This window comes from Alnus glutinosa, chromosome 1 (genome assembly GCF_958979055.1).
Source record: "Alnus glutinosa chromosome 1, dhAlnGlut1.1, whole genome shotgun sequence".
In the NCBI taxonomy this organism is placed as follows: Eukaryota; Viridiplantae; Streptophyta; class Magnoliopsida; order Fagales; family Betulaceae; genus Alnus; species Alnus glutinosa.
In genome coordinates this window covers 1,776,575-1,891,751 of record NC_084886.1, presented here as the reverse complement: position 1 = coordinate 1,891,751, position 115,177 = coordinate 1,776,575, and the positions used below count along the sequence as shown (strand labels likewise).

The 115,177-nt window shown below is 36.1% G+C and overlaps 12 protein-coding genes, 1 long non-coding RNA gene and 5 other non-coding genes across 21 annotated transcripts; 5 read left to right on the top strand and 13 right to left on the bottom strand.

Moving 5' to 3' along the window:
• The first annotated feature begins 6,128 nt into the window (after window positions 1-6,128).
• On the top strand, window positions 6,129-8,134 carry LOC133858523 (uncharacterized). Its single transcript, XM_062293999.1, has 3 exons — window positions 6,129-6,557; window positions 7,097-7,174; window positions 7,280-8,134. The coding sequence occupies exons 1-3, from the start codon at window positions 6,332-6,334 to the stop codon at window positions 7,723-7,725; spliced, it is 750 nt and encodes a 249-aa protein (XP_062149983.1). The 5' UTR covers window positions 6,129-6,331; the 3' UTR covers window positions 7,726-8,134.
• A 514-nt stretch (window positions 8,135-8,648) lies between these two features.
• LOC133864808 (mannosyl-oligosaccharide glucosidase GCS1-like) lies at window positions 8,649-27,395 on the top strand. Of its 2 annotated transcripts, none has more exons than XM_062301237.1 (22): window positions 8,649-9,137; window positions 9,224-9,297; window positions 10,102-10,353; window positions 11,430-11,604; window positions 11,936-12,022; window positions 12,132-12,200; window positions 12,518-12,614; window positions 13,329-13,411; window positions 14,827-14,934; window positions 15,781-15,902; window positions 16,075-16,182; window positions 16,346-16,419; window positions 17,031-17,156; window positions 17,654-17,721; window positions 18,403-18,552; window positions 18,633-18,683; window positions 25,429-25,485; window positions 26,071-26,220; window positions 26,403-26,494; window positions 26,621-26,730; window positions 26,825-26,885; window positions 26,971-27,395. In XM_062301237.1, the coding sequence occupies exons 1-22, from the start codon at window positions 8,838-8,840 to the stop codon at window positions 27,113-27,115; spliced, it is 2,559 nt and encodes an 852-aa protein (XP_062157221.1). In that variant the 5' UTR covers window positions 8,649-8,837; the 3' UTR covers window positions 27,116-27,395. The 2 variants fall into 2 exon arrangements, with proteins under 2 accessions (XP_062157221.1, XP_062157213.1); XM_062301229.1 differs by having other exon boundaries at window positions 8,654-9,137; window positions 26,822-26,885.
• Window positions 27,396-27,935: 540 nt separating this feature from the next.
• On the bottom strand, window positions 27,936-31,662 carry LOC133858383 (nuclear pore complex protein NUP54). Its single transcript, XM_062293843.1, has 9 exons — window positions 31,122-31,662; window positions 30,987-31,040; window positions 30,640-30,699; window positions 30,430-30,540; window positions 29,491-29,556; window positions 29,333-29,419; window positions 28,866-28,967; window positions 28,621-28,770; window positions 27,936-28,441 (listed from the first exon to the last, which is right to left on the bottom strand). The coding sequence occupies exons 1-9, from the start codon at window positions 31,536-31,538 to the stop codon at window positions 28,325-28,327; spliced, it is 1,164 nt and encodes a 387-aa protein (XP_062149827.1). The 5' UTR covers window positions 31,539-31,662; the 3' UTR covers window positions 27,936-28,324.
• Window positions 31,663-37,497: 5,835 nt separating this feature from the next.
• Window positions 37,498-41,799, bottom strand: LOC133864798 (F-box/kelch-repeat protein At1g67480). The gene is made up of 4 exons (XM_062301217.1): window positions 41,681-41,799; window positions 40,376-40,451; window positions 39,404-40,264; window positions 37,498-38,306 (listed from the first exon to the last, which is right to left on the bottom strand). The coding sequence occupies exons 3-4, from the start codon at window positions 39,931-39,933 to the stop codon at window positions 37,679-37,681; spliced, it is 1,158 nt and encodes a 385-aa protein (XP_062157201.1). The 5' UTR covers window positions 39,934-40,264; window positions 40,376-40,451; window positions 41,681-41,799; the 3' UTR covers window positions 37,498-37,678.
• Window positions 41,800-54,644: 12,845 nt separating this feature from the next.
• Window positions 54,645-58,930, top strand: LOC133864790 (small ribosomal subunit biogenesis GTPase RsgA 1, mitochondrial-like). The gene is given in 6 exon segments (XM_062301206.1): window positions 54,645-55,546; window positions 56,037-56,258; window positions 56,354-56,548; window positions 56,686-56,876; window positions 58,515-58,659; window positions 58,661-58,930. Coding segments are annotated over 6 exon segments (1,473 nt in total). The 5' UTR covers window positions 54,645-54,868; the 3' UTR covers window positions 58,703-58,930.
• A 3,571-nt stretch (window positions 58,931-62,501) lies between these two features.
• Window positions 62,502-63,612, bottom strand: LOC133864779 (signal peptidase complex subunit 1-like). Its single transcript, XM_062301194.1, has 2 exons — window positions 63,454-63,612; window positions 62,502-62,937 (listed from the first exon to the last, which is right to left on the bottom strand). Exons 1-2 carry the CDS (start codon window positions 63,499-63,501, stop codon window positions 62,662-62,664), a joined length of 324 nt encoding a protein of 107 aa, XP_062157178.1. The 5' UTR covers window positions 63,502-63,612; the 3' UTR covers window positions 62,502-62,661.
• Window positions 63,613-63,732: 120 nt separating this feature from the next.
• On the bottom strand, window positions 63,733-69,676 carry LOC133864769 (uncharacterized). Its single transcript, XM_062301186.1, has 2 exons — window positions 66,509-69,676; window positions 63,733-66,425 (listed from the first exon to the last, which is right to left on the bottom strand). Exon 1 carries the CDS (start codon window positions 69,173-69,175, stop codon window positions 68,309-68,311), a length of 867 nt encoding a protein of 288 aa, XP_062157170.1. The 5' UTR covers window positions 69,176-69,676; the 3' UTR covers window positions 63,733-66,425; window positions 66,509-68,308.
• On the bottom strand, window positions 63,841-66,677 carry LOC133858376 (uncharacterized). The gene is made up of 4 exons (XM_062293834.1): window positions 66,040-66,677; window positions 65,101-65,770; window positions 64,368-64,665; window positions 63,841-64,247 (listed from the first exon to the last, which is right to left on the bottom strand). The coding sequence occupies exons 1-4, from the start codon at window positions 66,675-66,677 to the stop codon at window positions 63,841-63,843; spliced, it is 2,013 nt and encodes a 670-aa protein (XP_062149818.1).
• Window positions 69,677-71,403: 1,727 nt separating the features above from the next.
• Window positions 71,404-76,001, bottom strand: LOC133864759 (large ribosomal subunit protein uL22y). The gene is made up of 7 exons (XM_062301175.1): window positions 75,890-76,001; window positions 75,749-75,785; window positions 75,586-75,626; window positions 72,110-72,340; window positions 71,926-72,028; window positions 71,771-71,838; window positions 71,404-71,655 (listed from the first exon to the last, which is right to left on the bottom strand). Exons 1-7 carry the CDS (start codon window positions 75,890-75,892, stop codon window positions 71,587-71,589), a joined length of 552 nt encoding a protein of 183 aa, XP_062157159.1. The 5' UTR covers window positions 75,893-76,001; the 3' UTR covers window positions 71,404-71,586.
• Window positions 72,572-72,698, bottom strand: LOC133859034 (small nucleolar RNA snoR74). The gene has a single exon (XR_009898700.1). It is a non-coding gene; the product is annotated as a small nucleolar RNA snoR74 (small nucleolar RNA).
• Window positions 73,178-73,306, bottom strand: LOC133859029 (small nucleolar RNA snoR74). The gene has a single exon (XR_009898695.1). It is a non-coding gene; the product is annotated as a small nucleolar RNA snoR74 (small nucleolar RNA).
• Window positions 73,860-73,988, bottom strand: LOC133859028 (small nucleolar RNA snoR74). Its single transcript, XR_009898694.1, has one exon. It is a non-coding gene; the product is annotated as a small nucleolar RNA snoR74 (small nucleolar RNA).
• On the bottom strand, window positions 74,542-74,670 carry LOC133859027 (small nucleolar RNA snoR74). The gene has a single exon (XR_009898693.1). It is a non-coding gene; the product is annotated as a small nucleolar RNA snoR74 (small nucleolar RNA).
• On the bottom strand, window positions 75,219-75,347 carry LOC133859026 (small nucleolar RNA snoR74). The gene has a single exon (XR_009898692.1). It is a non-coding gene; the product is annotated as a small nucleolar RNA snoR74 (small nucleolar RNA).
• A 2,913-nt stretch (window positions 76,002-78,914) lies between the features above and the next one.
• Window positions 78,915-90,328, bottom strand: LOC133864743 (uncharacterized). 2 transcript variants are annotated; one of them, XM_062301157.1, is made up of 21 exons: window positions 89,941-90,328; window positions 89,419-89,504; window positions 89,123-89,224; window positions 88,470-88,576; window positions 88,274-88,374; window positions 87,557-87,644; window positions 87,048-87,136; window positions 86,521-86,660; window positions 86,255-86,420; window positions 86,013-86,148; window positions 85,743-85,839; window positions 85,004-85,133; window positions 84,170-84,229; window positions 83,967-84,085; window positions 82,969-83,093; window positions 81,963-82,187; window positions 81,361-81,521; window positions 80,384-80,547; window positions 79,441-79,523; window positions 79,266-79,351; window positions 78,915-79,177 (listed from the first exon to the last, which is right to left on the bottom strand). In XM_062301157.1, the coding sequence occupies exons 1-21, from the start codon at window positions 90,151-90,153 to the stop codon at window positions 79,031-79,033; spliced, it is 2,625 nt and encodes an 874-aa protein (XP_062157141.1). In that variant the 5' UTR covers window positions 90,154-90,328; the 3' UTR covers window positions 78,915-79,030. The 2 variants fall into 2 exon arrangements, with proteins under 2 accessions (XP_062157141.1, XP_062157148.1); XM_062301164.1 differs by having other exon boundaries at window positions 85,758-85,839.
• A 5,229-nt stretch (window positions 90,329-95,557) lies between these two features.
• LOC133864716 (probable arabinosyltransferase ARAD1) lies at window positions 95,558-99,043 on the top strand. Its single transcript, XM_062301129.1, has 4 exons — window positions 95,558-96,132; window positions 97,261-97,557; window positions 97,656-97,751; window positions 98,266-99,043. Exons 1-4 carry the CDS (start codon window positions 95,650-95,652, stop codon window positions 98,689-98,691), a joined length of 1,302 nt encoding a protein of 433 aa, XP_062157113.1. The 5' UTR covers window positions 95,558-95,649; the 3' UTR covers window positions 98,692-99,043.
• A 2,206-nt stretch (window positions 99,044-101,249) lies between these two features.
• LOC133864727 (flavonoid 3',5'-methyltransferase-like) lies at window positions 101,250-103,918 on the top strand. Of its 2 annotated transcripts, none has more exons than XM_062301147.1 (5): window positions 101,250-101,389; window positions 102,554-102,639; window positions 102,796-102,937; window positions 103,046-103,177; window positions 103,448-103,918. In XM_062301147.1, exons 1-5 carry the CDS (start codon window positions 101,339-101,341, stop codon window positions 103,739-103,741), a joined length of 705 nt encoding a protein of 234 aa, XP_062157131.1. In that variant the 5' UTR covers window positions 101,250-101,338; the 3' UTR covers window positions 103,742-103,918. The 2 variants fall into 2 exon arrangements, with proteins under 2 accessions (XP_062157131.1, XP_062157123.1); XM_062301139.1 differs by having other exon boundaries at window positions 101,251-101,389; window positions 102,793-102,937.
• An 838-nt stretch (window positions 103,919-104,756) lies between these two features.
• LOC133858709 (uncharacterized) lies at window positions 104,757-108,074 on the bottom strand. The gene is made up of 3 exons (XR_009898553.1): window positions 107,477-108,074; window positions 106,224-106,259; window positions 104,757-104,938 (listed from the first exon to the last, which is right to left on the bottom strand). It is a non-coding gene; the product is annotated as an uncharacterized LOC133858709 (long non-coding RNA).
• Between the last annotated feature and the right edge of the window lie 7,103 nt (window positions 108,075-115,177).

Sequence of the window (115,177 nt, the reverse complement as noted above, 5' to 3'; positions counted from 1 at the left end):
TTGTTCTCCCAATTGAAGAGGATCTTCTTTGTTGTATTCATCTTGTTCTCCCAATTGAAGAGGATAGCTTCGCAAGAACACCCTTCTGTTATTGTAGCTTTCGTGGCGGAAGCTTTTTGTTCTCGGCCCATCTCCCTCTATGCCTTTGCAATCCATACTAGAGAAGATACTAATGAACACTGAGCAAAGGTGGTTTTTATATAAGGGATAGATAGAGACAGAAAGAGAGAGAATAGGAAATTTGGTGCACGACAAGATGATCTTAGGAGAAGGAAATAATAATTATATAGCTGATATATATGGTATTAAAACCCTTGTATTTAGCTTTTCATATGATCCAAGTGGATATATACTCAAATTATAGATCAATATTGGCTAGTACTAAATGAGTGCTCATTGGATTCAGCATCGTTTCTGTATTCTAGCAAGACATAAATGTTTTCTTTTTCAAATCCTATGTCTGCCTATGTAAGATTTATCCGTCTCCCATCTCCTCCATTCCAATTGTTAGTGACCAGGATCCACCTTAGGCTGCTTGTTCTTCTAATAAGAATTAGCTTCAGCTTTAGTTTTTACTTCCGTTTAAACTCTAGCTTGCTAATGTTCCTTTAAAGTTACGTCTGTATTTGTTTCAGCTCTAGCTTTTGCTATAGCTTTGGATGTTTCCAACTTATATAAAAAATAAAAAAGATTTATCTTTGTTGAATATTCTCCTCCTAGGTTGATGCCTTGGAAATTAATTGTTACGGGCAAGGCACGTTGAAAACAATGACAAGCACAACGAAATATCCGTGCACTATGATTCAGTGAATAAAGTAAAAAGTCCATCAAATTCACTGCAACGGGTCGGGCACGTTGGAAACAATGACCAAGTTGATGAAAATGATAAGGGATTTGATTCTTGTACAACACTAATACAACAATCCCTCACATGAGGGTGGGTCTCAGTATGTGGGACCCATCCTCATGTGAGGGATTGTTGTACAGTTGTTGTATTGGTGTTGTAAATCTAACATTTTTCAAATGATAAACCCATGAAATTGCACGATGGGATGATGTTGATTTGACTTTGAGATCTGCCAATTTAATATGGTTACACGTCCAATTACTGCTCACACAATGTGCCTCTACAATGCACGCTGATCTTTGTATTAAGTTATGGTTCGTTTGGGTATTAAATTTTTAGAATTAGAATTGAATTCTAATTCTATTTACAAATATTGAGGTAAAAAATTATGTTTGGGTGTTGAATTTTGAGATTGAAAAATATTATATTTTAATGGTAAGAAATGATTGGAAGTTTAAAAAGTTGTGTATAATGATTGGTATTTTGAAAAGTTGTGTGAAATAATAATTTAAATAATAATAATTTATTATATATTGATTATTTAATTAAAATAAATAAATAATTTTTTTTTAAAAAAATAATTGAAATCAAAATTAAAAATTAAAAAAAAAATAAAAAATGAAGCAAGGGCAGCCACCCCCAGACCTCTGGGGGTGGCTGGGAGTGGCCGCGCGGCCTTCCCCAAGGGTCGGGGTGGCCACGCGGCCACCCCCAGTACTAGGGGGAGGCCGCGCGGCCTCCCCCAATAGGGGCTGGCAGCCACCCCTCTTTTTTTTCTTTTTTCTTTTCAATTTTATTTATTTATTTATTTATTTTTAAATTATTAATATCTTATTATTTAAATGTGGAACTCACGCGTTTTTGTTTGACTTTGGAGACTGATGGTCTCACGCGTGGGTCCCGGTCATCATTAGCAAAATTCAAGTGAATTTTGCTTGAATTCTGCCTGAATTCAAACTTGAGAAGAATCGTAAAAAAATTCAGTATTCAAACCGACCATTATTATCGCTTAAATGAAATGATCTATTTCATTATTTTTAAAAAAAATATATATATATATATATATTTTACAGATTAAATAGTATATATATTTACATGTGTTGAGTAACTTGTCATATTATTTAAAATTTTAAAATGATATAGTACTAGGTACACTGTTAAATGCAATAAAATAAAATTTGGACCGTGAATGTTCAAAAATTATGATTCTTATTTCAATAGTTGAGTAAAAAATCAGATGCGGTAAAACAAAATTTGAATCGTGAACATTCACAATAGTTATTATTCTTATTTCAAGGTTTAACTTAAAAATCGTTAAGTTCTCTATTATTGCTTTCCCCACCAAAAAATAAAATGATTTTTTTTTTATTCAGTCTTTAAAATTGTCATGTGTCTTTTGAGCATATGAAAATCACATGTTTTTTTTTTTTTATAGCACTAACGGAGTTGGAGGAAATTCTACTAAAACATTAAGTAATTCTCATTTGCTATTAAAAAAAATATATGTTTTCACACGCTAAGAAATGCATAACAATTTTATAAACGAGTAAAAAATAATTTTTTCAACTAAGGGCCAGGGGCGGAGGGAAGAGGGTCAAAGGGGTTAGACGCTCCCCCTCAAACCCCAAAAAATTTCCTTCTCCAGGTAGAAAATCACTCGGTTACCCTGATTGTTTACCTTTGGCCGCTTATCAAATGAGTAATTGACATTACCCCCATCCACTCATCAGGGGCAAACGACTAAAGAGATGCCGAGATCCTGAATTTTTTCTGTCATAGTTTCATTCTTTAAGGATTAGGTTTAGGTTAGACGTAGAGGGGAGAAGACGATAACCCTCTATTATTTTTTCAAAATGCACTGTTTAAATAAGTATCGTTTTAACTTTTAAGCCTACCCACATTAACGACTTAAGGTGCATACGTAAGTTCCAAACTTATTTGGATTGTGGACCGTATAAATAAGACCTCTTTTTTTTTCTGTTTTTTTTTTTTTTTTTTTTTTTTTTTTTTTTTTCTATTTTTAACCCTTGAATTATTATTATTATTATTATTTTTTAAAAAAAAAAGTCTTGTGCAAAAACTCTGATTCTTGTTACAGTCGTTTTTCTGTCTTTTTTTTTCTTTTTTTTTCTTTTTTTTCTTTTTTGGTTTTTTAACTTGAGAGGTGTATAGTAAAAAGATTGCGCAGAATAAAGCAAAGAAACAACATTTTTTTTTTTTTTGACAATTTTTCTTTTTTGAAAAGTTTCAAGCAAGTAATCGAACTTTTATATTTAAATTACTTTTTCAAATTAATTGTTGAATTATTTATTTATTTTGTTAGTTATATTATTTAATATTTTTAATTAATTTTTGTTTAGCTTCAAATTTTTTTCCTTGACCTCTCTCAACCAAAATCATGACTCCACTGGAGCCCACACTTGTGCACACACCCAGTCACAGACTCACAGCGTAAGAGAGAGAGAGAGAGGTCAAATCTGATAGTTTATACTTTTTTTTTTTAACGGATTAGCATATGCTAATCATTGATACTAAAAAGTTCGAAGGCATACAAGATGAAAAATGAGGGACAGACCCCTCATATTCTAAGTCAGAAGGATCTGGCTTAAAAACAGCTGCCTAAGCAAAATTTCAAATCTCACTAAAATTACAAATAAGCCCCCTTACAATAAAAATTCTAATAAAATTTGAGCCACACATAGGCAAACTGTACATAGAAACATGAGAATTTCACAACACAAAGGCAGAAAACCCTAAAAAGTCGCCGGCAGTGGAGTAGGGAGGCAGCTTCACCAGAGTGACGGCACGTGTAGGACACGAGCCGCATCCGAACGCACCCAGCAGTAGATCCGTCGCCGTGGACCCCAGGCACCGCCAAGCATAGCCTGAAAATGCGGAGCGTGGCCTACACGCGCAGTCAGAGAGCAAAAGCGCCCTGGCGCGTGAGGGCCACGTGCCGAGCTCCGAAGACCGACATGACCGAAGCTTCCGGCATCAAGGGCGGAACACGGCTGGGTGGCGCGTGTCCACCAGAAGTCGACGGACGTGCGTAGATCTGACTTCAAAAATCTGAGGAAAAACCATGAAAGTCCGGGCAGAACACACCGTCAATGACACTAAAGCCGCCCTTACCCCACCTTAGACTTCTTAAGAAGAGTCATTCTGCCAAAACGAAAAGAAAAACAAGAAAAAACAAGACAACAAATCCACCATAGCCCAGAGAGGTAGGGGAAGAACAGCCACCACCGGTTCAACCGGGGGGAACAAAACTCTACAGTCCTAAAGACTGAGAAGACAAAAAACACAGTCGAGAGGAGGAAGGCCTCCCTCCCCGGCTAACCAGTCTCTGTAAAGGGGGAGGCTTTTTGGCTTTTTGGCTTTTCTCTCTCAGAAAGGAACGGAGGCCAAAATAATAAGAAATTATATCTGATAGTTTATACTGTTTTAATGCAAGAGCAAGTGGACAGATAGTCAGCAGATTGATATTTTAGCAAGAATATCACTGAATATGTTATTGAATCTTACATGGGACAACTGGGATAATAAAGAGTCATATTCGTCCCCTTTATCAATCTTCCTACTCGGCTAGCTCTTCTTTTGGGGTTTGATAATCTCCTTCCACCTTTTTAGTAGTTCTTGCAATTAATAGTCATCTCTTTTCTTCTCTCAGAGTTTTTATAATATTGTATCGGATATTAGTTTAATTTTATCTCCCTTTTGGTGAATGCTTTGAATTTTTGTGAAGCATTCCCAATTTTTCATAGAATTTTTCATTATCTTTTCTATTCTATTCGAATTCAGATTAATAAGATCCTCCCTACCACCATTTTCATATTTTATTTAATTTTTTTTTCTAAAAAAAAGATTAAGAATTGACGTGATAACTACTTGAGTAACATTAATGTCCTAGTCTTTTCTCTGCTCTCTTCCAACAAACCTATTAAATAGTTTTGACTTTTTTCCTTCTTTTCATTTCTTTTCTGAACGAGTGTTTTTGGCCCTGACCGAGGGAGAGTGACAGGGATCGGATCTTTCCCACTTCAAGATTTATTATATATATAAACAGTTAAATATAACAAAATAAAAAAATTTAACTATAAAAAAAATTATTTTCATTTCACTTAAAATATATATTTAAGCTAGTGATATCTATTTCACGAGGCATACTCCTTTACCAATTATAATGTTTTGGGAATTATTTTTTTTCTCTTTATTTTCATATGATTTTTGGTTATTCAGGTTCTCATACAAAGAAATACATCACTAAGATTGAAATACATTAATACGAATTTTACTCTAATACCTAAACATTTTATCCTTAATAATTAAATATAAATAATTAACAATTCTATCAAATGCTCGCTAATCAATAAGGGCTTCTTTTTTTTCCCTGCATCGCTTTAAAACTAGTAATGTATTTAATTAATTTAATGCCAAATTGAAAATTATTTGTTCCCCTATATGCTATCTTTACGGCTAATAATTTTGAGGGAAAATGATGGTTATAAGTCATTGCTCAAAGCTGGAGCCTGCAAGTTGGTAAGATGTAGACCTACTGCCGATTTGTACTGGCACGATTGCAATAATTTAGAAATAGTAATCCAAAAAACACAAAATAATAATAATAATAAAATAAAATAAAATTGGAAAGGAAAATCCACACTTGGCCATGTTATTTGAATTTAAACAAAATATTAGTGGGAAAGCTTTGATAATGTGTTTATGATATCCAATCATATCCGGCCTTTGCGGTTGCATTAATCATTATGTCCATGTAGTTGACTACTAATGAGTTCTTAAAAGACAATATGTCATGATTCTCGGTTGGTTTAAATTTTTTCATGCACCTAATATTCAAAATCTCATACAATTTTAACTGTTTATCTTAAAAAAAATTAATATAGAAAAAGGCTAATTTATTTATTTAATTATTATTTTTATGCTTTCTTTTACGTGTTTCAACAGTTATAGAATTTATGATTCAAACCGAAAATCTCTTGTTAAATTTATTCGCTTATTTAAAAGGTTGAGTAAATAACATAATAAAAAATTTAATTTATAAATTCAACATAAAATTAAAAGATTAGAATTGATTAGTATAATTAATTTAATTAAAAAAATCAAATTAAAATTGATTTATATAATGTTATATTCATAATTTAACGCGATGTAAACATAATTAGCGACCATAAAATTGCCATCCTTGCCGCTAGGAGCCTAGCTTTCTCCTTTCTTGCCCAGCAGTCTCTGACAAATGCATAAAAAGGAGGCAATAACTTAAAAGAGATTTTTTTTTTTTGAGGGACCCATGTCTGCAAATGCCATTACTTTGCTTTCAAGACCATTCAACTCCCATCCCCAGAACCAAGTTGAGTGGAACAGTTGAACCTTTTCTCTTTCAAAGCATTAAGCCAACTAACTGCCCCTGTTCTCTTCTAGCTCTCTTTCTATATAGAATTGCAGAAAACGGAATTTGAATTCCTAATGGATAAACATGGCAATGTTTTGGACATGGGGAACTCTGTTCCTGTTTCTTCAACCTCGGACTCGGTCTTGAAACTTCAACGCTCAATTAGTTCTAAGCTGGACGTCGTCTTAATCGAATCACCGATCAAGAAAAACAAAGTCAAAGGCCAAAACTCAATTGCTGGACTTGGTTTGAATCCTCAGCCATCGCCGATATCCCATGTAGCCAGTTTCCGAGAATTAAGTATGGTTCTATACTTGGATACTTTTTTGGCTTTCCCTCTAAGAATGCTGGACAATGGGCCAGAATTAAATGCCATTGTTACTTACGTTTGCTTCCTTTATCTACTATGAGTTTATTTCATTTTGGTCCTCTTTTTTTTTTTTTTTTTTTTTACGAGTTCCGATTATCTGAAATATTGTTCTTTGTTTCCTGCCGACTTTTGCCTAATCAGATTATGCATAATTATCAGCTTCTCTTTTCTGATGTAATAAATTCTTGTTTTAGTAACGCTGATGTTCTTGTTTTGTTTGAGATTAATATGATTTATTACTTGAAGTTTGTGGATTCGTACTTTTGTTTAATTGTTACTGAAAAAGATTATGATTTGACCTCCTCTGTTTAGGTTGAATATTTGCAATCAATGATTTGGCCTCCTTGATTATAATGGTCTTTGATTATGTGAATCCCTTAATAATAATTCAAATAAGTTGTATTGTGATCAACTGAATAAGCTATATACCATCTTTAATTGAATTATTTGTGCCCATTGTTCCATGCAGGTGCTAAAGAGGAAATATATTTTGATCCAAGGTCCTGCTTAGAATCTGATTGTGAAGATTTCTTCAGTATCAGTAGTGGTGAGATTTGCTTTCAATTTGTTCCATAATTTTTGTTCTTCTTTAATTTCAATGTTTCTTGCATAGCCATATTACTCTGTTTTACTGACGATTTTATACATGTAGATACTACCCCGTCTTGTGGCAACACTCCTATCCACCAAAGCAGCTTCGAAGAAACTCCTGATGAATTAGAAAAACCTCTTTACATGAACAGTACACCCAGTTCTAGTCCTGAACCCCCTCCAACAGAGATGAAAAAACAACTTTTTGAGCTTTTTCAAGAGAGCTTCAGGGGAGATGCTGTTGATCATGGCAGTCCAAATTTACAAGGAAGTTCAAAAGCCAATCCCACCATTTTTCACATTCCTCCAAAATCTACAAATCAAACCCTTTATGCATCTCTAGCAAGCTCTGCATGCAGCTGTGAGACAACTCCCGAGGGAAGTTACAACCCCGGGAAGGGGAAACTCGCCAAGTCTACACTGTGCTGCCTTCCAAATTTGGCGCGCAGCCTGAGCTTTAGTGGGAGGAGGAAGAGGCTGAACCTTGCCAATACTAGTGGACGCTAAGCCCTGCTTCTACTCTTGTCTATATATATATATATTGTAAAGTACTGCAAACTAAAGCATAAAAGGCATCTTAAATCCCTTTTCATATTTCTTGGCTTCCCTCAAGCAGGCTGAGAAGCAATTCTAAAGTGAATTATGAACTTTCTTGTATTATCATGTGCAAGTACTTGGGGATTATTAGTTTTTACTGCATTTGTGAAATGCAGGACTAAATTTTTGCATGTTCACTTGTGTCCGGGATATAGTAACATGGGAACATTTGTAATTGTTGATGCTTTTAAATAAATTTCAATTAGTTCATATTTCAGTACTTGACAGGATAAGTGTCATGTAAACTGACATATCAGTTTGTAAATATGATAAGTGTCGGTGTCGCGTGGACGGCCATATCAATTTGTAAGAAGTTTGTAGTAAAAGTTGTAATACCCTGACAGTTCACTAAGATTTCGAATAGTTGTTTCGAATTCAAACTAATTATATTTCGCCTCTTTCTCAGAGAAAGACGATCAAACGATTCCCAATCATGATCCTTGCGGATCGGATGATCAATATAATATAGACAATTTTGAATGAGATCTTGATTCCAGGGATGGTTTTATTTGATATCTTGCATGCAGCGTGTAATACATTTGCTACCAACAACTTCAGACTGATCTACAAGACGTGTGAGAAAGAGTCGTCTTTTTATGTTGTAAGATCGCCTTAACAACTAATCACCCGTACGAGACGCTGCATCTTCGTGGCCGTATGGGCCTTATAAACTGCGACTGCGCCACTAAAGTATAAACTCTCGTCTTAAAAAACTAAATTACGAAAAACATAAACAAGTTGAGAAGTCCTTTGGAAAGCCAGTCGCGTTAAAAGGGTCTTCGGCTTAGCAAGTACAGACAGGTGGGCTGTAGAGGGCCAGATATTCAACTCAGCCCGGCCCACTTACACGCCCAATTCTATATTCGTCGTGACCGTTTTCCGGTGGACTGATCGAAGACACGCAAAGTCGCAAACGGAGCGATGCAAGCACTGAGTTTCTCAGCCTGAGATTCGCTTCTCATCGCTACCTGAAAATACCTAAATCCGCATATGCTGTGAATTTGGGTACACATTAAAGCAAAATGACTGGGAATGGCCGAAGAAATGCTCGAAGTAGAAGCAAACCCGCCACGGAAGCCAACGACGACGACGCTTCTCTCCGCAACACAAAGCCTAACCCGAAAGCACGTAAAGGTAGAAGCAGAGATCATAGCTCTATTCAGATTTTCGACGTTAATCTGAAAGTCGTGCTCGGGCTCAGCGTTTTCGCGTTCTTAGCGATCTTCTTTCTGATTCGTCATCTTGTAAATCCAGCTGAAGAAGCTTTGAGACCTAGGGTTGTTACGCCGTTTCCGGCGCCAAAAGTCATGGACCTTCCTCAGGTTAAATGTGACATTTTCCCTCTATTTATTCTGTTTTCCTTTTGGTATTTATAGTATATGAAGTATGGATGAATTGGTTATGGCAGTTCCAAGGCGAGCACAGAGAGAGCTTGTATTGGGGAACCTATCGCCCTCACGTTTATCTAGGGATTCGTGCGAGGTATTTCCGTTGCCATTGCTGAAAATTTTATTTGTTCACTGCTTGTTGCTATATTATTTATTTTTCGTGATTGAAGGAATGGTTTATTTATTGAATTTTGGCGCTACAAAATATTCCCTTCAAAATGAACTGTGAATAGGCATCAAAGGAATAGATATCATTATCCAGGTCATGATGGTTATCCAGAAAATTCAAAAAAGAAAAAGAAAAAGAAAAAAACTAATATTTCCGGTGTTGATTTATATGTTTGTGGAGTAGAGATTATTGCCCTATTGGTGTATCTCTGTATTGAAACTTTCTAAAGGTGGCTAAAGCAGTTTTGGTACCGGTATTCTAGAAATTGCCATTGAAATGTAAGAAAGTGGGTGGTCGATAATGGCTATTCATATTTCACAGTAAAGTAGGTAAACAAAATTCCAGACTCAAAGATCAAACAAATTTTTTACACTTGTAGCTTTTTATGCATTTGTAGATAAATAGGCTAATTTTGGAAATCCAATTTAAGTATTTCATAATCTCCATACCTGCAAACATTCATGTGTCTACGTGGAGTTCGTGTTTGGAAACGACTACAGCTACTACAATCACTAAAACATGGCATTTGGTTGTGCTAAAAGCAGAATGCCGGTTCTCTGCAAAATGATATAGTTAAAAAGATCTCTTGGCCATTATATTTCGAAAAGAAGAGGAAAATAAAGCGTCATTGTTAGATGTTATGGTTTTTATATTCGTTTTATTCTCCACTTCCATTCAACTTGATGAGATACAAAAGATGTGTTGGTAATAAGCTGCTGTAACTGGCAGGACTCCACGGTCTCTTATTGCCGGGTTGATGTGGCTTGGTGTAAAGGATGGAAGTTATTTCATGAGACATTTCTGCCAAGATTCTGATGAGCTAAGCACATATGGTTGGACACATCATAATGGACGTGATTTTGGACACCAAGTTCTGGTTGACCAGGACATGGTGTTGGCAACAAGTTTCTTGAAATCAAAGGTTGATGGCAGTGGCTATGGAGGAGATTGGGCTGTTCGGATTGATGTTCAAAGTGAGCAGTAAGTGGCCGGACCCCCTAAATATGACATTTTCTCTATCAAATGCATGTGCTATGCTAAGCGTGATTTTTTTATGAATTTAGCCTTAAAATTGAGTTAAAAATGTTAAAGTAGCATCTGAAACTGAGTTAAAAATTGATGGTCCTGTTAGGACTGCATGAAGTGATCTCTCAGGCGTTTTGTCTGGCTTTGATTTATGAACAACACAATCGACCATTTGGAGTTGTTTAAATAAATTTATAGTGTTATCTTTTGGAAAAGGTTCTTATGCTTTTTATAACCATATTTTCGCACAAAATATGTGTGTGACTAGATAGTTTTTTCTTTTTTTCTTTTTTGTGCAACTAGATAATTTATCAAAAAACTATCTAGTCACGCACATATTTTGTTGGTTAATATCTTGGAGAAAAGTGACTGAATCCTGTAGGTGAGGTTAGGCATCAAGCTATTTTGTTTTCTTTTTGTCTAAAAGTGTACACTCACTCCGTAGCCACTTTTTTTTTTTTTTTTTTTTATTTAATTACTTTTGTTTGGTTCAGAACATTTCATTTCTGAACAGAAGAGCCATTTTTTGGAAACCCACCCTCTAGTGAACTGAACTAAGAGGGTTGGATTTAGTGATTAACATAAATTAATCAAATTAAATGATTTTTCTCTGAGGGAAAAAAACTTATAATGCTCTGCAAATCTCATTTTGCAACACGAGTTCCGTACTTTTGGTTTATACATGATGTGCATAATTAGGAACGAGATGAACCTTGTTCCAAATAGTTGTGTGCCTCGTGCGTTATTCACAGTATGAAGCATGAAAACTTTGATTGCTGCTTGAGCCATTTTTAACAAGAGAGGATTCCAGAGGATTCCCTGAAGGCATGAATGCTATATTATCTCAACATAATGGCTACAGCTAAGAGAACTGCAAGGTTTCTTCTTTCTTTGTTTTTTATTAAGAGAACTGCAAGGCATGAAAGCATACTTTGCAATGCACATGGCTTTTGGCAGAATGTGGGGTGTCTTCATTAGGAATTCATTTACACTTCCTACCATAAATTGTTACTGTTGTGGTTTTTCCACAGATCTAAGTGGAATGAGGACATTGGGAGAACTGCACATATATTCTTCTATATGGCTGATGAAGATGGCAACGCTCTAAGTTTGAGTAGAGATATCTTGGACATTCGTGAGGATTCTCTCCTTGCATCAGGTTCACGAATGGATGTTGGAGATTGGCAGCTTCATTTAAAATCAATGGTAATGTTTGCAAAGGAGTGCTGGTAAAAATCCAAGTGTTTTGCTTCTTTATGAATGATAGAAGTGGTGGTTTTTTTTTTTTTTTTTTTCCTTCTTTTCTTTATCTATTTAGGTGTTTCTCTTGTATACTTCCTGTGTATTTGGGTACGCCCTTTGGTTTTTAATGAAATCCTCTTATTAAAAAAAAAAAAGCTTAGGAACTGTGCTGTTGAGTAGTATGGTCCTTGATGTTTTCCACTTACCAATAAATAAAGAATTATTTGATGATCTTTTGCATTCTTAGCTTGGACACTGACCTGTGGCCTACATATTCGTGTTTTCTCTTTTGCAGGACAATTTGGAAGTCCATTATTCTGGTTTTAAGACAAATCACATTCACAATTTATCTGATCTTGTCCAGGGAAACCTTGGAGCACAAGTATGTCAGATTTTCATTTGCATCCCAATTTGTATTATAGACTGTTCGAACAACTGTGCTGCTTCAAATTGCTATTTTGATTTCTTTCCTTTTTTGTACATGTCACCAGGCAAGAAAGTTTGGTTGGCTGAAGCTATCTGACACATCTGATGATTCTCCAAATATTCTAGTTTTTCAGGTATGTGGTTATAGTGTTAATAACTAATTTAGGATCTTAAAGCTGTGGATTATCTGTCAACTGCACAAGATTTCTTTTCTAGTCCATTGGTGGCAACTCGAGCTTATGGGCTACTTAACAAAAGGTAGCAGCTCCTATCCACCCACCCCCCCTCTCCCCGGTGGGGCCTAAAAAAAAAAAGATATCCTTAGTGAAAGTGGGTTTCAATCCATAGTCTCTAATATGAAACCGAGTGTTTAGTAACTAAATTGGCTGACACCTTTCATCCTTGGATTCTTCATTCTCACAACCTTCTGAGGTTTTCCAATTCTAAGCAGATTTCTGCTCGGATTCCTTTCAAAACGGATATTGTGTTTGTCTCTGGAGCTGGTTTGCAAAGCTCAAGAGTTGAAGAACGTGTCAGCAGCCTTACAGGTGCCTTCCACGTCCATTCAATATGATAATATGTCTATGATATGCATTTTCAAATTTTGTTTTTATTTTAATTTGAGTTCTAGCATGTCCGATACCTATCAAAAAAAAAGTTCTGCATGTCCGCTGCTTTACCCAAGCAGACACGAAGTATATATGAGAAATCCCAAAAAATATGCAAGTTAAAAAAAAGAAAAAGAAAAAAAGGGGGCAAAAAAGAAAAAGAAAAAGAAAACAAATCTGGAACCTGAAACTTGAGCTAGGTAAAATCAGAGTTCTTGATAGGGGATCTGTAGGTTTAATCTTTGAAAATCATTGTGGGTTACCATTAGGACTAGATTGTTGAACCAATTTCCACTCTGCCTTCAATCTTACTGCTAATCTTGCTTTTTATCATGGTTTCTGTCAAAATCATAAATCAGTCCTCTCTACTGCTACATATCCTGTCAAAACGATAAATATAGTCCTCATTACTGCTAATTATCTAGGATATGTTTCTCTATATTAAGATCTGTAGGCCTTTCCTCATTTTCTTTTTTGGCTTTGTAAGTTTGAAGCTAGGACCTAGCCTCATCCCAACCTTCCCTTTACCAGCTGAACCAAGGCCCAGGGGCAGGTCCTTCCTGAATTTAGGGAAAGTTTTCTACATTAGCTTCCTAATGAAATGTTGTTATTTCTCCTTTCTAACTCTCTGTTAGTCTTACTGTTAAATATTAGGTACCTTACTGACTGGTCAGTTGAAAGAGAAGCAAAGAGAGTTTGACACTAAATTTGAGAAGAGCTTTAACCTGGCTGACAAGGTATCGATTAATCTTTGGAAACCATTTCCAATGTTTCCATTTACTGTCATTGTTCTAGTTTGATACTATATATAACACACTATAGCATCGTACCTGGTTGTTGAATGTCTTGCCACCATTGACATCTCTTTTTAGTAGTTGCATGGATGATGTGAGGTAACATATAGTTCTCCCTACTATGATATTGTTTTAGATCTGAACAATATGGTGGAATGGTGAATGCGCTGGATAAGCTGATTAAACCTTGGTGATGGAATGAGTTTGTCCACTATCTTGAGTACTTCATTGAACTATGAGGTGTCTTATGTGATGCCTGCAGCCTACTTAAGTCCTTATTTTCCCTTGGATTGATGCCTTCCCTCATGCTTCCTTTTTACTTCTAGGATGCTACTAATAATTTCTGATCTAATAGTTAGTTTATTCCAAGCCTATATCTGAAATTTCAAAAAAAACAATTAAAAAATTAAAAAAATTAAAAAAAAAAAAAAAAAAAAATTAAGAAGAAGAAGAAGAAGAAGAAAAGGGAAAAATCTACATACCCCCTCAAACAATTACTTAATTGATAATGTCCCCCCAAATTACCAAAATATCTACATACCCCCTCAAACAATTACTTAATTGATAATGTCCCCCTAAATTACCAAAATATTGTCAATGTACCCCCCCCCCCCCCCAAGGCCAGCAAAAAGACAAAATCTACATACCCCCTCAAACAATTACTTAATTGATAATGTCCCCCCAAATTACCAAAATATTGTCAATGTACCCCCCCCCCCCCCCCCCAAGACCAGCAAAAAGACAAAAATGACATTTTTACAATATTTTCAATAAAACAAAAATACCCCTATAAATTCAAAAAAAAAAATCTTTTTAAAAAAAACGCAATTTTTATTTAAAAAAAAAAAAAAAAAAAATTGGCCATCCTTGGTTTTTATGTTTTTTTTTTTTTTTTTTTTTTTTAATTTTTTTTAATTATTATTATGTTTTATTTTGTTAAGGGGATTTTCGTCATTGGGGAGAACATTGACAATTTTTGGTAGTTTGGGAGGGACATTGTCCAAATTGAAAGTTTGGGGGGAACATTGTCAATTGAGTGGTAGTTTGAGAGGGTTATGTGGAATTTACCCTAAAAAAACAATTGAAAAATGTAATTAAGCCAAACAACTGTTGAGGTTGGTTAAATACATTCTGGAAAAACAGTGCGAGAGTCAATCCTTGAGTTGCACATTTTCAATTGCTTGGAACTTCCTATGTCTGATTTAATTCAAGCAAATTAAAACTGCATAGGCAAATGAGTGGAAGGAAGAAGATTCATCAGTCATTTGAAGTCTTTTTCCTTTAAGTTTGTCTTATGCACGTAAATTTTATTCTGCTTGAACTTGAAGAATTCTGAAAATCTGGCATTATATTTTCAGCTCGATTCTGAATCTGTGATTGTTGGTAAGGCTGCTGTTGGAAACATGTTGGGTGGCATAGGCTATTCCTTTGGCCAGTCAACAATTGCTCTCCCAAGGGACCCAAATGTAAGTATTATGAATTTGTTTTGTTTCCGTCGTATTTTATGTGATGTGAGATCTTTGTCAGTAGCATCTAAGTATTAAGTTGATCAACGTTGATCATTGCAAACATAAATGACGACATCAGCCATATGAAGTTCTTATTCTACATATGTTGACTTTTGCACTATTACTTCACGTCTCAGGTTGCACCATTATCCGGCTTGATGTCTAGTTAGTTCGCTTGGCCATAGTGATTACAATGGTGTTTGAGATTTTGATATGTATTTAAGTTGGATGTTAACAGAATGATTAATAGACAGTGAGAGGAAATGGCAAATGAAGCTTTCAGTTGTTTCCTGTCCTTCTTGGGGCTTTCCAATAACATGATCAGATAGAGCGTTGCTGAACAACAACCCACTTGATTCGCTTCACTTCTGAAACCTTTGATTTCAGAGTATTTGTATATATCAGAAATAAAAAAGGCAAAACTCAAGTATTACGACGTATTAGGTTTTTTGCATTATCAAGTATTAGGTATTAATTTAGGGTTGTTGCTTATGTTTCTCATTTGACGATTAGTTATAATGATTTTCTTGTTCTTTTTGCTCATTCTAGCTAGGCTCTTCCTTTTGTATGTACTTAGGGGCACCTTACACTTTTAATAAAAAGGTTTTTTACATTATCTTCTGTTGTGTGCAGTAGTAATTATGTTCTGACAGGTTTAACAATGTAGCATTTTCATTCTTAATTTTCGTGTTTTTTTCCCCCTTCTTTTACAACCTGTGGAACTGCTATTATTCGTACTCATCATCAGCTGTCATCAATTTGGACCTCTGACAAAGTCATACAGTGGGCCATTTTCTCTTGCAGCTTGGGGGTCTTGATAATGTTATTAAATATTGGCCAGCTGAGCTTTACACAGCTGTTCCAAGTCGACCCTTCTTCCCAAGGGGATTTTTATGGGATGAAGGTTTTCATCAGCTGCTGATCTGGTTAGTGGTCTCTTTTACTGTTCAAATCCAAATTTTGTTGTTCCATTTTCACAAGTGCAGATTTCCTGTTACCTTCACATTTTAGAAAATATGCAATTTCTCCAAATTTGGTGTTTCTTAACTACTAATAATTACCAGTAACACCATATATATACTATTAAATTTTGACCAGGCGTTGGGATATTCACATTTGCTTGGATATCATTGGACACTGGTTAGATCTAATGAATGTTGATGGATGGATTCCACGTGAGCAAATTTTGGGTGCCGAAGCTCTAAGGTGATCTGGATTATCTTATTTGGCTGTACCATTTTTTTTTCTTTAAACAAATTTTACTTAAGAAAAAGGTTTATAGAGTGCCCTTTTTAATTATTAGCAACAAATTTTGATGTTTCGGCTTCTCCAGTAAAGTAATGCAAAGTCTTTTTTGGAGTACTTGCAGTAAGGTTCCAGCGGAATTTGTTCCCCAACACTCCACTAATGGAAATCCACCTACTCTGTTTTTAGTGTTACGTGGTAAGGTTTTCTCTCAATGAACTTTTGGTACAATGTTCCCGGAGAATCTATTTCCCATCATTGTATTTTATTGACATTTTGAATGCTTCTTATATGCAAATTTAAAAGATAATGCCAAAGAGTTAAAGGTGATGCTTATGTTGATGCTAGTGTGTCGACACAAGTTATAGCATAAGGCAATGTTTCTTACCAATGTTTCTTTAGAGAAAACAGAACTGCATTTAGAGTTTCATTTAGGACTCAGATTTTCAAGATTGAGATTACTTATCAACACAGGTTAAGATTATTAAACTTTTTTTTCCTGGTTAAGTGAATTAAAAGTTATCTTGATCTGAAAATCGACACCACAGCTCTTTTTTTTTTCTTTTTATAAGTATAGCTCATATTTTTTTCTCATAGGGATTAAATAGAATGGTGCTTTGTTCAAACAAGTCAGACTTTGCTGCTTCTTTTTTCCCCAGTTGTTTCAGTTATGCATGATAACAGGAGATTGAATCATTTGCTACTCTATGTCTTTCCATATTAAAATTGTACTTATATTATCTAAATAAGAATGTACTGTTTTCTGTAAACCTAATTTTCAATGTATTTTGAAACTTTCCTTCTTCTAGATATTGTTCGTAGCTTAAAGAAAAACAAGTTTACTGCCGCTGAAAGCAATGAGATCTCTTCATTTCTAGAACGGGCTTTTGTTCGCCTTGAAGCATGGTTCCAATGGTTCAATACTACCCAGTCAGGTATATAAGGCTAATCTTTCTTTTCTTGGTTGTTTCTTTGGGGATGGGGGCAGGGATGGATGGGGTAAATAATACATGTGATGATTGTATGTAATTTTATTGAGGGTGGGGACTTTGTAAAAGATCTTGGTGGCATCAGTGTTTATTATGTTTTTAAGTTTTCCATATGTTTTCTACCTTTTCCAACCTCCTTTCTCTAACCCTGATGTCATCTAAAATAGTATTACGATACATTTAATGATTTTGTGTAATATTATTTTAGGATATAGACTGTGTAGCATTTGTTGGCATGGTGTATATATATATATGCTTGTACATATGTAAAAATTTTACCTTGTTCATCTACCTAATGCAACTCTTCCTAATCAGAGCTTGATGTCATCCGTGATAATAGATTTTTTAGACAACTGGAATCACGCAACAGATAAATGCTTGTCTGCATTGGATTTAATTTTCAATTTTCTGATTTTCTTGGAGTATTCTCTTTGTTAACACAGGGAAGGATACAAGCAGCTATTATTGGCACGGGAGAGACAGTACAACAACTCGAGAACTAAATCCAAAGGTTCTATTTTACAGCATTAATAAGTCTTGAAGTATACAGATTGTTTTTCCTTTTCCTTTCCTATAGAATGTGATATTTGATGTTGGGTTAATTTATAATTTAGGTATAAAATTTCACTTGTTTTATGAGCTTCTTAGAGTCAAAGTAGCATGATTTAGGCAGGAAAACCACAGCAGTGCACCAGGGCAGACATCATGGCCTTGAACCATTGGGATTTGGTGCATTTGAAACATTTAGCCAATAAATGACTTTTATCTTGTAAGGTTGAGGGGGTTCCTTCACATCAAGCTGCAACCTCTTTTCCTCTCTTTTTTAAATGCATTTCTGGTACAATAAATTAGAGAGACCCAGTACAACTATTGTGCTTTATTCATAATTCTTGACTATGTTTGACCCTTGGGTCTCGGTGAAAGTATTTTTTAGTGGCCATCTGAGTGTAGTGCAATTTTGTCAACCCACCTTACCACTCACCACCTCAATATAATTTATTTCTGGATATCTTGACTCTTGATTTTTGGTGGTCCTATGACTAATATGATGGCATACATAATTCCACAATTTGGATTTTATTTTGGAGTCTTAATTTAATTAACACTATTATCAGTATAATGTTGGATTCCTGGGAAGATTTTTCCAAATTGAAGAGAAGTGGTAAACTGACATTGTTTTTGACGTCTCCAGTCACTGTCCTCTGGCTTGGATGATTATCCACGTGCTTCACACCCAAGTGAAGATGAACGCCACTTGGATCTCAGATGCTGGATGTATCTTGCAGCAGATTGCATGCATTCCATTGCAGAGCTTTTTGATAAGGATAATAAACCTGGAAAGGTATAATAATGAGAAAAGAAATCTAGAATACTCTTATAACTCATTTAGTAGTTAATTGACCTTTGAAATAAATGATGCAGGATTATGGTACAACAGCTAAGCTGCTCTCAGATTTTGAAATTCTGAATCAGGTTTTTTTTTTTTTTTAATCATGCTGTCTGAAAGTGTTTCTCATTCCTCTACTTTTTGATCTTTTTCAATTGGTAATCTGTGAAATGACGGTGTTATTTTATACCATAAATATGTATTACTTTTGAAATTTTGGAATTTTTTTGATAAGTAATGCATATCAGTAATTAGTGTGGAGGGGCGCAACTCTAGTACACAAGATGTAGACAAGAGATCACTCCCCCATTAAGGATTAAAAAAAGAAAAAAGAAAATCCGCAAATGCAGAAAAGTTCAAAAAATGGGAAAAATGTTATGCACCCCTGTCCATATATAAAGCAACTTGACCAAGATGTTCTTGAGTTCTTCCATCGGCCTCTCACGATCTTTAAAACACCTTGCATTCCGCTCTCTCCAAAGACTCCACATTAAGCACAAAGGGGACATCCTCAAAGCGGCTAAAACTGAACTACTACCCAGCTGACCTCATCAACAATCTAACAACTCTATCACCCTTCTAGGCATAACTCATTATATACTGAAAAGGGTAAAAATCACACTCCATAATTCTTTACCTGCTTCACAACCTTTTGGAATATTTTTTTTTTTGATAAGTAATGATAGTTTTATTGAAAGCGTAAGGCGCCCCTACGTACACTAGAAGTATACAACAGGAAACACCTAATTAGAAAGCGAAAAAGAAGTGAGGAATTCAGCAAAGCTGATAGATAGAGGGTACAAATAAGCCATCGACCAAACATACAAAGTATGGAGAAACAACTCTAACACCTCCTCTAGGGAGCTTTCTAAATTCTCAAAACACCTAAGATTTCTTTCTCTCCAAATACACCAAAAAAGGCAAATAGGCACCATCTTCCAAGAAGTAGCACTCCCAGATCTCCCCGACTTCCACCAACAAGCCACTAAGTCAAGCACACTTCTAGGCATGACCCACGCGATACCAAAGCGTGAAAAAATGTTGTTCCATAGAGCTGAGGCCAGATCGCAATGCAGAAGAATATGGTCCACTGATTCCCCATCCCGCTTGCAAAGACAGCATCTATTCACAATAATTAAGTTCCTCTTCCTAAGATTGTCCAAGGTCAAAATTCTGCCTAGAGCTGCAGACCAAGTGAAGAAAGCTGCCCTCGGGGGAGCCTGAGACCGCCACACACACTTCCATGGGAACCGAGTACCTCCAGCACACATCATAGAACCAAAAAATGACTTCACCCTGAACACACCTTTCTTGGATGGGACCCATATAAGACAATCTGCCCTCTCCATATTTACCTTGGTAGAGCCCAGCCACTGGAAGAAAGAGGCAAAAACATCTACTTCCCAATCATGAGCCTCTCTAAAAAAACTCACGTTCCATTGAACGGACCCGCCCAAATTCTCCAAATTATCCGCCACTGACGCATCCTTCACCCGAGCAATGCCAAAGAGATCAGGGAACACTTCTTTCAGAATCGAATCTCCACACCACAAGTCATGCCAAAATCTGATCCTACTCCCATCCCCCACCTCAAATCTAAGGAGTTTGGAGAAGTTCTCCCAACCTTTCCTTATAAACTTCCACAACCCTACTCCAAACGCCCCAGCAACCTCTCTGGAGCACCACCCACCCCACAAACTTCCATACTTGGAGTCCACCGCGACTCTCCACCAAGCATCCCTTTCCATACCATATCGCCATAACCATTTACCTAACAGTGCGCGATTAAACTGAACCAGCTTCCTAATGCCAAGCCCCCCGTACGAAATTGGAGTACAAACCTTCTCCCAACTCACCAAATGGTACTTAAAATCTTCACCCATGCCACCCCACAGAAAATCGCGCTGCAACTTCTCAATGCGAGAAGCAACACTCACCGGAATAGGGAACAGAGACATATAGTACGTAGGTAAGTTGGAAAGCGTACTCTTGATAAGGGTCACTCGCCCTCCCTTAGATAGGTATAACCTTTTCCAACTAGCCAACCGTCTTTCAACCTTCTCAATAACACCATCCCAAATACGAGTAGACTTGTAAGGAGCCCCCAATGGAAGACCCAAATACTTCACAGGCAAATAAGCAACTTCACACTCTAAAATGTCGGCTAACCTACCCACATTATCGACATTTCCCACTGGAATAATGCTGGATTTTGCCAAATTAACCTTAAGCCCCGACACAGCCTCGAATAAGAGCAAGAGAACTCGCAAAGCCCGAATCTTGGCGGAGCTAGCATCACAGAAAATCAATGTATCATCAGCGAACAAAAGATGGGAAAAAGAAGCACCACCCACTCTGAAACCATCCAACACACCCCCACTCACTGCCGCAGTAATCATGCGACTCAGCGCCTCCATAACAAATACAAACAAAAGAGGAGACAAAGGGTCCCCTTGCCTTAGGCCTCGAGAGACAAGCACCGAAAACTTAGCAGAAGAGATACACCGAGCTATCCACGAACACCATTTTCCCCCAAAGCCGCATCTCCTCAACATATACAACAGAAAATCCCAATTAACGTGATCATAAGCTTTTTCTAAATCCATTTTGCAAATGACTCCCGGCTCCCTTGATATAATACGGCTATCAAGGCATTCATTCGCAATAAGGATTGGATCAAGAATCTGCCTTCCTTGGATGAAAGCACTCTGGGATTTGGAGATAACCTTGTCCATAACCGTCTTCAATCTGTTGGCCAAGACTTTTGCAATAATCTTGTATATACCTCCTACGAGGCTAATGGGCCGGAAATCTTTGAGAGACAAGGCTCCTGGAGTCTTAGGAATAAGAGAAATAAAAGAAGCATTCAAACTCTTCTCAAAAACTTCTCTCGCATGAAACTCAGAAAAAACCTCCATAATGTCCAAGCGCACCACCTCCCAACAAGCTTGGAAGAAAGCCATAGAGAAGCCATCCGGACCCGGCGCTTTATCACCATTAAAAGCAAACACAACTTTTCTAACTTCCTCCTCCTCAAAGGCTCTCTCCAACCACCTTGCTTCTGACTCTAAGATGGCATCAAAGGAAAGATTATCCAACCGAGGCCTCCAACTATGCTTCTCCGAGAAGAGATCTTGATAGAACTGAACCACATGCTCCCCTATCTCTGCCGGATTAGAAGAAATGGAATCTCCAATCAACAAGGAATCAATAGAGTTATACCTTCTGTTTGAGTTGGCAATAGAGTGGAAGAATTTTGTGCATTTATCTCCTTCTTTCAACCACTTCACCCTGGACTTTTGCCTCCAGCTGACCTCCTCCAACAGAGAGCATCTCTCTAACTCACTGACGACCTCCAGCTTCTTTTGAATCTCCCCCTCAACCAAAGCCCTACTTCCTTCCACTATATCAATCGCCTGAAGCTCCTCAAGAAGCTTTCTCTTGTTCCTCTCCACATTACCAAAGGCCTCCACATTCCACGTCTTCAAATTCGACTTGAGAGCCTTTAATTTACATGCAAGCACAAAGCTAGGAGAGCCATGAAAAGAGAATGAGTCCCACCACTGTTTCACCAACCCCACAAAACCATCCACCTTGAGCCACATATTCTCAAACTTGAACGGCCTACTTCTTGCAGAAGAGTGAGCACATTCCAGGAGAATAGGAAAATGGTCAGAGAAAAGGCGGGGAAGCCTCTTCTGAGACGCCTCAGGAAACCTATCTTCCCAATCAGGAGAGACAAGAAAACGATCAATTCTGGACCAAACAGGAGGATCATCGGAAATCGACCACGTATAAGAACCTCCAGCGAGAGGAAAATCCATCAGACCCTGGTCAGAGATGAAATCACAAAAGTCCCTCATGGCAGACACACTACCAACTCCAGATCTTTCGCTAGGAAACCTAGTAGTATTGAAATCTCCCCCTATACACCAAGGCAAACTCCACCAACTCATAATCCCCGCCAGCTCACCCCAAAGACCCCTCCGATCAACCCTGCAATTCGGACCATACACTCCCACAAAACCCCACTCAAAATGATCATCAACATTCCTTAAAGAGACTGCAAGTGTGAACCTCCCCACGCACACATCCACTTTTTCCACCACCCTCTTATCCCACAAGATAAGAATACCCCCTGAGGCCCCACTAGCATCCAAACAACACCAATCCACATAATTACACCCCCAAAGACTACGCACAAACTGCCTAGAAGGGTCCTTCACTTTCGTTTCTTGGAAGCAAATAAGATCCACCTTCCAATCTCTGAGCAAATTGCAAATCCTTAAGCGTTTGCGCCTATTATTCAGCCCCCTTACGTTCCAAGAAAGAATCTTCGGCTTCATGGCACTACTACTAGCCCCCTTGCCCTCCTCTTCCCACTACTCAATCCGGAACCTTTGGCCTCATAGTTAATAGAGCTCTCCAAATTCTTAATCTCTCTCTTGCCCTTCGTGCGACCTTTACCCAATCGACGCTCCTCTTTTCTCTCCTCTTCTATACTAGTCAAAAAGGCTAACAATTGCAATTTATGCCCCACGAATGTCATCCCAACAATGGGATAAATCTCATTAGCACTCTGCATCACCCAATCCGAATACCCCAAACCACCCAAGTCTAGCGAATATGCATTGAGAGGAGAACCCACAACAACATCCCCTCCCCCTTCCTTGAGCTCCACCAAACCAACTTCCCCGGGAGTAAATCTTCTTGAATCCTCACCCGATAATCCAACCTGCAGACCAGGGGATACTGAAACCTCCACTGGCCCCCCCATCCACTCACACCCTTCCCCTCCAGCACTGCCAAAGCATGGAACAATCTCCATATCCACCGATTGAAGCCCAAACACGTCCCCTGTCAACTCCCGAGGCACACTCAGCATCTCCACACTCCTCAACTGCGAATTAGCCGGGTCTTTCACCCTCACTAGACCACCCTCTAAACACAAAACAGGGGTCTCACTACAAAACGACTTCTCCTGCTTCGAAGCCAACTCATCCCCTGCTGTACCGGCCCCCACTATCAGCTCCCCCACCCTCATCTCCTCCCTCTGCACCTCCTCTGCCTCCACCTGCACCTCAGGTCTGGACTGACCATGGATCTGCCCTTCATCAACACCCAGAGCTGGATTTGAAGTCACGTCTACTATGCTCTGAGGACGAGAATCATAGCACCGAGCGTCTGGATCTGTTCCTGCCGAAACCAGCTCAGGTGGCTTCCTCACCGGCGAACGAAGCTTGCCGTCGTGAGAAGAGGAGGCAACGACCTTACCCACAGCCGGAACCCACGAAGAGGAAGAGGCACCAGACGTCAGGTTACCGGCGTCCAAGCCCGGAGAATAGCCAGCCCCATTAATGTGCACCGAATTCGCATGGGCCCAAGGGGGGGAGACGACTGGATCCACCTTAGCCCTCCACTCCAAAACCTGGTCTGGACACTCCAGGATACCCTTTCCTTTGGAGGCCTTGGCTGAATTGGATAATGCTATCTTTTTCGATATGGGCTTAGATTTAGACTTGGGCCGAGCCACTTTGAAACCCACCATCCGGGCCCTAGAAGAGGCTGCTCGACCCAGACCACCACCATCAACCAAGGCCAAACCCTTCAGCCAAAAGTCAATTTCCTTTCTCATCCTTTCTAACGACTCTCTAAGGGCACCGACATCGAAGCTTTCACCAGTATGGCTGTTGCGTGCAGCAGGGAGAGACGTAGGTTCGGCTACATCATGCCTAGTGTCAGACGACCTTCCCAACGCAACAGAGATTTCAGCTTGAGCCACTGTCGGAGTCGGAGCCGAATCCGGAACTGAACCTATCTCGCCCGCCGCTGTTCCTTTCCTCGCTGTGACCTTCGGAATCGTCTGCATGGGGACACTTTGCCGAGACTCAGGAGCCCCAGGAAGGGAATTCTTCTCCTCAGTACCAATCCGCTTCGCCGGAAGAGTCTCCAAAGCGTGATGCCCTTCCGCCAGACCAAAAACATCACTCTTCGCCGGGCAATGATCACCCTTACACCCCACAGAGAGATTTCTAACCCATCTCGGCACTCTAGCTACAGGGCCGGTAAACTCTCCAAAAGGTGCTTCCAGCGAGGATGCATTCTTTGCCAACACCTCAGCATAACTCCTCCTCCCTCTTTGATTCGCATGGACCTCCGAATCAGCCACCCTGGCTCTGGAACCGTCTCTTAGGTACACAGAAACCAAGCGCAGTTCCTCACGAAAGCTTATCCAGCCTTGCCCTGCTCTTCCTTCCGGAATGAAGATCGAGTCCTTCCTCCGATTCCCCACAAATTCTTCTATCACCATGAAACCGCCATGTCTGTTGAAATGCCGTTGCGCAATGATCCGCGGGAATCCATACCGAGACTGATCCCAAAACACCCGAGAGTCTTCCACGCACACCAAAGACTCGAAGGATCTAAGCAGCCAGGCTAACTCCGATCTATCCAACAAGATCGACCTATGTCTTCCCTTACAGCTCTCCCTAATTCGAATCCCTGATTCCCCCCCTACAACCACCACTTCAAACTCTTTAGCTTCCACCGACCAACTACTCGAAAACCCCATTTCAAACCCTAAACTTACTTGACAATAGTCTCTAGTAGAGATTTTTAACTTTTGGAATATTTATCACAAAAAAATTTCCCTTTCTACTTTCGGGAAGAAGGAAACGGCATGGGGGATTAATATATAATGGTGATTTTTTTCTTTCTAGATAAAGTATAGGAAATAACTGATTATTACTAGATTGGATGCTTAGGTGAGTACACTTAATATGGGGGTTGCTATTATAGTTTAATTTATATATGTGCTTGATTTTTAAACAGATGCACTTTGATGATGCATACGGAGCTTATTTTGATTTTGGAAATCATACTGAAAAGGTACACTGTCTGTATGTTTTTGTTCCTCTCAAATTTTGATACCATTTCTATAATATTGCATTTTTCATAAACATTAACTGCACATGGTACATGGGTCCTCCATGATTGTAGGATTATATGTCAATGATGCAAGGATTCCACAAGATATTATCTTTCCAACTCTTGTTGATTGTATATTGACGTCTTCTTCTTCTTCTTTTTCACCTGTGATGTCCACATCTTATTCTTTTTGGTGAATTGAGATACTGAGGTATATTTCAAAAAAAAAGTAACTGAACGTTTATACATCCTATTCGTTTGGTAAGAAATGAAAGTTCATTAATTTTATCTTGCTAGTAGGTAACAGAATGATAATTGGTTGAGGGACTACAAATTTCTAGGCTTCTTAGTGTGTAGAAGGTGAAGATGCAGGCTTCACATGCTAGCATTTGCTATCACTGTTGAAACAATAGCTTTAGAAGGATTCTGTTGTCAAATGGCTTTTGCCCTCCTGAATCAAATATCATTTGGTGAACATGTCTTGCTATAACCTTTTTGCTCGTAACATTTACCTGCTTGTTTTGAAAGTTGGTTTAATCATGCTAGGTTCGTTTAAGTTGGAAAGATAAAAAGGTAGGAGACAATTATGCAACTCGAGAGCTTGTGCGCGAAGTGCTAGAAAGGCCTCGGTTGAGACTGGTTCCTCATGTTGGTTATGTCAGTCTTTTCCCATTCATTTGGAGGCTCATTCCACCTGTAAGTTGCACAGACAATCTAATCTTGAAGACGCTGCTTGACCTGTTATTTGGTGCTTGTGTCGTTTCGTACTGGCACGGAAATATAAAGCAGTCGCTCTTTTTTATTTTATAAGTAGTAGGTGGGTTTGTGGTTTTGTCCATTCGGTATCATTGATCTCTCAAGCGTATTGTTTAACACAGGGATCATGGATTCTGGAAAAACAGCTTGACCTCATCTCAAACCATAGTATCCTATGGACCGACTATGGGCTTCGTTCTCTTGCCAAAACAAGGTGTATAATCTGCTCGTGCTAGTTACTGTGGTTTTATAGATATCTGACACCTTTCTGATGACTTACTTGAGACCGTGTTGATTCTAGAACTAATCTGACTACAACATGTCATTTTGTATGCTACAGCTCAGTATACATGAAACGCAACACAGAGCATGACCCACCTTATTGGAGAGGTCCAATTTGGATGAACATAAATTACATGATTCTTTCAGCACTCCACCATTACTCTAAAGGTAAACCTTCATGCTTTATACGAAAGAAAAAGAACCTAAAAGAAAACAAAAAATAGTTTTACATCCAAGTCTTTTGTGGTGATTGTCACAGAAGATGGACCATATAGGGACAGAGCCAGAGCCACCTATGATGACCTGAGGGGCAACTTGATCAGGTACTGTCTCACATCATGCCAGAATATGGCTTAAGCTCATCAGAACTCGCCAATTAATTTAAATAACATTCTCCTCTTGCTTCAGAAATGTGGTACGCAATTATCGCCAGACTGGGTTTTTGTGGGAACAGTATGATCAGAAGAAAGGCAAGGGAAAGGGTGCACGGCTTTTTACTGGTTGGACAGCACTCGTGCTATTAATCATGGCTGAAGCTTATGAAGAAAGTTAGGACACATTATTTAAAGAATTGTTATGATATCCCATTCACACAAAAAAAGTTAGATGTGATGCTTTTAATGGTAGGGGCATCCATTTTTTTATTTTATTTTTTCCTTCTTTTTTTGACGCAGGAAAATCAAAAGTTTGGTTAACAAAATCACTAAGGCCTACAGTTGCACGACATCGCATGCTTGCCCTTTCACGTGCATCATGTGTTCAGTGGTGTAATGTTTTGCATGAGCCTAAATTGTAGGAGCTTGTGTCACTTCAAGCAAATTCTTTTTTTTTTTTTTTTTTTTTTTTCCTGTGCGAATTAAAGCATTTTAGACAACCTACAACCTTACTATTATTGTTTATGAGAAATGCTAGAAGTACTAAATTTTTTATCAAGAGATGAGTACCAAGCTAATGTAGTTAGCACCCGTAACATTTTTTTTTATTAATTGTTTTGATCATCTCCAATAAATAAACTTCACATTATCTTGACACTCATCACTTTATAGAAAACTTGGTACTCTCAAAGATGATGTGAAATTTATTCATTAGTACCCGTAACATTTCTTTTTATTAATTGTTTTGTTTATCAACAATGAATAAGTTTCGCATTTTTTTAGTATTCATCTTTTTGTAAAAAAATTAGTACTCGTAACATTTCTCTTTGTTTTTTTGTTTTTTGTAAGATGAATATGTAAACTGGTGAGCATGCTATGACCTTCTGCCCTACTTTTTCGCATATTAAAATGGCAAGCTTGGGATGGACGCCAAAAAAAAAAAAAAAACAGAAAGTATCAACTTCAGAATATATCTCACGAGAAGAGAAAAAAACAAAATGACGTAAAAATAATCCACTGTCCATTACTTGGGTTTTGTCTGTCATGATAAGCCCTGAACACAACTGGGTCCAAGTCCGTCACTGTCAAACCCCATGGCAATTCTAGACCAACATCTGGAAGAGAATATGCTTCAAAATTTTACTTGAGATCTGATCTGTTCAATGAAAAGAAGATACACGATATTTTTAAAATTATTAGTAAAATAAGATTCTTTAATGCTCTGGGGCTAGCTAAAATGACTTCCACTATTTTGCTTTAAAAAAAATTGGGGTCGAGCCATATCCGCCGCCAGATTTTTTTAGTTACCTCAAACGCAAAAACTTTTAAACGCATTAAAAACATAATCATGAATAAATGCAAGAGTGCCTTTCGCCATTTAAAGCTTCTTAGCTCAGATCTTCTGTCAAGTGTGTGTCCTCAGCCATTATGATCTCCATGTCCCTGGCGTCTCGCTTCAAAACATTGCCAAGCCTAGCAATGGCCTCTGTCTGCTGTTGTAAGACCTGACCCACAAAAAGACATAGACATCATATGTATTCTAATGATAAAAAACTAAATGAATAGTAATGCCATAAGCACAAGTGACAATTGCTGCTCTAACAGAAAAATATATATGTTTATTAAAAAATAATTCAACAGTCAAAAGAGAAGTGAAGAGCTTTCAAATCGGGTCTACTCTCACCTCCTGCATATCAGCAAGGCTCTGTTCATGTATTTTGGTTGATCCTGGAAGATAAACAGAACCGCCAGCACCAAAGCCATTTGCTTGAACACGAGACAAAGTCAGCAGGTTTTGTACCCTCCTAGAAAGTTCTGCTCCTGATCCTTTCAGCTGAAAACGTGTCTACTTGTCAGTATCATCTCCTGATAACAGCCCGAGAGAAGTAGGATGCATGAATATGAGGGCAAAGGACAAGAAACGTCAACCTGTCTAGTTGTTGCAGCTAACTTTTCGGCCAATTCAGCTTCCCCTTTTGTTAGGGGTAATCGGAAACCCTTACCCTCCATGGCCTCCACAATTCTCATTACCTGTAGGCATACCACATGAGTAGACCAGCACTACACAGAAAAAACTACAAGAATGACCAGAGCGATCCTAGCTTGGGCCATACAACTGATAGCATTTAGACAGTAAAGCAGTTACTCAAGCAAATTAGAAGGAAGTTTTTTCACTCTTGAGCAGACCACCCCCCCCCCCCCCCCCACAAAAAAAAAATAAATAAATAAATTTGAAAAAATAACAGGACTCCAAAAACTTCCCTCTCAGCTATGCATTATCATGATGAGATTAACAATGTCATACCATATAGATTGATATTCTTATGCAATGGATTAAATCATACTACTACACAGTTACCACGGTTTTTCAATCATAGAGCAGAAATTGGCCCCACCCTCAAAAGACGCCTTTGAAGAACTTGCTCTTTCTGTCTCATTCTATCAATCCGAGGAAGGGTGTCAGCTTGAAAATGTCTTTGAAGCTGCAGAGATTGTTCAATATGTAAATTCCAAAACTATACGATGAGAGGGGGGAGGGGGGGAGAGAGAGTACCATCTTCACATTGCTTTGGGTAATTCGTAACCTCTCAGCGTCTGAAACAATGACATCATCTTGGATCTGCAACAAGCAGGAATTCAAACGTTACACTGGCCAGTCCCAAAGTATGACGAATAAAAGAAAGCATAATCGTTTAATGATAAGGTCTCCCAAAACATCCAATTATCCTTGCCACTTTTATTCCTTGAGTGCAACCATAGAAACAACAGCAGCAAAGCAGCTACAACAGCCAATAAACTCTATTCCACAGCCCTGTAACCTTCACTGCATTGCTAAATTTTTTTTCCCTCATCTAAATATATTTCATCTTACCAACAGAGCATATATATACACATACAAATATACAATACATATATATATGGATATATATCCCTGCATTGAGCTCATTATTCCATGCATTGCTGTCAGTTGTGCACAACCGTAACATCTTACTCACCATACCCTGTCACCTGGATATACAAAGTTCCAATCGAAGCATTCATTTCTAACCCTTTTCTTTCTATCATAGCCCTTTATCAAACTCAAAGTCTGCATAAGCTCAACTTATGGATGTGTTCTACTCACCGCCTCAACTTTTTGTACTATAAGGATTAACTGATTAACTGGTTTTATATAACAGATGCTAATTTTTTCGTTCAAAATTATCTAATTACGATCCCTATCATTACTTTGCTATAACTGATACGCAAAGGTTTTTCCTTCTGCATGCAGATTTTTCTGTGAAATCATAATAATAACATAGCTTCCTCTCTCAATTCTTGCTCAACCACTCTATTAGAAATGGCACATAATTTGTTCAAATCTACAAAATATTTTTCTGTGATCCAAATCTACATGCTGCCATCCACAACTATAATATTTTTATAATCCAAAGTTCTAAAAAAATTACTTGTGAATGACTACATTTCATGGTTCAAAATTAACAGATATTACCTTAAGACGCTGTGAAAGATCCTTAAAACCCTGCACAAGCTGAGGCCACAGGCGCTCCCGGTCAGCACTTTCCATACCCTCCAGCTTTCCCATAGCCTCTGCCCACATAATCTAGCAATGCCAACTATTCTTCAAACTTAGCCCAAAAAAATAAATTTGAAACTCAAAATACAAAAGCAAAGAAAGTAAAAGGAAAAAAAGAAGACTCACATCTGATACACCAGCAGGCTTCACTCTAGACCGTGGATCCGTGACGCTGAACAACAAATGCTGCCAAACCAACACAATCATCAAGACATCACAAAAAAAACCTCCAAAACCCTAATTCTCCATTCCTTTGCTCAGAAATGGCACAAAAATTACTTTTCAAAAAAAAAAACAAAAACAAATGGCAGGGAAATTAACTGAAACTATTATTTTGAACGATACATTTTAATTCCACAAACATCTCCAAAACGGCAACAATTTTTCAAAATCTTGCTTTCTTTTATTTTTTAATTTTTCTCAGTCTTCTCAGCAAATAAACAGAGCGAAAAGAAGATAACAGATAAACGAACCTTAAAAGCATATTTAGGGTTTCCAGGCTCGTCCTTGTAAGCGTCAACAATAGCCTAATCAAAAGCACACAGTAGAAAAATCAATTAAGCAAAAGAAAAGATCTAGGGTTAGGTTTTTGAAAAAAGAAGCCCTACTTGAATATCGCGATCGGCGAGAGAGAAAGGAAGAGGGGCCACGGGAGCCATCTGAGTAGTCAATTGCGCGCCGGAGAAAGTACCGGGCTGCGGCGCAGAGAACGGTGTCGTTTGGAAGCCGAACGTGGAGGACGATTGCTGAAACAAAGGACTCTGTTGCTGTTGCTGTTGCTGAGGCTGAGCCGAGAACGGGGTGGCGAAGAGCGAGGACCCATATCCGGTGCCGAAAGACGGCGTCGTTTGAGTCCCGAACGCCGGGGTCGTAGACGGCGTGCCAAACACTGGGTTCGCAGACGGAGTGCCGAATGTCGGTGTCGTAGACGGAGTACCAAACGCTGGAGTCGAAGATGAAGTGCCGAATGCTGACGTTGAAGAGGGAGTGCCGAAGGCGGAGGGGGGAGCTTGAGCTCCGAACATTGTTATTGTTGCTTGGAGAATGAGTGGGAAGAGATAACTTGGAAGGTTTTGGGGGGTTTCCTTAGGTAGAGCGCGCCATTGGAAGGGCTGGTGCTCGACCTTTTTCCTGACCCGGGACACTAGAGGGGTTTTCGCAGTATTTGGGCGCGAGAAGCTGCGGTAATAAGGTCCGTTTGGTTTGCGATTTAAAAAAGTGCGATTTAAAATCACGATTTTAAAATGTGCGATATGAAAAAAGTGATTTTTAAAAACGCAGTTAAGCGTTTGGCAAAATCGCAGTTTAGCATTTAAAATCACAAATTAGCCTTTAAAATTCTGCGTTTTCAAAAAAGTATCATCTTACCTACGATTTGAAAACGCAGAAAATCTGCGTTTTCAAATCGCAATTTTTAAAAACGCAGTTCCCAAACGATTTATGTTCTGAGATTTGGTTTAAAATCGCACTTATTGTCTATGAAATCACAATCCCAAACGCACCCTAAGTAAAACAAAAAAGTAATGATCGAATACCACATAAAGATACAACTTTTCACCACCTTGCTTATGTGGCAAGATGGTCCCCACTACTTTTCTATTTTTTTTTTCTTTAAAAATAAAGAGAAATGATTTTTCACTATCTAAATATACAACTTTTCACCATCTTGTCTATGGGCAAGGTGGTCCCCTACTAACTTTAGAGTTTTTTTATTTTTAAAAAGAGTAATGATTCACTATCACCTAAATATATAACTTTTCACCGACTTGTCTATGTGGTAAGGTGGTCCCTCACCTTAATTTATTTTTAAAAAATTAAAAAACTCAAAAAGTAGTGGGGGATCACCTTGCCACATAGGCAAGGTGATAAAAAGTTGTATATTTGGGTGACATTGAATTATTACTCTTTTAAAAAATAAAATAAAGTGGGGGACCACCTTGCCACATAAATAAGGTGGTGAAAAGTTGTATATTTAGGTAGTGAAGAATCATTTCTCAAAAATAAATTAAGGTAGGGGACCACCCTGCCACATTGGCAAAGTGATAGAAAAATTATATCTTTAGGTGGTGTTCAATAATTACTCAAACAAAGATTTGTCTCCAAGCTAAATCAATAGGCTGAGACCAAGTCTCATTAACTAGACGTGACTAGTTCAAATCCACTGTCTCCACTTTTACGTGAACTTAAACAAACAAAAACAAAAAAAATAAAAACAAAAAACAAAAAAAAAAATTTAAACAAAAATTTGCTCCACTCTCCAAATTTGCATAACAATGTCCACTCTCGGTCCCGTGCCATTTCATGATAATAATTTTATTTTGCTCTGTTTAATGCTTTCCAACTTTCCATGATGCCTGATATATTGATTAGTCATTTAAAATTTTAATTTTAAAGCAACTTTTCTCAATTTTAAGTGCAACGGAAACCGGAAAGCATCCTTTAAACAACATTTTTCTTTAAATTACGAAAAATCACCCTTCAAAACTATCCTACATCTAATTTTTGCTCATCCTTCTTATTAAATGAATAAAAAAAAGTAACGTTATATATCATATTTTTATTAAAAAAAAATGCTAACATGGCATTCTAACCAACCATTGATTCTTTTTTTTTTTTTTGACAATAATTGATTGAAACTGACACGTCATTATTATGAGATAATTGTAAGATCAAAAAAAATTGTAGTATATAGCATTGAGAAATGATATAAATACATCTTCTACACATCTCATTTTTAAATTTACCATTAGATTTATGAGACCCACATTTGGCCTTACAAATTTAATAGTAAATTTGAAACTTGGTTAGTTAGTTGTATAGAAATGTATAGGATATGTACGTGTATCATTTCTCTATAGAATTACTCTTAAAAAAAAAAAAAAAAAAAAAAATGTTACAATGAGGGTCACTCCGGATCTTTATCTCTCATTTTATTTTAATTTATCTTCTAACTCTACTGCTTTCTTTAATTATTTGTTCCTTGAGCCTAAAATTAAAAAAAAATAGTCATTCTCCATAATAAATAATGTGATATAATTTTTTTTTTAAGTAATTATTCGAAATAGAAAAAATGAATTTGTTCTTCAAATTTGGACCAAAAAAAAAATGATTGGCTGTGAACGTTGCCAACAAGTTACATACTAGTTGTTACTAAATACTGTTAGCAAACCTATGGTTATTGTTCGGAATATAACATAAAGTTATTGCGAAAAATATCCCAAAAATTGCAGCATGAAAGCATAGCATCATATTATATAAAATAAAAAATTGCAAGGTTGCACGCGATCATTCAACACATCAAAATTTTAACCATGAAAAATCTAATTTCTAAATATATCAAAGTGACATTCGCTTCATATTTGAGTTCACATTTCTCTTAGAGTTGGGAATCAATGTTAAACAGTTGTTAGTTCAAGTTATTCATATTGACAATAATTATTATATAATAATAACTTATATGGTCCATTCAATGTATTGTAACTGCACTAATACATCAATCATAAGTCTTCTCTTTATGATGAGAATGTAAAATGTCGTATTTTTTCCCTTAATATTTAATCTCTTATACTTATTTAATGTCTAAATGTACTCATTATTCTTATATTTTGATTTATGATGCAAATTGAGGCATTAAATGCAAAACAAAGTTAATTTGGTGATTTTGGACAATTTTGACATCAGTTCGTAATCTGGGCATAACTCTCTCATAAAAGCTCCGATTGAGATGATTCAAGATGCTGTGGAATGCCAAGAAAAAGATATACAACTTTTATGTTTTGCGTTTTGAGAGATACCGAATGAATCAAGGTCTAAATCGGGCTTGAAGTTGACGTTCTGATGTGGATCTGATGCGATTTATTTGCGGAAGTTTTCAAATATGGAAATTTCTTTACTTTGAGCCTTTTCATAATCATCCAATCAATTCCAGCCAAGCCAATCAAATAAATGAAAAGTTAAAGCAAAAGGAAGAAAATGAGAAAAAAGATGCGTGGAGAACCATGGAATTAAATAAGAGATTTGTGGGGACCACATGGAAGAAAACAACATGAAATGAGCATCTCTTTCCATGACAACGCAAATTGATTTTCTCTCCATACTTGGCTGATTTGTGGGGACTTAAACAAGGAAAGAATCGATAAAGCATATGGCAACAAAAGTTCCCATTGAAATCATCACCTTCCTAGTTATTCTAACCTTTATTTTATGTTTAATATTTTCCTTAATTAGTAGATTTGTGTATTGTTATTTTATGATAGTATTTACAATATCTTTCTTCAGGAAATTTCCTAGGTTTCTAGCATATGGGATGAAACATGTATAAAAGGGGGGAACCATGACAGACACCACACACCTTCTACCTTACATCTTCTATCTTCTTCCATCTTCTATCTTCCATCTTCTCCCCTCTTCTCTAAACTTTGGTCGAAGGAAACGGAAGCCTCGGAATCAATAAAACAGTGAGATTTAATTTATTTTCATTGTTCGATTTATGCTTTGAGTATTAGATGTTCTTCTATACTTATTTTTATGATTGTCTCGTTTAACAACTAAAATTTAATGATTTGACTGAGTTTCTACGCTGGCGATCATTAAATCCTAGGAGGCCAACTAGTTTATTTAATGATTTGACTGAGTTTCTGCGCTGGCGATCATTAAATCCTAAGAAGCCCACTAGTAGTCAACTAGTTTATTTAATGGTTTGACTGAGTTTCTGCGCTGGCGATCATTAAATCCTAGGAAGTCTGCTAGTTTGTTATTCGTTGCAATCTATTGCTGGGCTGGACATCAAATCCGTAATTGTTTGATCCCTCCAATCTATGAAGCAACTAAGATTTAATGATTTGCTGCTTCTCAGTGATTATTAAATCTTAGGAATAATATTTGACGAAATTAAATGCAACCGCTTGTGCTTGTGTTGTTTCGCTTCATCGATCTCTCTAATTCTTAAAGCTGCTACTAGATTAAACCTATAACGCTTGTCTTAGGTTGTTTAGTAGTTAAGGTTAATTAGAGCGCTTGTTTTCTAATTAACTACGACTAAGGAGAGATAGGAAAACAGTTCCAACGGTGAATATTCAAGTATGAATTGATATATATTTGCATCGATGATCAGTTGCCAGATTCCGACGGTGGAAGTTGATTAAGACCAATGTTTGTTATTTTCCTTTATATTTTTATTTTACTTATTATTTTTATTGTCATACTCAAAACCTCCCCCCAATCCTTGATCACTTAGCGTAAAACTCGACTAATCACTCTCCGTGGGATCGACCCTTACTTGCACTACTACATTTACATTTTTAGAAGTAAGGTTTTATTTTTGGGTGCTCGCGACAGCACGCCACTTCACATGATCAAAATAGATCATCACGATTGATAAGTTATAATCTTATCAAAGGAAACGCTCAATTTAATTACGGACTATGAACAACTTATGTAAATCATATTCGACATAACTTAAAGATTACATGTATATATACAAAATAATATGTACATGTAAAATAACGTGCCCAATGTTCTCTTATAATTCAGAAAATAATCAGCTTTATTTAATAAACTAAAATGTTATAAGAAATGTATTGACTTTTAAGGCAACAACCTTAATATAATTTGATGTTTAATGAACTATTCAATTATGGGATCTGAATTCCGGATATTTGTTTCATCTTAATTGGAACCTATATTTAACAAAAAGTGTGGTTATTATGGAATAGGATCCGATGAGCTACTTTTAAGAAAATTTAGTTTGTACATCATGCCACGTGATGAATATGTTGACACGTTATTTAAAAATTTTAAATAATGTGACATTGTATACATAGTTAAATAAAACAAAATAAAATATTGATCGTGAAAATAACCATCTCTATTTCAAGTTAAATAAATAAGTAATGATTCTTGCACAATTCTAACTAATTTTTTTTTGTATGATCAATCATTGGATTTGTTTTTCTACATGTGGGCCATAAATATTCAATGGTTGATCTTAAAAAAAGTTGTAAGAATTATGTAAAAAACATTACTCTAAATAAAAAAGATAATTGTCCAGTTATTACATGGACACTGCAAACTTATATATAAAATAGACTTACACATTCTAAATTAAATCAGCTAATCAAATCTCAATCCAATCCAATCCATCCTCCTACTTTTCATTAAAAATCATTATCTCAATTGCTCCCACCTTTACCTTTTTTCTTTTTTTTTTTTTGAGTAATTCTACATGTCATATAAATGTTTATTAAGTGTCCATTAAATAACGAGGTGGCATTAAAATCACAATTTGATCAAATTCACTATTTGATCTATCACACACCCAATAGTAATTTTAAAAGCCACCTCATTATTTGATGGGCATTTATATGACATATAGAATTACTCATTTTTTTCTAGTCATGTATAAACCTCTCTCCCAATTCTAAAATTCATACCATTTAGTGCATAAACTGCCGCCCCCACCCGAAGAGAGAAAGAAAAAAGATATTGGCTAATAACTTGCTTCAATTTGTTAATGTATTTTAGAATATATATATATAATTATTTTTTTTCAAAAAATGCTCGAATGTAACATTAAGGTAAAAGTAGTTTGAAGTGTTTTGTGTTTATTATTGTTTTTATTTTGAAAAGATAAAACCAAAAAAAAAAAAAAAAAAAAAGAAAAAGAAAAAATTTTGTCGAACGAAGCTTTTAGGTTTTTATTTTTTATTATAGAATTGAATGAGGGTGGACTAGAGAATTGCATTACACCACTAATAAGCATTTGGGGACGTGCATAAACCCCATTCTACATCCGGATGATCCAATTGATTATATTTGATTCTTGATTCACTTGGGAACATACAAATTCTACATTGGCCGACTTGAGCAGCTGACTTCTTTAATGCGGTAAAGCAAGGAATTCCTTGCTTTTTCTACATACTAGGGGCATATTTAGCTCTAACTCCCCAAGAAGAACGGTGAAGAGTAAAAATTATAAGCAATATATACGTAAATCAGGTTTTTATTCTTCATGAAACACTCTTGCACCCAAGAATAAGCCTACCAGATAAAACCTATTTAACAATAGGCATAAGAAACGTTTTGAAAAGTTGGAATCCACAAACAGAATACATATAAAGATACATTCAAGACTCCTGAGAAGATCCTCAATTTCCGAAGAGAGCTTCTAGGCCTTGATTGTCACACTGCACAAGCACAAACCAGACGGCTTTATATCAGAAGTCTGCCACTCTGAGCCAGGGGATGCATTTGGGTCATACAACAGAGTTTGGTAACCGGGTTCATCCCGCAGTGAGAAGAGCAATAATTTTTCGTCCAGTATTCCAAATCGAAAGCCGATACACGAGCTCCCTGTCAATGGAACTGGTACCATCTTCCACGAATTGTCATCTGGAGTGAATATTGCCAGTTTCCGCTGGTTCTTCCACTCCATACAAAAGAGGTTCTTTCCCAGCACAGCATGAGCAGTGACCATGACACAACCATTCTTCATTTCACACCAGGTGCGCCTCTCAGTGTTGTACACATCAACAAACCTAGAGTTTCCAATTGTGAAGCTAGATCTTCCACCCATGACATACAGCTTTCCCTCAAACCCACAGGCAAAGCAACCCGACCTTGGGCGGCGAAGACTTTCTATAAGGGTCCATTTGTCAGTATCGGGGTCGTACACCTCCACACTAGATAGATTGTCGCCATCCATACCATAGCCTCCAGCTGCATAAACCATACCATTAACCTCTGCACATGCAAAGTCATACCGAGCCACATTCATCTTTGCTGATTTACTCCAACTGCAATTACAAAGAATATGTCACAAAGCTAGCACAACAGATGGTAAAAACAAAAAGAAAAGAGTCTCTCTAAAAGGTCACCATTTGAGTCCCTTATCAAAAACCAAAGAACTTTTATGGAAGTTGATATTTGTGGCTCAGATGCTAAAAACCCAATTCCAGGCTAAAACTAAATGGAGAAGCCACCAATCAACACAAGTAAGCTGCAACTTGGTAAAATGCAACACAAACTGCTTAATAAAACAACCTGACCTTAAGTTGTTGATTTGCTCCCACCCTGCTTCATGGGTTGAAAAAGCAAACCACCCAGAGTCATTAGTCAAAACCAAATCTCAATTGAAGTTGATTGATTTGGTTCCGTAACACTTTATTATGGGTGGAAAAGATAGAACCAACAATGATTAGTTCCATTCTAGATTGAAACTCAAGCAAATGGACCTGAACCATGTTGAAGTTGTATACCCAAAAAAACAAGCTCTCAATTTGGAACAGAATATTGCAGAGGGGTGTCTATGGTATGCACACTTCTTGCTGCTGTCTTGCAAGAAAGATGGAGCTAATTCAAAACAGTCATTTGTGGACAGAATTAGTCCGGCATTTTCTAGAGGGCAATGTTATCTCATTAAACGTAATAAACGTTTTTGTGGACAAAGCACGGACCTCTGTAGCGAATTCCAAGGTGATGTAATCCCGCATCTAATTCAAGGGAAGTTCTTGATGTTGGAAGGCAGAAATATTATTAAACATTTTTTCATCTGATAAACTGATTCAGAACCAATATTTGTTGTAATTAGTACAGCTGATCAGTGGGTCAAACAGTCCAAATATGCTATTTCTTTCAAACAAAATCACCAGCTTTTAAATGAAGGGGCATGATCTACAAGACTTCAAAAACTGAGCCCAAAGACTCCCTACAGAAATTAAGTTTCCTAACCAGAAAAAGGTTGCAAAATAAGCATGAATATACAAATCACACAAAACCTTCAGTTGAGTTTGACAATTGATCTGACTCTATAGCCCTAACCAGTTTAAATAGGTCAATCCTGTAAAAAGCAATAGAGTCTCAAGCCTTCAAAGAAAATGCAACAAAAACAAACCTGTCGAGGCAGGAATCATATTGGTAAACATCTGCAGAGGCAGAGCCAATCCCATCAATCATGGAATAGCCACCCATGACAAGAAGCTTTCCATTAAGAACAACCACCCCAAACCCAGCTTGCACTGGACCAGGCATTGTTGGAAGAAGCCTGTGTTTATGTCCCAAACAATCCAGAACCTCCCAGTGGCTTTCCTTCCCTTCAGCATCCATAGTCAAGACATAGAGCCATTCCTCTAGCACCCCAGCTAATTTCCGCACAGTGATGAATTCTTTGCTTTGAATAAATGACCTCCACCTTTTGCAGACACCTCCCATAGCTGGGAAGTTGGAACGAGGAACAAGTGCAAGGCAATACTTTGCTACATCATCAGGCAGCCCAGCTAGAATGGGGCTGTCAAGATCATAAGCAACCTGAGAAGAGAAACAAGGATTGCTTTTCGAACAAGCCGGTACATTTTGCTTGACTGAATTGGAGAAACACATATTCGGTTCTGTTAATCTCTTCTTTCCACTCACAAACCCCAGCATTGACTGAACTGAGAAGCGAAAGATATGAATGATTCTCGTTTTTTTGTCAACTTTTTCACCCAAAGATTGTAAAATATGATTGAAAGACAGAATTTTAATTAAAGAAATTCATGATATCCTTCACCAATAGGGATTCTACAAGACCAAGGCATAAAAGAGGTTGCAGAACGAATCACTTGAGCTGTAAATGCCGAGGATTTTCTATGTTTCGTCCAGTCTGATTCAAATTCCATACCAAAAGCTTTGCTCTTACTGTAGTTTCTTTCTGTTCTCCTATGCAGAATATTATTGAAGCCAACGTTGTCCCTTCCTCCACACATTGCCCAAATATCTACGTATCATACAACAACGTTATCTCACCTTAGCCTTTAGAATGGAAATGTAAAAGAACCAATATTTCTCCACAAATTCAAACAGCTAAAGAAGACAAAAAAACTCATACCAGTCAAGGCCATAAAAACCAGCAAGTCTTAACCCCCTGTAACTTCCATTTGATTCAATTCAAGGATAATCTGAGCCTATAAGAGCAAGTAAAGTCAATTCGAATAATACCAAAAACTTGCTCAGTTAAAAAAAAAAATATATCTAAAAAACTTAAATTTAACAGCGTAAAATACAATGCCACAAAAAGGTTATAATTGATATTCTACTCACAAATTCAATAGAAGAATACATAATTCTCATTTGTTATGACTATCAATTTCAAAACACAGAGCCTACAAGGGCCTATTAGCCGCTTGTATAGACTAAAAACCAAAAAGTAAACCAGTTTTTCTCTAACTTCCTGTGCTAAATTCTCTACATCACGTTTCATGACCGAAAACAAAAAGTCATTAATTTATTTAAAGTGATAGACAAATGAAATGGACACAAATAAACAATCCAAAGACCTTATTATATTCCTCTTATTACTAAACGCGTAAACCCAAGGACCACTCACCCACCCACCGATAACAAAAAATGCTTATGGAAACACAAAGATGAAAGATCTACACAACTTAGCGCTGGGGATGCTATCACCGATTGGTCAATTACTGCTTTTCAATTGAAACAAAAAACAACCCAGATCAGATCTAATATCCTCGCCCAGAAATTACAAAACAAAAGCTTAAATAACCAGATCTGAAGCCAATCAACTGCTTAGGGAACGACAAAAATGAAAACTTGAGGAACTAACTTAAGCTAACAGAACAAGATTGACTGTGCGAAGTAAAGGATGAAATAGAAGATACAAATAGAGGAAGTGAAAGCTAAGAGCTCAAAAATTGAAATCCATCCCAGCCCCCCAAGAAAGCGAGGCAGTGCAGAAGATAAAGAAAAGAACAGAAAAAATCGTGTATGTTTTTACGCATGTATCCAAATCTAAACTAATGGGAGCTAAAACAGCAAACATGAGAGCGTTTATATTTATATCGTATTCGACATTGAGAGCAAGACACAACCATCAAATTTATTCAAAAACGAAAAAAAAAAAACAAACACATTTTTGACAACCCAATACAAAAACTACAACCTCGTAATAAGTTCTAGTCAGCACAACTAGTATAAGCGAGAAACAAGCAAACAGATAAAACATTCGATAAAATGCTGCAACGCCGAGTAAATCGATCTAATGAAGACCAAAAAAAAAAGAGCAGAGAAGAAGCATCTGAATTAGGTGAGCAAATGTTGGTGGATCTGAAATCAGAATTTGGAAACAAAAATCAGCTTGAGAGAGAGAGAGGAAAAGGGTAATCGAAAATGTTACCTGGAGAGCAGTAAATTATCCAAGGGAATTAGGAGGACATACGAGTTGGTGACTAGCGAGGCAGCGAAAGATAGAATTTATAGAACCCAAAATAGCAAGGAAGATAAAAGCGACAGCCGCGACCACGTCAGAAAGCAATGAGATATGCGCCCAACCAGAAAGGAAAAAGACCACACGCTCCTATGTGTTCCCTATGTAAAGGAATACTAGCATTAACTTATCTTAATATTTTTCTCTGAGTCAATTTAGTTAGAACAAATTGGGATAAGATTGAGTTTGGCTAATCAGATCGACACACTTGGCTATGTCTTCCTGGTCTGAACCGCACGAATTTACTATATCAGGAATTATGATTCCTTTGAGGTCAATCTACTTGGCGAGCCTTAAGGGAAGTGATTAATAGTTTTGATTAACATAATTGGGATACAAGATTTTTTTTTTTTGTTAAAAACTAAGATATTAATAGAGGCTATAGAGCATGTGCGGTGTTCCTTTTACAAATAAATAAATAAAATAAAAAATAAAAAACCGTCTTTTTTTAAAAAAAACACTTCAAATCACTTGCAAAAGTTTCTTTATAGATTTCTTAAACATTAGGTATGCTACCATGCTGCTCAATGTATAAAAAAATTTTATTATTTTAATAAAAAATATTTATTTCTTCTATTTCTTTCTTTTTTTTCTTTGCCTTCCATTGAGAGTGCATTGAGATTATGTAAAAAAAAAAAAAAATTTGGGGAAAGTAAAGAACTTATATTTTGTAAATAAATAATATCTAATTGGTATAGAAAAATATAAAATAATCTATTATACGGTCTATTTAAATAAGGAAAAATAATAATTTAATTTCTTAAAAAAAAAAAAAAAAAACTGACGTGAGTGATCCACGAAGAAGCGTGGGATTTGTACTGTTTTTTCGCATACATGCAATTCTTTTATTTCACGCAATGGTGAACAATTATCCAATATTGGCAAGAGATTATACACAATTAGAGAATATTTTGTAGGCTTTCTGAAGTGGACTTTTGGGAGCGGTGGTTGAACACATCTACACAATGTACTTAGTTGTCAACGAGATAATCTATGGATGATTGAAAATCATTTTCCAGAGTCATTTTCTTTCTAAAAAAAAAAAAAAAAAAAAAAAGGGCCTCATCTAATTAATCACGAGCTCTCATTAATTTGATTTTCCTTTTCGCTTTTATTGTACACATTTATGTATGACTAGTTTGAGATATGATATTTTGCCACTACAAAATATAATTCTTAATTATCTTGTTCATGTGGTCATTGCTGATGAATGGCCTAATAACTCTTATAGATGGCCGACCACCCACCCACTTGAAAAGCTCTCAAGGGTGATTGAGTGAGATATACTAGTCAACGCCTCCGACCCCATAATAATTTTAGCACATGGTTGAAGATAGCATCGATCAACAAATCCAATTTTGCTTCTTGGCTGACACGTCAACACATAAAGTTTGTACATAAAATGCTACACACTGGTAACATTACTCGTCAATAAAACACCGGTACATATACGAGTACAAGGCCGTTACAAACTTTAAAATAACGTGCTAGATAATAATTCATCAAAAACAAAAAAGGAATTGAGGCATGTTCAAATCAAACACAGACAAGCTAGAGACCCTTCGCTTTAATATTAGTGAAAGTTGGCATTGTGTTTTTATGCAGTAAATGTACAATGATGACATTATGAATCACACATGATTTGTTAATGAAACTTCATGTCAATTCATGTGGAGTTGATAAATTTTTGTAGAGATATCTGTAATTTGAAATTTTATTAAATCATTCAATACGATTTAAGACACATCAAATCACTCTTTTAATGTATTCATGTTAAATCGCTCTCCACGTAGGCTAATGAGAAAAAAATGAAAAACAAATAAAAAAAATGAAAAGTAAAGAAAAAAAAAAGAAAAAAAAAAAAAAGAAGAAGAAGAATTGGGTCCCCAAACCACCCTGAATGCCCTATGGGGTTGGACGACCCAAACCACCAATGGCTTTATTTGAAAAGACCCCATTGATTTTCTCCCCCTTTTCCTTCGTTGTTATCCCCCCACCCCCCACAAAAAAAAAAAAAAAAAAAAAAGAAAAAAAGAAAAAGGAAACACATGTTAACAAGTGTTTCTTGCTCGTCCATGCCATGATAACAAGTGGTACCCAAATTTGTTGGTTTCTTGAGTTAAAACAGTGCCAACATACCTGGCTATCATCGTCCGATTATTCAGGTTCTTGTTAGAAGATTTTTTTTATTTTTTATTTTTTTGGAAAAAGTGTTTTTATGTGATATTTTTTAATCATAAATATTTTATGTTTTGAATTATTTATTAATAAAAAGAAAAGAAAAAGTGTTATCAAATCGGACAACGACACGACTTTCCCAGTCTATATTGCTTATGAAAAGAGAAAAAGAAAAATAAAAAATTTCCATATCTCTGGTATTGATACCGTCACACGCCAAAACAGATTTTATGCTTCCAATGTGTCGAACTGGCAAGACAAAACAGAAAGAATCTCAACGAATGGCAGCCGTAACAATACTTGTCAATTATCATGTCCAAGTATGGCAATGCCACAAATTCCTAACAACCATCCGATGGTAATCAACACGAGAGATGTCAATTATAGTTGAACATCCGGATTCCTGGGGTCGATTTGGACAAGTGATTCCGTCGCACTTTTGTACTCATCATGCGCGCGCCACAAACCTTTTTTGTGGCCTCTGTAGACTGTAGTTAAATAATATTCAAATTCAATGTGATCCAGATTAGCCAGTGAATGTTGTAACTAGGGGAAGCCACACACCCCTACACATGTCCAGATCTGACATGTGTTTGGTTAACAATTAATGATTCCCGCAATTTGGGGCGTTGGATTTACTCTTCGCAGGAGAGATAGAAGGTATGTTTATTAATGTATTTTGGAAGGAATTTTTAAAAAAAGTAAATAAATAAATTTTTATGTTGGTTTTAAAAATTTGTATGATGCTGCAAAAATATAAAAGAGTAATGCTGCTTTTCACCCTTATTTATTGTACTCATTTTATATTAATTGACATGAGGTAATTCAGCCACATGACATGTTACCCAAGTATGGCTCCATATCATCTAATCATGCGTCGTTTGGCACATTCATAGGGAGGCTAATAAAGCGACTCATCGAATGACGAAGTTTCACAATTTTTAGACCAAGTTTGAATTGAGGAATGTTATTTATTTATCCAGAGTATTGCACTTACTAAACAAGAAGTTGCTCTTTGATATATGATAATTTGATATCGTTTTAATCCAAAAAATAGCATTACCCAATGTAAAAATTGTTTTTTATATTTTAAAATATATTTTGTTTTTTACATTTTTTATTTGATTTTTTTTTTTTTAACTACAAAAAAAGGTCCTTAATAAACATGTCGAATTATAGACATACACATATGCGGCGTCGATGATTAGGTTTTCCTAGAATTTTAAAGAAATTTTAAATTCTAAAATAATGGAATTTGGGTCATTTCTTGTATAACAGTTTGAAAAATGTACCTATTAAAAAGATGGCAGTAGGGGCAGTCAAAAGAATTTTATTCTCAAAATATTTTTTTGACGCACCCTAACACACAAGTGGTGGTGATGGAACATGTCAAGATGACCAGATATCGTGCCACAAGCAAGCGACGTAATTACCGTTTTAAGTTTTGGTGATTGGTTAAGTGGGGATAAGGTTTTCTCCGTGACTTCGACTGACGGTCGTTGTCGACGGTCGTCGGTTTGGGGGTGGTTGGCTGGGTTGGGTCAAACGCGGACCACGGACCGTGTAGTCGGGTCGAAGATGACGGCGCACGAGCCATTGGATGTGGGCCATGTGGCAGGACCCACACGCTGACGGGAAGGTAAATGGAGGGTTGGATAGCTTGGACTGTCAGTTAGGGGCAGGGGCAGCTCTTGGGTGGGTCTCAGTTTCGAGGAAAGCGACGTGTGCTTGGGCAGAGTGACGGAGGATTGGCACTCAGTTCCACAAATCGATTCACAGAATCATAGAAAGTTATCTCAGCTAATAGAATAAATGATTTCCTTACATTTATTGTATATCTTCTGCACTTTTTTTTTTAAAAAAAATAACTCATTGATATTTGAGTTTTTAACTTTTTTTTTTTTAAATTTAATATTTAAATTTTAATTTGTATCACAAGTGATATTTAAATTTATAGATAAAAATCATTTTAGTATTTCTATTACATTTTTCATTTAAATATTAACGGTTTGTCACGTGTCAACTTCAGCACTAAATAAAAATTTAAAAATAAAAATCTTTAAAAATTATATAAAAATAATTAAAATAATACAATTTATAAAAATAAAATTGGCTGAACCACCTTGTGACCACCCCAAAAACCAAAACCCATCAAACAATTTTTATATAGTGCCACATGTTTTTCCCTATTTATCTCCTACCATTACCTAATAAGTCCAAAACGCTCATTACCTAATATAATAGCAGATAATAACGGCGCGGATGCGAATATCTAATGTGATATCCACATGTACACACCCCTAGTAGCTGCTCACCAATTTTTTTGCTAAAATAGCTAGCTGGATGATGGTTTTTCACCCGAAAAGTTGCCTCCTGACTAGCCAAAATAACCTTTAGAAAGTCAGGTGTAAATGCTCTTAAAATAGCAGGATCCTATAATTGGCGCAGTTCATGAGCGAAGGAAGGCTTCCAATTAAGTTTGTTCAAGCACCGGGAATCTGAGGCGATCTACTCTTTGAATAAAATAAGGGACTCAACCGAAGAACTACAATGGAAACAAGTCCGGTATTTGGAGCAAAAAAAAAAAAAAGAAAAAAAAAATAAAATAAAAAAGAGTTATTTTAATAATGAAATCCAATTGGAACCAAGAACAACAAAAGGCGAAACAAGGATAGAAATTTTGAAAGCGAAAAAGGGTAACGTCGCTGATTTGCTGATGCAATGCTTGTTCAGACTTAGATATTGATATATATGGCCAAATATATATATATATTTTGTAAGTGCCAAAATATATTTTGATATAGTCAGACTTAGTTTTTCTTTAGGCTGTTAAAATCCAATTAAAAATTTCTCAAATACTGACAATTATAACAGCCTCGATCGAAAGAAATAGTTTTGGCAAAAAGTTCAAAAGTTATATAAAATTTTGTACTCTCTCAATGATAAAATCTATTACGTCTTATTTTTTTTATAAAAAATATCTTAAAGAAAGATATTTGTTTAAAACTTATAAAATCAATAACCCAAGTATACTTTGGCAATATAGAACTCTTAACATGCCCCCTTATGTGTGGTACTATTGTCCAAACACGTGTATAATGAGAGGGAATGCCCAACATTGTTTAAGGCCCTGAAGCTTTGGTACCATGATAAAGTTTATTGAGTCATACTCTTCTATTAAAGACACCTTAAAAAAAGATATTTGTTCAAAGCTTATCCATAACCCAAGTATACATTGGCAACGTGGAACTCTTAACACTCATAAAGTGGACAAATCAAAGATTGCAATATATGGATGTCAGTGATGTCACAGTTGGGGGGATTAGAGAAAACTAAGTGATGTAATAGAAGAGATTGGAATTTAGAAATTATTTAGAAATTACCCATGTATGGAGTGGACCATACATGGGTGTACATGTAACATGTTTTTCCCTATTTATCTCCTACCATTTATTCATCTAATTTTCAAATTTACTATTAGATCTTTAGAACCTATATTGAGTTTCACAAATCCAATGATTTATAAATTATAGATTATCAAATTATGCAATTCATGCCATTTCTATCTATCAAAACACTTAAAAAATGTTATATACTAAAAAAGTGACATATTACACTTGAGAATTGAGTATATTTTCATCATATTCTTACTCTCAATGTTGTAAAAAAGCTTTGAGCCAAAAATTATATTTTTTATGAGTAAGAAGCTTATCTGCAAATGTGAAGAAGAAGCAATTTTTGGAAATTCTTTTTTGTTGTTTTGATATCATATCACATTTTTAATAAGTAACATTTTTCAAGAATTTCGATACTAAAAAACGACTTAAATTATATAATTTATTTGAAATTGTAAAAAATCCTAAGAGGGTGTATCTCTATCATATCTCTTCACGGTTACTTTACCTATATCTTTTTTAACTCTTTTATGCCAGCCATTAAATTTTTTTTTGGGTCTGTGTGGTAAATCGTAACCTGCTTTAAAACTTTTTGGATTTTAAAACATTGAAAGTTTCTTCTTAAAACTGGTTTATCAAATGGGATTTTTAGAAGTGTGCCACTATTAATACATTTTTCAAAACAAATGAAAATTCAAAACGTTTAAAAATAATCTAAAATATAAAACTCTTTATTTAACACGAAACATTTTTTTGTTTTGTTTTGTTTTTTTTTTTTTTTAAAAAAAAAAAAGGAAGGAAAAGGCGGTGTTACTGTGCCTAATGGCAGCCATTAATTTATAAACAATATTTTTTGACAAAAAAACTCTTCCAAAATTTGTATTAAATAAATTTATAACTTTTCTTAAATGTGGCTCCCACTAAATTAATTCTCAACTTTTATCAATTTTAAGAAGCCAAAATTCAACTCCCAAATCCCAATTACTTAAAAAAAAAAAAAAAAAACTCCCAAATCCCAATCGCATGCTTACGCCTCTCAATTTCAAAAATTATATCAAATCCATGGTCGGTGAACTAATAAAAATCCAGAGAGAAATTCCTGCTCAAGACCAGGTGATGATTTTGAGGATCATATGCAGCACGCGAAGGAGATAAACAATTATTTTTCCCTCTGCATCACATTATATGCACCCTCATCCGTCTGCCAAGTCCTACCCCTTGATATGTAAAATCAATTTAATTGGCAAAAAAAAAAAAAAAGGCCTCGTGAACTTTTCCAGAATTGTCTGGTGGTTCCATGATCACTAAATTAAATAAAAGCATTCAACTAAATAGTTTTTTTTTTTCCATTTTAGTTAAAAAAAATTACAATTTTATTCTATATCATGCTATCTATTTTTTTTAATCTATTCTTACTATTTCATTTAAATATTTTTTCTGAATAATTTCTTTACTGATCGAAAGGATATAGGATGATAGAATAAATTTTATTTTTTTACGCTCGCTAGCCATATATTGATGATTTTTTTTACGCAAATTTACATCCCGCTAGCCGAGTGTGAATGCTCGATCTTGACTCTTGAGTAATTAAGTAATAATTCCTTAAGTTGCTCCATCAAATGAATCGCTTTCCAACGCGCGTATGGAAGTATTTCCGCTCACTCTTCACCCGTCACTGCGATTCGAATCAGAAGTGGCAAGTTGGCAAACCCATCTCCCCCCTCTCCAATCCTTCCCTTAATTATTGTTTAGAAAAAAAAAGAAAAAAAGAAAAAGTAATTGTTAATAAACAGTATCAACACCCTTATCGGCCTTTCTATTTAAATCTGTAAATTTGACCCAAGAGAGCCAGAGAGGGGAGGGAGCGGTGACTTTCGAACATCCTATCTTTTTAATTAATTAATTATTATTATTATTTTTTAATGAGATATGATTTGTTGTCATTCTGAGACATAACTCTTGACCACTTTTGAGTAATTCTAATAGTACATTAAATGTCCATCAAGTGTCCATAAAAAAAATGAGGTGGCTTTTAAAATTACCATTTGATCAAAATCATCATTTGATCAATCACATGTTCAATGATGATTTTAAATGCAACATTATTTTTATATAGACACTTGATGAACACGAAATAAACAAAAGTAGTCAATAATTGTGTCTTCGGATGGCAATGTATTATATTTCTTTTATAATTAGTAAACAAAGAATTTTGAAAGACCTATTTGGGTAAAGTTTTCTCGGGATATCTAAAAAGAAATGATCAATCTGCTTAACATTAATAACTTTGATGCGTCAAATAAAGTAACTGTTTCGATGGAGTAATTCTATGAGTACATTAAGTGTCCATAAAAAAAATGATGTAGCTTTTAAAATTACCGTTGAATATATGATTGATCAAATGTTGATTTTGATTAAATAATAATTTTAAAAACACCATATTTATTAATAGACACTTAATATATTCCAAAAATTACTCGCTTGGATGCCATTGATTGTTGCCGTGCACCTTTGGATCAACTACCGCCATTTTCTAAATCGAATTAAAAGTATAATGTCTGAAAGACTAAACCAACCTAGATTTTTTTATCTTAGGCTCTTAGCCAATACGTGGATACACGCATTGCTGAGATTTCAAACCATATACATAGTTGAATATCCACGCTACTTATGCAATGTGCTAAGCACATTTTTTCCCTTACAAGGTACTAAGCACCATTTTTTTTTTTTTTTTTTTATATTTTAATTCAAACGTGGGAAAGTGAAAGGGGATCAAACTACAATCCAATCAAACCACAACGAAAAATGCAGGAAAAAACAAACACAAACAGGTAACAGTAGGCAATGACAATTATCTATAATTTTAGAAAAATCATAAACGAGTCAAACCTTTCTTGGGGCTGCACTAGGCAATTTTAAATGGCAAAAAAAACTTAAAAGAGCCAACAACCACCAGGAGATGATTGTTTCTTCTAAGCTCGTGCTTATGACTTATGAGCTTATCCCTTAAGTCTGCTTGGTCAAATTGCGCCCACTTCTTTTGTTATAAATATATATATATATATATAAAATATAAAAGAGAGAATTGAAGTGGAGAGACATGTATGAAGTACATCTTGTATGTTTATTATATTAAACAATATTACATAATTTGTTATTTATAGAAAGACAATGAGTAGTGGTCAAAAAAATCTTATACCAATTAAGATAAGAAATAAACTTACAAAGAAAATAGAATAAGGGAAATATAAAATACTATAAGAAATGGAAAATACCGATAAACTTTATAAGAGAATATACTCTAAATATTCTAAGATATTCTGACACTTCTAACAAGTAGCTGGCTAGTTTTTTGACAGGTGATGATCTTAGTATTTGAACAAGGTGTTTTACTATGATGTTAGATATAACAACATGCATGATGAAACAATACGATGAAATACTCTCTCCTGGCTTCTTTTTTTTTTTTTTTTTTTTTTTTTTTTTTTTTGTTGTTGGAACATCTCTCTTGGCTTCTTGATACAACACAATTATTAATGAAAATAAAATAAGATTATAATGATCTTTTTCAAATTTTTGTTTTTATTTTGTATGTATTTTAATTTTAATTTTTTTAATTTTTTATTTTTTATAATAGAGTAATATTAAAAAAATATGTATGAGCTTTTATTTAAGAGAAAAATCATTTTTTTTTTCCGAGACAATCAAATTTTTTATATATTTTGAGAGAAGAAGTGAGTTTTTCTTTAGGTTTTCATTTATTATTTTGTATTTAATATAAGACAGAGAGAGAGAGAGAGGAACGGAATTAGGGAAACGACAACATGAGAGAGTTATTGATTTAAGGGGAATGCTAAACATTCTAAATTTTTTTTTTTTTTTTAGAAGTTGGTTCTTAAATGATGTGTTACAATCTCATTTGGTCTACTATTTTGAAAAATGTACTACAATCTCATGAGATTGTAACACGTCATTTGAAAATCAACTTTTAAAAAAAAAAAAAAATTAAAATTTCTACCATTTCTCTCGATTTAAAAACTGGCCGGCAGAGGGTTGAGATTATTCGTTTAAGGATAGAGGTATAACAAATATAATTTCGTGATCGTACATCTTATAATGTTGCGTCAAGAGGATATGAAACTATGGGAGTGTATCTCTATACAAAAACAGCCATAAATCAGTCTAATAAAATAATGTGTTCTTAAAGTTTGCGAGAAATACAGACTTTCTTATTAATGCTATTAAAAAAAAAATGTGAAGCAAATTATATTAAAAAAAAAAATGTGATTCTCATATGTTAAGAAACATGTCACTTTATTAGACTGATTTGTAACTAATTTTTGTCTACCCCAAACCCTACCATATTTATCAATGAAATGAAAACCACATCAAGAATAAGCAATTTGCTTTTGTTTGAAAGCAAGGCAAGCAATAGCTAGGTAAGTACCTTTATAATCTATTCATTTAATATGAGCAATAAATTTTTACAGTGGGAATAATCATCAACTTTTTTAAAACATTCTCAGTAGTCTCATCATTTTAGCTATCTACTATCATGTCCTTAAAGGAGTAGCTCAATCGGCTGGAGATAACGCCTCATAAAGCGGAAGTCACTAGTTCGAATCCTCCCTCCTCTCCTCTTATGTGGATATGTCAAAAAAAAAAAAAAAAAAAAAAAACCTATCTACTATCACTATTTCATTTAAATAATCATTTTCTAAAGAGAGGTTGTGTGTAATGCATGAGAGGGAAAACAAAAAATAGATAATTTTTTTAATATCTTTTTATTGTTTTGGTGAGTGAACAGTGCTTATTATATTAATCTATTATCACTATTTCATTTAAATAATTATTTTAAAAAAAGAGGTTGTGTGTAATGCATGAGAGAACAAAAAAAAAAAGAAAAGATAATTTTATTAATATCTTTTTATTGTTTTGGTGAGTGAACAATGCTCATTATATTGTTGGTGAGTACCGTTCACTAAAAAAAAAATTCACCAATTGGTGAGGCTGCTGTGAACTCATTTTAAACCAATTTTGAAAGTTGACTAACTAAAATAGCCAAAAAAAAAAAAAAAAATAAAATAAAATAAAAAAAATTTATAAGTCTACTAGAATGCTCTTACAAAGTTCGAAAGGTAGTTTGTGCAAAATTCAAGGACCCAAAAATTCTATACTTGGAAAACATAACAAAAATGTGAATACATATGGGACTTTGAGACAAGGTTTTGGAGGAGACGTTACATAGAAATGTGATGCAAAAAACTTTCAGCCCAAATACGAAGTAGTAGATATATGAAATGCTGTAGAGTCTAGATAGAGAGTCCAGCTGGCTTCCTCTATGGTCAATTATGTTTTCCTGGCCGTCCAAATTCGACCTTCTTCAAGCAACTACTTTAGACTGGTTTCATGTAGAAATTTGGTACTTGTTCTGAATTATGGACTATCTGACTTTAATTAGCCTATGAGTGTGGGCACGTGCATTTTCATGTCTGCTTTGGCAATAGGCTTAGATTCTCGATGGCCTATCAGTTTTGTTTTTTTATTATTATTATTATTATTTTTACATAAAAAAAAATTACATCAACTAGAACTAAACAATCCAAAATAAATACTAGAAATATAAGTATATGTGAGTAATGTTTCCGAAGATGCAAGCCAAATTATTATTGGCACAGATGCCAAGAACTTGGACCACCAGTAAAAGTAGTTTGTGGTGTATAAAGAGTCCTGATGACTCAAACACTCATACAAAGATAAATATAAAAACAGAAAAGCGTATAAATACAAAGGGAATAAAAACAAATACAGTAACATAAACAACAATACAAATTCGGTTTGAAGAGAGGGACTGGGAGTTGCCAGAGGCGGCGTGTGAAGGCCATGCGCCACCTCTGAAAGGCCTCTCTCCAACGAGAATCGCAAGAGACCACTGTGTAACACCAAAACCTGGGGCGTGGGAGGGATGGAGGGAGATGCATGGCCAGCACATGTCGGGAAATGAGATAAATTCTATAGCGCGTGCAGGCCACACTCCAATGTGGGGACGGCGGAAGAGAAAATGGCAACTATTGGTGGAAGCGAAGACACCAGCGAACCCACTGGAGAAGCACGTGTCGTGCAAAAATTGACGAATGAGTGTAGATCTAGATCCAAAGATTTCGAACCAACAACCAAGCCAAAAATCACAGTAGACACGGTGGAGGAAGGGGGTGAAAACCGGTGAGAGCTGTATTTAAGTGGAGGATATGGCTAAAACAAGTTCCAACAAGATAAGGGCTTCAATAGAGGCGATAACAAAGGGAGAGGAGGGGAAGGGAGCTTCCCTTCTCCCATGGCATTTGGGTGTTTGGTTTTTCAGAGGAGAGAGAATGAAGGTTTTTCGTAGGAGAGCATTTAAACTATTTATCGATAGTATGAAAATGCCTATAAGGTATGTTGGTTAATGTATTTTGAATGGTAATTTTTTTTTTGAAAAAAAAAATGTTATGATAGGACACAAAAGTGAAATATGTTTTTGTGTTTTGAGTTGTTTGTTAATATATATTTTTTTTAGAAAAAAAAATAAACGATCAAAGTCAGTTTTTGTGCCACATTTTTTTTTAACCTATTCAAATGAGGAAAGGGAACAATAATGGGGTCTTTTCCACTTCTAATCCTAATCGAAGAATGAAGATAATATAAGAAATGTTTAGAAACATTTCCAAACACAAGATGAAAACGGCCTGTTTTGCAATTTGGTGTGCATGAAAATTTACACATCTAAAAGTCTTCAATGCAGTTCAATTATTCAAAAGAATTAACTGCTGTTGGTAGGTGTCCGAAACAATGGAAGCACCGGCCCACTCCGAGAAGAGACGGGGCTTATTGATGGTCAGTAGTGAGTCGGAAATTTGAAATGGAGAGGAGCTTGTTCTTTATTTTTAGAGGAGTAAAATTGTCATTTCATCTTTTTGAAATAATTTTACCCACTTAATATAAAGGACATGCTCCTCCCTATTTCATTTGAAATTGAGAGGAGAGAATCACCCTGAAGGATTAGGGAGGTGTAGCTCAAAGAGGAGGCCAAATTGACGGCCAGCAAGGCTGCACGAGCTTCCCCTGTAAGTGGAATAGACCCAAAGCAAAAGCAAAGCAGATAAGGATGATATGGCCATCACAGTGTTTCAGTTATGAAGCCCACTTGAAGCCCTTGGGCCTTAATTGTCTATTTCCTTATGCTTGGGCCTAAGGCTTCTACGTTTTCAGATGCTGATCTTGCCTGCAAGTTTTGTAAATTGTAATGTACATCATATTCATCACCATGCAAAAACTGTAACCCCGCAACCGTTCGATTCCCGAAATTGCTGCCGTGGCCTCACCACTATTCATTTTCCACTTCAACAAAGCCGTACAACAAGAAGAAACTGCTGGACACTCCGAGTCCTCCTCGGTCACCTGCTCGAACCAGCAATGGATAACACGCCCAACGCATGACTCCCCACTGACTCTCTCTCTCTCAAAGGAATTCAAATCCACAATCACTATGACGATCGCCTCCGTTTCAATCATCCGCCACACCACGGCGTATCTCCCAACCGTCGATAGCCTCCTCCTGCGTCGCTTGTCGCCCGTCCGATGCCTCTCAATCTCCGCCAAACAGCAACAAAACGCTAACAAGGTGTCCAAGAAGCCCCAACCGAGCAAGAACCTACTCAGAGCCAAACAAATCTTCAGAGACTACTCGTCCTCGCTCGCCCCAGTGCTCTCCCCCCAAGACCCCCCTCCACTCTCCCAATCCCAAGCCATCGGCACCGTCGCAGCCGCCCAGGCCAACTTCATGCGCGTCGTAGTTCAAACGCTCTCGTCGGAACCTTCTGGAGGCTCCAGCGAGGGCTCAGGAGCTTCGGGAATCGGAGTTGAGCTGCTGTGCGTGGTGAAAGCGGTGCTGAAGAAGATCAAGAGGAGGGTCTTGGTTGGGGACAAGGTGCTGGTGGGCTCCATCGATTGGGTGGACCGGCGGGGCATGATCGAGAACGTGTTCCGGCGGAGCTCGGAGATTATGGACCCGCCTGTGGCCAATGTGGACCATTTGCTGGTGCTCTTCTCGATTGAGCAGCCGAGGCTCGAGCCCTTTACGCTCACGAGGTTCCTGGTGGAGGCCGAGTCGACCGGGATTCCTCTCACGCTCGCATTGAATAAGTGCGAACTTGTGGATGATGAGGTTAGCGTTTTTCTTTTTGATTGTTTTTCTTTGGGTTTGAAATGTAGAAATTTGAATTACATTTTAGAAGCTGAATGGTAGTTGATAGTTGCGTCTGCTCTGTTCATTTGATTGTAATGAGACCGAGGGCTTTGGACACTTGCTCATAAAACATTTTTATCACTGGAACTAACTGAAACTCTATCCAATAATACAGTTAGGATTGTCACTGAATAAGGCTTTGGCAGCAAAAATGCTGTATATAGTGCTGCAACTGATAGCTGGTTAAAGCCTCTGTTGCTTAGGTTGTTTAATTCCAAGGTGCATCTTTCTAAAATGCTGTATATAGTGCTGCAACTGATAGCTGGTTAAACCCTCTGTTGCTTAGGTTATTGAGTGCATCTTTCTAAAAGTTCTCTCATGAAGCCATCGTTATATTGCTTGTCAAAGACCATCTTTTCTTTCCCTGATATTCATTCTGAAGTTTGTTAGACTTTTATGGGATGTGCAGACACTTGTTGGATGGCGGATTAGGCTACGTAGTTGGGGCTATGAACCGATATTTTGCAGTGTTGAGTCCACCTGTGGACTAGATCTTCTTGCATGTATTTTGAGAGATCAAACAACTGTAATAGTGGGTCCAAGTGGAGTTGGGAAGTCTAGTCTGATTAATGCTCTGAGAAGCAACCATCGTGATTCCGATGCAGCAGAAGAGGATAATTGGTTCGATCCTGTGGGTTTGAATCTCTCTGCTCCGCATCTTCACTTTCTTAATATCTTTTGTTTGTGATTGCACATTAGTGTGATGTGTGTTCCCCCTTGTTTCAGATTCTAGGCAGTAAGTGGTGTGACGAACAGCGAGTTGGGGAAGTTTCAACGAGAAGTGGCAGAGGGAAGCATACTACTCGCCATGTTTCTTTGCTTCCGTTATCAGGAGGGGGTTATCTTGCTGATACTCCTGGGTTTAACCAGCCTAGTTTGATGAAAGTAACAAAACATTCTCTAGCTCAAGCTTTCCCTGAGGTTTGTGCTGTTTATTAAGCACTCTGTACTTTGTTTGATTCATTTACATAAGTTTCTTGAACTCTTCTTAATCACATGCTGGACCTGATGTGGCATTTGTCTGTTTCAAATAATCACTTCTTAGCTCCTCTCTTCAGATCCGGAAAGTGCTCAGTGATGAGCCTGCTAAATGTTCGTTCAATGATTGCTTGCATCTCGGTGAACCAGGGTGTGTTGTGAAAGCAGATTGGGAGAGATACCCATACTATTTTCAGCTTCTTGATGAGATCAGAATCAGGGAAGAATTCCAGCTCAGGACCTTTGGAACCAAAAGAGAGGGTGATGTGAGGTATGTCAAATTATGTATGGAGCATTTTTCATCTCTTAATGCTTGCTTACCTACGAAGTTTGATAATTTTTGGAGTACAGATCTCGTGTGGACGATTTTGTAATGATCCTTGTGACAGCAAAGGGTCCTTAAGTTTGTCTAAGTTTTTTGTACGTGAGAAAATTTGTCTCAAATAAAATCTCAACACCCACAATCACCCCCCCCCCCCCCCCCCCCCCCCCCCCACACACACACACACACACACAAAAAAAAAAAAACCACCAATAATTAAGGGAAAAAAATATTCAAATTATTTAGAAACTGCAAGGACATGATGAACATGGATGTCAACTAGCTATATCATATGGGTCCTCATGTAGTTTTTTTTTTTAGAGTTAAATACGTTTGACCCCTCTGTGGTTTAAATACTTTATTTTGTCTTCTGTGCTTCATTTTGTATCTCAGATGGTACCTTGTTTATGGCTAAAGACGGAGATGGTACATTCATCCAACTTCCGTCCAAAAATTAATGGAACTCCACGTCACTAACCTTAAAAAATGGACATGTGTCCCTATGCCTAATTAAAAACCTAAAAAACTAAAAATATTAAAAACATTAAAAAAAGATAAAAACATTAAAAAAAATACTTTTTGAAAAATAAAATAAAAATAGGGGTGGTTCCATGGCTAGTCTTTGGGGTGGTTCGGCCACGTGACAAGGCAAAAAAAAAAAAAAATCGTCTTAGGGCTTGGCCCCTTGGGAGTGGTTTCGGCCACCCCCAAACCAGCCATAGCCACCCCCTTGGCAAAAGGGGGGAGTGGCGGGCCACTCCCCTTTTGCCCAAAAGCCACTCCTAATTTTTATTTTTATTTTTTTTAATATTTTTAGTTTTTCGATTGTTTTATTGTTTAATTTTATTTTAATGGGACAGTTCCTTAAGAGTGCTGATGTGGACTTCTGTCAATTTATGGACGGAAGTATCATCTCCGTTTTTAGCTATAAACGAAGTATCATTTGTGATATGAAATGAAGCATAGGAGCAAAAAATAAAGTTTACAAGGGGACAAAAATGTATTTAACCATTTTTTTTATTAGTTTACTTAAAATATCTAGATGGTCTAAAACATCACACCTGGAGAAGTTTCTGGGACATGTAACTTAACTTTCTGAGTTTACCGTGAGCATTATGCCGGCAATCTGATAATTGTCATAGTTTTCACTCGTCCTGAAAGCTGTGAATAATTATCTGTGGTGAGAACTACTGGATTTTTAGTTATTTCTTCCAAACTGGTTACTTTCTCTACAATTTTAATAACTCTCTAACTTGTAGTTATATTTGTTTGTTAGCCTGGTTTTCCTACTTCTCATGAATTTTTCATTAGTGATGAGTCTATTTGGAAAAATCTGGTTAAAAGTGCGATTTTAAACAAAATTGTGAAAGTGTATCGTTTAGGAGTTCGTTTTTTAAAAAATTAGAGTTTAAAAAAGTAGAAAAATCAGCGTTTTCAAATCGATAACAAGGGGTGTGTTTTAAAAAACGCACGATTTTAAATGCAAAACTGAGATTTTATAAGCTAAATTGTAAATTATCAAATGATTAACTGCGTTAGGCGTTTTCAAATTGCGCATTTACTCACAATGAGTCAATTTGTTTGCAGGTACAAGATGGGAGATAATGGTGTTCAGCAAGCGGAACCGCTGTTGGAGCCTAAGAAGCATAGGAGAAAATCTCGTAAGAGCATCAACCAATCAATACTAGATGAGTTGGATGAGATGGATGACGACGACGAATTGGAAGTGGAAAAATGATCCTATTTTAAGAGCAATGAGGAATGAAAACCAGTAGGATTAGGAAGTTGTCTTCCTCGAATCTAATATTTGTAAATAATAGTTTCCTAACCCTTCTTTTGTCTCAGAGGTTACGCTACATTCTTCAGTACAGATTACAGCGTGAGACTAATTGGATTTCTCTTTCTGATTAGCTGGGGGGAAAAATACTCGTTTCATGGCTGCTAATCAGATTTGACTTGGGAAAAAATCCACTAATTCCAATGTTCTTCACTTTTTGCATGCTTGACCTCGAATGCACAGCTTGTATCTGATGCCGATCTTTGTATATGAAACTTTTTATGAATTTGCTGAAATCTTCTTGAATGGGCCAACGATAATCAAGTCTTTGAATCATGAAAGAGAGTGGGTAATGAAGGAACTTAGTGATGCTGTTAATAGAATTTAAACTTGTATTTTTGTTTTTCGGGTTCATAGAATGAAGAATTGCTGTAGCAGGAGGTTAGCCCGGGCAAGTGACACTATTCGTTGCATCAAAATTATGTTGTCTCATTTATAATTAGAAGTAGCAAAATATAGCGTAGAGTACTCAGTCTGTCCATCACTCAGTGCTCTGAACCAAACTTTTTCCCACAGTCCTGAGTGTTTGGCTGCCATGGGAGGAGAAGAGGGATCCCCCCTCCTCCTCTCCCCCTCCCCTCTTTCTCCTTTCCACATTTTTACCGTCTCTTTTGAGGCCTTATTATAGCTTTCGGCGATTTATCTTTGGTCAGCACTTTTGCCGGCTCCTCCTCTAGTGCAAACTGTTTGGATTCGACCTCTTCTAGTTTTTTCCAGCTTTGGATCCGTTCTCCTTTTGAAGTTTTTGGATTGGTTTTTTCAAAATCTGATCTATCAATTTTAAGAAGCTCTACCCTCAGATGCGCCACTATACCCTCGGCCTCTTCGCTTCTATCCGTTACTAGCCACTACGTGTCGGCGTATGAATAGCCATGTGCCGCGCATAACACATCCTTTTGTCTCATCCGCTGTCTTCCATCACTGTTGTCGGTCTCCTGTGATAGTCTCATCACTTTTGGCCACCTCTCGTCGGAGCGTGACTATCACGTTCGGCGTGGCACCAAAGTCAATTGCCTTTTGCCGTTGCTACTGGTCTTGTTGTATTGCTTTTGGTTTTTCTTAACTTTTTGTTCAATTCTTTTTCTTTTTTTTTTTTTCAAATCTTCTTGTTTTTAAATTTTGTCTTCCCATTTGTTTCTACATGTTTGTTGTAATTGTTACTATTCAAGCGTTTGGGTACAATTGAAGGGTATTACGAGAGTCATGCCCCTTCTGTCCCTTGCATTAGAGGTTCCGTAGGATTGAAGGGTTTCACGGCGATTATGCCTCTATCCACACCTTGTATTGCCACCTTTATTGGCGGTCTCATTTTTTGGTGTTCGTGCCAAAAATCAATAGGGCCGTATAATTCATTTGATGCATTCCCTTTTATTTTCTATTTTAGATGTTCTGGTGCTTCTTATTAGGTTGCTCAATCCTATTTTGTTGTTGTTAGTTGTAATTCTTCTTTATATAATTTTAAAAAAAAATGTTGTCTCATGAACAAAGATCCTTTCCATTTTAATTTCATGATCAAGATTTAAAGTTGATGCATCTAACGACCTATATGATTTCACATTATTTAAATTTTTAAAAAGACGTGTTAATATTGACTTCATATATAGAATTAAATACACAAACATTTAATCCTAACCATGAAATAGATATTATCAATTTCACTTGAAATGGAGAAGATCTTATTCTATTGTGTGTTTAGGGTACAATGGCGTTAAATCAACCCAATATGAAATTAACGAATTAAGATTGAAAGGTTAGACTTGTTTAATTAAATAAGTCAAATTAGAATTGACATATATAATCTTATAATTATATCTCAATACAATTAAAACCTGGCAAATGAACACATATATGGAACCCACTTTAGGGAACAGAGAGATCTTGATCTTTTTGTTGCGCAGAGAACTTGCTCAGGTTGCAATTGAGTCCTCAAACGAATCGGGAGCTTTAGCCAACATCGGTGAAGCATGAATGAACCAACAACCTCGGATTTAGAAAAGATAACCACATTAACTTTAGAAACCAAGTAGATGTGTAAATCTCTTGTAATTCACTTGAAATTAATGCACTTCACTCTGGACTTCGTAGGATTTTAATAAAACATATACTTCTTTCACACCACCAAGAGACCCTTCCTCGATGCCCTCACAGGGAACCAAGGAAAAACAAAACGTTTTTGTATGATAGCATATGCTATGATTGCTTTTTAACCACTTCAGCATTCAGCATTCTGTCTAAAATCAGTACTCACCAACAATAATGAATACTGTTCACTCACCAAAATAATAAAAAACTACTAAAATTTTCTCTATCTCCCTACTTATTTCTCTCTCATGCATTACACACCTCCCTTTTGAAAAAGATTATTTAGATGAAATAGTGTTAATGAATAACTAAAATGGTGAGATTGCTGAAAGTGCTTTAAAAAAGTGGATGGCTAAAATAGATAAAAGTGATTTTTAACTAGTAAAATTTGGTGAGACTACTAAGAAGGCCACTTCATCTGGCAAGGGTAGGTCCCTGCTACAACAGAAGTAGCAGTTATTCCGGGAGGAAAGAAGGGCCAATCTCTCTCTTTCAATGTTGATATCTATTATCATTACTGTCAACATGAAAAAACATATCCCTATTTGCAAAGCTAAGACAAGTATAACAAGAACAATGACATTGTCACCCCAGAGAAGTTAATGGTTAAACCCACCAGCGGCAGCCACAAAAGCCAAGTTGCTCCAAAAGTTAGGCGTTCGCATGCCTACTACCGTTGTCATTAATCTACAGATGAGCCATCATGCTTCTACCGCAAATTGTCAACTCTAGGGCAAGAATTTGCCATGTAGCGTCCAAATTAAGAAGGGTGCAATATAATCCAATTGTTAATATGTCCCACACAATGCATGCATTTCAAGATTACATCCAACAAATTGGCTAGACTTAAGCTTCCAAGAAAAGCACCCAAAACTGATGGGCACATTCAGTCTAGCAGCACAGTTATCTCCGTGACATGAATGAAGCCTCATTTACCATAATTTTCAATTACTTACGTTCAAACCATGCAATCTTGCACAAGTAGAAAAGGCAATGAGCAAACACAGCCATCACGCATCCTTGGCTCATCATTGTTTACATAAGGCTTCGCTGCTTTCCTAAAGAGAAAAAGGCACATAACACATCCTCCTAGTAGGCGACTCATGGCACCATCTTCTTACAGAATGAATCATAAACCCATTGCAGCTAAAGATCAACAGGGGATAGATTTGGCTTTGGAGAGTTAGACACCTATCAATTTTATGATTAGTAAGTTACACACACGCCACACCAGGAGATCTCAAACCCATGACCTCAGCCTCCACACCCTCGAACTACAGCCACTCAGCGAGTTCGAGATCCTGTCAATAATCTACCTAGTCTTTATCTCAAGAACAATCTCAAACAACCAACCAAAACATCCAAACCGAGAATAGAAATAGGTAGAACAGTATAAATCCTATAAGATAAAACCGACAGCCCTATTCATATTTCCAACTACCATGGGAATGAAGTCTTCAATGGGAAATAAACCATAGCTTTTGCAGAGATGTATCACATTGAGCACATCTATAATTTTCTCAAAATTATGACTAAGTGGAAGGCAAAGCCACAAACTTCACTTCCTCTTTAACCTAGAAAAACAGAACAAAAAAGGGAGACGAATCTCTCGAAATTCGCAAATCAGTAGACGTAAAACAGTATCGAAACCGATCAAAACCAAAAAGAAAATTCTTTCTACCCATTGTCTAAAGGTTCAAAATTCAAGGGCAATCGAGTACACTGTATTATCCAATTTTAGAAAAGCACATCACAAGAACATTGAATTTTCAATCCTACCAAAACGCCAAAACTAAGATCATCAGCCCAACTGACCTACTTCTTGGCGGGTTTCTTCTTGGAATTCACTGCTTGCTGTGGCTTCGGATGTTTCTCGGCCTCGCTTGGGTCCAACCACTTGAGCGGGTGGCGATTGAAGAAGGGCCAATTGGGGACCGTCACCAATGTGGTCAGAACCAAACCCCCAGCGAATATTAGGATCATCATCTGGAACGATCCTAATATGTAGCCCGTCGCGAACGCCACCACCGCGAATGCCAATAGCAGTATCTGCATCAGCTGCTCCGCTAGCTTTTGCCCTTGCCAATCCATCTAACCAGAATCCAAGAACAAGTTAAATTAGATTTTGGATCAAATTGTCATATTATGTGCCTTAAACCCTAGATCATCAATCTAATTGATAAAAGAACAAAACTTTACGGAAGGAGAAGCTTGCAGTGAAACCCTAGGTGTCTGTTTGGTTTCCCAGGAAGGGAGAAGGAAAAGAAAATTGAAACCTTTTACGTTTTATTTGGGCAACCTATAAACGAAAAGCTCCAGTTAAGTCGATTCAATAACGGAAGACTTCCGACTTGAGTTGATTTTTCAGTTCAACAGAACCCGAGAAAGGGATTTATGCGGAGAGAATCTTACTTTTTGTTGAGGTTTTTCTTCGATTTCTAATCAACCAAACAGAATGTGAAAGCCCAATTACTCAGAAGAAGCATGGGTTAGGTGCTATTGGAATTTGAGATCGGAATTAGGAAGGAGACCAAGACAATTCCCTAATTTTTTGCAATCAGCGAGACAGAGAGAGAGAGAGAGAGAGAGAGAGAGAGAGAGAAGTACCTGACCGAGAACGTGAAGAAAATATGACGTTCGAACGAGAGAGAGCATATTGGGCTCGGTTCAGAAACTACTTATACTGACTTATTGGGGTTTGGTTGGGGGTTAGGGAGGGCTAAATGGAAGACTAATGCTAAACAGTGGCCGTGGTTAAGACTTGGTTATCGACGCGGTTATTAACGAATCAGATAACATACATTTTAAACTAATTTTAAATTTTTTAACATTATTTTTTATTATTTTTGGCTAGTGTTTAAGATGAACCAATGTCGTTTTGGTGAATTTGTCTACATATATGTATACTAATCGCATTTACATACCTTAAAATCGCTATATGTATATAGTAGTTAGTTAGTTTTTTTTTTTTTTGAATAAGAATTCTCATTTAAATCATAAAGAAGAGGCTTGATCAGCCATTACAGAAGACTGAATGAAAGGAGGACAAACTCCTAACCAAGCACAATCTAATAACTGAGAAATTGCCCTTTTTGCCAAAATATGGGCTACCATATTGGTAGACCGTTTAACATGCCTTATGTTCACTGAGAGCAAACGTTCCAGCAGGATTTTGGTATCGTCGATCAGATGGCCAAAAGAGCTCCAGCACGCAGACCGCTGATTCAAAGCATTCACCACTATTTGAGCATCACCTTCCACTATGACTCTCGTCAGCCCACTGTCAATACAGAACCTCACTGCCTCCCATGCTGCCAAAGCTTCTGCAGTGGTAGGGTCTATGGTAAATGATACCACCTTTGCCCGCGCAGCCACCACTTCCCCCCTATCATCACGAGCAACTACTCCAAATCACATCCTCCTCAGTTCCTTATTAAGAGCAGCATCTCAGTTTACTTTCACTAAGCCCACCTGCGGACGAATCCACTTTGAAATAACCGAGACACCAAGAACTGAGGCACCGTTCAGCTCCTCTGCGACACACTCTGTCTCTTCCATTATCCCTCTTGCTTTCAGAATCAATTGACCCGGGGGCTCAAAACTGTTTCTGAAAACAAAGGAGTTTCTTTGGAGCCATATCAGCCGCATCACACTGAGAACTTCTGTAAAAACGTTAGCCTCTAATCTGTCCTGTAGATGACGAATAAAACTTAAGCCCTCATCCTCCTGGATTGATAGCTTATGTACTGATCTGCTACTTTCCTGCCACACTGCCACAGAGGATGGGCAGCTCCACAGAATGTGAAAGAGGGTTTCAGACTGAGTTAAACATAGAGGACAATAAGGGTCATCAATGATCCCTTTCCTGAATAAGGTCTCCTTTGTTGGGAGCATGTTATTACAAACCTTCCACGCAAAATTTCTTACCACCGGTTGGACTGGAAGCTGCCAAAGAGATTTCCAGAATAACTGGACTTCCTGATGCTTTGAGCTCTCCCCTAAATTAATCCATGCTGTCTTCTAGTCATTTCCAGGAAATAGGCACTCCGTACAGTAAAAAAACCATGTTTTGTGCCACTCCAGATTCTTTTATCTTCATGCTGCAAAGGACTAGGAACCAAACACTTAATCCTCTCCACCTCCCCAGGATCAAAATTCTGTCTGAGGGTGTTTAATCTCCACCAACCGGACTCTGGTTCTATAAGATCACATACTGGTGCCTCCGGGGTCTATCGAATTAGGAGAAGAATGTACCCAAAAATCTGGGGATGAAAGAAGCCATTTGTCCCCCCAAAATTTGACCTGTTTTCCATTACCAATCCTCCATACCAACCCGTTCTCCAGGACCTGTCTCGCCTTCAGCAGGCTACGCCATGCATAAGAGGGTTTGTGTCCCAACTTCGCTTGCAGAAAAGAGCCCCTGGAAAAATATTTTTCCTTCAGTATAGTGGCTAACAACGAATTTGGTTCTTGTAACAATCTCCACCTCTGCTTAGGAAGCAAAGCTAAGTTGAAGACTTCTAAATCTCGGAAGCCAAGACCACCATTCTTCTTGGAAAATTCTAGCCTCGACCAGCTCATCCAGTTCAAACCCCCTAAACTCTCTTTTCTCTGCCACAGAAGTTTATTCATCATGGATTCCATTTTCTTGCACAAGGTTTTTGGGAGCTGAAAAACGCTCATACAGTAGGTTGGGATTGCCTGCACCACTGCCTTCAAGAGTATTTCCTTCCATGCTTGAGACAAGAACCTTTCTTTCCACCCATCGAGCTTCTTCCTTACCCTATTCACAATACCTTCAAAGGTCTTTGTTTTAGAACGTCCCACCATAGAAGGCAATCCAAGATATTTGTCCAAAGAAGCGGTAGCCGACATCCCAATGGAGGAATGTATTAAATCTTTAAACCCACTATTGGTATTTCGGCTATAGAAGATTGCAGTTTTGCCACTATTAAGCTTTTATCCCGAGGTCAGTTCATATTGGTGTAACAACTGCTGGACATTGGACCACTCACTGATTGTTGTCCTGCAAAATAGAAGGATGTCATCCTCAAAAAAGAGATGACTCAACTGGTACCCTCTGGCCGCAATAGGGACCCTCGTGATTCTGCCATCTAGACCAGCTTTAGTCAACAAAGAGCTGAGGCCTTCTGCACACAGGAGGAAAAGGTAGGGGACAGAGCATCCCCTTACCTTAAACCCCGTGTAGGGGAGATCACCTCTTGAGGGACTCCATTCAGGAGCACTTGATATGACATTGACCGAACATACTGCATGACCAAGCTGATCCAAGGCTCCCTAAATCCCAACCTTCTCATCATAGCCTCCAGGAAGGACCATTCGACTCTGTCATACACTTTTGACATGTCTAACTTAAGAGCCATGTACCCTTTTTTGCCCTTCATACGGGTGTTCATGGAGTGCAAAGCCTCGTACGCCACCAGAATGTTGTCGGTAATGAGTCGCCCCGGCATGAAAGCACTTTGGTGTTGGGATATAATAGAACCCAGGACCACCTTCAATCTGTTTGACAGAACCTTTGCAATGAGCTTGTACAGGACATTGCAAAGGCTTATGGGCTGAAACTCACTTACACAGGCTGCATTAGTAATCTTAGGTATCAGAGCTATGTAAGTCAAATTCAAAGAGGGTTCAAAGGTACCTGAATTCAAGAAATAGAGTACTGCCTGTCGAACTCCTTCCCCCACAGTTGCCCAATGCTTTTGGTAGAAACAGACCCCAAAACCGTCAGGTGCCTTAAAAGGCTGCATTTGGGACAGAGCTATGTCCACTTCCTCAGGTGTGAAAACCCTTGAAAGCTCATTATTCATTCCAGTCGTGACTCTAGGGGAGACCGTTTCCAGCACTGCATCAACCCCCTGAGTCCCATTTGAAGAGTAAAGCTTTTTAAAATACTGTGTGAAAGCCTCACCAATAGCCTATGGGAGTCGTCCACCTTAATCCTTCTTCATCATGAATTTCAGCAATAAAATTGGTTCTCCTCCTTTGAGCGGCCCACGCATGATAAAATTTAGTATTTCTATCCCCATGTTGCAGCCATTGGCGCTTTGCTCTCTGCTTCCACCTGGTGTCTTCCATGTCCAGCAGCAGCTCTATCTCCATTTGGACAGCTTTTATATTCTCCTGATTGTCCGAATCCTCATGCCTCTGGAGCTGTTCCAATTTTTTTGACAGTGTCCAGATTTTCCTTCCCACATTACCAAACTTCTGAGAACTCCATGATGATAGAGCTGATCGGCATTTGTTTAATTTTTGTTCAGCAGCTGCCTGGGCTCCCCCCTCCTCTATTCCTTCCCATGCTGATTTGACTATTGATGCACACTCAGGATCCAGATTCCAACATGCCTCAAATTTGAAAGAATAAGGCCTCCCGCGAGACCCTTGATGGGGGAGAATTCGAATCCATAGAGGTTTGTGGTCTGAGCGCCTGGTTTCCAAAACGTTAACTTCCACAGCAGGAAATTGTTCACACCAACTTTCCGTGGCTAGAGCTCGGTCAAGTCTTTCTTTTACAAAATCCTCAGACCCCGCTTATTACTCCACGTAAATTTGGACCCTCGAAAGCCAAGATCACTCAACTGACAAGCAAGCAGAGTGTCTCGGAATGCCTCCATCTGCCCAGCACTACGCTTAGAGCCTCCAACTTTCTCTGTGGGATCAATTATCTCGTTGAAGTCCCCAACACAAAGCCAGTCGGTAGGTGAGTAGGAACTGAGATGGGATAGCATCTCCCATGCATCCTCATGGGATCCTCTGTTAAGATTGCCATAAAAACCAGTAAATTTCCATTGAAAATTAGAACCCCTCAAGGAAACTCTAGCACTGATATGTCTTGCTGAATAATTAATAATCTCCACTTCAGTCGAGTTTTGCCACAACAGTGCCAGACCACCCTTCATACCCCAAGGATCAACTGTCAAAAGACTATCAAAACCAAGATGACGCCTAATACTCTGTAACTTGGTACTTCTCATCATTGTTTCCATGAGAAATACCAAGACGGGCTTCTTTTCCTTCACCAAGAGGCGAAGTTCACAAACTGTTCGGGGGTTCCCAAGCCCCCAACAGTTCCAACTTAAGCAACTCATAGTTGCTGGCGGGGCTGCTCAACAGCCTCCGCCAATAAAGACAAAGTTTCTTCAACCTGCCCTGCATACCTCTTTTTGCATCGAGAATCCTCATTCTCGCCCAAGTCCGCTTCTTCCCGCCCCATTTTTTCTGGAAAATCAGTGCTGGCTGCTGAAGGAGCCAACCCTGGATTTCTATCTATCCTCTTCCAAAGCTTCCCTCCGTCATTTTCTTTCTTTTCCGAGAACCAAAGATGGGATGAATCCCCTGGTATTTCCTTTTTAGGCCCCTGTAGAGACACCCCTTCCAGTGGGACGGTAAAAGAAGAACAGGACCGGTCGTCAGGAGTCTTTGGGAGCTCTTTTGAGGACTTTTACGAGCTTGTTTGTTCAGAGTGCGTAACAGGTAACACTAAGCCAGTGTTGTGTGGGCCAGGTCCAGCCTTATTTCTACTAGCATATATCCCCTCTTGTTTTGACCGATTAACCGGCCCCTTGTGATGGGCCCCCTTTGCTTGCAGACCCACCCCATCAGCTCCATCCTTATTAGGAAAAGATACATGACTTGACCGTTTTTTGCCTCTTTTCCCTTTTTCCACCTTTTCTGCTAGGTTTCCCTTAGAGACAGAAACGTAACGGCTACCTTCCTTAAACGAGTGTTTTCCATGTATGGGAAACTCCCGCGTTTTTGAATCGACTTCCGGAAGATCCGCCAAACTTGACGTTACTGAGATCGATTTTCCTGTTTGGGAACCTTTTTCCTTTTCTGGTCCAGGCTTCACCGGCGTTGTTGTTCCGTCACCGTTGTGACAAGAAAGGTTTGGGGAGGACGGACAAGAGTCACCTTGCCCCTCCAAGAAACTGGGGCCTTTCGAAAAATCATCCGCCCTAAGCCAAGATCCCCACGCTGGTTTGCCATCTTTCACTACCGCCACGCAGCCTTTTTCGTCGTGAAGAATTTTTCCACATCTGTAACAGAACTCCATGAGCTTTTCATACTTAAAGGATACCCAACATGAATTCCCTGTGAGTAGGAGAGCTCTGCCTCTTTCCAGCGGTTGATACAGCTCTATATTCACTCGAACTCGCAGGAACCGACCCCAACCAACATCATCATCCGCCACCGCAACTTCATCAACCTTACCCAGAGTACTTCCAATCTTGAGCCCCACTCCCTTGTTCATACATCCCAGAGGCATATTATGGATCTGGATCCATATGGGAGTGTGCGTGAACGTCATCTGGGATGATGCAATCTTACCGTCAAAATCATTCAGCACCAAAATTGTTTGGTCATAAGACTAGGGCCGTCCTTCCAGGACTCTTTTCTTATCCTTTTCCTCAGAAAATTCAAAGAGCCAGATATGATCCTGGAGTTCTTTGAAAATTAATTTTCCTTCAACACGCCATATACGGACCATGAGGGATTTGAAGGCCTCTCGATTAAACTTCTTGATAGGTCCTAACCTTCCCACTAGGCACTTGGTACCTTTGCCCCTCAGATCTTCAGTATCGACGTCTTCAATCCGAATTCCGGTCTGTTCGATCACCCAGTGTCATGGGCATATTCCTTCCGAAATCCCCGTACACATCAACCATCTCCTCTCTGCCGTTAAGCCCGGTCAAAAGAAGAGAAGAAGAAGGACGGGACTATCAAACTCCTACACCGACAAGTCGGAAAGAGATGTTCACCGGCCACCCTAATTAGTTTAGGGTGATCATGTCATGTATAAAGTAGTTAGTTGCGGTTAATAATTGGTGAGTTGTATAGTCACATCCTCGCACTTCCTCATACCTATTTCTACACCTTATATGATTTTTAAAACCACAATTAAATTTGGGATAAATCTTTATTAAATTTTAGCTCAATTTAAAATACAACTTTCACCAAAACCAAAAAAAAAAAAAAAAAAAAAAAAGTAGCATTACTCTAAATGGAAAGCAGCACACCAGTCGGGATAAAATATTGCAATTTTTTTTTTAACATTGCATTTGGTTCCAGGTCACGTTCAAATATTCTTCTTTTTTTTCTAAAAAAAAAAAAAAAAAATTCGAGTTCTTTGGCCCTTTTTCGCTAGTAGAGACATTCCGTCTCAAGATTTCGAAAGGGTAAATTAGCGTGCAATTAGTTGGTTGGATAATTATTTTTGAATCTAATTTATAAAATTGGCAGTAACTTATAGTGTGGTAAATTGATAATGGGGATATAATTGGATCACTCATTAGTTATATCATATATGCAGGTTCAAGTTCAACCTTTGCTTACCTTTCTCACTGAATCATCGACTATTGCTCGCATTGTTAAACAATACACCAAGTTATTTTATTTTCTCTCGCCACCGTGACATTTGTTTTCCAATATTTAACTAGTTTTTACGATACCAGAGTCCCAACAGGTTGGTGCACACTGCACAACCTTACAACATAATGTCTTTTCAGAGGATATTTTTTACGTTAAATGACTATTTCGTTATTCTTAATTTAGTGGCAACACATATTTTCATTGGAATTGTATCAAAATTATTAAAATATTCAAAAATATATACTAAAAATAAAATAATAATAATAATTTTTAAAAAATAAACAGAAATTTTTTTTTGACAGCCACTACGACAGAACCACGAAGGTTTTTGTAAGAACACCCCTAGATCACCAGATCACTTCGTGGTTGCACCACTTCATAATAGCAACGCCGTCCACGTTCATAATAACATACTCTCTTTTTCAAAAGAATAGTTGTATCTTTTAAAATAACTATTCCATATAAATAAAATAAGTTCAACAGCAACGCCGTCCACGTTCACAAGCAAGGCCCAGTCAATTTTGCAAGACGACAAGATCAACTATAAAACTAATAGCCTCTTGGCAGTAAGTTGGATGATTCTTTTACTATTCTGATAGTTGGTTTTGGGTTTGAGACATGTTTCTGCATCAATAGCTTAACAGTTGTGTGGGCTTTCTTTCTGTTTTCTGGTTTTTTTTTCTCTGTATGTCCCGCAGTTTTGTTCCGCAACACGCCCTTTGCAGCAGGTTCTTTTAATAAAGAAACTTTCCTACTCATCTCCCTCAGGTAGGAAAACGGCAATTCTATTCTTCTTACTCTGCCGATATCACAACTTCAATGTACGGCCAGAGGGAACGGGGAATAAACATATCAAAAAGCAAAGTTTCGATGTAAAAGAGAGGGAAAAAACCATGGATTCAATAAGAATGAGCGACCAATCGATTAGGTAAAAAGCCCCACTATAACTGCCATTTTTCTTGCCATAAAGACTTGGACTAAATCACGATGCCACAAAATGTGTATCACACTTCCTGGAATATGATATGAGTAAAGCCGAATCTGAAGTATGGTGAGAACGCAGTAGTAAAGAACCAAGGGCAGGGCAGGGATGGCAAAACTGATGAAAACTCTAATGGGGGGTTGTGTATAAAAACTCTTGCATTCTTAGGCATAAAACAACAAATCTCCAAGAAAAATCTCAATGACGATTGAACTAAATAGAGTTTGAAAGGGAAAAAAAAGTCATTCAAATCATCTAAATAACAGCTCATTCTATATGACAATAAACAAGACTCCCATCAAAAGGCAAAAGAGTAGTAGCAACAAATTCGGGGACACCGTTTCAACTGTTGGTTCTACGACTGCCACTCAAGAGGAAGCACCGCTGCGTAGAGCTTGAGACTTTTTAGATTTGCTAGTCGCCAACTGGCTCTCAGGCTGCAAAACCAGGGCACATAAGAATCAAACAGAACAAAAAAGCAATCACAATTTCCAATCCTTCAGCACATTACCACCTTTTCAACTATACACTGAAGCAATAACGATGAATTACCTCTTTCTTGACAGGTTCTTCCTTCTCGGACAAAACCAACTCAATATGGCAAGGAGATGACATGTAGGCTGCCAGGGAAATAACGCAATTCAAAATAAACTACCAAAATAAATAGAAATAAATAAAATATAGCATCGAATTCTTTCGGAACATACGATTGATTCTTCCATGAGCACGGTAGGTACGACGCCTTTGCTTCTGTGCTTGGTTCACCTGGATGTGAGATATGTGGAGAGCATCAACATCCAGACCCTTCACCTGGAACATATTAAGTACAGGATATTAGTTAAGACTGAGGCCGAACAAGACACTAAAAAAGGAAAAGCAGAAGTAACATACCTCAGCATTACTCTCAGCATTCTTGAGCAAATCTAGGATGAATTTAGCAGATTTAGCAGGCCAGCGTCCTTGTCCATTTGAATGCCTGTTCTTCGCCTGAGCAGTCCGACCCACACCACGGCAGAAGCGTCGAAAGGGGATCGCCTGTTTGTGGGCAAGTACATCCTCCAAATATCTCTTAGCCTTGACCAATGGCAACTTTCTGATGGCAAAGGCAGTCTCCCTAGTGTTCTATGGGTAGACACAAAAGAAAACACAATAAGAATAAAAAAGTACATACAAGAAAAGGAATTAAAACAAACTTAACTAATACATTACATTAAATAACAAATTTAATTGAAGTTCAACATCCTGTTGAGTCTCAATTGACAAACAAAGTACAATTCTAAGGTCCAGCTTACAGAGAAATTAAGAACAAGGATAATTACAACATTTCAGAGGGCAAGACAATCACTGCAAATTGCATCTGGCATCATTTACTGAACCTTCAGTCACTAACAACTACAGAGGTTTACCCAATAATAATGCAAGTAATTTTCCTAAAACTTACTAGCCAACTTCACTATAGGCAAAAGGGCCTTGCTTTTTTACTCATGTTCCAGAAAAGATGAAAACAAGAATAAATATATGCTTCATTAATGAAGTCCAAAAGAAGTGAAAAGGAGCAAGACAGAGATCAAAGACCTTAATCCCAATATCTCCAAAATTTTACCACCTTATTCCCTTCCCAAGAAACAAAGAAGTGCGGCAAATAGAACCCTCAAGTACCAAAACTGAAAATACAAAACATTTCTCTTAATAGTTTTTGTGTGCTGTCCAATGTCCAACTCCCCCTATCTGGATTTCAAAATTCAATGGACCAACGCATATTGAACAAATATCCAGCTGTGTCCAAACCATATCCATATCTCACACATGTCAAACACAGGGCTTTGAAGTATCGGTGCTCATATAGGCAAAAAGACCTCAACTAGACTTTTATCATCAGGTTTTAAACCATATCTAAAAATGAAATCCAGCACTCTCATTCACGTTCAGAAATCTAAACAGCTTTAGAAACAAAATTCTAAATGTTCCATCATTTACTGAACCTTCAATCACAAACAATAAACAGAGGTTCACCCAATAACAATGAGACTGATATCCCTGACATTTACGAGAGGCCTGTTCACAGAGGCAACAGACCCCTGCTTTTTTCATCAGGTATCAACACCAAAACGACTGTAAAGAAAGGAAATAGAACAAGACCTCACAACAACAAAATTTCTACATTTTAAATATACCTAAACCAACTTTAAATCATACGCAACAAAATTACGGACTAGACTTTAAAAACACAATTTAGACCAACAAAGGCAGCAAGCAATATATAATCATCAACCTTAAGCCCAACAAAGGAGAAAGAAAAAGATCCAAGACCCGAAGCCCAATATCTCCAAAATTCCCTAATCCTTACTATGAGCTGTCCAGTGTCCAAGTCCCCCTATCTGGAATTCAAAATTCAATTGACAGACACAAATTGAACAAAGATCCAGATGTGTCTGAACTATATCTGTATCTCAAACATGTCAAACGCTGGGCTTTGAAGTGTCGGTGCTCATAGAATGTGATCATCCACCACTGGAGACCAATGGGATAGGCAAAAAGACCGCAAATTGGCTTTTATCATCAGGTTTTAAACCAATCTTAAAAGGAAACCCAGCATACTCATTCACGTTCAGAAATCTAAACAGTTTTAGAACCAAATACTAAATGTTCCATCATTTACTGAACCTTCAATCACAAACAACAAACAGAGGTTCACCCAATAACAATGAGACTGATATCCCTGACGTTTACGAGAGGCCTGTTCACAGAGGCAACAGACCCCTGCTTTTATCATCAGGTATTAACACCAAAATGACTGCAAAGAAAGGAACAGAACAAGACCTCACAACAACAAAATTTCTACATCTTACATATACATAAACCAACTTTAAATTATACGCAACAAAATTACGGGCTTGAACTTGCAAAAACACAATTTAGACCAACAAAGGCAGCAAACAATATATAATCATCAACCTTAAGCCCAACAAAGGAGCAAGAAAAAGATCCAAGACCCGAAGCCCAATATCTCCAAAATTCCCTAATCCTTACTATGAGCTGTCCAGTGTCCAAGCCCCCCTATCTGGAATTCAAAATTCAATTGACAGACACAAATTGAACAAAGATCCAGATGTGTCTGAACTATATCTGTATCTCAAACATGTCAAACGCTGGGCTTTGAAGTGTCAGTGCTCATGAATGTGATCATCCACCACTGGAGACCAATGGGATAGGCAAAAAGACCGCAAATTAGCTTTTATCATCAGGTTTTAAACCAATCTTATAAGGAAACCCAGCATACTCATTCACGTTCAGAAATCTAAACAGTTTTAGATCCAAATACTAAATGTTCCATCATTTACTGAACCTTCAATCACAAACAACAAACAGAGGTTCACCCAATAACAATGAGACTGATATCCCTGACGTTTACGAGAGGCCTGTTCACAGAGGCAACAGACCCCTGCTTTTATCATCAGGTATTAACACCAAAATGACTGTAAAGAAAGGAGCAGAACAAGACCTCACAACAACAAAATTTCTACATCTTACATATACATAAACCAACTTTAAATTATACACAACAAAATTACAGACTTGAACTTGCAAAAAACACAATTTAGACCAGCAAAGGCAGCAAACAATATATAATCATCAACCTTAAGCCCAACAAAGGAGCAAGAAAAGACTTGAAGCCCAATATCTCCAAAATTCCCCAATCCTTACTATGAGCTGTCCAGTGTCCAAGTCCCCCTATCTCGAATTCAAAATTCAATTGACAGACATATATTGAACAAAAATCCAGATGTGTCTGAACTATATCCGTATCTCAAACATGTCAAACGCTGGGCTTTGAAGTGTCGGTGCTCATAGAATGTGATCATCCACCACTAGAGATAAAAGGGATAGGCAAAAAGACCTCAAATTGGCTTTTATCATCAGGTTTTAAACCAATCTTAAAATGAAAACTAGTATACTCATTCACGTTCAGAAATCTAAACAGTTTTAGAAACCAAATACTAAATGTTCCATCATTTACTGAACCTTCAATCACAAACAACAAACAGAGGTTCACCCAATAACAATGAGACTGATATCCCTGACGTTTACGAGAGGCCTGTTCACAGAGGCAACAGACCCCTGCTTTTTTCATCAGGTATGAACACCAAAACAACCGTAAACAATTTAGACCAACAAAGGCAGCAAGTAATATAAAAACATCAACGCCATTGATTATCGCAAACCAATGACCTAAAACAACAGAACCTCGTGTTTCCATCAATAATATAAGATTACCTCAGAGAGAGAAATAAAAAACAGTACCATAAACACTTAAACACCAACCAAAAAAAGTTGAAGGTCAAACAGTAACAAATCTTAGTAGGTACCTTGAAATGAACCCTGAGGTCGGAGCCCCTGGCCTTGCAGGCTGTAATAAATTCAAACATGAAACAAACTATCAGATCTGAAATGATAAACGCTGAAACCAAAAACCCAACATACGAGAAAACCTGAGGTAGCCAGAAGCGTAAAAATGAAAATGGTACTTACATTTGGTGGGGTTGTCGGGCTCTCTGGAGTACTTCACCTGAAAAACCAAATACAGTCAGATTGTTTAGATTAGCGGAGATTCAGAGGAAGTGCTGTGCTTTTTGTTGCATTAGAGGAAAAGAAAGAGAGCATTCTGGATACCATGGCGGCTGATAACGATGAGGAAGGTGCAGCTGCCTAGGTGAAGCTTTGATTTGCTCTTAAGCAGCAGAGAGTAGAACAGGAGGCGGTAGAGTCGTTTTATAAAGGGTGAAACATGAAACCCTAATGGGTAATGTATTAGTGGCCTTTATTTGGGCCGGGCTTGAGTTGAGAGCCCAGCTAATTCAGTATTAAAACAAAAAGCATGTGATTGGGCCTACCTTTTTTCTTTTATATTTTTTTTAATAATTATGAGAAATCTTTTAAGCATAATTTATCACAATATTATACTATGTTAACGCAAAGAAAAATCTCATATATTTGAGTTATTCCAACTTAAATACTAAATCAATCTAGAAATTTGAACTTCAACTAATAATATGGAAAGTATATTTACTTGCCAGCCGAGACAATTCAATTATTGTTAGCTCCTACCCAATAATTATAAAAAAGGAACAAAAAACCAAAATTAAAACAAAAAAACTAATCCAGTTTAGGTCTTGTTTCTACGCAAACAAGACACGATATATAAATAAAGAGTAATATTACATATTATATTATCATTTCACCTTACTTTATTAGATCAATGAAATGACAATAAAATAAGGGTGCAGTATGTAGCATTATTCATACATAAATGTCCTAAAATAAGATATAATACATATTCGTACCATCTTTCTATGTTTTGTTATTTTAATACATAGTAAATAAATGTTTATATCTGATTGTGTCTAATTCCTACAAAAACAAAACGCAAGTTACATTAAAAATAGCTTTTTGTTAAAAGTGTTTGTGTTCCCCCTAATTTCTTGAAAAATCAAAAATTGTTGAGAGAGCTGTTCTGCCGCGTACCTTTTATTTAGACATTTTTTTAGTACAAATTGATTAAATGGCATAGAATTCCAGGATTAGATAGAAGAAATGTTAGCTTTCGTGAAAATAATTTACAGTAACCATCTACTGACCGTTGGCCTGAAAGGATTTTATAATCTAAAAAACCCCCCAAAGCTTGACTATAAGCCCAGGAGAGTGGGCTTATAGGCTTGGAATTGACTTCATTTGCAACTCCAACATTTCTCATATTGATTTTGCTTTTATTCAATTATAAGCTTATAAGCTTATAATCTTTAGCCAGACAGCGGTTTTCTTTATATATTTTTTTTTCAAAAAACTCATTTTAATTTTGTTTATTGATTTTTTATTTGAAGATAATAATAAAAATATCAAAATAGAGATATGTTTAATTTACTTAGAATTCGCCTTTATATATATATACTTTAACCCCAACTTCAAAAAATAAAATAAAATAAAATAAAATTTGGCCCTCTCTCATTAAAATGTCTGCTCCATCCTTGTGGGACACCAACTATAGCTAACTAGCTATTATACTTGTGCGTGACTATAATAATACATTCAGCCATACTCACTTAGAGCCGTACATGAAAAGCCTAACGGTAAGAATTGCATGCACTCTCTCAAGTGAGCATTAATGCTTATTGCTTGTTTAAACAAACTAAAGAAAAGTTTATAGAATAGAACTCTATAATTCTCTGTGGTGATTCAATTGTATTATCCAAAATGTATTCATAATATATTTTGAATATATTCTAACATTGCTAATCGCTTTGGAATCAAATGACACCATGGCTCCTATAAGTATGGAATTAGGTGAAATCGGGAGCTCAAGCTCCCTTAGAAACTCTTGAGTAAATTACTAAAAATGAAATATCGATGGTTGGTATTTTTCTTCCCACTCTTCTACACCGTGCAGATTAGTCTTATCCCAAATAAGCTAAAGAGCATACTCCACATAATCAGTTTAGAAAAAGAAAGTAAAAACTTACGTGATCTAACTTAGGAGAGAATGAAGACATATTTGGCTCTGTTTGTTAATGGTTTTTGTTTGACGTGACATAAAAGTGAAAGTAATTTTGAGTATTTTGCGTTTTAGGCTGTTTATTAATGCATTTATTTGTACGATGATACATGTTTCAAAGTGTCATGTGATGCTTTGTGTAGTGCTTTTCGAATACATTTCTTTATGTATAATGCAAGAACTTTACAGAAGTTGGCTAAAAGTCTGAATGGCTTCCATGCAAAATGGCAATATGACAAGCTTTGAAGTCGGTTGTTCCAAAGCTGTGATTTGTTGGTGTTTGCGTTTAGAGTCAGAATGACAATCAATGTGAGGTTATCTTGGAGAAATGATATTTTTATATTTTTTTTATACATTTATTGTACATCTTATTTTTAAATCTACCTTTAAATTCATGAAACCCACATTGGGCCCCATAAATTCAATGGTAAATTTAAAACTTTATTGTATATAGATGTACAAAAGATATATAAGAGATGTAAGTTTATCATTTCTCATTATCATGACCTGTTGACAGGACAAGATGTACAAGAATGGTGTAAAAAGTTGAGAAATTTTTAAATATTCAGAACAAGTTTTACGATGACTATAATCTGTTGACAAGATTTTGCGTAATTTTATGATTTTTTATTGTGACATAAAATAAGAAAGAGACAGTGCATTGAGATAATCCAAAGTAGTTAAGAGTTCGTTTGGCCATGTCATTTCACACATCTAAATTATGTTTTTAAATAAAAAATCACAAAAATCATTTCATTCAGACTAAGTTTTTTAAAAATGACAATTTGAACAATCGTAGACAATAAAATGCGTTTAAAACCAAGCTACGACTTTAAAAGTCAAACTCTGCATTTTTAAAAATTGCATATTTTGAAATTGTAATTTTTTAAATCACACATTTTGACACCACCAAACTAAACAGAACCTAAATGAAAAAATGGAAAATCGAAAGCATTGTTGTAAAAGAAATAAACGTGGCTTTGAGCCGAAAAGGGAACATGGCCGGAAAAGCGCTGCTATATATCCCTTCGAGAGTTCGAGTGCCAATCCTGTTTTGGTATTGCGGCCAATATCCTAGTTTTGTGGAATGGGGCCCGGTCCTGCTATTGGCCTTTTAGGTAAGAAGATAGAGAAGAACGAAGCATCGAATGAATTCTAAAACTGATATTGATTTTATTAAACTATCTCATTCAAGAGTGATTTTCCAACCAATGCAGGGCCAGCCCTTCTTTGGTATTTATGCAAGGAAACCTGCCAATGTGAAACTAAAAGATATAACTGGACATAAAGCTAGAATAGGCAGTAACATCCACCCAGTCCGGGAAAAGGCTTTTCAACTTCTTTGCCGGATCGAATAAATTTTGGTCTAACACAGCAACTTCCACTCTTAAATCCTCCTCACTACTGCTGGCCTGTGAAAACCACAAAGTTGAGCATGATTAGTAATGGCCACAAGAAAATATAGGGACGAGATGAAACTAAACAGTGGCCAAACTTTACCTCTAACCAGAAGGTCCAATTCTCACGGCTGGCTCCACTAAGTCTACATATATATGAAGGCGGACCACCACCGATTGTTTCAGGAGCTGTACCGGTTTCACAAAGGGTAAAATTTCTACAACAAAGTGAAGTATTTAGGCCAAAACCAAAGTGGGATGTGAAGGAATTTTCATACCTGGAAGAATACCATCTGCAAATGACCAACCGGATAAAGGACCAGTAATGTTAAGGACTGTAACCCAAACCTCCTCCAAGGTACTGAAAGGAAGACAACACATTAAGGTATTTAAACCTTACAACTGAAACGTAATTTATAATGCATCATGAAAACCTGTGTTTTCAACCACATCTCTAAACAAACTAACGGACCATTTACGTGCATCTATGTAATGGCATAACACGTGTTAAAGCCCGGTGGATATGGAGAAAGCAAGAGTGGGAGGTCCACTTCCAAGCTTAACTTTGTTCACTTGTTTCAATCATGTAAAGAAATAGCTTTCAACTACTGCAATGAGCATTTCACATGCCTGGTATGTGATTTATATGGATCTACAGCAACAAGAATCCTAAGGTCAAAACAAATTTATACTGAACTTGTTTTGCTTGACAGATAAATTCATAGAAGAAACCTTGTCATAAGCTTTAATTCTTCCCCTACTTTTGGGTGCGCATATAAATCATGCACCAACATGTATTAGAAAAAGAATCGACTTCTAAAGTCATCAGAGATCACATCATAAATAATGCAGTACTGAAAATACAAATGCAGGTGGACAAGCATCTTAAAGTAGAAGAATAAAGTTATACCAGAATGAAACAAGATTACAGGGATACAAACAGCCACATGTTGTGCAAAACAGATAAGCAACATATCGTCTTCCAGAAAACAAGTCCACCATATTTGAAACATGCAACTTTGTTTGAAGAAAATCGACATGATTTAATTGTGAAAATATGAAAAGCACAAATATTTATGACTTAGAATATTTAACTATGGCCATGTCAGCCCATAAAGGTGCTCAATACTTTGGAGTTGTAAATCCAAAGCACATGAAAATGTTTGTGGATGTATATGCGGATCAATTTCATGGATAGCACATGCATTTCAATCCACTCACCCTAATGAAAGTTCCAAGTAAACTCTTCGAGATCCTTCTATAGAAATTGTTTGTGGCTTATAAATAGACAAATGGGGGAGATATCTATACTGCTTCAGAACATCATCACTTTGCGAGGGGAACTTCAACATTCTTGAGAACAAAAAAGAAACTGGAAATAGTGCCTGCAAAAGAAAGAGATCTTCTTGATAGCTTTAGATTTCACGCATTACACCAATAATTTTAGAATTAACACAGAACAGTCTATTGAAAGTAGCAATTACTTCAAGTCATGCAACTTATCCCTTGGTGAGCATATAATCACAGTTACATATTTAAAAAAGAACAGCAAACCTCAATATTTGTGCCAGTAGTTTTTGTTTTTTTTGTTGTGACCAGTGTGTTCAGAAGACCAGCTTAAGTATCAATTGAGCAGCTTAAGTATCAATTGAGGAGTAAAATCATCTTTTGCTTAATGCCATGACCATTTGTTGCAACAAAACATTTGGTTGACAAATCTAGTATATGAGAGAGAGAGAGAGAGAAAGAATTGTTTTTTTTTTTAGGAAATCAGCATATTAATAAGACCATTATTATTGTTCAGATCTCCCAAAAAAAAATGTTGACTGAGAGAGAGAAAGAGAGAGAATTGTTTTTTTTTTTTAGGAAATCAGCATATTAATAAGACCATTATTATTGTTCAGATCTCCCAAAAAAAAATGTTGACTGAGAGAGAGAAAGAGAGAGAATTGTTTTTTTTTTTTAGGAAATCAGCATATTAATAAGACCATTATTATTGTTCATATCTCCCAAAAAAAATGTTGACTTTGATGCAGGTATATGCATTGCTTCCATGCTGGCATGAGGGAACATTTGACAAACCAGCCATTAAGAGTTTGAATCAGAAAAGGCATTATTTATGCCTTTCCAAGGCATACAAGACCATCTAAATCGTACATTTGACATAACAGTGACTTGAAACTTTAATAGTCACATACCATCCAAGTCTCTCGATGAGACAACGCTGCAGTTTCGAAAGATAACTCCGAACTAATTTGCAATTCGTTTGCCACTTCAGGTGCATATTTGAAAACAAAAGGTAAAGAATTGGAATCCACTACAGAAAGATCATAAGTAGAGTCCACAACCCGATTTCCATCTGTCAACCCCAGAAGTAAAAACAAAATTTTCAGATGATATATAACAAACAGAAGCGGTTTTTTATTTTTTATTTTTTTAAGTATAACAAACATCATAGGCTAAAAGTGTAATTCTATTTTAAGTATTATAGTATTTGACTTGACAGACATTGAAAACCTATTGAAATTTACAGGTCTGTTTGGTAGCATTTTCTGAAATTTTTTCCATGGATATGTTTTTCTTAAATTATAAAATAAGAGTTTCAGGAAGCCCCATTTTAATGTTATCTGAAAACAGATTGTTTTCACAAACAATTTCTTAAATATAGTTTCTGTTTGGTAGAGAGCTTTTGCAGTGTTTTCTGTTTTTGTGAATATAAAAGAGTTTTCTGTATCCCAAAAAATAGGAACCAAATAGATCTGTGGTTCATTCAACAAATAAAAACTGATAGCTTCAGTACCTGCAGTAAGGAATGTATGCTGAAAGATAAGCCTCTTAGGCGCGTCCTTGCTGTATGGGAAGAATTGCGATGACAGAGCCAAGGCAAGCACACTAAGATGCAGCAAAAATTGCAAAATTGATGACCTGGCTAACCAATGACCACATATAGGTATGAGGGGCCCCACACACCAGCCAGTTGTAACTCCAATTATTGCTGCCATTACTATATCTGGAAGAAAATACCCTGAAAGCAAAGACCTAATTAGTACTATCATTACTACTACTACTACTATTACTATAATCATGATTATTATTATTCTTGTGGTTATTGTTATTATCATTACCAACTCCACTACTATTGTCATTATTTTGTATGAATGCTTAGGTGGTTAAACATTGCACAATAAAGTCTCTAGATTCTTAACTTTGAACTGCCTTATATAAGACAGCTTAAAGGTATATCATAAAAAGTTAAACGACACAGGACTTTCATAAGATAAGCATAAACAAAATCAGAGCCTACAAGTTGTGAATAAGATACATGAGTTTTTTCCCAATAAAAAGAAAATTAATTTTAAGGTAGGATTCATTTGTCAAGCAAGTGGAAACATCCATTTAATTAACTTTAACTGCCACATCCACCAAGTACTCACTGATTACTGCAGCCCAGCAACTAATAATATACAGTAAACAGGATTCGATGGATGCATAACTCTTCACTCAAAATATATAAATGCTTTTTTTTCTTTTTTATGAATAATAATAATTTTATAGAAAGAAAATGGCAAAGCCCTCGTACACGAAAAGTATACAAGAGAGCCAAATACCTTAGAGGCTAAAAAATATATGGATACTTAATGAACCAGAATTGTATCCTCCACTAGATCAAAAGACTGAAGTGTGTTCTGTTTTAAGCAAAACAGTCTTGCTACTGCTCATGTCTCAAGAATAGTATGTTTGTTGGAAGTGAAAGGTTAATCAATAAATTAACAGTGAGAAAAAGATAAGAGTTCAGAAAAACTAACCATAAGGGGGTGGAACAGCACCCATCATGCCCATCTTCTCAATCAAAAATTGAGCAAGAAACCCCCCGAAGTAAACAGAGTATATAAGGCATGGAATCAGAGGTATCATGTAAAACACCGTTGATCTGACAAAACAAATTTAATCATATCACAATGTTCAAAATGCTACTAATTAATTCCTTCCAGAACAAAAGACATGGCGTGGTGCAACAGTTCTTTGCAAAAATTTAAATGAAAAGTGGTTCTAGAACATATTTACATTTAACAGTAAATAAAAAAAATCTTACCATATATGAAATTCTACCACCAGCAACATTAACGTGAAGTACTTTGATATATATGAACAATACAAAAATTATGCAATTCAATTAATTATTATTCATGAAGTTTACAGAGAGATATGAGTTCAGAACCATGGAAAGCCTTATACACAAATGGTATTCAACCACCAATGAAGTTGTGTCCCATACTCTGACGACAACAAAGAAAGTCCCTTGGAACTTCTCAATCATTTCACCAATTTTGGCAAAACTTGTCAAGAATTATTTAGGTACAAAATACCTATAAAAAAAAAAATTATTTAGGTACAAATCGTAGCACTTGAGAATCTGGCAAATGTCATCATCCCCACTAGAGATATATAATCTGTTTTCCAAGAGGCCAACTACCTAACTTTCCAGTACAAGGTTCCCAAGCTTACGAGCCAAAAACAATACCCTAGGGAAGCCCAACATTTATACCTATTCTCCTTTTTGGGCTGAGCTGAAGCCCATTCGACATTTAAGCTAAACAAATTGCCAAATGCAGCGTGGAATCTGAGAAACAACCTTTGCAATAATTGCCAAAACAAGACATTTGCCCAATAAACTGGGAGTTCTTCTACACATAAACACTTGGAAATCAACAATAACATAATTAACTTTCAAAGTACCAACTAGAAAAAATGCACATGGCTCGCAAAAGAAGGGAATCAAACTGACCACCATTGAGACGCGTACCTGAGTGATTGGCATCCATAAGATTTGACTGACAAGCAAAAGGAAGCCCATGTGGCAAGCATCGAAGCGGAAATGAAAAAAGTCAAGAAGCCCCCATACAGACCAGCTAAAAGATAAGCCTGCTTTTATGAAGGTTCTTTAGACATCTGTTGCAATATATCTACATCGGACCAATAAAACTAATCACAGTAGCCAATACATACCGAAGTTATTATTGCATAAAACCCAAATGCTCCCCAAAACCTAGCTTCGTCAGATAGTTCCTACAAGACACGTGAGATTAATGCTAAGACAACTACATTAAGCATCTGCAATAGGTCTATAAACTCTAAGCAGGGAAGGATCCCACCAAAATAGATTTAAGTCAAATTTGAAATATAATGGCATGTCCGACACTTTGGCATTGCATACCATGTGCACTAAGAGGAAATAACCAAATAGATAAATCTTAGCAAGATCCACTACAGCAAAGTTTGATGAAATTTACAAATTACCAACAAAAAAAAAAAGAGAGAGCACATCAAGGCACTTAGAAAGATAAAAATGGAAGAAAAAAAAATGTAGGCTAAATTACACTCTCCCCATAAACTATGACCTTTACCCACTAAACTTTAACTCAGAGCACTTAGACCCTATTTTAAAGTTTCAGAGTTAATTCCTCCTCCCACCCCCCCCCCCTCTGGGGGTCAAAATCAATGATTAAGTTGGAAGGAAAAATATGTGAAATTGCTAAATTTTCCATTTATGTGAAAAAAGAGTCGACTGTTATATATATATAAAATAAGGATGCTTGTCAAGGGCAATTTAGTCATTTCACATGCTCCAACTTAACGGCTTATTTGATGAATGAGACAAACTAACACCGAACTTCGAAATAGAGTCCAAGTTGCACCGGGTCAAAGTTTATGGGAGTAAGTAATACACATATGATAGTTTATGGAAGGAAAGTGTAAATTACCCAAAAACTCTATGAAAGAAAATATGATAAACTTGGCCTGAGTTTAGGAATATATGAAAAACATTTAATAGAAGTGTACCTCTCTTGATGTCTTAGGAACTGAAACAGCTTGAGAGAGGGGAAAGCAACTCCAAACAATTCTTGGAATCAACAGACCAACAAGTGAACCAGGGACAAACATCATGAAAGCCAAGTATGGATGAGCAAACCTGTATTTCAGTCCAGCATGTCAAGAAGAAACTTGCAAATGCACTGATAAAGTGCAAAAGCTTATCTTCAAAAGGAACTAGAGGCTCTCCAAAGAGCTGGGGTTTGATTTCTAGAGGTTTCTAGAAGTTTGATGTCATAACATCGGCTAGGAATTCAAAAACAATCCATATTATTTAAATACATCATTTGGAATCATGCAAGTACTTTATCACTTTGTGCTTAACTGAATCCTACTAGATCTCTAAAGGCAGGGTCAAGCCTGACATAATACATACTAAGTACTAGGTCACTTGATTTAGCCATGACTTCCTTATAGCCATAATATGTCACAAGTTAAACCATAGAAACTGAAAGGAATCATCATGTATAAGGAAGAGCTCCTTCATTGATAGCAACAGGTTTCATTGGCTGAAATGAGGTGCCTTGAGATAGAATATAATAAAATACAACTAAATACAGTTTTATCAATTATTATAAGGTATCTCAAACTCATTAACCTACACCTATTAAAAGGGAAAAAAAATCGTGGACAATAAAAAAGCTAGTTAGCTTAATATTAAAAACAATATTAACAAGACAAAAGTTTATCAAGATATATATCAACCCACCAGCTCATCGCATACCGAGAGAACAGCAACCTTAGGATGGAAAATAAAATCGGAATAATAATTGCAAGTATAATCCCAGTAGCATGGAACAGCATTCCTGAAAAATTAACAATTTGACAAAGTTATCCAAAATCTCCAAGTGATGCCAACATTAAATATTAAATATAGAGTAGAGAACCAAAACTCTTAACAGGAAAATATTATAATAAAATTAAGAACATGGAAGGACAGCCATAGATTTTTAAATAGAAATCAGCGATGACCATTTACCTCGCATAAAATCACAGAAGATTGCAAACCAAGATCGCGATCCAGAATACAGTAAACACAAAAAGAAGGGCATAGTAAGGAAGATGGCAATAGGAATACTATGAAGTACCATGGCCATTCTTCTTGAATAGAATATCTGAAAGATTCATGACAAAAAAAAACCAGAAAGGAGCAATATTATTCATCACTTAAGACAATTAATGCATCATAATCAGATCATAAACCACATATTAAAAGCATACCATGAACCATGTTAAGTAATCAAAGAAAACAGCTCGTTCATCCATGTATCCATTGGAAGTAGCAGCAAAAGATTCTCTATCATGGGCATTTTGTAGCTTAGAAGAATTGGTGAAGGCTTTAATCATGCTGAACAAATTTTCTCCACGTGCTTGGATGCTTCCAGGTCTGAAGACATTTGGATGTATAAGAGGAAGTGTTTAAGGACAAAATACATAAAGATTCCAATTAAGTAAATCTGTACCAAAATAGCAGATGTAATGCATACAATAGTCTCTCCATTGTATCATAGGAGGTATGATAAAAATAACCACCAAGGAGAAAGATAATATCCAGCCCAGGAATGTTGCCATAATCTTGGGAAAATATTCGGTAATCTGTATCTCCAGGAATAACAGGAAAAACATCCTGCATATAACAAATAGATCCTCAATTCAATCAGTTGTGTTGAAACAGAAGACTACTGCAGGCAAAGCACATTAAAATGTAAACGGGATAAAAGCACACACACGCGCACACACACACACAAGGAAAGAAAATAATAAAATTGAGGTTGAAGAAAGAGTGTAAATATAATGCATTGCTCCAACCTCAGTGCAAAACTTTTTGACACATTAAAAAAAATCATGCAACTAATCGTTGAAGCGGAAATGAGAAAAAGCTGTACTGTTTTGACATCATCATGAAAGTTGATATTCAGCGCTCCTCATGAATCATTAAAATGACAATTACACCACCTAGATTTGAATTTAAGATTATAAGAAAGTTATTCCAAAAAATAAATAAAGAACAAACCTGAGCAGCACTATGTGCCATCGGGTATACTGCTGATTGGGCATAGACATCAGAAGGCCAAGAACCAGGTCCAGATTGGCAAACTAAGTCTGTTTATTGAAGAACACATAATCAGCAGTGTGTTATGGCACCAAAAAAGAAATATACAATGGGAAGAGATGTTGAAATTAAAGTGCTTATCCTCTGTCAACAAGAAAACAATTCTCAATTTATTAATCGTTCCTCTATTTCACTAAGCATGTAATCAGGAGTGGAAATCAAGCACATGTTAATATTTATTGTTAATACAGTTAACTTTGATTGATCTTCTTTGTCTAACATTGTAATCTAATTATCCTAGTTGTTGGTTTGTATGTTTTCTAGGTCATCGATTTCTCTCTAAGTTATCCACCAAAAGGAAAAGTTATGCCAAGCAGTTAGTTGCAGAATAGCACTCCTGCACACAGTCACATTACGCATACAACCTAAAAGTTTTCAGAAAATAATATCAGCATTGGACCATATCCTACCAGGACCTCCACTACCAGATGCTTCCACATTTATAAAAGCTCCAACTGTATCACGCCATTTATGTGTCTTTATGAAGCCATGTGAACCCTGAAACAGCAAATGTGAACAAACAACACTTCATAAGCTTAAATAGTTAAATGTATGTGAGAGAGCCAATCGCAGGAAAAATAAAAATAAAAGAAGGAATCTTCAGATGCAAATTAACTATATGATCAGCTAGCAGAAATTGTGATGGTTGGCGTTCTACTGTTTAACTTGGTTTTGTTTTTCATGCAGAAGTGCTTAGGAGGTCCCGTGACACCTATTTCTGTTTGCTAATTAAAACTCATTTACTCACACCCCAGAAAAAGGAACTTTAATCAGGGGATAGCATGAGGCAGTTCCAGCTTCAGTTGATTTAAAAAAAAACAAAATTGTAATATATGCCCTCCTTAACAGAAGTAGCAACAAAATAGTATTTTAACAGGTGTAGCACATTAAAATCCAAACAAATCCAACTAATACATCTACATAATTGATTACTTGCATCTCTATAGCCAGGATCCTTTTCAAGCATGATGCTGACATAAAGAGGCAAATCCTAAATAAAACAACAGAACACCAGGAAAACTGCGTACTTAATACAACTTTCAAGCCAGGGAAAAAAGGGAAGGGAGAAATAATAGCTGAGTAAAAATAATTTTGCTTCCAGACAAAGCAGTACCATGATGGCTTACCAACATAAATAGCTCTTCTGCACCATTAAAAAGAAAAACAATAGGTCGGGGAGGGACCCAGCCAGAGTCTACAGTGAGTCTTGCTACTTCCAGCATCGATGCTACAAATGAAAAAGTAAAAGACCATATATGAACCAATCAAGCAAGAATTGCCAGTATAATATTTATATTGGGTGTAGATTTTCATTGTACCCACCAACACATGAACCACAGTCACCAGCACCTGGGGAACCGAGTGGACTATCAAAATGGCCGTTCAGTAAAAGTGACGGGTCAGTGTCTTGTGCATCTGCTGATGATATCCTGCCATTTATTTGAAGTTAATCCACAGTGACATTTGTACCCAAAAAAAAAAAAATTGAAAGATCTTTCTTTTCTTTTTTTTTTTAAGGAAAAAAGTAACTCTTCATTTACTCATAAGATACACAGACTTGCGAATTTCCTCTTATATGCAGTACAATTTACAAGCTTCCAACTTAAAAAATTGTACATCATTTGAGTCTTTGTACAGACACTTCGTCATTTTCTCCCATTAAACCACCTTTCAAGATTGCTTCTAGGGACAGTTATTCCCCCTGCCTTTCTTTTTCTTTTTCTTTTTTCCTTTACAGGGTTCTAGGGGTTCATTTTCTCCCCACAATATTTAAACTTTTACCTAATAGCATCAAAAAATGAAGCTTCGCATGGCTTTCTTTATATGTAAAAGGTTATCCCTATCTAAACATCTTTTACATCAAGACTGGGGCCTAGTAGTTTCATTGCTGATTGATACACAGCTTTCAAAATCAGCATTAACAAATGCAAATTCCAACAATCAATACAAATTCAATCAGAACAATGTAAACTTACCTCATTACAATGTTTATGTGGTTTCTATAGGCCAGCGTGATGCTGTAGCCTAAGAATATCATGCTGAAGGAGCCATTAACAACAGTCTCCTCGATATCTACTCTGCAAATAAAGCAATTGGGGCACCACTGCAAACTATTAAAACTCAAATAAAACAACCAAATCCTCCAGCTTGGGTACAACAAGACCAGACCAACTCGAACTTTAATTTGCAGCTTTCAACACAAAACGAAACAAAACACACAGAGAAAATGAATGTCATAACTTCATAACATTTTAGAAATCAGTAGACCAACCTAATATCGGACCCGGCCCGATCCTTCATCATTTCCAGCTGGCCTTTGATATAATGAGCAGCTTCTCTCAAACCAGGACGTCCTTCCTGTCAACCAAATACTAATAAACAACCAAACAATTTTTTGAAAAAAAAAAAAAACAGCTTCTATCTTATGGTTCACAGTCGGTCTTCTTTGGTGGCTAAACAAAACTACGAAAAATTGAAAGAAAATGAAAGTCGTAATCTTAAACCCGAATTTTGAACCAAATTAAATATAATTAACATTCAATTTAATTTACCATGCAACAAATTTAAACTTTAAAAAAAAAAAAAAACCAAGAGCTCTGAGAAAATGAAATTCGCAATCTCAAAACCGAACTTTGCGACAAATTAAAGAGTCAGAGCATCAACTTCTTTGGCTCTCTGTCTTTTCCATTCACCATTCTTAGCAAACAAGAAGAGCTTAAGCTTTCTGAAATCCAAAAAGAAAACAGTTTCCTTTCAAAATCAAAACCGAAGGAGCCAAAAGAATTCGTCTCACTTGGCGGCCATCGATCTCTTTGGACAAAACGCGGACGTGCTCGACCGCCCTCGCCTCCGAGAACCGGCCGAGAGGCGCGTCGTTCCCAAGCGGCTTGACGAACTTCATGTGGAGGACGGAGTAGGCCAGCATGGCCATGAGGCCGTACATGAGCGCCAAAGCGAGCAAGAATTTGAACCCGCGCACGTCCTCTCTACTCAACCTCAACGCCATTCTCCTTCTCGCTTGATCGGTGCCTCCAAAGCCACAATAATAGAGAGGGAGGAAGATGACTCACGTGTATTTGGTATATGCTGGATTTTGTCAGTGGAGTCGGTAGGAAACTAGGTAAGAGAATAGAACCATGGATATGTAGAAAGCTACATATGCAGCCACACTCCAGCGACGTCGCGTTTGTCCTGTGACATATTATTATATATAAATTAGTTCAGTGTTCTACACTTCTACGAGCTTGGGCTACCTAGTGTGAAGACTGGCCGGCCGGTATCTAAAATTTTTAATATTTTATTTTTATATAAATTATTTTTAAAGATAATGTTCGTTTGGGTATTAAATTTTTGAAATTAAAATTGAATGTTAATTCTATTTACAAATTTCGAGGTAAAAAAATATGTTTGGGTGTTGAATTTTGAGATTAAAAAATATTATTTTTTAATGGTAATAAATGATTGGAAGTTTAAAAAGTTGTGCATAATGATTGGTATTGTGAAAAGTTGTGTGAAATAATAATTTAAATAATAATTTTATTTTTTATATTGAATTTTTTTAAAAAAAAAAATTAAAATTAAAAAAAAAAAAAAAATGGATGAAAGGGGTGGTTGCCGGACCCCCAAGAAATGGCCCGGCCACCCTAACTAGGTCAGAAAATTCAAATGATCGGACCCAAATTTAGGTGAAAATTTATCCGCATTCAATTAGCTAATTTAACAAAAATAAAAATAAAAATTGGTGACTTGTGCCGTGCTCACTTGCTCTTTATTTAATTTTCTCCGCTTTCAATAAAAAAAATTAAATAAAATAATGATAATAAATAGTTGAAATAAAGAGCAAGTGAATAGTTAAAGATTAATAAATATATATAATTTCTTAGCTAAAATGGATTAATAATTTGTTGAGCAGAATTTAAATGCTTTTAAATTTTATCTTAAAAAATAAGGATTCGCTAATTTTCTTTTTATGTTTTTACAAATTTGACTCTTTTCTCTCTTGTTGTAATTTTCTTTTTATGTTTGTAATCTTCTTGTTGTTAATACAAGCCCTCTTAAAAAAAAAAAAAAAAAAAAAAAAAAAAAAAAAAAAAAAAAAACCTATATAGATAAAATAATAATAAGTATTATTATATAGTTACTCGTGGACTTTTAGTTGTCATTTCATCGTTTGGAACAGAAATGAAGATGATCGAGAGATGACTGTGTAGTGACGTGCCGTTTCAAAATTGTTAAGAGTTTCATGTCAAACAAAAATGACCAAAAAGAATAAGACACCCTATTATGGAGGCCCGTCAAGTCTCGCTAAATCGAATGTCTTTGGTATATAATTGATAACAAGACCAAAAAAAAAAAAAAAACATAGGAGTTTCTTTGGGTTATTATTAAGGATTGAGGTCCACTTTTAACGCGCCTACAATTCCAAAGATTAATTGAATTGTCCAAATTGCATTATGGAGTCTTTAAAGAAAGTCCAAAGATTTCATTAATTGGACTACTTCTTTCGGAGTGGATAACCACCGTTTTACTCTCAAACAATGGGTGAAATGATCCAACCACCCTAAAGGAACGATCAAGGAATAGAGAGTGGTATGATTGGGATGGTCCAATCACCTTCAAACGAGTGTACGACCACCCTAACTATTCTCATGGGGTGGTCGACCAACCCTTTTGAGGTGCGGGGTTGGTCTGCCACTCTCCCCTCTTCCACCACCACTATAAACTTTTGGGGGAGAGCTCTTAAAGGGTGGGAGTAGTACATTTTTATAATGATTGGTCACATCCTTAAATGATGAGGGGGTGGTTGGCCAGCCTCAAGTTAGTGGTCTGACCATCCCCTCGAATGATGCTCAACCACCTTCTTAGGGGTTGTCGGTTGCCCCTAATGACACTCTTGGGGAGACCGACCCTAAACACAACATTAGGTGGCTGGCCACCTATAACGCCCTGCCTTTTTATAAAATGGCGTAAGTGGTGGTATTTGATCAACCACGTGACATTACTACATCAGAGACAATGAAATCTTATAGTGATTTTTTTTTTCCCTTCTTATTTAAAACAATTAGTAACCATCATCTAACACTTCAGAGCTACTGTATAAACCTCCAATTTAATAATATAATAAAAGTGTTCTTACATAATAAATACACACTAGAGTAGGGGTGAGCATAGGACGGAGGGGGGCGGTTTTCCCCCCTTTTTGGCCCCGCCCCGCACCCCTGCGGGTGCAAGAAATCACACCTGTGGCCCGCACAAAATGTATTGTATCCATGCGGGGTGGGGATGGTGCGGTGCGGTGCGGGGCGGGGCCATGCGGGTTTTGACCTACTTATTTGCAGCCTTTCTCTTCATTCTCTCCTCGTCATCACCACTTTTCCTTCCCCTTCCTCCCCCTATGAAATTCAACCCAAAACCCCTTCCATTAACAACGTCCCAGCCCAGTTTCGAGAGCTATATCTTAAAAACACCAACACATTGTTCTTGAACAAAGAAGACCCCAGCAACAACAATAAGAAGATGACCAAAAAGAAAATGATGAGGAGAAAAAAGATGAAGAACAGGAAAACCAAGCCTTTCTCAATCATGCTTCCAATGGGTTTTGTTCCTCCCTCAAGTTCATCTCCTTGCCACATTTAGAAGGGTAAGCTTTGGTGTTGTGTGGTGCAAGGGTTGGAAAATACGAAGAAGACTCTAGAAAAAAATAAAAATGATGTGTGCGGCACCTTATAGAGTTTTTTTTTTTTTTTTTTTTTTAAATAACTTCTTCTTTTTTTTTTTCGTTCTTTTTTCTTGTGCTGGGGGGGGGTTAAAACCCCAATCCGCGCCCCGCCTCGCCCCACACGGGTTTGGCAAAATCCAACCCGTACCCGCAAAAAAAACCTAAAAACCGTTTTTTTTTTTTTGGGGGGGGGGGGGGGTTGGGGCAAGTTTTTGCTCATTTCTACACTAGAGCATTAATTGCATATAAGTGCCACATGCGGCACAATAGCAAATATAAAATAAAGCATTCACGAACAGTGTAGCAAACAAATATCTAGGAAGGAAAAATAGATACATAGCAAAAGATAAGCTAAAGATAGTAGTATTCATAAAAAGGCAACATATATCATCATCCATAGATATCAGGATTGACATATGAATCCTGGCCGACCTAATCTTCCTCCTTCATACTTGTAGATCCATCTATGCGATTGTAGACATTATCACAATAATATATGCAATTAAGTGAGTAAATTGTTTCAATAATATAGATGCTACTGATTTCACTAGGTATCTTATTAAGAAAATATCATCTTCATATGATAATAATGTTAGCTAAAGAGATTTATTTCCAATCGGAAACCATTAACGCAACTAATAAAATAAACATATGAAGAGTTAATAAATAATACAACTTCAGCCATATACGTATATATGAATTCCATGACCCATAACAACAAAACACATACATACTATATGTCTTAAGCAATAAAGCAACAATAAGATGAAATGGCACTTTTTGAATTCAAAGTTTTATTACTTCTTTCAATACTAACTTGTATTAGGGCCATTAAATCTCTATTCATCTTAACGGTTATTTATCGGAGCCACAACCCCCACACTATATTTTATTAACTTTTTTAGTACTAGTAGCCACAACTTACCTAGTACATTGGCAACAACAACTTACAAACTTGTACTTGTTATTGTTTTTGGTATAGGCAGCAACAACTTACCTAGTCCATTTGCAGCAAAAACTTACAAACATTTACTTATTATTGTTTTTTGCACGACAATATGCATTATTCATACACATACATTTAAAGCAATTGTTAAATAAATCTGCAATCATTATATTATGGAAATTAGTATCATTTCTCATTAAGTAATTTATACTTACTTCACAGCTTTTAGAGAGTATCTACACAAATTATTACGGCAACACAATCATACACCTTTAGATGTTGTTAAATTTAATATGGACTATGAAATAGATAAAACTATTTTCCGGTTTGAGTTCATTATAGCATTAACCTTGACCGCCATCGCTTTTGCACAAACCACTATATTATTTATTTATTTTGTTTGTTTGAAGAAACCACCACTAAATTTCTAACTACCATAATCACCAATTTACTATCAATGACCTCTTTTTCTATTTTTATTCATTTTTAATACTAACTAACATTGCAAACATAAATTCAATACAACTTGAAAAAGGTAATTTACTTTTAAAAAAAATTAAACAAAAAATTGCCAGTCACACGAGGATTATATGTGCCAACGCAATACTTGAGTCATCTTTCACCAAGTATTATGTTTGTTAGAGATTCGAATCTCAATCGACAATATGAATAATATAGGCTTAAATTGAGATGACCTCGTAAAAAAAAAAATATTGAGTTAATAAATTGAGATATGATACGTTTATAATTTCTGTATAATTTAATTTAATTTTTTTTTTTTAAAAAAAATCAATCATTGAATATGTCGAACTCACATGTAGGAAAACAAATTTAATGGTTAGTTTGAAAAAAAGCGGTTGAAGCTGTATAAGAGTTATGTCGAGAGTTGTAGAACAATCATTTATCTAATAAATTCCTCTTGTTACTTTTTTTTTTTTTTTTTTTTTTTTCAGTTCCATTAATTCTTCTCCTATTTTTTCTATTTAATTGCATCTAAATATCTGAACATGTGTAAGAGCGGCACACTGCACACAAAATAGTTGCATGAGAATGATAAGATATACCCATCTTTTTTCTGCCATTTTAGGACGTGCAAAAATTTCATACAAAAATATGTATTTCCCATATGTTTAAATAATACGTGATTCTTAAATGTTAAGAGACATATGTCAATCTTATATATGAGTTATAAGAAATTTCCTACAAACTGGTTTATAAGAAATTTCTGTCATTCCAATAATATCAATAGATTTTTTCAAAAAAAATTATCAAATTAAAAATATTCATATATTTTATCAAGAAATGATTATTGTACAATTCTTGATACAACTATTATATAATTTTAACAATTTGTTTTTAAAGTAACTATTAGATCTGTTTTCCTACATGTAGGTTATAAATATGCAATAATTGATCATAAAAAAAGTTATTAGAGTTGTAAAAAAATTATACAAAAGTTGTAAAGTATCATATATTTATTTTATATATCACATCAATCACATTTATTACTATCTAAGTAAAAAAAATAATAAAAAAAAAAATTCTTTTCGTTTATACAAGTAAAAATATAATTTTTTTATATTATATATTCCAACAACCACTTTTTACTATTACCCAAACAAAATTATAGTGTAAAGCTGTTTACCAAACATTAGTCCCATGGGAATGTTTGCCAAACGGGGTATCCTTAAAAAAGATAGAGAAAAAGAAAAAAAATTCTGTGTTTTTTTCTTTTTCTTTTTATGTGACAAAACAAAACGGACAGTTAGTAGAGTCTAGAGACTGCCCCTAATACTTCCACAGCACCAACACCATCACCAACGGAAACACCTGCGAGAATGTTCGGAAAAGCCGCAATCTCTCTGATCTTCGTTGTCCTCCTTCTGATCTCATACTCTATCTTCATGGGGACCGTCGATTTCAGATCCTACTTCTTCCCTCTGATACAATCACCCGCGGGTGCGCGCTCCCTCTGTGCAACCACCAACCCGCCTCTCCGGGTCTACATGTACGATCTCCCGCGCCGGTACAACGTGGGCATGCTGGACCGCCGGAACCTGGACCAAACCCCGGTGACGGGCCGTAGCTGGCCACCGTGGCCCAGGAATTCGGGCCTGAAGAGGCAGCACAGCGTGGAGTACTGGATGATGGGATCGATTCTGTACGAAGCAGACGGTGGCGCCGAGGAGAGAGAGGCCATTAGGGTTTCCGATCCGGAAATGGCCGACGCGTTCTTCGTGCCGTTTTTCTCTTCGCTCAGCTTCAACACCCACGGGCACACCATGACGGATCCGGAGACCCAGATTGATCGCCAATTGCAGGTACTTGACCCGGTTTCTTCGTGGTTTTTTTTTTTTTTTGGATTTTTGTGTTTGTTTATGGGTTTAGTGAATTGATATTGGGGAATTGGGAAATATGGGCGTTGGGCTTTGTAGTTAATTGCATTGAATTGGGTGCTTTTGCTTAGTTTTTGGGTGGGCCCTTAGCTTTGTTTGGTTGATTTCTATTTTCTTTTGCATTGGATTAAGCTTGATTGTTTTAACATAAACACTCTGCCGAGCTTGTAAAACTTTAAACATCTTTGTCCTCGATTTGCTAAGGAACTGATCTGAAAAGTGGGAGAATGAGTAATCTTTTGGATACTAAGAGAATTGATGATTTTCTTAGGCACACTATTGTTGGATGAAACAAGAAGCAAGCTTCAAAATATCTGGACAGACTACGAGAATTTTATGCTAGTTTGGATTTTTTTATTCAGTCATTTAACAGAAGTGACATATTGAAGGAATTGCTTATGATTGGGAACCCACGGGTTGTACTGTTGTAGCATAGGATAGTTTCGACTTGGTGGCTTATCGAACATCACATTCCATTCACCTTATTTGGTAAGCAATACATTTGATTTTTCGACATGCAAAAGTTTCTGCAATTATCTGTCCACTGGGATTTGCTTTATAAGACAAGTTTGTTCACCATTCATTTTGTTGGAAGTTCAATAGGTGGCCTTTGATGGACATAGTTGCAAAAAGGGTCGATAGCAAATGATTTCGTTGGCCACGTTTTAAAAACATCTCTAGCTTTTCTTTGACTATATATGAGGAAAACCATGTGTGGACCAGTTGACTGTGTTTTTCAGCAATTGGTTGATAATTCACCAGTTACAGGGCAGTTATGACCAAATTACCAATGGCTTAGCGGTTTGTATTAGTTGAAATTCATTTTGTTTTACCTATTAATTTTTTTTTTATTTTTTTTTTATTATTTTTTTTATGTAATGCTGCTCATTTTCTTTGCACATCACTTGATCAGTTTTCTGGAGTTCTGCCTCTGATGTCATCTCTTTTTTCACATCAATGTTACACGGGACAAAAATATGTTTCAAATGCTACGCCTTTTTTGAACCTATGCATTTTTGTTTACAGTTCAGTATGGGTTGCTTCTGATTTCAGATTGATTTACTGAAATTATTGCGGCAATCCAAATACTGGCAACGGTCTGGAGGCAGAGACCATGTGATTCCTATGACACATCCCAATGCATTCAGATTTCTACGAGAACAGGTGAATGCATCTATTCAGATTGTTGTAGATTTCGGCCGCCACTCTAGAATCATGTCAAATCTGAGCAAAGATGTGGTGTCCCCGTATGTGCATGTCGTGGATTCATTTACAGATGATGACACTCCAGACCCATATGAATCTCGCACCACACTTCTTTTCTTTCGGGGGAGGACATTCAGGAAAGATGTGCGTTAAATTGAATTTCGTTTGAATTATAAGCATCCATTTCTTAAGCTTCACATATGAAACTACAGTTGATTTACCTGGGTCTTGTTTTGTTGCAGGAAGGCATTGTTCGTGTTAAATTGGCAAAGATATTAGCTGGTTATGATGATGTTCACTATGAGCGGAGTGTTGCCACAGGTGAAAATATAAGAGCGGTATGTAGTTGATTAATAGATAACCTACAAGTGACATTTTTATTTGCATATCTTGGTCATAGAATATAGATGATACATACTATTTCTAACCTTTAGAAAGAAGATGCAGTGATTTTGTCAAAAGTTTCTTACTTGCTTCTTAATCATCCATTGATGCTGTCTTATTGACACATAGCTTGCTTCTTCTAATTTCTAACTGAATATCTGGATGAAAGTTGCTAAATGGAAAATTCAACACCATGCAATGTTTGCCACATATATCTCTAACCATGATTCCATGGAAAACGTTCCTGTATGGAAAGAGGAACGATTGAAAGATATATTTCACCATGTTGAAGGACCAAATTTAAGGGGCTTTGAAATCATAATTTTTTTCTTTACTGAAACATAATGGAATCCCCAAAAGCAAAAGTTCTGACTTTGCATTAATAAGAGTATTCTAGTCAACAATCTAAATGTGTTTGCTTGCATAATTTCCCGTCTTTCTCATTTCTTTCATCTCCTGTTATACTAGTCTTCACAAGGAATGCGTTCATCAAAGTTCTGTCTGCATCCTGCGGGAGACACGCCTTCATCTTGTCGTCTGTTTGATGCCATCGTGAGCCACTGTGTTCCTGTCATTGTAAGTGATCAAATTGAGCTCCCATTTGAGGATGAAATTGACTACACCCAGTTCTCTATATTCTTCTCTTTCAAAGAGGCACTGGAACCTGGTTACATGGTTAATCAGCTCCGGAGATTTCCAAAAGAGAGATGGATTGATATGTGGAAGCGGCTTAAGAACATCTCTCATCATTACGAATTTCAGTACCCCCCAAAAAAAGAGGACGCAGTCAACATGCTATGGAGGCAGATAAAACATAAGCTTCCTGAGGTCAAACTTGCTGTACATAGAAGCCGGAGGTTGAAAGTCCCAGACTGGTGGCGAAGGAGAAGATGATCTCGGGAGCCTGCTTTTGTAACTTTGTATATTCATTATCATTTCTTCACATGGTGGAAGGCCTTAAAGGAACAAAGCTAGATACCGGATGACACCCTCCTCACTCTTCTGAGTCATAGAGTGACATTCTTTGTGGTGTAAAAAGAATCCTTGGGTCAGCCCTAGTGTTTCTGATTTTCATAAACAGTGCAAATGTGAGTTCTTGATAATGTAATTATGCGGATTACTTATACATTTTTACACATTTTTGGACTCTGCTTTCGAATGTATGAAGGGGGGAAGAGCACTCGGACTGGCTTGCAAAATATTGTCCCCGTCGGCAAAATATAAGGTTGTTTCTTATTGGCTGTAATTGTGTTTTTGGATCAAAATATGGGGTGTTCTGTAATGCAAATTGATAAAACTTGTCTGTACGCATAAAAGCAAACACCTCTCTCCCACACTCACCCTTCTTTCAGATTACTTATTTTTCAAAGGGCAATTGCAGCAGCTCTCTGGCTGCTCAATTCTGTTTCAAGTAAAAGCTACCATCCATGTCTTGCAGCCATCAAATGATACATCGACTCTCTCAATCCCTCGCCCGCCTCCGGTTAATGCATATTGCATATCCATGAACCACGATCTGCATGATAATTGACAACAATGGTAAGGAGAAGTCAATTTTATTTTACTGAGCTGATGTGGTAGACTGATAGACACTGCCATATTAGCCCAATGAAATAGAGGTGTAGCATTTACATTTAGCATTCCTCATATTTTACTGCTTGCAACCCATTTGTTAGCAATATCCCCTTATTGAGTCACCTATACATTTTAACTATTATTAGTACATTGCAACCTCAGTAGTAGTTTGGGGGATATTGAGGTAATTAAAAGTTTAGAAATACATTACAAATTGCATAATAGCTAAAGGGGTAAGTATACTTTCGAGGAAAAAAAAAGAAAAAAAAAAGAAGACGAGACGAGTGAATGGGTTCATCAAATATGGTCTCAAATTCACCAAAATGTTTTCCCTTCCTCTTAAATTAATAATAATAAAAATTTGCTAATGAGGGGTATAGCACTCACTAGTCAAAGTGGGTGTGTTTGATAAAGATTGTTGAGTTGATTTTTTTTTTAATAGTAGTATGAAGTGATTGATGTGATATAAAGTAGACAAAAATTGTATGAAAAAATGAAAAAGTATTGTAGTGAATTTTTTTATTTGAATAGTAATAAAAAAATTATTAATGTGATGTAAAATAGTAATTTCATATGTACATTAAGTGTCCATAAAAAAATAATATGACTTTTAAAATCACTATTAGGCGTGTGATTGATCAAATGATAATTTTGATCCAATGATGATTTTAAAAGTCACCTCATTTTTTGATGGACACTTAATGTACATGTAAAATTACTCGATATACAAAGTGAAAAAAATTAGGGATAATTATCTTTTCCCCCAATGAACTATCAAAAAATGCGCGATGCCCCCATGAATTACCAACTCGACCAACTACCAAAGACAACCTTTTTCCCCCCTTCCGTCAGTCAAATGGGTTAAAACAAACGGTCAACGGGTCACGTGACCGTCACACGCCGTTTTACCCTCATTTTCTTCCTCTTTTCCCCCCATGAACTACCACCATCTTCTTCTTTTCTCTCCATGAACTACCACCATCTTCCAACATGCCCCCATATAAAACGGCACATGACCCGTTGACTGTTTCTTTTAACCCCTCTAACTGACGGAAGGGAGAAAAATGGTTGTCTTTGGTAGTTGAATGCTCTATTTTGGTCGAGTTGGTAGTTCATGGGGGCATCGTGCATTTTTTGGTAGTTCATGAGGGGGAAAAGGTAATTACCTCAAAAAATTCTAATATTTTGAAGTTGATTATTTTTTGAAAAATTAAAAATAAAGGAGGAGAATCGTGTTGCTTACCAAACATACCTCTATCCCTTCATATGTACAGAGTACAGTCTGTGTACAGTGTACTACCCATGGGTTAGCTAGCGATGAAAACAAGAATATTTAAAGCAAATAAATTCGTTTACAGCTATTGAGAGAGTTAGGTAACGAGGAAATCCCCTAAACGTTTCTGGAATGATAAGAGTCATAGAGCCAAAAATTAAAATTTGTCCTTGGACCATCAGAGGATAAATTTTAATTTTTTTTATTTAAAAATCAAAAAGAAGGTGATGGACGGTTGTTTGTCCCCCACGAATCATTTTCCTATCTAGCTTAGATTAAAGTCCAAAAGCAATCAGCTCCAGCAATTTTTCAAAGTTTCATGGCTTTTTTTTTTTTCTTTTTTTTTTTGCTGCTTTCCAAGTTTCATGTTCTGTAAACCTAATTGGATTTGGTTGGTTTATCAACCTCAATATAATAATTGGTTGTTTACTTAACTTAACCCAATTAATACATTTAATTAACCGGAACCCCTCAACCCTAACCTACCTATTAATTTTGTGTAAAATTCTCAAATTATGTAAAAAATTATCAATCTTAATATAAAATAAAAAATGATGGCGTAGCCTCTTGGACCTCGGCCTTATATATATATATATATGTAAGTCATATACAATATATTGCCAAAACAGTAGAAACTCATATAGTTCTTATTCTTTCCCTGTAGAGGCGCTACGTGTGAAAACTTCTTCAGCAATGGCAACCGAATCATTGAAGATCATCCTCAAAAGCCAAGCCCTTCAAAAGGTTAGTTTCCTCGTGAAGTCTTCAAGTTGTACTCAAATTTTCATTTTTAATTTGTTGTCATTCAGACTGAAGACCACAAGTTTAAATATAAACTTCCTGAGAGAAACAGTTCCCACCTCACCCATTTCCTCGAATGTAAAAAGAAAAATTGCTTTTGTTGGCTTCTTATAAATATTCTTTGAAAATCCACCACAGAAACACTTTTTTATTTTCTTTTATTTTTTATTTTTTATTTTCAGAGCAGCTCCACAGGAACTTATTTTTCCTTTAATAACACTATGAAGCATTTTTTTTTTTTTTTCTTTCCCTTTTTCCTTTTCCAATTAGTTTATCGTGTTCTTCGCAGGCGAGAAATTAAACATTAGTAGTTGTTTTCTCGATAACAAGCATATGCTAAATTGTCAATTAATTTAAAAGTCTTCTAAAATTAATTTTTTTACCCTCAAAAAGTGTTTTTTTTTCGTTTTGTTTCCTCCAAACTTAAAATTTTAATTTTGCCGCCCCTACCTACCCTATATCTAGAGGGTGCATGTTGCCAACAGTACTACAAATATTTTTACAACTTATGTGACGGTTCATAATTGATAAAACAATTAAACAAAAAAATGACCTGTCAATTTAATTAAGAATCAGGGTCCCTACAAATATTTCAAATAAATTGTATATTCTCAAATTATAGAATTTATGCATTTTTTAGGCATCGAAACACTTGGAAAATGCCACTTTTTCCTCCCAAAACTTTGTTAATTACAACATAAATAGCAAGCATCCGATGAGAATATAGTCAATTCTCAACTGTAACATACCATTATTTTAATATGTGACATTTTTCAAGTGTTTTTATGCTTAAAAAGGGCATAAATTTTGTAATTTGAGAATATACAATTTCTTTGAAATTGTAGTAGATTTTGATCCATTAATTAATTAGTGGCTAACTTGTTAACCATACACTCTTATCTATTTCACAAATTATATAGACTGCCATATTAATTTGTATGAAAATTATAGTAAAAACTGTAATACCCGAACATATTTTCCTATCTTAGAACTGGGACGCCCCTTTGATCTCCAGGGACTAGGGTTTTATCTTCTTCCTTTTGCATCTCAGTATGGCTGGACTTGCACTAATTAAAGATGATACTACATACCTTTCATGTGTTGCAGTACATTTTCGAAACATGTGCTTACCCCAGAGAGCACGAGCAATTGAAGGAACTCAGAGAGGCCTCAGTCAAGAAATATCCGTTTCTGTAGGTTAAATGTTTCATGTGCATATATAGAATTGCTTTAATTTAACGTACGTTAACATTCAAATTAAACATTTACATTTGCGATTTATATATATATAGTCATTACTCTTGAAATATTGTTGTGTTCATATATATGTGGCGGCCGGCGCGCAGTAGTGTGATGAATGTGCCCGTAGATGAAGGAATACTCCTCTCCATGCTCCTAAAAATCATGAATGCGAAGAAGACATTAGAGGTTGGAGTCTTTACCGGTTACTCTCTTCTTTGTACTGCTCTAGCACTACCAGCTGATGGCAAGGTACTTCTCCACATCTTTGTCCTGCACTAATATTATATTAAATAGCATTTGATTAAAATATTATTAAGTTTTGTTTGTTTGTTTTTTTTTTTTATTTATTTATTTTAGATAATAGCCGTTGATCCAAACAGGGAAGCATATGAAGTTGGATTGCCATTTATTCAGAAGGCTGGAGTGGAGCACAAGATTAATTTCATCCAGTTGGACGCATCCTCAGTTCTAAATGATTTAATTGCCAATGTAAGTTTCTGTCATAATGTAATTGTATTTTTAACATGCACTTGAGATTAGTGAAATGGAGATGATCTATTTTTATGGTCCATATTAAATTTCAAAGATCTTATATATATATATATATATATATATATATATTCATTAAATACAAGAAAAGAAAATCTTCATCTCATATATAGGGGTAAAGTGTTTTGTTGTTAATAACAAAAGCAGGGACATGACATATATAGTGACTACCTCTTCATTAAATTTTTGATTTCAAACGCATATATGCAGGGCAAACAAGAAGGGAGCTTTGATTTTGTATTTGTGGATGCTAACAAGGAAGACTACATGAAATATCACGAGATGCTTCTGAAACTGGTTAAGATTGGTGGAATAATTGCATACGATAATACCTTGTGGTTTGGGTCAGTGGCAGTCCCTGAGGAGGATGAGACGGACGAATGGATAAGACAAGTTAGAAAATATATTGTAGAGTTGAACATCTTTCTAGCAACTGATCCTCGTATCGAATCATCCCTCATTTCTATTGGTGATGGCCTCACCCTCTGCAGGCGCCTCTATTAGAGAAATTAGTCAACAAACTATAGTGATCGTGGATGCTCGGTATAAAATAAGGCAGGTTTCTATTTGTATAACAAAAAATAGACATGGGTACGTGTCTATAAATTAAATAAGTTCTTCACAATCAAACAACAATTTCATTTTCATAAATATAATGTTGGTATCAATACATTTGTTGTCTGGAATTGGTTTCATCATCATACGTGTTCTTCTTGCTCGATTGAGATCATCTATTAAAAATAAAAAATAAAAATTGCAACTGGTTCAGGTTGTTAAAGTATTGATTCAATTATTAAATTTACTTCTTTCTATTAACTTAAATTTTTAGAATAAATAATGATTTGAAATAGTATCATAATCAAATTAATGTCCTGATTTCGAATTTTGAAAACATGTAGTTAATGGTTGTAATTTCATTAGCATGTGTCACTGACTTAATCCAATTGTGAATTTAAATTCAAAATAGTAATGAATGTGAAAGGATCTAAATTAATGTCAGTTTCAACAATTGATGCTCAACAAGAGATATTAGTCAAATTCGTACTTAATTTTGACGTGAAGCAACCCTAGACGCTCAACACCATAAAATTCATGGACTGATCAAAGGAGTTGTGATGGGCTAAATTCGGAGATGGTACTCCTGTCTAAAAATTAACGGAAGTCCACGTCAACACCCTTAAGAATCTAACATGTGTTTTATGCCCTATTAAAAAACTAAAAATATTAAAAACGTTAAAAAAAATTGAAAAAAAAAAATGAGTGACTCTAGCCACTCCCATGGCTGGTTGAAGGGTGGTCGAACCACCTCATGCTCATGGGCCCGAGCCACCCCCAAATAGCAAAATGGGGTGGCAAAAAGGGCGAAACCACCCCTAGACCTTTGAGGTGGCTCAACCACCCCTATTTGCCCTGGAAGTGGTTTTAGCTAACCCCTATTGTCACGCCCCCGTTTTGGGATATAAGGGAAACGTGAGTTTGAGTACTAAAAACCATTTAAATGGAATCGTGCATTTATAACTGTAAATTTAAATCTCCTATTTTATTAAAACTTTCTATTAATAATACTTTACAAGATCATTAACTCCAAAAAAGAACAAAACATACTATACAAAACTAAGGTTTGGCCGGTTCATCACGAACTATTGCTCTTAGCGAGGTCTACGCCCTTACTAGGAAAAGACTTCGTCTTACTGTTGCCATCTGGAAAGGGGTGGAGGAAAAAATGGGTGAGTTCAACAACTCAGTAAGGAAAATACAACACCAGGGGAATAAAACATTCTGTAAAACCTTCTTGCCATAATCTTTAGTCATGCATAATGACAGATTTATTCTACTCACTAATAAGAATTAATTTCACATATAATGAATTGCATAATGTAAATTGATTTATAACATAACCCAATAGTATGTTGATTTTAATTTATTTTAGCTAAATTAAGTATTTTTAAGTATATTAAAATTTACGATGATGTTTAAAAGTATGAATATGATATGTGATTTTAGATTGAGTATAAGTTGGAGATTCAAATTACGAAAATTGTCTGAGAAGTGTTATGCTAGGCTGTTTATGTTTTATAAGAAAACACATATTAAAGCATGATTCATAAATGAAATGTATTGTTTTAGGACAGGTGGCATAGTATATTAACAATTAAATAGAATTTGAAGAATATGAATAATGGTATAAGAATGACAGTTTATGTAGATTAACAAGGTGAACAATTAAACAGATTTTCTAATGATTCAGTAATTTCTTTTATCAGTTTTCTCTTTAAACCTTCATCTGTGGTTTAACCCTTTACAGACTCTAAACCGCTGTTATCCGTGAGCGGAGCACGTTGGCTTTTGTCACACAGACCTATGGACTCAGCCTGTCGTCACAGGGGAGAGCCGGTTCCGAGTTGGGGATCTTCCCTAGGTGAAGGCCAACATCGGCTGGTAGCACACACCAACACATGGTATGCTTGCCATGCTACCCTATGGGTACCAATCCTAGCTGTAATAGTGCCTCAGGGTTAAACAGTTACTGCACATGAACGAATTTCTGTAATACTGTAGGCTCTGCTTTATCTGTATACTTTATTTCAAAACTGTAAGAGCCGTTTTCATAACTGTAGTCATGTGCAGAATTTAACTTTAGAATCTCTTTTCTTTCAAAACTGTATTCTTGAATAGAATCATATACTTTGGAATTCTATGTAATCATATTCTTGAAATGCTCTTTATCATTTCTTTAATTAGGCATAAATCATAACTTTGAAATGCTTTTAGTCATATCTATAATTATGCATAAATCATATCTTTAAAAATGCTCTTACTTATAACTGTAATTTATGCACAAAATTCTTGAATAATAACATATGAGCAATAAAAGCTTGGCATTAAAAATCACATCAATAAATGCTTTATAAAATTCCCCAACACTTTCTCTCAAGATTTGTAAATAAAATCTTGTTGGGGGTTTTTCGGTGTTGTATCCCCTTACCTGGACTAGCCGTTAGCCTCGGAGTCGAGCTTTTACCTAAATAAATTGAAAGAAAAACTTAGAAGAATATTCTAAAATTCGAAATATCCTATATAACATCCTACGTACTGCATAATCATAATTATTCAGATACTTTCTATTAATACAAAATCTCTACCCAAATTACCACAGATATCTGAAATTATAGCTTATGACTTTTCTTGAAAATCAAAGTAATCTAACTAACATCACTACCTTAGTGAACTAAATCCTCAATAGTTAGCAATTCCAATATATAAGAAGCAAGAAATTATTTGGCCTATTCACATAAATCCCCAAAAATGAACTTTCTTAAATTATCAAATTCATAGTCCAAGACTCCATAATTCAAACCAACCAATATTAAACCGAACTCATAAAAAGAATCCACCCAAAATCAATCCATACTTACGGCTTAGCCAAAACACCAAACAGCCAACTCTCATATACTCTGCCAAAACCTGAACAGTAATCCAAAAATAGAAACTCCAAAATTACAATGATTTCTCTAAACTAACATTACAGAAACTCCATCACAGTACTTACACTAATTCCAATAATACTTCATATCATAATTGATCAACAACAAAAGCCACCTAGAGTCTTAAATTCAGTTAGCAATCCATTATGACTAAATTTAACTCATTCCAAATTAACACAATATATATCACACATAAATATCTAGCCAATACCTCCTAATAACATTCCAATACCTATATAATTGAAAGAACCTAAAACAAATCTCCAAAACACCATATGGTCAACATAGAAAATCTATTCTTTAAAATTCATCACTGATCAAATTAACCAACTCAAACTAGCAGTCTCTTTAAAAGCCATTAATCCTCAATTTAAGTATTAAATCAACCAACAATAAAAGTCATCAATTGATTTAGTCAGAACAACCCAATACCAACACCTACCTCTCAAATATATTATAATTGAAATAGACACCAAAACAGCTAGTAAAAACTTTCATCACAAAACACATATCTCTACTAACCGAATCCATAGAACATCCAACATCCAATTTCGATTAACCATAGCCACTGCCGACACACAACCAGCCGGAACAGGAACACAACACATCCAACAATACCCCATCATTAATCAATAAAAATCCCCTAATCAATCCATAGAAAACCCCCAAATTATCAAACATAATCCAACCAAACCCTAAGTCCAAAAATAATCACAAATCAGAATACCCAAGCTAAATCATAGGGTTTCTATACCTTGAGGATTTAAATCAGAAATTCCACCTGAAAAGCTGCTGGTAGTCGCCGGAAATTCGCCGGAATTGCACAAGAAGAACCGGGTCTTCCTCTTGGGTCTTCGGGTCACGGGGTCGGGTTCTGGGTCACGGGGCTTCGGGGTTCGGCTGGGTTGCTGCACACGGGTAACGGTTCACCGGAAACCGCTACAGGGACCGCCGGACATCGCCGAAAAACCGTCATGGAGAACCGGGTCTCACTCGGGTTCAATGGTTCACGGCTTCAGAGGATCGGGTTGCGGGTTTGGCGGGTCGCGGGTCGCAAGCTCCTGGGTTCGTCAGGTTCCGCGTCCTAGGCACCACCGGAGTCGACCCACCGGTAGCATCGGCCGGAAATCGAGTCGCCGGCGTCCCCTGGTTTCTGGGTTCAGTTTCCATCTCTGTTTCCCTCTCTCCCGATCTCAGCCTCTCCCTCTCTGCCTCTGTCTCATCTCGTCTTTGCTCTCTCTCTCTCCCTCAATCTCTCGATGTCACTCTCTCACTCGGTGGGTCTGCTCCAGCGTGAAGTAGAAGAACAGAAGTAGAAAAAAAATGAAGAAGAAGAAAGCAGAAATAATAAGGGAAGAAGGAAGAAGACTTAGAAAAGAAATAAGAGAAAAGAAGATATTTAAGAGAAAATAACAACTTGCCGTGCAAGTTCTTCTTCTTCTTTTTTTTTTTTTTTTTTTTCTTTTTTTTTTTTTTTTTTTTTTTTTTTTTTACAACTTGTTAAGTAAGTTACTTACTTAATAAGTTATATATATATATATATATATATATATATATATATATATATATATATATATATATATATATATATATATATATATATATATATATATTAATACTATTTTTTTTATAAAAAAAATTTGGGGTGTTACACCTATGGCTCCTCCAAAAGATCAAACTCTAAGAGAGAGATATATACATGTTATTTAAATAGTATGTATTTTTTACATTTTTTTATTAATGGTATTAAAAAAACATTTCAATCTTATATGTGGGTTGTAGAAAATTTTCTCCAAACCGGTTTGTAGGAAATTTCTGTCTCTATATATATATATATAGGGTGGCTCTACCTTATAAAAAATTAGGCAATCGCCTAAGTCCTCAACTTAATAAAGCCCCCAATTAATGGGTATTAATAAGGATTTTTATAAAAAGATATATTTGAAGGCTTAATTATAGTCATTATTTTTTTAACTAAGGCCCCTAATTATAGTAATAGGCAATTTAAAATGCATTAATATCATTTAATTCCCCAACATTTCATTATTGAAATAAGTGTTAAAAAAAGTAATAGTATTAAAGACATTCTTAAATAAAATCAATTTTCCAACTTTAAACGTATTATTATTAGAAATAATAGAGAATAAAAATAGTAATAATATTCAATAGGGAAAGGTTAAAAAAAATACCCCCTACACACATGTTACACACACACACACCCTCTCACATGAGAGGTAGCCTACACCACATGGGCCCCATCCCATGTGAGAGGGTGGGTGTGTAATGAGTAGATAAATGCTAAGGGTACTTTATATAACGTCCTAGATTTTAAGATGCGTGTCAATCAATCCACACTTTTATGTCGCTCGATCGACATTATTTTGATAAATTGATACTTATGTGCCACCTGTCCTAAATGGTTGTGTGATTAATCATTGTATGCTATAACTCATGCAATGACTCACATCAGCAGCTAAGAATATTATTAAACTCCAATAATATTACTGAATAATTAAAAATAAACAAGTTTAATTATTCAATGATGAAATCGGTATATTATTATTGGTATAATAATATTATAAACTCAATTCTTATTGTATTCATATTAATGTTATAATATTAATTGGTATTTATTGTGCTACATAAATATTATTTGAGATGATAATATTCAGCATAGTAATATTATCAGTGTAATAATGTTATAGAAAATAATATTAACAATGAAATGAACTAGACTCAAAATAGACTTAGATTGATATTTTAATCAATTAAATTAAAATAGTAAAAAAATCTGAGATAAAAAAATATCTATAGTAAAAAAAAAGAAAAGAAAAGTAAATAGTAAGTTTTAAATAAATATTTACGGGTTAACTCAGGTTAAATTAACTAGATAAAACTTAACCTTGAATTAATTAGATATTTTACCTTTTAACTATGATTAAATTAACTAAGATAGAATTTAACTGGAGTTAATAAAAATATAAGAAGGAATATATTCCTTTAATAATTAGGGATAATTGCATCGTTGGTCCCTGTGGTATGCCATAATTATTTTTCACTCCTTATGGTTTAAAAAGTTCATGGGAGGTCCATGTGCTATGTAATAATTACGTTTTACTTCCTGGGTCGATTTTTCGTCCACCATTTTGACGGAATCTGTTAGCTCTACACGTCAGCGCCACGTGTCGCCAATAAGATGGCGATACGTGTCCATCTTAATAAAAAAAAAATATAAATTTATTAAAAAATAAATAAAAATACTTTTTTTTTAAAAAAAGAAAAAGAAAAAAGGGAAGCAAGGGGTGGCTGGGCCACCCCCAGTGGTCGCCGGGGGTGGCGCGCGGCCACCCCCAGGGGTGGCATGGGTGGCCCGCGGCCTAATATATCTAAAATTGCATTAGCAATATCCAATTCATAAAGATACCATGCTCGCAAAAATGATAGCAACAAAATGATCAGCAAGTCATAAAAGAATCGAAATATCAAGAAATTGGAAAATTTAACTTTCTTTTAGTACATCTAATAAAACATACACACAACTTCAAGCTCATGGAGAAATATACAAAGAAGAAGGGCAAATCCCTCATATTACATCCAATAATATGAAAATTCATCTAAATATCAAACACGTGTCACTACAAAAGTCCAAACAAGCAAGTCAGTAAGTTTTAGGGTCATTACAGTGTCTTCAAAAGGCTTTAGTTGATCTGAACAAAGTCAAAATCCGTCTTTAATTTATGGGAAGGAAACAAAAAAGATAAAAATAAAAAGGACCAATAAACAATACTCCAAAACTCGACCCAAAATATAATCAAAAGGACTCAAATAGCCAAAAATATGAATCTTGAACATTACATTATTCGGGAGCCAATAAAACAAAAACCTCCCTTCAACTGAACTGATACTTTAAGATTTTCATATTAAGAAGTTTCATAAAACATAAACCAAAGAATGAAAACTTTAATTGTATCCTACCAAAATTTTCCCATCAACCAAACAAAGCATTAGTTCAGTCCCTTAAAACCCACAAATGATTAATTTTTCACATTTTATCAGCAACCAAACAAACGTGGCAACTACTCAGAACCCACTAAATAACCAAATCAATTCACTAAATCGGGTTTGCGATTTCAAAAAGTGAGATTTAAAATTACGATTTTAAAATGTGCGATTTGAAAAAAGTGATTTTTAAAAACACAGTTAAGCGTTTGACAAAATCGCAGTTTAGCATTTAAAATCGCAAATTAGCCTTTAAAATTTTGCGTTTCAAAAAAGCATCATCTCACCTGCGATTTGAAAAAACAGATTTTCTATGTTTTCAAATCGTAATTTTTAAAAACGCAGTTCCCAAACAATTTATGTAACGACCCACCCCTAATGACACAATATTGTCCGCTTTTGGCTCCCCATATCAGACTTCCCAGGAGGTCACCCATCCTGGGATTGCTCTCGCAGCAGCTCGCTTAACTGCAGAGTTCTGATAGGTTTATTGCCATCACGGCTTTAAAACGCGTTGTGTCATATAGGGTGCATTTATACATATAAGCACATCCTTATTCCCAGGCGATGTGGGACGTCACAATTTATGTTCTGCGATTTGGTTTAAAATCGCATTTATTGTCTACAAAATCGCAATCCCAAACGTACCCGAACTAAACATAGCAAGGTAAAAATCACTACATCAAAACACAATTCACACAGAATTGCAAATAAACCAGCATAGTTTGCACCAAAACTTCAAATTAACAAAAATACAACCAACAAAACCAGAATGAGCGTACGTATGAAAGAAATCCACAGGCTGCAATAGGAAAATACATAATTATATCTATTGTTTCTACCAAAGAAGAAAGAAAAAAAAAATACTAATAGAGAATCTACAAAGATGCAGGGAAACCCAATTCTCCTGTCTCGGGAAAAATAAAAAGAGAAAAGGAAAAGGGAAATATCATAGTTGATGAAAGTCAAACAGGAAGAAGAAAAAAAAAAACCCTAAAAATTACTTCTGAAAACAATGTTATCTTTACTTCAATCTAAGGCGGTCCGAGATAAGCAGTTCAGTGGTTTGTTCGAGCTTCTTCCAATTGTAGGATGAGAAACGAGAAGGAGAGAGAGAGAGAGAGAAGCGCACGCCCAAGACAAACAACCCCAAAAGGCCAAAAGAGAATGGCTCTCTCTCTCTCTCTCTCTCTCTCTCTCTCTCTATATATATATATATATATATATATATATATATATATTATATTTTATTTATTTACGGGTGGGACCTAATATTGCTTCGTTGAAGGGTGGGGTTAATGGAATGGGGAAATCAAGGAGGTGGGGATGTGTTATTCCAACATTACATTATCTTACATTAATTTTACACCAAGACATATTGAGTGTGAGACCTATGTATATGAGATCCATATATATGGGACCCATATGCATTTGTCTCATACCTTATGTGTCTTTATGTAGGATTGATGTAAGGTAATATCATGTAGAAAAATCATTTCTTCACCTTCTTACATAGGGTGGGGCTCACAACATGGCTCCACCCCATATGAGAGGGTGTGTGTAATAGGCGTGTTGTTGGGTTTTTTTATAGCTTTACTCTAATGGAATTAGGATCCTCTACAATTTAAAAAAAAAAATTATTTTAAAATGTTTTTTCTTCACTTTTGAAGAGATGCTTCTTCTTTACTAAACAAAAACACAGTTTTTTGCTCAAAACTTTTATACGACATAAAATGTAAGAACTTGATCAAAATATACACAATTCTCATTGTTAACATGTTACGTTTTTAATATGTAGTATTTTTCATGTCGCTTGATGTATGAAGCAGTTTAAATTCATATAATTTGAGAATTTCAAATTTTATAAGAAATTGTAGGGTAGGAGATCCTGATCCGGAGTTAATGTTACCTCTCCACATAATTTGAGAATTTTTAAAAAAAATTATAGGAGATCCTGATCCGGGGTTAATTTTCCCTATATATAGTATATAATCATAATTCATATGCATATCAGCATATACGTGTATAGATATAATTAGATTCTGTAATTTTATTAACAGCCAAGATTTAATTTTATTTTCTCTCTCTTTTTTATAAAGCACTTAAAATTAGATTTTGACAATTGAAAATCCTACAGCACTTATGCTGTAATTTTTTTTTTTTTTACAGCATCTAAGCCAAATCCTATTGTATATATTACTAATAATCAAAACAATTAAAAGTTACCAATAACTATGTTCATAATTATTAAAAAAGAAGAAGATATGCCCATAATTATACTAGTAAAATATTCTACTATTATAGTCCAACCAACTAGATCATTTTTTTTTTGAATAACCTTTTTTTTTTAAAAAAAGATTTTGAATAACCAATTAGATCACTTGGAGAGGAAAAAATATAAACATAAGTGTATTTTGGAATTAAAAGTCCTAAGAATTCATAAGAAAATCAAATACAAATTTATTGTATCATTGATTTCAAATATTATTTTTATCTTAATTAATTTGGAATCTTATAATTAGAAAGGATTTTGGCAAAATACAGATATTATGCACAAAAATAATCTTTTTTCAAAATGGAGGTTGTGTGTAATGCATGAGAGAAAATTTTATTAGTTTTTTATTGCTTTGGTGAGTGAGTAGTGCTCACTATTTTTGGTGAGTATTGTTCACTCACCAAATTTTTTTCACCAAATTGGTAAAGCTGTTTGGGATTTATTTTGGACTATTTCAGCAAAGTAGCTCACCAAAATAATCGAAAAGCTATTTTGGATTTGGATAAATCTACTAAGAATGCTCCATGTTATTTCAAATTTTAAATGGTTTAGCTACATATACACCACTAAATCTATCAAATCTAATCAGTGTTCCTAAACTTCAGTGGACATGTTCCTTGCAACTAATTTGCATGGAACACCAATTGGCTTGGCGTTTAGAGTGATGGATCGCCATAAATTAAAACCACCACCATTTGCGAATGAGATTTTTCTCAATCATTCCTTCATTTATTTCTTTCGTTTATATATATACACACACACACGTGACAACGTTTGATATGTCTTACGTGACTATTTGTGCACATAGCAAGCGGGCCACAACAAATGGACGTATAATCTCAGAAAGTCCAATGACCAATTTTATCACTTTTTAATATCCAAAAAATGTTTTGATAAACATAAAAATCACATAGACTACTTTTTTTTTTTTTTTTTTTTTTTTTTTTTTTTTTATTTATTTATTTATTTAACCCCTTATTTTTTTCCCATGGATTGGGAAGGGGTATCTATACTCATCCCAAAAGCCAATAACAATAAAAAATTTACCTTTACAAAAATGAAAGTTCACAAATCGGTCAATTTTGATAAAATGCTATAAAATGAGTGTATGCAAAGGAAATGATGGTTGACAATCCTCTTTTTGTGGTTTACTTTCTTTACTATATTTAATTGTTATTATTATTATTATTTCTTGTCAAGCATGATAAGCGAGTAAAGATACTACAATTCTATTTATGTTTTTTGGATTTAATTAATATGTAATCAAACAAAAAGTTAGAGGAACTTCATTTACCCATGAATTACCATGTCTCTTTTAATGTAATCTCTTCAAACTATCAAAATTTGCAATGTAAGTGTCCGATGCATTAGTTTTTTCCTTTCAATCAACTTTATCGTTAAGATTTTTCATTAGCTCATACTTCTAACAAGGGAAATGTCTATTATACCCTTGTAAAATTTATAAAAATATTCATATACCATTAATTTTAAAAAATGGCCGTTAAGTATAACCAAAAACCATGGTTTGGATGAGAAAATAAAGCAAAATCTCCCCTAGATTGACATAAAGTTTCATGTACAAACTTTGATCTTCCCGTAATATTTGGAAATCAAGTGCATTAGCATGTTAAAGTTTGTGAATGATTTATGAAAAAGAAGTTTGCGAGAATCATATTGCTTTGTTTTTCGATTGATTTAATTCCCAAACTACGACCCATCCATTGACAAATATTCCAAACTGCCAGTACTAAATTTTGGTATTTTTTTTTTTTCTTTCAAACCAAGTTGAAAAAAATTATTTTAACCTAGTATATTAAACTAACACATGTTTAAAATATACGAGTTTTACATGTATTTTTAATAGATCACATGAGAAACACAAGAATTTTGAGTAATATTAGTTTAATAAATTAGGTTGGAGGATAAAGAGGAAAAACGTCCAAACTTTGATTTGAGGTATTCTTTTTTTTTTTTTTTTTTTTTTTTAAGATTATTTGATTTGAGTTATTCTACTTTCTTTCACATAGTCCAAATAAATATATTTTGTTGATTCATTTTTTCAAAAATATATTATTATTCCACGTTGTCCCTATACTCTATGGCTGGACTCAGAGACGGTTGGAGCCTTAGGTGGAGCCTTAGGTGGATTAGGCGGCCGCCTAAGGCCCCCAATTAAGAAAT

Bases quoted from the DNA above. Each gene is read 5' to 3' on its own strand.
- LOC133858383 (XM_062293843.1), bottom strand. From the start codon at position 31,538: ATGTTCGGAGCTCAAGCTCCCCCCTCCGCCTTCGGCACTCCCTCTTCA. The intron at 30,541-30,639 runs GTGAGTCTTCTT...TGGCATTGCTAG, and splicing joins AGCCTGCTGGTGTATCAGAT to ATTATGTGGGCAGAGGCTAT. The intron at 29,557-30,429 runs GTAATATCTGTT...TGCTTGTTGCAG, and splicing joins ATCTTTCACAGCGTCTTAAG to ATCCAAGATGATGTCATTGT.
- LOC133864727 (XM_062301139.1), top strand. From the start codon at position 101,339: ATGGCAACCGAATCATTGAAGATCATCCTCAAAAGCCAAGCCCTTCAA. The intron at 102,938-103,045 runs GTACTTCTCCAC...TATTTATTTTAG, and splicing joins CACTACCAGCTGATGGCAAG to ATAATAGCCGTTGATCCAAA. The intron at 103,178-103,447 runs GTAAGTTTCTGT...GCATATATGCAG, and splicing joins TAAATGATTTAATTGCCAAT to GGCAAACAAGAAGGGAGCTT.
- LOC133864743 (XM_062301157.1), bottom strand. From the start codon at position 90,153: ATGGCGTTGAGGTTGAGTAGAGAGGACGTGCGCGGGTTCAAATTCTTG. The intron at 88,375-88,469 runs GTGGGTACAATG...TTTCATTTGTAG, and splicing joins TGACTGTGGTTCATGTGTTG to CATCGATGCTGGAAGTAGCA. The intron at 82,188-82,968 runs GTTAGTTTTTCT...CTTTGCTTTCAG, and splicing joins TGCTGTTCCACCCCCTTATG to GGTATTTTCTTCCAGATATA.
- LOC133864769 (XM_062301186.1), bottom strand. From the start codon at position 69,175: ATGACGTTCACGCACACTCCCATATGGATCCAGATCCATAATATGCCT.
- LOC133864759 (XM_062301175.1), bottom strand. The intron at 75,627-75,748 runs GTAAGTACCATT...AATTTATTACAG, and splicing joins GCCCGACAACCCCACCAAAT to CCTGCAAGGCCAGGGGCTCC. The intron at 72,029-72,109 runs GTATGTTACTTC...AATATGTTCCAG, and splicing joins ATGCTGAGAGTAATGCTGAG to GTGAAGGGTCTGGATGTTGA.
- LOC133864716 (XM_062301129.1), top strand. From the start codon at position 95,650: ATGTTCGGAAAAGCCGCAATCTCTCTGATCTTCGTTGTCCTCCTTCTG. The intron at 96,133-97,260 runs GTACTTGACCCG...TTCTGATTTCAG, and splicing joins AGATTGATCGCCAATTGCAG to ATTGATTTACTGAAATTATT. The intron at 97,752-98,265 runs GTATGTAGTTGA...CTGTTATACTAG, and splicing joins CAGGTGAAAATATAAGAGCG to TCTTCACAAGGAATGCGTTC.
- LOC133858376 (XM_062293834.1), bottom strand. From the start codon at position 66,677: ATGAATAATGAGCTTTCAAGGGTTTTCACACCTGAGGAAGTGGACATA. The intron at 64,666-65,100 runs GTACATTCTTCT...TGTTTAACTCAG, and splicing joins TTTCATCCCCAGATTTTTGG to TCTGAAACCCTCTTTCACAT. The intron at 64,248-64,367 runs GTGCCTCAGTTC...GATTTGGAGTAG, and splicing joins TGTCGCAGAGGAGCTGAACG to TTGCTCGTGATGATAGGGGG.
- LOC133858523 (XM_062293999.1), top strand. From the start codon at position 6,332: ATGGATAAACATGGCAATGTTTTGGACATGGGGAACTCTGTTCCTGTT. The intron at 6,558-7,096 runs GTATGGTTCTAT...TGTTCCATGCAG, and splicing joins AGCCAGTTTCCGAGAATTAA to GTGCTAAAGAGGAAATATAT. The intron at 7,175-7,279 runs GTGAGATTTGCT...TTATACATGTAG, and splicing joins TTTCTTCAGTATCAGTAGTG to ATACTACCCCGTCTTGTGGC.
- LOC133864798 (XM_062301217.1), bottom strand. From the start codon at position 39,933: ATGCTGGGGTTTGTGAGTGGAAAGAAGAGATTAACAGAACCGAATATG. The intron at 38,307-39,403 runs GTTTGTTTTTGT...TTGTAATTGCAG, and splicing joins TATGATTCCTGCCTCGACAG to TTGGAGTAAATCAGCAAAGA.
- LOC133864808 (XM_062301229.1), top strand. From the start codon at position 8,838: ATGACTGGGAATGGCCGAAGAAATGCTCGAAGTAGAAGCAAACCCGCC. The intron at 17,722-18,402 runs GTTCTATTTTAC...TGACGTCTCCAG, and splicing joins CTCGAGAACTAAATCCAAAG to TCACTGTCCTCTGGCTTGGA. The intron at 26,221-26,402 runs GTAAGTTGCACA...TGTTTAACACAG, and splicing joins TTTGGAGGCTCATTCCACCT to GGATCATGGATTCTGGAAAA.
- LOC133864779 (XM_062301194.1), bottom strand. From the start codon at position 63,501: ATGCTCTCTCTCGTTCGAACGTCATATTTTCTTCACGTTCTCGGTCAG. The intron at 62,938-63,453 runs GTACTTCTCTCT...GATTCTGGTTAG, and splicing joins TTCTTCACGTTCTCGGTCAG to ATGGATTGGCAAGGGCAAAA.